Genomic DNA, 136,378 nt, shown 5'->3' with positions numbered 1-136,378 from the left:
ATATACTCGCGGTATCTCGTGTCTCGTACTTTGAGCGAAAATTCTCAAAGCGCCAAGTCAAACAAGCCGTCGTCGCGAGTCTTCGTCAAGGATGCGATGGTATCCTCGAGGTTACATGTTCGCCAGGACGAGCGGCTCGTCCTTTTCTTCTTTCTTTCTTTCTTTCTTTCTTTCTTTCTTTCTTTCTTTCTTTCTCTTTTTCTCCCTTCGCAACGTACAGCGAACAGGCGAAAAGAACGCAGGAGAAGAGCGGATTAACGAGCACACGAGTGTTTCGCCGCGCGTGTCTTCAGGACATTCTGCATGGTGGTTCCTGGGAGAAGCTGCCGTGAAAACTGAGCCGAGGCTCGGAGGCAAAGAGAAAGGCAGCCTCAGAAGTGAGTAAGTAAGGCCTCCCTCATTGGCAGTTGATACGCGCTGTCCTTTCGCGGACATCCTACCTTTTGCCACCGAGTCGCCATCGCGCGCGGCCAGCGCGCGCTTTGATAAAACGCGATCGCACCTTCAAAGTCACGGTGGATTGGTCACATTGGCGACCTTGTTAAAGCTCCCGGATAAACGTGCAAATAGACGGCGTGAAAAGCGTGTAGCAAAATTGTTTGCCTTGAAAGAAGTGAATGTTTATAGAAACAATTTCACGTACACTGAGCAAAGATTGTATTAAAATTAAACAAATATTTGCTCGAACTTGTACGACTGTGAATATATTTATTTAAATTAAACAATTATTTTCTAAAATTCAAGAAAAAAGTTTACATTCAGAGAACCTCTGTATTTCATTGTGAAAATTAGTCGCTTAATTTGAATAAATGTATATTCACAGTCGCAATATTTGTTCAATTTTAATACAATTTCTTCTCAGTCTGTCTAATTTTATATTTATACGTATATCTTTTTTTGTTTACAGTTTTTGTCCTTTTTCTCATAATAAAAGTTGAAAACCACGGACGTTTGACCTCCGAAAATTATGTAGGAAACTATCTATGATATCTCTTCGTTTCGCGTGGCTTTTCACGCTTTCGTTCCATTGCGCAACAGTGTATAAATAATTACAAAAATTAATTACATAATAATAGCATGTGCAACGCTCTCGTATCGACGCACAGCGATACGTTCCTGACAAAGGTCTCGAGCGTAGAAGAAAGTTTGCCACGAACGAACGGCAGCTCGGGATTGGTCGGTGTTAGTGAAAGTACATTCGGATACTTGCCTCGGTACTCGACCGATTACGAATCCGACGGCTCAAGGCACGAGGCTGACATCTGTTGGCGTACGGACAAATTTTCTGGGTAAATATTCTCGGATGAAAAGTTTAAATATGTAAAAGTGTTTCCGCAAATGTTGCGAAATGATTTTTACTTGCAACGGGACAATTTCATCGAGCATTTGCGTCGAAGATCTGTATTATTTTCTTTCATTGTTTCTTTTGCAAAGATTAGTACATAAATGTATATTTTTGTCTCTCTTAGCTTTTTCAGAAATACATTGTTATTATTTTGTCTTTGGAAAAGAGAGCTCTCCGGACGTTTCGGGAGCGTCTCTCTCGTCAGGAGCGGCAGGATGTGACGATTTAACCGTCGTTTAAGCGATGACAAGAAAGAACAACACACTTTTTCAGGCATTACACGGTTATTAAGTATCACGAAACTCCTCGAGTCGCTCAGTTTCGACAAAGAGCTCGTAGACCTCGCAATACATCGTTGCATTATCCGTTGAGCGAAGCAGCGACAATATTTGATAATATTAGACTCAATTTCAAGCAATCCGAATATCCGAACGTTTTTATTGTTTTAAAAAACTGCGCGGTCATACGACAGAAATATGAAGTGCTTGCTATTGACTTTTTCATTATTATTTCTGAGTGAGTACAGAAAATTCGTTACGCGATTCCGTTACGTTCGTACTCAATGTATTTTGTAATTTTAATTAATTCGCCTTATTAAACGCCTTTTTGTCACACGCAGGCACGATGGGGATGAGTCGAAATCATATGGTGGTGAGAATTTGTTTCTTCCTGAATTCAACGAGATATCTTTAGCAAGTTGTACTCACATGTACATATCTTGTGATCGAAAAGTAAAAGTAAAAATTACAGACGGTAATTCTGTGCGCAGGAGGACAAAGATGCTAAGAGACATCGTATGAACGATGCTAGGACGATAAATGCGAAGATCTTCAAGGGTGTAACCTTTAGTTTCTCCTGCGACGGCAGACCGAGCGGTTTTTACGCGGATATAGATTTCAGCTGCACGGTTTTTCACGTCTGCACTCCACAGGGTGAGAGAATTCCGATATTATGCCCCCACAAAACATTGTTCGATCAGAGAATAGGAATGTGCACGGATGATGATGACGTTCCTTGCGATCAATCGGAGAAATGGTAAAGAGAAAGGGATAGAAACAATATCTCGCTCTTATCATGGAGCAGCGAGAAAAAGAAACTCGTAAGATACCGCGCTGAATATAACGATTGTTGCAGGTACTACTTGGACAACTCGAATTACTACAGTTACTTCATGTTGCCTAAGAAATACGAAGAAGTAATACTCGACGAAATAGATGTGTACACAGTTAGACCGCTCGAGGATCATTAAATTCCAAAGATCTTTGTTTCACGGTATGTTATTTATAACAATACACACCAGTAATATCGTCGTGTATTTTAAGGACGTTGTCCATCAACAGAACACGTGATAGCCGATATCGAACGCGGCTGATCGCCGCGAGAAACGAACAATAACATTTAACATGTGATCACTCCGTGCGGGTCACGCAATGTAAATAATATATATGAACTTTTTTCCATCTCTCTCTCTCTCTCTCTCTCTCTCTCTCTCTCTCTCTCTCTCTCTCTTATGCTTTCTGTTGCTTTCTCAGTACCCTCGACGTCCCACCGGCAGAGATCGCGCATGTACCTTCCCCCTGGATCTTGGCGGCTATCTCCTTTGTGCTCTTGTTGCGGCCAGGTACACCTTTTTTAGCGCGCGCGCGCGCAACTGCCGTAGAACTGCAGGCGAAAAGAAAAGGAGGAGAGGAAAGAGGAGATGCACGAAGGAGACCTTCGACGCTGGTAGTCCGGAATAATCTCAGATCTATTCTCGACCGTTCGAACCTGACTGTTCAAGGTTCTTGAAAGTTGTAGCGCCGGTACTTTCGATATAGAATATTGCAGGCATTTGGAAGAGTGCAAGCGTCTCGTCTTGCAGTTCACCGATTTCGAGTGCAATCGAGACGCGAGGCTTCGCCATTTTTTTTTCATCCGGTCTGACGTATCTGCGTTTTTCTCGTCGCTCATCAAAGTGAGACAAAGGAACTCGCGTTTATCGCATTTATTCCTTATTCAGGACTGCAGGAATAAATGTTTTAGACTAGAGGAGAGGGTGAAAGAGAGACGGTAGAATCAATATTTAACTTTTGACGCCCTTGCTGCGCTCGAGAATTCGCTTAATCACGCCTCGCTTAATTGTTATCAGCTGATTCAGCATTTGCGCTTTTCGCGGGTTATGCGTTAATAATAGCAATGGCAGCGTACATAGCGTAGGAAGAAAGAAAGAGAGAGCGAGAGAGAGAGAGAGAGAGAGAGAGAGAGCGAGAGTGAAAAACAGATAAGTCGAGCGATATGACGTATCAATTGATGACGGGGATGGTATACGGTGGGATACAGTAGCGGATACATGCGTGAGAGTACACATCATTTATTTTCAATCAGACATTAATCAGACATCGTCAGAGAGCATGACTGCCTTAAGATCTATATGCTGATAATTCGATATTTATATTGCGATACGATCGTGCTCGACGCACGATCGTTTAATGCCGTGCTAATATTAATATGACCCTTAAGAAGATACGAAGTGTCAGCCGCCACCTTAAAAAGGGAAGAGAAATATGGAAAAAATCCCCATAACAATGAACGAAATAAATATCTGCTACGAATATGGCGTGTGTGTGTTTATTCTATCACGCGATCGAGATGCGAGGGAGCGTTTCCACAACCATCCACCGAGAACACCGTTTCTTCAGGCTCTAAAATTGTCTATCCTAAACTTAGGGAAAGGGAGAGGATAATGCACATCCTGCGCATAAAAGGGCCGCGTGGCTGACGAGCGTTAAACCGCGCGAGATTTCATCTCGTGCGAAACGCAACGAGAAACGCGTCCGGGAAACTAGTTTTGCTTTTTCCGATCGGTTCTCCGTATCCTTCAGCGGGCGCTGAATCCTCCCGAGAATCGCGCGTCGCGCGGTAAACACTTCGGAATGATCTCCGCGACATTTCGCGAGCGCGACGCGACGCGTAAAACACAAAAAGAGCAAAAAGCGCAAATAAGGAAAAGAGAACGAGAGAAAAGTTAAAGCTGACCCAATACAACTCGATATGTCGCTGCTATGCCTCGAGGAGAGTCGACACACCGCAAAGCCCGAGTGTGTTATTTTGACACGTATAAGCCGAAGCTTTCTTCACGCGTTTCTTGTCGTGTCTGAAATCACGTCATTTGATGCATTTCGATATTTCACTTAACGCGTTTCAACAACGACGTGATTTCAGACGACAAGATACGCGTAAAGGAAGCTTCAGCTTGTACGCGTCAAAATAACACACTCGGGTTTGCGAGTGCACGCGCGACGAAGACGTGTGTGTGTGTGTGTGTGTGCGCGTATATATATATATATATTTTTTTTCTTAATACTCTTAACGAGGCGTTTATATAGCATGTGCCTGAGATTTTAATACAGCGTGATAAATGGGCCTGATCGGGCGGGTCGGCGCTATTTCCTATGATAATAGGTGTCCTGATGCTGCGGCCAGGTGATACCGGGAGCGGTTTTGTCGTTGTCGTAGACGTACTTGACTTTCGGGTTGTCCGAGCCGAACAGACTCTGCCGGAGCATGCCGAACACGGCTGACGCGAGGGCCATGTTGCTGATCATCCCGGCCATGGACGCGGCCGCCCTCGCGTGAGCCAACGCGGTCTGGATGAGGAAGGATATGACGAAGCCAATCCCGGGCATCATGTTGCTCATCTTCAGCTTCATCGCTCTGCCGAGTTGGATCACCGTGCTCGTGATCTTCCGGGATATCACGTCCTCCCGCAGACTCGGCAGCTGCAGCCTCAATTCCGAGCACGTGTCCTTGTGGGCAGACGACGACCCGGCGGCGGTATCCTTGAACTTGTTGTCGTGCTCGGTATTGTCATACTTCTCCGCGGCGACGTCCCTCGCGTATTTGTCCGAGTACTTGCCCAAGAAAGACTTGAAGAATTCGCTCTTCGCGCGATGCTCGCGCTTGCGCTCCTCTTCACCACCCTCCGTGGGCTCCTTCTCGAGGTCGTGGGATGTCTTCTCTTCTTTCGAGGGTGTCGCCTTCGATCCCTCCGCGCTGGGTTCCTCCGTGCGGTCCTCTCCGGGAGTCTCCTCTCTGTTCATGCTCCTCAGGTGATGCTCGTCGGTGAAGGCTTTCAGTCGACTGGCAAACTTATCGTTCAGCCGAGTGCCGAAGAGCACGCCGAAGGCATTGTAAGCGTCCTCCATGCTCAGGTATTGAGTGACGTCGCCGTCGGCGTAATCGCTCGCGTTGGCCTTGATCTTGTCCAAGAACATGGTGATGATCTGATCGTCGTTCATGGAGCGCTTAATATCGGCGTACTCGTCGCTGTCTCGGAGGAGCTGGATGTCCGCCTCCTGCATGTCGTCGAGGCTCCGCTCTCGCTTCTCCTTGTCCTTCTTGAGCTTCTCGTTGTCCGGCCGCTGATCGAGCACCTCCTCCATGATGTCGCTGATGATCGTCAGGATACTCGGCAGATTCTTGTTGTCCTTGATCTTAGTGGCTCTGCCTTCGCGAAAGCCGCTGAAACTGATGCCCACCTCGCCGTTCCCGTAGCCGTTCACCCTCAGGAAGCCGATGTTCGTCTGAAACTTATCCTTCATCAGTCTCTCGTACCAATCCAGGAGGGTATTCTCAACCGATTCCTTCCTCGCCAACAGTTCTTCCTCAAAGTCGCCCACGGACATGCCGAAGAAGTTCTCCATCTGCTCGGACTCGGACTCGGTCGACCTGCCGAGGAGACCAAGACCGGGGATCGAGGGCAAGGACGGTAAGCCAAGCAAAGACGGCACGGTGCTGGTGACCACGGGCCACACGAAGATGCCCATGCACCTGATGAAGCTCAAGCTGCGTATGCATCGGACCAGCTGCGACAGGAAGTCGCGACTGACGGTGTGCTCGTTCAGCCCCTCGACGATCTTCAGGATCTCGTACTGGTCGGCGGTGAGAGAATTCCTGACCGTGGAGTTCAGCGTGTCCACGAAGTACTTCGTCTTGGTCCCCTCGAGCTTCTCCTCCTCCGAGGCCGCCTTGGCTCGCGAGATATTAACTAGAAGCTGAAGAAACTCGGATTCCGTGATGTTCGGGAAAGCGGGATTATTCATTGTCCCGGATACCCGTTCGGTCGCCTCTCCTCGGTCGGTCTCGTAGTAGAAGTCGGACAACCGCTCGGCGCTCCTGCGTCGTCTCCTCTCGCGTTTCTTCGACGATTCGTCCGAGAGAACGGACTCCGGCGACGGACCTCGTTGTTGCTCGATGTCGGACAAGCGGATCTTCTCCTCGGAGATATCTACGAGGATGTCGGACGGCTGTCCAAGGTACCCGGGGACGATTCTTGGCTCGCCTGAAAGAGGGGAAAGGGGAACAAGAAGAGACCGTGAATCGATGAGTCGTAGCGGAGCGAAGAGCGCGCAAGTCGCTTCGCGCTTAGCGGATCAGATTGATTCACCTACTGACGGAGTGTCCGCAGCCAGCGAAACTCCGCTTATCTGGCTCGTCTGTTCAGCGTCCGGCGGGAGCCTCGGCTGGTGGGGGATGATGGTCGCCTGCTCCCGCAACTTCGTCCCCGGTGGGCTGCTCGCCAGGCGTTTTCCAAACGGGAAACCCCCGCCGAAAGTCCCGCCCAGGCCGGGTATCTCGGCGAGTCCTGGAAACTGAGGAACGCCAGCTTGAATCGCGTCTGATATGCCGCTACCTGGAAACCCGCCCGGTATCATCGGAATCCCAGCTTGGATTCCAGCCGGTATCCCGGCGGCGATCTGAGAGGGCAGCTCGGCGAAAGGGTAGCTTCCCACCCCGCCGGGGAAGCCGGGGATCTGTCCAGAGATATCAGCGGGTATCTGTCCCGTGATATCGGGAAACTGACTGATGCCGGGAATTTGGCCGAACAGCTGGTCGAAGCTCGGCAGAGCCGGTGAGAACTGCCTCAAGGTCGGCCAGCTGATGTACTGGGTGCAGGTCACGAAGTTGTTGCTCCTCGCGCACTCCAGCATATTCGTGACGTAAGCGCGACGCAGGGGATCCGGTATCGCTTTCTCCGTCAGCTGCACGATGTTCATTTCCCGAGCGGTCAAGAGGTCGCCCACCGTGGGGTTCTTCATGTCCAGGTAGGACGTGTCCGGACGCGCCGGCGCGCTCTCCTTGCTCAGCAGCTCCTTCAGCACAGCCTCTATCTTGTCCTCCACGCTCTCCATGGCGCTCGCCTTCGGCGTGTCCTGAACATCGGGCCGTGGACTCTCCGCCGAGTAAGCGTTTCGCAGCAGGACGGACGACAGGTCGACCTTCGTCCGCGGCAAGCTCTGCGGCCTGCCGAAATTCGGGAAGTTCGGCAGCCGTGGGAAGAACTGGGCGATCGTCGGCCAGGCGATGTCCCGGGTGCACTCGAGGAACGTGCTCTCGCGGACGCAAGTGACCATCCTCTCGACGAAGACCGGCCTGACCGACTCCGGAAGCAGGCTCTCGGCGATCTGAACGATGTTACCCTGCTGTTCCGTGAAGTAAGACGCGATCTCCGGCGACTTCGAGCTGATCACGGGCTTCAGGTGGCTCGGAGTGGCGTGCTGCACGGCTCGCAGGATGTTGAGGATCACAGCCTCCGGATGCTCCGTGAAGATCGGGTAGAACCTCGTGTCGGTGATCGTGACCCTGGCGTCTCCGTGTTGGCCGACCTTGACGTCGGTCTCCGAGAAGGGCGACGTGTCCGTCAGGTTCTGCGGCAACGCGGGCTCGCTGTCGGTCGCCTGCGGCTGCGCTCCGAAATTCGGGAAGCTGGGCAGTCGAGGGAAGTACTCCAGCAAAGTCGGCCACAATACCTCTCTCGAGCACACCAGGAAGCTGCTCTTGCGAACGCACTCGGTCATCCGCTCGACAAAGGTAGGACGGGCAGCGTCGGGCAGCAGGTCCTCCGTGGCCCTGAGGATGTGTTCCTGCTGGTCGTTGAACAGCTCGGCGAACTGCTGCGCGCCAGCGACCTTGCCGGCGCTCTGATAGCCTTGCGCGTCGGGCGGGGACAACTGAAGCGAACGGAGGATGTTGAGTATCACCGATTCAGGATGCTCCGTGAATATCGGCACGAACCGCGTGCCGGTCACGCTGATCACCGGGCCGTTGCTCTGCGGGTACTTGGTCCTGGAGATGATCTTCACGTCGGGGCGATCAGCCGCGTGCTGCGAATCGTCCCACTGCTCCTGCCGCTCCTGCTCCTCCGCGTTGATCCGATGCGACGCGTCCTCGCGCCTCGGCGGCGCCTGCTCTTGACCCTCTTGACCCTCCGGTGGCTGTCGATTCAGCGCCGGACTAGGGAACTCTGGCAAATTTGGCACGTAGTGAGCCATCGTAGGCCAGACGACGTATCTGGTGCAGTTGATGAAATCGTTCGTCTGGAGGCAAGAGAAGACCTGAGTGACGAGCGGCGCCCGAGCCGAAGGCGGGAGAATACTCTCCGCTAACTTGAGTATGTTGATTTGCTTGTCGGTGATGGTCGTCAGGACGATGACGTTGCCGCTGATGATCAAGTTCTGCGAGTTCTCCGGTATCGCCTTCAAGGAATTACGCACTCTCGTGAGGATCTCGGTGATCCTGTTCTCCAGCTCGCTGGACGCTTTGGGAGGGACGCTCTCTTGCTGTTGTTGACGGAACAGCAAGCCGGGAAGTCGACCGGACTGGCCCTGCTCGACCGGAGGCTGTTGCTCGGAGGCATCGACAGATTGCGGCGGTTGCTCGGTGCTGGGCGGCCCAGCTGGGACGCCAACGAAGCCGGGTATGAAGGAGGTGATGTCGGAGAAGCTTGGGAATTGCGGTAGGTAGGAGCCGAAGACACTCGGGAACGACCAGTCTGGCAACCAACCGGTGATATCCGGCAGACCGGGATTGAACTGCTTGACCGTCGGCCAGGTGGAATACTTGATGCAGGTCATGTAATTGAACTCCTGAATGCACTTGACGGTCTTCTGAACAAAGTCCGGTCGATACGAGGTGGGGAGTAGCTGCTCGGCCATGTGGATCGACAACAATTGCTCCGGCGGCAGCAAGGCGACGTAAGAATCGGCGGCGTTATGAGCGACGGACGGCGGTGGCACCTTGGCGTGCTCCCTCAGAGTGTTTTGCAGGATGTTGACGATCACCGCCTCCGGCTTCGGCTTCCTCATTCTCGTGGCGTCGGCGTCCACGACCTCCGGCAGCTCACCCGTCGTCTCCACGAAGCTGGGGAACGGCACGATTGGGTACTGCGGGTAAAAGGCGATGGACGGGTACCACGCCTGATAATCCGGGAAGTCCTGCAGGTCCGGATAGTACCGCCTGACCATCGGCCAGGCGAAGTACTTGACGCAGCTGAAGTACTCGAACCTGCGCACGCACGAGAACATCCTGTCGGAGTACTCGCGACGTGCCTCGCCGGGCAACAGTTTCTCGGCCATCTGCAGGATCTGCAGTTGGCCGATGGTGAGCAGCCTCCTCAGGGTCTCGTTCCTCGAGTCGATGTAAGTCGGGCTTTGATCGTACGTGGTCTTCGAGTCGAGAGCGCTCCTCAGGATCGCGAACACGACGGACTCCGGCGTGAGCAGTCTCGCGCGGTGCACGCTGTCCTCCGCTCGCGTCGTCTTCGTCCGAACAGGTCGTTGGAACAGGTCGGGCAGGTCGATCTCGATCGGTAAGCTGCCGAAGGTCTGGCTGACCGACTCCGGTATGTTGTCGATCACGATCGGCCAAACGAAGATGCGCAGGCAATTCAGCACGCTGAGGCCGCGTATGCACTCCGTCATGTTCTCCACGAAGGACGGACGTTGCTTCGCCTCTATCAGCTGCTCGGCGCACTTGATTATCGCCAGTTGCACGTTGCTCAGGGCGCTCGCGTTCAAGGACGCCGAGTACGTCTCGTCGGACAGCGCTCCCGCGCGCGACTGCCAGATACCTCGCAAGCTCTCCAACAGCTGATTCTCCGTGAACTTCGGCACGTCGGGCAGAACCTCGACCGCCTGCTCCCTCAGATGTTGCAGGAACGTCCGGTTTCTGATCTGCTCCTGCAACATCGCCGCCTGATCCTTCCATCTTTGCAGACGGTCAGGACCGGTCCCCGTCGTCGAAGACGGCATCGGCTCGAGCTCCTCGGACGTGTCGTTCTTCGCGTCGCTGCTGCGTTGATTGCGGATCTCCTCGTTTTCCTCGCCGCCGACCACGTCGATCTCCACCGACTTCCCCGAGAGAAGAGCCTCCTCCTCGGCCGACTTCTCCGCGGCTCTCACGCCGTTGCCCGCCAGCTCCAGAGCGTCGTCGCGTATGGATATCAGTTTCTTTATCTGACCGTTCACGATCGACTCTTGGTCGCGACCTGGCGAACCGTCCTCTTCGGCGCTCAGGTACACGGTCGAGCTCTTGTACTTGGGCTTGCCTGGTGTTCCGACCAAGTGCCTATGCTCCCTGCTGTTCACATCCTGTCCCTTCAGCCCGGTTTCAGCCTCCGTCGTGGCGACTCGGTCGACGACGCGCTCTTCTTCAGGGTTCCCCTCCTCGCTGTCGCCCGAGTCGCTGAGCTCCAAGCTGCGGAGGTCATTGCGCACCTCCTCGCTCACTCCGTCGATCTTCTCGATCCGCGCCTCGTCCACGTTGACCGCCGCTGAACTCTTCGCCTGTCCCACTTGTTCCTCAGACGTGTCCCGATCTATCTTCTCCGCCGAACTCGCGATGTCCTCGAGCTTCTCGCCAAGACCGCCGGAGATCCTCCCGTACCTCTCCTCTTCCGGCCGCGCCCCGTCGTCGTCCTCGTCGTCGTCGTCGTCCTCGTCGTCGTCGTCGTCGTCGTCGGGACGGTTTGCATTCTTCACGTTCACGCGCGAGCGTTTCACATCGATCAATACTCTCTGACGCTCGATGGAGTCTTCCCGAAGATGCGAGGTGTCCTCAGCGATAGCGTCGTCCAAGATCCTCCGCTGACCCAGTTCCTCGCCGTCGTCGGCCTCGACGATCTGCGCATCGAATCGCCGAATACCCTCGTCCTGCGGCGCACCCTCGCCGCCGTCCTGCAACACAGACTTACCGCCGGCGAGGCTCACGTCGTTTCTTCGTCTCTTCTTCGCCACGCTACCTTCGTCGACGGCAACGTCGATTTGAATCTTCTCGGCTGCCACGTCGCGTCGCTCCTCCGTCGAGTATCCTCCGCCTTCGTCGACACCACCACCGTCGTCCTTGTTGCCCTCCTGCCCGGCGTAGGCGTCCTCCGTCAGGCTTCTTCGCTGCGCCTCTGCATCTTCCGCCGGCGCTGGCCGTTCCGCTCGTCCGTCGAGATCCGGCGTTGCCGAAATCTTGCCGTGCACTTGGTCCACCCGGCGGTCGTCGTCCCCGTCATGCGGCACACTTCGCGCTAGTGCGTTATGGAGGACACAGAGCAGAAGGAGGAAACAGAGAATCGGTCGCGTCGCGAGACTGCGGACGCTCGGTGGCCGTGGGCGTCGAGAGTTGAGTGCTCTCATGGTCGCGGTCGAGAGGCGAATGTCTCGGCCACTTCTGAGCCGGTCTATGGTCAGCCATGCTACACGCATGGTGATACACATACCATCGCCTAAAGCATCGCACGAGGACGGCTACAGGCCGGCTCACGGACGAAGAAGCGAACCTGTATATGAATAACAGCCTGGCATTTCCATTTTTGCGCGTCTCTCTACGCGCCACCGCCGCTGGCTTTGCTGCTGCTGCTGCTGCTGCTTCTTCTTCTTCTTCTTCTTCTTCTTCTTCTTCTTCTTCTTCTACTTCTTCTTCTACTTCTTCTTCTTCTTCGGGGTTGCGAGGGAACGAGCCTCGCAACCTGATCGCTTGACCGGTTGTGCGTCCTCTCCGTATGCGTGCGCGGAAATAGAAATCGAGCGTATCGAGGGATCGCCCGGGTTTATATATCTGAAGGAAGCAAGCAATTCTGGTAATCGCTGCGCGGGCGCAGGTGTAATCGCGCCGCGCGTTTATCGGACTCGCGCTTATCGCCGTCCCCTGGTCCTCCTGTTCCTCCTATTTCTCCGTCTCCTATACTCCTTCCTCTCCGTCTCGAGGAAAGTTTATTTACCTCGAGCGGGTGTCGTTCGACAGGCATGATTTACGGACAGGTACGTGAACGCGCTCAGCGCGAACGAGCGATGGACCCGGGAGGGAGAGAGAGAAGCAGGAACGCCGTATACATAGCTAACTGCCCGGCATGCGCATTTTTGCGGAGAGGACGATCGCCTTGCACGTACTCGCTCACGCGCGCGCGCGCGCGCCATCGAGCGTACCGGGAAACGCGGAGTTCACCGTCTGGATCAGAAGAGACGATCTCGGGTATATTTCTTCCGAAGAGCCGCCGACCATCTCGTTGCTCATGCCTCGTGACGTCACGAGCGAAGAGATCACCATTCGCGATTGGCAAGTCGACGCGCGCCGTTGACAGAGAAAATCCGGGGGAGCTGAGTACATCGTAGAAACTGGACGCGCGCACGTTATGATGTTATTATTATTATTATTATTATTATCAGCAACAAAGTGTCTACAAGTATCTCCTTTCCGAGAACGAAACTCTCGCTCTTCATCGACCTTATTCTTGCTCTTATCTTTCCCCGAGGCAACGAGACTCGCGTTCTCCTTCGAGCGATTCGAGCTGTGGAAAAAGGGACAAGGCGCCGATGAGACGCGCTTCTGCGAAGCGGGAGAGGCGCGAACAGGCGAAACGAACGAGGCATCTCTCTCGAGCCGAGAGGACGCCGCTTGAATCGAACAGCAGACCGGGCCGCGTTAGAGTCGCGTTTAATATAGCCTCGCTGGCGCTCGGCCGGCGTAAAGGGTTGGATTTTTAGTCCTTGAAGGAATCGAGACTCGAAGGAATGAAACACCACGAAGAAGGGGCGCCCCGCGCCGACGGAGGCGACCGCGGCCGCGGCGCGGCGCGGCGCGGCGCGGCGAGGCGGCGGAGGGCGGAGAGCCGCGGATTTTTACCGCGGACTTTATTTTCCAAGATGGTAGGCGCGATGTTCCCTCCTTACCTTCTTCTTTCCCTCTGCGCTCCTTCCGTACTAGATTCACCGCGCGAAGACGACGACGACGACGACGACGACGATGACGACGACGGCGCGATAAACCTGTATCGCCTTTCTTGCCTTACCGTCCGCGTTCGCTTATGGTGCGTTCACAACGTTCGCAACGACTCGACGTCTCTCGATCGACTTCTATTCTCGTCGCCCATTTCGCCATTGCATCCTCCTGCTTTTCTCGTACTTTCTTCGGCGGTCCTCACGTCTGCGCGGTTCTTCCGCTGCGCCGACGCGCGCGTGTGCGCGCGCGCGCGCGCACACACACACACACACACATACACACCCACCGAGAGACGAGAGCGTTGCAATTTCGTTTCTACATCATTTTCTTGCTGTGTTTCTTCCACGAGACGGTTACATCGAGATTAGGCAAATAGCGGCGAGTAAAAAAACAATTTCGGTCGACGTCGTCCTAACAAGCGTATCGAGGCAAGCCACAACTGATCATCGACCATGACTATTCTCTGAGCTACTTACAGTTGGACCGTTAATGAATTTTACCGCGCATAATATACCCCGTGGAGATTCGCTAGGAGGTCGATAAGCAGTTACCGTAGCTGTGGCCATATGCTTCGTCTATTCGTTAATGATGATTGAATATTGTTTTCACGGCTGTTTGCGGCCACGGAACGCGCGCGAGTGAGCTCTTTAGCTCGTTATGTGAGTGTAAAAATGCCGCCGCGGCCGCGCCTGCGACGATGGGAGCACCTCGGGAAGAATCGCAAAGTGCAAATCTCGTGAAAAATCGCGAGGCTGTCTCTTCGGGAAATCGACGCGCTACGCGTCCCTGTTGAGCGCACTCTTGGCGCTCAGCCACTCCTTCTCCCAAGGTGATGGTCGTGCGTGAACGGTCGTTGCACGGTGACCGTGACAGTGACGTAAAAAGCGAAACGCGGCGCGTATCCGTCATCCGTCATGGCGTTCCTATTTTATATTCCAGTATTCTATTTCCAAACTTATTTTCCACTTCGACATTATTCACACAAAGTGTCGCACGAAGATAGAAAATCCGTCCGAAACCTCTCTCGCTGGAATCGTCAGTCGTATGAGAAAAAGAAAAAAGAAAACGTAAACGATTGATGGAAAAAGTGGAGCACTGTTCCTGTTGTTAAAATTTGTCATCAATGTCGTCGAGCGAATGTGATTTTGCAGCGATACTCGTGAAGATAAGAGAAATACGAAATTAACGTTAATAAGAGAGAAGCAGAGATGTGCGAATCAAGAATTTTTATGTCGAATCGAATCGAGTCTCATTTTTTAAATTCGAATTCGAATCGGATCGAATGAAATCGAATCGAATTGTTAAAAAATTTAACATGACTATATTAAACATGCAAATAATGATGGAAGATTTTAATATGAAAGGGAATATTGACATAGCAGTAACATCTTAAAGTAAAATATATATTTAAATGTTTAAAGTAATTTATAATTAACTTATTAATTATAAGTCACGTTAATTACAAGTCAAGGGCTCAAACGTACAGGACCAGATGGCCCGTTTTGTAGCTGATGCACGCGATGCAAACGATAACGCATGATTTGATTCCTATTCGAATTATTCGGATTCGAATCATAGGGATTCGGATCCGAATAGTTCGCACATCTCCAGAGAGAAGCTGTGGTGACGTTCGTCAGGCGCTCGCCGACGCTCTCCGGGTTCCTCCAAAGCGTCCGTAAAATCGGCACCGAAAGAGCTGCGCAAGAGGTCGGCGCGCAGCGCAAGAGGCCGATTCCCTTTCGAGCTCGAACCGCTCGGTGTTCGTTGTAACGAATCATACGGTTGCTCGTGCGGGCTTGAACAGCACGTATGTTTCGTGCAGTCCGGTTCGACGGTTCAAGCAGAGGCAGAGGCAGAGGGTAAAAGGCCGGCCGCGAGGAAAAGGACCGTCAGTGTCGATGAGGAGGACGTTCGGGTGGTGGTAAACCGGTCCGAGCATGAAGACGATTGGCCGGATCCTCGCGTGCGTGTTATTGGCAGTTGTCCTGGCGAGAAATGTGCTTGCACGGAGTGCCGGGAATATCGAATTTTCGAAGGGACGCGGCAACGAGATCCGAGCGCGAGACAGCGTCACGAGGCACCGGCTGACCTCGCGACCGAGTCCAGACGTCGGCGATTCTCGTCGGGGCATCCTGGATGACACGTCCGAAACGGAGGACGACAAAAGTGGTATGCGACTTTGCTTTTATGCGCACGTTAATCGGCGCAATTAATGAATCTTGCGTACACGAGGAGTAGCGATTCACCTGGTGACCTAACCTAGTAGGTGGTCCACCTACAAGTCCATCTTCTCTCGATACTAATCTGTTGGTTAAGATTGATTAAAGAGGCTCCCGATAGAGACGAGAGAATTGCGATAGATGAGCTCTGCAAATTTGACACACACTCTGCCGGCATTGTGTACTCGCCAAGATGTCTAAAAATCGATATTTCTGCCGGTAGGTCGAGGGCTCGTGGGATCTCGCACGTTCGGAATGAAGAGGTTGCAGTTCATGCTGATGCCTATGATGTACAAAATGGGAGTAATGATGACGATGTTGATGGTGCTGACGGCGATCTCAGTGAAGGGACTTTTCATCGGTGAGCCACGTTACTTTCGTGCGCAAGTGGAAAGTGTCACCGACACGATCGGTAACGGTATCGAGCTGTCTCGTTGAGAGCGCAGCGTAGCTGCATGCATGATTAGGAGAGATCGCTGACCCATTTATTCGCACGTGACATTTTATGGGTTACATTTCCGAGTACACGCTCGAGCGAGAGTCGAATTCGTCGGAAAAGTGTCCGCTGAGTATCAATTTATTAGCGGGCCTACGTTGTCGCATGTATTAATATTAACGTAATATTAACGTAGGAATTTTTCCTCGGCAATTTTATCCGCCCTTAGAAATTCTTTCTCGACAATTTTATCTTTCTTGGTAAATATATAAATAGAAAAGGGTACACCTCGTCGATTTTTTTCATTTTGAAATATGTTGGAAAGGATGAAATTCTGAATGACTTTTCACAATACAATTATATGGGGGTCGCTTATAGTTTCTGAGATATTTGACTTTGAAGTTTTATAATTGTACGTTGAAGTATATTTGAAGCAGAGGTGAATATATAGAAAGCGGCACCTCACCGGTTTCTTTTCATTTTGAAATATGTTACAAAGGATCAAAATTCTGAGTGACTTTCTGATACAACTATATGGGGTTCGCTTACAGTTTCCGAGATATTTGATTTTAAAGTTTTGGAATTTGATTATCCTGGAATTAAATTTCAGATATCATAAGCTGACGTTATTCAGAGTACAATCCAAACATAGTGTATACATAGAAATATAGGAAACAGGAAAAATCCTAACCTAACCTAACTTATTGCATCTTTGTATATTGTTGGGCGATGTTGACAAGATCTCCTTAAAAGCCACAACACCTAATTATATGCAGATATCATGATAAGTTAAGTTGAGCCAGGTGATAGATCTTGAGAGAATCTTTTTCGACAATGTCCAAAAATATATGAGATATATAAGATGCAATAAGTTAGGTTAGGTTAGGATTTTAGGGGGAGGGGCGGAGCCCCTCTCCCGCTTATATGTACTGTTTCCTACATTTCTATGTATACACTATGTTTGGATTAACTGTTTGGATTATACCGTAAATAACGTCAGCTTATGATATCTGGAATTTAATTCCAGGATAATCAAACTTCCAGAACTTAAAAATTAAATATCTCGGAAACTATAAGCGATATAGTTGTATAAGCGATATAGATACCCCATATAGTTGTATCAGAAAGTCACTCAGAATTTCATCCTTTATATAACATATTTCAAAATGAAAAAGATCGGTGGAGTGTACCCTTTTCTATATCCCTCACCTCTGCTTCAAATGTACTTCAACGTACAATTATAAAACTTTAAAGTATAATGCCTCAGAAACTGTAAACGACCCCCGTATAATTGTATTAGGAAAAGTCCCTCAGAATTTCATCCTTTGTAACATATTTCAAAGTGAAAAAAATCGGTGAGATGTACCCTTTTCTATATATATTTACCCTTATCTTTTACAAACATTTCATTTTCGTCCAGATTCTATCATTTTACGTGTACATTCATTTCGTTATTTCGTGGAACACAATTTGCCCTCGGTAATACGTTTCGCGCTCTAGTTGTACATAAAGTTGGTTTCAGCGCGCATTACAGCAATTACACACGTCGTGTCTTCCCGCTTACAGGTATCATACTATTGGTGCTGAAGCTCAGCACGTTTCTAGCGAAACTTCACTCCTGGCATCATCACGCAGCACCGCAAGCATGGTCACCGCCGCAACCGATTCACGTGCACGTACACAACAGTTTTCCGTACGCTCACTCACAGGGCTGGGAAATGAGCGGGCCAGGAATGGAGGAGCAGCACTATTACTACAAGGGATAAATCATTTCGTCGGAAAATCGATTCGTCAGGCAATTTCGCCTTTCCGTCATTTCGTGCCGTTCGACTTATTCCGCTGACGCTAAAAACGTTGACGATGCCCCTCCAGTTGTAGGTTTTAGGCAATTTTAGATAGCGAAGGCATCATCAACGTTCCCCGTCCGCCGTCGTAATTTATGATTGCAGTCATATACATATACCCATTCCGCGTAAATCCGCGGAATCGAAATATTCTCCGCGGATGTTGATGCTCGCGCGAGCATCAACCGCGAAAATATTCTTCCGACAACCACGAGGCTTCGCGCGTGTCTCACACTTAGATTACCATTTTACACTTAAGCTCTACTTCTACGAGTATACCAAAGGGATTTCTGTAACTTACAATTAGAGCGCGAAAGTTCACGAAAGTTCGACGTGCAAGCTTAGCAATGAGCGCGATGAGGCGACCAAGGCGCGCCTAGATTCCGCGCGAAGACAATTAGACGCACATTAGTCGTTGCTCAAATAATAATTAAACAAATCTTTCTACTCTGTTATTCACGCCGTCTCACGACAGCTGGCTCGCTTTAGTCTACATCGTCCTGTCGTGTCGTCCTTGCGCCAGTATTTCTTCCTGCACTTTACGAACCGCGTTATATTTTGCGATCAGTCGTAATTACAAACCGCCAGATCGCGACAGAGAGCAAGCGCGGCTCTCCTTCCTGCAAAAGTACACCAGTGATGTTTCTGCAGCACGCGATGAATTTGTATTAATTATTTGTATATCGCTAATTAATCTCATAGTTTAATTTGTCTTGATTTATCACACGATGAGCCTTCAAGATACGTACGTAAATGAAACAGACCGTTCGCTTGTACGAACGGAAAAGACATTGTTAACATTCTGACAGATGAAATGTATAAATATCGACGAAAGTGTTCGTCTCGACTGCGAAAAATGTGCGCCGTGCAGGGTCGAACAAATCCGTACCGTAAAATGAGAAACTTGTACTTGTTAACGGAAAAAGAAATACTTGTATTTAGCAATTGTCGCATACCTCATGTAATTAGTAAGTAGTATTAGATATATTTATATTGTGTTGTCGAGATCGCGTTGTAAAAGGATGTATTTTCTCCAAATTATTGTAATATATTTGTAAATCAACGTGTCACGCGCGTTTGTCGTGAGTCTTCGGGTGATCTTATTACGCACTTCTTCTTCGTACGTACCTGGAAAATATTTTCGAGCGTCGACGGAAATTTCTTTCCGTCGACGCTTTTTCCTCTCTTCGGAAACGCAAAGAGAACAACCGTCGACCGTCGACTTTTGTTTGACGTAAAATCCTCGACCGTCGATCACGATATTTATCCGTCAACATCGGCTCGTTTACTCGTCGTTACCGACGAGTAACGCGTCAGCGCACGATGCGGTGCGTCCACGTTACGCTCGCCCCGACATAAATAGCGTTCTTCTAGTACACGAGACCTAGTTTCTCGGTCTAGTGGGGTACCCGAAGAACGAAAAAGGAAAAATATCTCCGCTGCGCTTCGCGTAGCACGGTGCAGTCCGCTCGCCGGACGAACGCGAGTACAACGCGCGTTGCATCGTGCGTCGAATCTGAGGAAAAAGTCCGCTCGGCTGAAAGTCCCCGAAGTTTCCATCGCGTCCGGCCGGTCAGTGACATGTTGTTCGTTTTGTTCGAGTAATTCCGACGAGATCGTCGGAGACGTCGTTGTCGCTCGCGTGACGTCACGATAGCAGTCGATAACAGTGTGAGAACGGCGCGTTGCGACGCCGCGTATATCTCCACCGACCGATCGTAAACAGTAACGAGAGACATGGTCGGGACGAAATTGTTCGTTTGCAATATTATCGTCTGGCTGGTGGCGGCGTCGAAGATGTTCGCTCGAGCCGAGGAGAGACAAAACGGCTCGCTGACTCGCCTGAACGAGACTCAGGGCTTGAACGTGTTCCCAGGGATCAAGTTCTCCTCGACGGACGGCGAAGTCATCGTGCGCGTGAGGATGCGCGATTTACTACAAGGTATCGCGATATTTCGTTTATTTACTTACTCACTGACGGCAGAATTTTTCGAAAGCCATAGTTAAGTATCTCTCTCCCCCTCCCGCTCTTCCTTCGCTCTCCCTCTTTCTCTCTCCTCGATCTATCTGGCCCTCAGAGACGGAAGTGCAGGCTCGCGAGCGAAAGGAAAGAAAGAGCATCCTGCAACGAATTGGATATATGATGATGATGACACCGTTCGTCATGCAGGTTCGCCATTTTTAATACCGTCCGACTCGCGCCGCCGGACTCGCTCGAGGAAAAACGAGGATCGGCGTTTAACGCGATTAACGTTCTTCTGCCTTTTCTTCGTCCAGGTGCTCTCTCTGCCGGGCGCCATTGCGTCCATCAAGACGTCACTGCTGAGGAGCCTCATGGTCGCTCAATTAGCGATCGCGATGATGATCTACAATTTGATCAAGAACGCAGAGAACTCGAACGTGGTGGTGGTGCACCAGCCGCAGCAGCATCACGCGCATTATTATCACAGTTATCATCCCGACGACGAGGACGAGTGGTTCGGCAGATGAGACGCGACCGAGAAGAGGAAGCGAGGGTATCTTCGATACAGTCTGAGGATGCGAAAGACGAGAGCGGCCGGTTGACGGCTTAGACTTTCCAAAGCGACGCGCTCGTTAGCGTATGAGGGACACCTGTGATATAGAAAACGTCGTGATGAGATGCAAAATTACATTGTCCAATTGTTTATGTACATATATACATATATACACGTTTATACATAAATTATTAAATCAATTTGATTTACGCGTGTGTGTCACGCGTGCAGGAGTGCGCGCGTTTACGATGTCGACGCACACATTTATCCCTGTGTATAGCGCGTACGCGATCGTCGGAGAAAGAGCGAACGTGCGTATTTCTAGGCGATCGCGTGTGTTAGCCGCTGTCCGCGTTTTACTTCATATTAAGCGAAGCGCCCGCGCCGCTCGGTAGGTACGATATCAAGACGTCGAGTGACCCACTTAACGGGCCTCCACATAACGGCATTTCGGTCCAGATTCCTGCAGATGAGCGCGAGTCGCGCGGCGGCCGCCGTGCGTCGCCGCCTAACAGGTCTCTGCCATTTCTCTCTCGGTAAATTCGACATCGAAATCGAAATTACAATTCCGACAGGCTGCCCCTGCAGCTGTCGGAAGTGTCACCGAGGCCGGCGAAACGCGCGCTGCTCGTCGCGTCGCGTCGCGGAAACGCGGGAACGCGGAGAGCGACGCTCCGCCGCGGCGCGTAATTACGGGCCGCGTATCAAAAGTTTGGCGAAGCTCGCGCGCGACGAATCGACGAATCTGCGAGACTTCGGTATTCGCGGTGCGTATACGCGGGCCAGAAACCGCGTCTTCCGCCCGCTCGCACAGCGCCCTGGTCGTTAGTATGCCGCGGGTGCCGCCGCTCCTAAATCGGCACCTCGAGCGGCAATGCTCGAGCATGCGGCGCGCTGCTTGAGCTACAAAATGCACGATGCAGCGCGCGTACGCGCTAAATGAGGGTGCTCAGGCCGTGTCGCTGATCGAGAAACGCGCAGATCGGGTAAACATCGAAAGGCGGTTGTTACGACGTTACGTGAGGGAATTCAGGTCCCACCGGCCGGCATTTCCCGATTCGATACTCCGCGATCGGGTTTCAAAACTGCGGCTCGTTCGATATCCGCTCGACGGAAAGTCGAGCAATTCTCGAATACAATTAGACGGCTGCACATTGTCTTTCGCGTGCCCGCCTTCCGCCGTGCAAATGCGCGCGCTCTCTCTCCCCTCCCTGAGTGAGTCTCGAATTGAAGCGAAGAATCGCGGCGAAGGTAAACCGAAAGTCGACGGGGGAAGCTTGCGAATTCGCGCGGGGAGCGGCACCCGCGAATACTTCCCGTTGCAGACCTCAGTGCGATTTTCAACGGCAGGAGGCCCCCGAAATCTCCCCGAATTCTTCGCGTCCCGTCGCGATCGCGACGCGCCGCGCTTTCTAACTCTCCCCGCTGGGCTTTTTTAATCGCTTAGCAGTCGGGCGAAGAGTAACTTTTCGTGCCAAAAGTGTGTTGGACTTTTTTGTTCAAAACTACACCCGAACTTCGTTATGACGGTTTTTGGGGTTGCTGAATCCGAGTATGAAATCAGATTTCTGAAATTCACAATGGCCGATCCAATATGGCGGACCGAAACAAAAAGTTATTTTATTTGAATGATGCTCGACACTCGGGGACTTTTGAAGTCGCCGAACCCGAATCTGACGTCATATTTTCAAAATTCAAAATAGCGGATCCAATGTGGCGGACTAAAACGCAAAAATTTACTTTATTTTAATGATACCCGATATTCGGGGTTTGTCAAATCGCTGAATCCGAATCTCATCAGAATCTCATTCTAAAATTCAACACGGCGAATCGAAAACGCCCGATGAATTTATATTCAGCGACTTCAATAAACCACAAGATACCAATTTTTACAGAAATCCAAGTATTTTTCGAATTTTTCCAACCGCCATATCGAATCCGCCATTGTGAATTTCTAAAATCTGATTTCAGATTCGAATTCAGCGACCTCGAAAACATACAAATACCAAAGCGCAATCAAATCGCAATAGTATAAATATGTTTTTTTTTTAAACAAGATGCTCATATATGTGTCATAAGTGGCACGAGATTTATTTGCCCATATATGTGTCACTGACGGCTAAGCGGTTAATCGGCAAGTCGCGGCGCGCGTGACGTCGACGAGCGCTCATCTCCGAAATCATCGCCGCCGGTCTCTCTCTCTCTCTCTCTCGCGAACGGTGCCACTTTCGATGAGCCGCCGTGCGATTTCTAATCTCCGCTCGGGATCGGCCGTCTACGTCATCGGCCGAAGTTTCCGACGTAGGTAGATTTGGAATCGATGCGTATCCACCGGCGCGCATCAATATGGCCCTGACCCTCATTCCGCGGTACTCGTCCCACATACTCGCGCGCGCGCGCGGGGGGGGGGAGGGCAGACGGGGAGAAAGAAGTATTCGCCGCGTTGAAAATCTCTAATAACTCTCTCCCATGTGCTCCTTCGATCGATCGATCGATCGATCGATCGATCGATCGTCTGGCCCTGCAACGTCGAGGCGAAGAAAGAAGGGAAAGAAGAAAGGAGAGAAAAAGATTTCTTTCTGGATGGGAAAAACAATTAATCGCCCCGACGCGCGCTTTTTCATCCTCGCGCGCTCGTCTCTCGCGCACACAATGGCCGACGTTGAAAATTACACCGTTCCGTTGACATTAGCCGGCAACAAGCGCTGTCCGATTGGCTGACCTATGCGCTTGAGCGCTCATTAATTTATTGTAATCCCGCATCGCCGATCCGACAGGCGCGCTCGAGGGACGGCCATCGTGATCCGACGGCATCGTGAGAATACAAAATGAAAGGTCATCTAATCAATATATACGGATTTACTTACTTACTTATACTTACCCAGCGTGATCGCCAGAGAAACCCTCTCCGTCTTGTCTTAGCTCCGACTCGGGGAGAAAAGTCACTCTGCCTAACGCTAATGAGTTTGTTAATAAACTCGCGGCAGACTCGAGTCGACACGCCGCTCTGTGGCGCATATCTCATCGAAATGATGAATCCATCTACATCGACGTGGAGTTTGCTCGCTCTCTCTCTCTCTCTCTCTCTCTCTCTCTCTCTGTCTCTCTCTCTCTCTCTATCTCTCTTCGGTCTGGTTTACAATTGAAATACCAGCTTGGCGTGGCACAAGAGTCGTCGGAGCGACAGCGAGGTGTTCGTGCCGGACGAGCCGAGCGGGAGAAGAAACAGCGCCGCCTGTTCTCATCCTTGGAGATTGATTTATACGGAAAATCCAGATAAAACGTTAATGGCTTTTTGCCGGGTATTTATGTCGCAGGCACGATAATCGTGACTTCATGGTGTCAAGAAGCATCGCTGGCGGGTCGCCGCGGCTAGATAGACGCACGCTCGTGGAGACGTGGTTGTAAAGTTTCACGACGAGATGGATGCAATCTGCAGCGCGGAGGTGCCGCAGTGTGCGTTCGATCGGCGGCGATTTACGAGCGTTAAATGGAGCCCGCGCGCAATTGTAGCCTCCTCCGACACACAGTCGCGTAGAGGCGAAACGTGTGTGAAAGCACGTACGAGGAACGGAGTCTTGTACCGATTTTTCTCCCCCGACACGACACTCTCTCGCGTCCTCGCGTAAGTTGCGCGTCGTCGTTTGGCGGAGGATAATCCTCCGCGAACGCACGCTTGCAGCAATGCTTCTCTCGTTTGTGTTACGTCAGCGCTGCATGTGCTCGCAGAATTCCGTTCCTCCTGTGCCGCATCGTCATTCGGTCGCGCGAGCCACTCGGAGCCACAGGGATATATCTCCGCGGGATGTCGTCGTCCTCCACGGTGAGGATGCGCCTGGACCGCTGCGGGAGGGAGCTTCTCTCGTCCGCTCTTCTCGTTTCTTTTCTCGCGCGTACCCGAGCGCGAGAAGCTCAAGCGATTTTCGTTGCAGAAGGGATGCTGCGCGCTGCTGTGCCTGCTGCTGTGCCGCCTGCTCGCGCGACACCGCGCCCTCGCGGACCAGAGCACCGAGCGGCCGTACGAGTTCTCCTTCAATATCATCGACTTCCAGCACAGATACGAGAAGAAAGGTATCTGCAGATCGGGGATAAGTGCCGTGTGCGACAAGGTTCCCGGGGAAAACTTGAAACTCGGAGGGAAGGGGGCAGTTTTCCGGATCGATCGAGGAAAGTTGCAATACCGCGAAATCGGTATAACGTAACAATTATTATGTATATTATTATTATTATTATTATTATTTTAGAAAAGAAAAAGAAAATAATAATGTCTCTGGTAGACTGTCAATTTCTTTTCAATTTTGCGCAATTTTCTATTTATATTTTCTTCTCTTCTGCCGTTCTTCTTCTCTTTTTCCTCCATATCATCGAAACTCGTCAACTCGTTGCACGATGAAAGAAATAAATTCTTCCGTCGTACAAATTTCAGTATTATAGCTTTCCAGGGCAATGCATGCTTCCGGTCTTCTCGAGAAAGTCGTATCACGGAAGATCGTCTCGGTATTGGGATTTCGGGAAGTTTTCCTTGTCGCATTTCGGTGTGCTTCTTTGTGACAATTTACATTGATTGACATTGTTGTCTCGTTGTCTGCCAATCGAGATGCCGAGGGACTGATTAACGGGGAATACGGCTTCATCACGGCTGACGGTGTCTACCACGAAACTGGATACGCCACGGACGAAAACGGTGATTTCATCATCACCCGCATGAGAAACCGGAAAATAACGAGCTGTAAGTTCACGTTCGTTATTTAGAGGCTCTATTACAACAAACTCGCACATTTCGGATCGCCTCCTAAAGTATCTCCTGTTCGACCATCAAGTGAAAGACGCCCAAGAGATATTCAAGGACAGGCCGGAGGCGGCCAAGAAATTGGTGGAGGCGATCTCGAGGGCCTGCAGCGGCTGCAAAATCGCCGCCGTGAAAGACGAGGAAGTCGCCGTGAGACCCGAGAAACGCGGTAAGACGACGTCGAAAAGTTCGTTCCCGGCGAAATTAACGCAGACCGCTCGGCGAGACCGCTCCTTCGTGAACCACCGATCGATCGGCCAACCTATTCGGTGATTCCGATCAAAAACAACAAAACGGTCAATTCCATTGTCGCATTTTGTCACCGCCATCACCGCAAAAGTTGCAAAAGTTATCAACTACTCGAGTCGTATGCTCGTCACATTCGCAAGCCGCGAGTCGTTATCGCAGATACACGGAATGCGTTATCGAGAGGCGATGAGTGATTATCGATTCTTCCGGTTCTACGCAGCGGACGCCCCCAAGATCCCGACGAGCAAGTCCCGCAAGGAGAAGGTCTTATCGGTGGCTCGGCCCAAGGAAGAGGTGGTGAGGAACGTGATGCGGGCGGCGAAGGAGCTGCTGCCGCAGCAGAAGCCCGGCCCGCGCAGACTCGCCGCGGACAAGCAGGTGCTGGCGAAGATGGCGAACGACTTGTATTATCGATTCAACTACTCAGTCACCACGCACGGCCACCACGAGGACGGTTATCGCAGCGGCCGGAAGGACGGCAGTTACCGCTCGCAGAGCGACGACGGCGTCGAGACGCGGGTGAGGTACCTGTCCAACGAATTCGGCCACCAGCCCAACGTCACGTTCTTGCCGCGCGCCGACGCGGCCGAGCAGGAGCACGCCCTCAAAGGATACTCGTTCCGCTGGTACTGGTCGTGAATCTCGCCACTCCGCTTCTTATCTCGACAGCCGGGGTTTCTCTCTTTCTCTTCTGTCTTTCCTCCTGTTTGTCTGTCCTTCTCGCCTCATTCTCATCTTTTTTCTCTCACGCTAACGGGATTACGCGCCAAAAGAGTGCGGCGGTTTAGATAGCGTCCTCCTCGGGCGGTTCATCGCGACGAGCGAGAGGATCGACGACTTGTTAACCCTTTAACGCCTGCTGCTAACTACAGCAGTCACTAGAAACGCATTTAAGCATCCATAAGTTAGTCAAGAAAGGAGATATCTTCGTTTTCTTTGCACCTGCAGTGTAAAGGTGAATTCTTCTTCTAAAAAATGGCATATAGATCGTACGTAGATTCGGTTCAGTCTGTTTTTAGCTCAGTTTTAATGATAACACGGGGCGGCCGGTTCACTTTGACAACGAGAAACTGAAGATGACCGAAGACGTCGCAGGAAGTGTTACAACAAGCACATGCCTGGTTGAGGAAAACAGTAAAAGACGTTGTCAATTGCGCAGCTCGAGAGGGAAGCGAAGTAGGACAAAAATAATTTGCGAAACCTGTAAAAATTCACCTCTGCATCTCTCGATGCTTTATGCGATTCCATTCCGGGTGAATAAATAACAAGTTCTGAATATATGAGTCTTATGTTTCGGGGAATTTTTCCAACCGTTAGGTATGATATAAAAAAATTATTAAAACTAAAAGAAAAAAGGAATTTAACCGATCAGGCGTATTTTTCGCCTTCTGGTAGCAGTTTCTGCTTCTGCTGGAAGGATAGTTTCTCGTAGATATAAAATTCTGATATTTTTTATTTTTGGTCATCACCACTTATAGTCTCAGTTCAAAAAAACTCAAATTTTATTCTTAAAACACTTGTAAAAAGCTCGAGCGTTAAAGGGCGTTAAAATCGAGCTCCGCTCCGACGCTAAGATAAAAGTCTGAAGACGTTATTGTCTCGCGCACGGAATACGCATGTGGCAATTCTCCTCGGCGCTTTACGCGGCGAACACGCTGCTTGATAGCCTTGTAATTGGACTCGCGCACGCGAATGCGCGACTTCAATGACGTCTCTCGCGTAGAAATCCAGAATAAATGGTGGCGGAATGGTGGTGAGACACGGTGAAAAGTATGATTTTTACTCTCAGTTCGATCCACCGCGATCGCGCTCACGATTCGTTCGACTCTCTCGGCGAGCGCGGCAAAACGCGCTGACTCCTCTTTTCTAACAAGAATTCGCTCGAAGGCGTTTCAAAAGCGCGAAGATGTAGTCAAACCGGTAGGCTCGTTGGCTCCGGCTAATTGTCAATTGAGAACGTTGTTAAGCTCGCGCGCGCATCTCCCGAGGCTTTCTCTCGGAGGAGGAGCGGCAGAGCACACACGGGGACGACATTGTGCCTCGTGCCAATATCGCGACAGGGATACTATTACACCGGGTTATTATTATTGAAATTAGAGGATGGCGAGAGAACGTGCACATCGGCCAGATGTTTCGGAGATTATTATACTGGGGGATAACGCGAGCTTCATCCACGAAGCTAACGAACTGCGGTTTTACCGCCGCGCGTAAATAATACGGGATAACGGTCCGCGGCGGCAAAACGGTCGCGCCGTCACCGTTTTCGTTCCACAAAGTTCACTCCTGTGCGGGCCGGTCCTCGCGATAGTCCTCCTCGTCTTTCGGGACAAGATGGACACCCTGTATAAAGTGTCGTATTTAAAAGTATTGTTTCGCGTTCACGAGATTTCACGTCGTGAATTCCGCGGATTGCGGATTCGATCGCGGGCCAATACTTTTCAATGCGACGGGGAGAATAGAACGTGAGAATCTTGTGTGCCTCTGAATCCGAAAACGATTAGGAGAAGAAGCGAACACAACTTTTCAATGCGAAAGTTCGCGTTTGAAAATTATCGATTGCGACTGAATGCGAGGCATATTTGAGATGAATTGAATCCCTTTCTTGAATGCGAAGCATTCACCACTGCCGTCTCGCATTTAGCGCGGTGAAATTTATTGGGAACTGACTGACACATCACTCAATAAGTTCGTAGGGTGACATATAAATGGCGCTACTATTGACAAATCCATATGACTTTTAGGAAGTACTAACCTTCGTTCGAATGATACGTGTCAAAATCTCATGACAATCGGACGTTCAGTTCACAAGTTACGGTGGTTTTAGTGGACGCACGACGTCGACTCGTTTCAGCAACGCGTCGACGATTCAGCGGGCTGTTTGGAGCTGTTTCAGCGCAATAAGAAGGATTTGTTGATGCGGTATGGCTGACAATGGATGAAACATGGATCCGTCACTACAGACTCCACAGTCAACTCGGCAGGGAAAGCTCCAGGCAGAGAGAGAGATTTGGCTCCAATGAAGAAGTGTGATTGCCGAAAAATTGCTGAAGCCTTGCTAGAACGAGTCGACGTCGTGCGTCACTAAAACCGCCGTAACTTGTGAACTGAACGTCCGATTGTCATGAAATTTTGACACGTATCATTCGAACGAAGGTTAGTACTTCCGAAAAATCATATGGATTTGTCAATAGTAGCGCCATTTATATGTCATCCTACGAACTTATCGAATGATGTGTTACTTCTCGATCCCTTCCTTCGGATCGGAAAGCAGAATTCAGACGTATTCAAAATGTCAATACTCTTCAATACGTTTCAATTCGACATTTTACACAGGAGGAGGCGGCAAGAGCGAGGAGCGTCGCGAGAGTCGCGCGGGCGTCGAGTGATTTATCCGTAAGAGGAATTCGCGCGAAATATCCTCGCGAGAACGCGCTCGATGTCCTCGCGAGAAGGGACCTTTGCGCGGACGCGTCGTATTTCGTTGGATTATGACAGGCCTCAGACGAGGCGAGGCGAGGTATGCGCGCGCGCGCTCGTATGAGCGCCTTATCGCAATTCGCAATCGCCGCAGCACGCGGCTTTACTGCGGGCCGTGATTGACGATTCGACGCGACGCCAGCGAAATATACGTAAAGGGCGAGCGTGTAATCCTGCCGCGGTGAAAGGTAAGACGAAAATCGGCGCGCGACTCACGAAACCCGGCCGGCCGCGTGGTGACTCGCGGTGTTTACGCGCGCGCTTAATTAACGGCACAAAACGCTACGCTGTACTCCTGAGTAGCGGAAGTCTCTAGTCTCTATGGTAGCAAACGGTGGACGGCTCGCAAAAGCCGCTTGCCGGCGAAAAGTCCGAGCAGCCGAAGAAAAACGTGACTCGCGAGATCGCATCAAGCGCGATCGGCCGAACGGCTCAAAGTCGAGGAAAACGCGCGCCGACGCGGAAGTATGCTAAATACAACAGTGTGCAATCTCTCGGTCGTCTTCCGAAAGCAACGATTTCACTGCGATTTGATCCCCCTTCGTTCTTAAAATGGCGATAAAGGCGACGGCTGGAATTGGGTTGTATTTGCATCGTGCCGTTGTCGCTCGGGCGGAATTTTCGATCGCGCCGACGGCGCCGCGCCATGTGTGTGACACAGCTCCACTCTGTGTGTGTGTGTGCGTTTTACCGGAGTTATCGTCGTTGCGACTCCAAGTTTAGTGAGGCCTATAAGATGCCTCATGAATATTCGACGACAAGATCACGATTCGAGGACGCGCGGCGATTTTCGCGCGCGTTGTTAAAAAATCGTCGCGACGTGTCGAATCAAACAACGGTCCGCCCGTAATCTCTACCCGATATTAACGAATGAAAGCTGACAAGGAAGACAAATGTGCGAGATCCAGCGAAAATATCCGGACAAAATTCGAAAGCGAGCTTGAGATTCGAGGACATCCGACGATGTCCGCGACACGAGAGAGGAATTGTGCTGTCGCTCTTATCGGCGGCGATCGCTCATCGGCCAGCGCTAAGGAGCCAAAACCGGAGCGCGAATTAAACGACGCGAGCTGGAGCAGCGGGAGAGTGGACGACGAGGAAGAGGAGAGTGCGAGAGTGCCTGAAGAGACACCGAGAACGAAAGTATCGCGATTCCGTTGGCGTGGCATAAATTACACGAAAGCATGCCTCGTGTATCGCGACGACGACGACGATGACGACGACGACAACGGCGACGACGACGACGACGACGACGACGACGACGACGACGACGACGACGACGACGACGACGACGACGACGACGACGACGACGACGACGACGCAAGCGGTATATCCATTTTTCGATATGGCACTCCTCCTCATTCATCACGCGAGTCTCGTGTCCCGAGCGGACTCCCTCCCGGAGGACCTCGGGCGCTGTTTCTTCGCAAACGATGCCCGCAAAAGGTGCCCTCCACCTGCGGTGGAGGGGTGGCCGCTAGATGCGCGCGAAACCAAACCCACTATTGGCGGAAGTTGGGATGGAAGGGACGGCGGTCTCATATATGTTCGACCACGCACGCTCCACAAGCACTTGGAGCTTGTGACACGCGGTCCAAGGCCACGGGCGGGCGGTCAAGATCAGGAAGGTAAAAAAAAAAAAAAAAAAAAAAAAACAAGAAGAATACCTTGCGAAGGCACGACGAGGGCGACGGACGCGAGTTCGCAGTCATCGGCGAAGTCATCGGTGCGCGCGAATCTCCTGGTGACAGTGCGCCTCGATCTCGGTGAAGATCTACGAACCAGCCGGACACCATGAGGACGCTCACGTCGTCGATCTGCCTCTTGGTCCTCCTCGGGCTTACGCCGCACGTCCGCTGCGAGCGGCCGACGGAGGAGAGCGCTCGTGACAAGGAGGACGGCATCCTGGAGTGTATATTCGAGGACAACAGCAGCAACTGCCTGAGGACGAGGCTGGCTCGCGACCTGGACGAGATCGAGCGGGAGGTCACCGGCAAGAAGGGCGAGCCGCCAATGAGCGTGGTGCTCGAACAAGCTGGCGGTACGATCGCGGAGGTGATCGAGGATCTGCAGGAGACCGGCGTGGAAGGAATCATCGGGGAGGACGAGAAGATAGGTGAGAATCGAAGGAGCGTCGAGATCGTCTTTGACGAAGAAGGGAGAATTATTTCGCTCGTCATTTCCTCTACATCGCATTTTTCATCGCGGCTAAATATATTCCGCGATATGAAAAATCGTCCGCTCACAGTGATGTATCCTTTGCCCGATTTGCCGCGCGGGCTTTCGACTCGCGGAGAATCTCTCCCAAAATTTCTTACTGCTGTCTCTTCGAGATCGTCCCGCGACAATTTTTTTTAATTATTTCTCTTCGGTTGTTGCTTCGATATTACGCCGATGCGATCGAATTGAGTAACACGTATACGATATATCACTGCTTATCCTCACATAAAATTACATAAATCTACCGTCGCTTTTTGTATGGGCGAAGCGTAACCGAATGGCATGTCGCATAATGAAGTCGTCGCAGATCGAGACCGCGACGCGACGCCGCGATTCAAATTCCTAATCGACAGGACGACGTGCGGGACGCATGACAAAGCTGCTCGCGCGTCGTCGGTTTCTCCTTTGTACACCGTATATCCGGAGAAGCACCGTTGAACAAAATCGGCCGGTTGACGGTCCTCAACGCAGCAACGAACCCTCCTCTATCGTGGCGACGTATCGTGGCAAAAGGTCGGTTCGTCTGGCCACGCTGAAAGTTCCCGCGAGGCCGGATGAAATCAGAATCGGAGCAATGACGGAAAATAAATTAGTCGGCGGAAGGCAAATTAATAACGCGAATAAGTTAATAACAGCGACGCTTTTATACACTCGCGCGGCTTCCGCGGCGCCCGCGAGGTGAATTTCACGACCGTAATAAAAAAGAAAGATTGCGAGGCGACACAATGTGCACCCGTCGAGGCGACGACTTGTCCCACTTGCATTCCGGCGGCCCGCGAATTAATCGAATCGACAATGGAGATGTCGCGTCGTTAAACGCCAGCGATACGAGAGGAAGGTCATCGTCGCTCGACCATCGGCGCTCCCGAATGGGGTTTATGAATGAAGAACGCGCGCGACGATCCTAGATCGCTCGACGGAACGAATCGCATCGACAAGACGTCGAGGTATACAAGACCGCGCGGCCGACGCGACGATACGCGAAGGTGAACGAACCTCGTTTTATCTCGTGTTTGCATAACGTTTACGTCCGGCTAGACGCGATCGCGTGAGCAAACGCGCAAGAATTAGGGCTGACGCTGAGCGAAACGGTCGGAGAGAGAGACAGAGAGAGAGAGAGAGAGAGAGAGAGAGAGAGAGAGAGAGAGAGAGAGAGAGAGAAAAGGGCTAGAGAGAGCACTGATAGAAAAATATCGTTGAATTAACTATAATCTCACTATAATTTATAGTTGATTTCGGCGTCAACCATATTTTTATAGTTGGCGGAACCTGCAAAAATGTAGTAGAATAAACACAAATATATAGCCAATGATTGTCTTAAATAATTGTTTAGTTACTTTCACCACTTTTATATGGTGGTGATTTCTCATTCACAAATACAGTGAGATTTAATATTCATATAGTTACATCTGTCATCATTTAGCAAATATTCTGGCTAATATTGACTATATAAAGGAGTTACTTTGTACCTACCATTGTATATTTGTATCCATACAATAATTTTAGTTTAACTTGCTACAATTCTTGGTAAAAATATTATATTGGTTGGTTATATTATGGCTATATCGTAATTATTACCGATATTATGGTAACACTTACTATAAATATGATATTTTGGACTATAATTTAGTTACTATATCATTATAGTTCCAAATATCATATACTTTTCTCTCAGTGAGTGAGAGAGAGAGAGAGAGAGAGAGAGAGAGAAGGAGGGAGGGAGGGAGGGAAAGAGAAAGAGAGAAAGAAAGGACAAGACAAAGACAAAGAGGCGACGGAGAAAGACAAGCGGAACCGCAAGTAAGTCTTGCGATCGCTCTCACAGCGCGTCAATAATGAACGTTTAAATGTTTGCACGCGATTGTGCTCACGCGCGTGTGTCGCCGATTCCGCCGGACGGCTCGAGTCGCGAACTCGAGCAGATCGACGGTAACGGTAACGAGTCGCATTACTCTCTCGCCATTGCCCCGGCTATCATTTCGAGCAAAAGTCAAGAGATGCGAGTCGGCAGTCGACTTGAGCGAGGGCGGGGGCTGAAGGGATAAACGGCGATTCGCGAATGTCGATTTCCACTCGACGGAGCAGGCGGAACGGGCGCGGTCGCTCTAACGAGAGATTAATCATCGGGCGGGTCGACGAAAAAGCTCGTTTAGGCAGATGGACGGTAACGGTACCGGCGGCGCATTATCTTCGTTATCTTTTGGAGCAAAAAATTGTACGGTATTTCCGCGTGGCAAATTGCCGCGGCGACACAAGCGGAGCAATTTGCCGCGTTGCCGACGCGTTGTTGCGCCGTTTGGTTTGGTGGTACAGGGTGTAACAGCGACATACAGGTCAGTATGACGGGTTGCTTCCTCCTGTTCGGATGATAATGCAGAGGTTTCCGAAAAAGTCACTCGTTGACTTTGTTGATAATGATATTTGCCGTGTTCCCAGTTATGACAAAAGCAACTATAATGTAACCTTTGCACCGTGTTCGTTACGACAGTTTATCGACCGTTTATACCGACAGGAGTCGAGGCTCATTGAATTAAAAAAGATGTTTAAAAAATGAAACTGAGAAATAAATATTATGGGATAAAGCAGAATAAGTAAGAGTAATATTTAAAGAGATACAATAGTACAACATATTTCCTGATTTCGCATAATTTCGTAATTCTTTTCTCACGTTGAAAAATTCGATAGAAATTGGAGATTAGGAAGAACGATACGGAAATATTTAAAAGTCTTATATACTGCATCTCGTCCATGCTTCGACGGAAAATCGCTTCTGCAAAAGTATGAATAGACTACAGACGCAATACACAATATATTGGTTGTATTTTCTAGTCCATTCATACAGCACACCCCTGATACTGACCTGTATGTATAATGATATAGTAACTAAATTATAGTCCGAAATATCATATTTATAGTGAATGTTACCATAATATCGGTAATAATTACGATATAGCCATAATATAACCAACCAATATACTTCTTTCACTAAGAATTATAGCAAGTTAAACTAAAATTATTGTATGGATACAAATATACAATGGTAGGAAAAGTAACTCTTTTATATAGTCAATATTAGCCAGAATATTTGCTAAATGATGACAGATGTAACTATATGAATATTAAATCTCACTGTATTCGTGAATGAGAAATCACCACCATATAAAAGTGGTAAAAGTAACTAAACAATTATTTAAGACAATCATTGGCTATATATTTGTGTTTATTCCACTATATTTTGCAGGTTCCGCCAACTATAAAAATATGGTTGACGCCAAAATCAACTATAAAATATAGTGAGATTATAGTTAATTCAACGATATTTTTCTATCACGTGTACGCGCAAAAGACGCTCACGCGACTCGATTCGAAACCGAGCGGGAAGCCGCGCCGCGCGCACCTGGATCGATCGTGATGTCGAGCGCGACGACGACATGGCGAATACTTCTGTCGTCTGGCGTCCGCGAGGAAATTCGGCCGCGCGAAAGCGATCCGCGCGCGACTCCTGAAGAAAGTCTCGCGCGCGCGCAGCCGGCTGCGGGCGATTACGTGGACCCGTAAGCCAGACGAAATACACGCGCCGGGTTAAGGTTTGTGGGTCAGCCTCGCTCTGTAGCGGACCGACTGCTACACACACGTCGTGTTTCCATCCTTGTCCGCAGCTGCCGGATTATGTCGTTCCAGCGCGGCGCGTAGGTATTAACCACCACGCGCGAGTTTCACACGTCGCTCCGGCGCGGCGCGGCGCGACGCGGCGGAGAGAGATTAAATCTTGCGCGCCATTATGACGAGTACATTCGCGCCAATTCTCGTCGTCGACAGGTCGGTGGCAGGTCCGCGTATCCGCTCCGGAGAAAGACGCGTCTTCGTCTCTAATTACCTCTAATTACGCGCTGTACAAATCTGAAGCTTGAAGCTTGAAACGAGCCTAACGCGCGGGCAGGGGAAGGGCGGAGGGGAGGATTCGCCTCGCCTGATGACGCGAAAATGATGCGATGATTTTACGTCACTCTTTCTTCTTTCTCTCTCTCTCTCTCTCTCTCTCTCTCTCTCTCTCTCTCTCTCTCTCTCTCTCTCTCTCTCTCTCTCTCTCTCTCCTCAGAAGAGGCGCGCAAGATCAAATTCGGCAAGAAGAAGAAGAAGAGGCAGCTGCAGAAGCTGCTGGGCCTGGCGATGCTGTTGAAAGCGAAGCTCAGCCTGCTGCTGCAGATCATCAGCACGCACTTCCAGCTCAAGTTCTTCGTCATCGCCATCATCTCCCTGCTGATAAACGCCACGAGATTCTGGCTGGAGCTGAAGAAGAGTCACCCGGCCAAGGTGATATACTACGAGCACGCGCAGCATCAGCACCACTACGATCACGATCACGATCACGATCACGATCACGGTTACTGGGGAAGATCGTCGAACGAGACCCCCATGGATCTCGCTTATCGCGCTTACGTGCCCGCGGAGTGACGTCGAGCCTGAAGTGGCGGGCCGGAAGTGGATCCTGCGGCGGAAGGATCGAAGGGGCAGCGGTCGAACGACGGATCGAGCGCGAGTCTCGTCGTTGAAGGGACCTTCCTTTATTTATTGTAGAAATAATGAGAAATTTACTCTCGCAGCCCGAGAGAGTGCGGCACTCACGCACTCGCACACACGGCGGCGCGTTATTCGTCCTTTATTTATTTATTTATTTAAGTTATCGTCCCGTCGTCGCGGGAATGTTTCATTAACAAGGGGTGATTCGGATCTCTTTCCCCTTCCTCTCTGTCTCTCTCCCTCTGCGGATCGCGAAAGCCAAAATCACCATCACGTATGCCGAAAGCACAGCCGACCCCAAAGCGTCTCATCATCGCCTTGAATCATACCAAAGTTACTTACGAGTACCTGTACGCTAGCTCGCCGCATGGGCGATTCGTTAGGAAGCAGCTATTGTAATTATCGTAAGCGCGTAATCAGTCGTATCGTGATTCGGCAAACGACAAGCGAGTCTTCACCGTTGAGCGTCTCTGCGCGCACGGTAACGCTCGCGCGAAACAAAGAAAGCATCCTCGAAGTTTCCTCATATACAACAATAGTAATTTGTAACGGAGAACAACGGATTCATTTCTGCAGGACCTTGTACGTACGAAAAGTTTTGATAATAAACTATACGAGTACACACAATCCTTTCTCGTACCTCTCTCTCTCTCTCTCTCTTTCTCTCTCTTTCTCTCTCTTTCTCTCTTCCTTCGCAGGGTGTAAAAAGATCAAGATAAAGTGATGCGCTGTTCGCAATCGTCGTGGTCGGCAAAGAAAGGATATATATATTTTCAGTTGGACATATTCGCGTGAGTCCTTCGACTGCAGGTATCGCGTTTATCGACGAGATGACACGAAAAATCGTCACGTCGCCGCCGAAGTGAAACTACTTCGACGGTGCCGCCGCGCGAATCGCGCACGACCTTCCTCAGCCACACCGGGTGGACCATCCTGAAATCTTTGTATTCCTCGGCATGGCGCGACGGCCAATGCGACTGGAATCCTTAAGGAGCGGGCGATACTTTCAGGGTGTTCACCTTGCTACTGATCGATTCGACGATAAACAGACGAGATTTGTGCCGCGATTGAGGCGCTATGGATGCACCGCTGAATAAAGTTTCTCCCGAGGGAGAAACGTGCCCTTCGAAAATTCTACAGGCCCTGGAATCACATTTCGGAATGAACAAGATTTTTCGCAAGGTGCGCGAACTCGAGACATCGGAGCGCGGTATAATTTAATACGTCGCTCGCACCCCTAATTTGCACCGATTGGCCGGTGATTGAATTGGCTTGTGTCATCAATTGCGATTAATTGTAACGTGGCTCGAACGAGACGCGATGATAGTGCCCTTCGCCGCCTGCGCATTTTCCCGCGTTAATTTCTACATAAAATAGATAATTTCGACCGTAAAAGCTGAATAAAGACAAGTCTGCTCAAAGTCACGAGTCTCTTTCGCGCAAAAATTCTTCCGGCAGGGTTGAGGCAGCTGTCGCAATTCCGACGAAGAGAGGCAGATCGTTGTTCACGCACGAGGAGTCACCGAGTGCCCTCGTATCGGACGTTTCTCGACGTCCTCATGATCGACGACTAGAAGCGGCGTCGGTTTCGCAACCGCTTAAGTATTCACGTCCCGAAGAAACGCCGCTCGCGACGCGGCCTTAACGAAGATAAGGCCCGCCGGCCGAGACTGCCCTCGAATTTCGACGGCTGAATTCGCGCAGCGGCACCCTCTCCTCGGAGCCCCCGTTGGAACGCGGCCAATCGCGAAATGGAACGCCGTATATTTTGAGAAAAATGGCTAAAGTCACGAGTGAAAACGAGAAGAAAAATTCGCGTGGTCGGTGGCAAAAATCCGAGTGGACGCTTCGAGTTGAGCTTTGACGTTTCTCTCGACACACACACACACACACACACGAGTATTCCCGGCTCACGTGTGTGATTTATACTCGGCCTTCGTGATGGATGCCCCTTCGGCGACCCTCATAGGCGATTCCGCGCGCCTGGTTCCTCTCAGAAATAATCCTCCTTCTCTCTCTCTCTCTCTCTCTCTCTCGGCAGAAGGACGCGTCTGGCTACCAATAGGCTACAAATTCGCGATAGATCATCGGCGTGTCGTTATTTAATGTCTCACGACCAGTGCAAATTTCATAACGCGTCGCTCGACTCGACGTAAATTGATAAAAAAGAATGTAATAAAAAAAATAAAACAACGACGTGAGGCAACCGAGAGGCAAGAACGTCATCGAGCTACGTAAGAAGAATCGCCAAACGAGGCGAGGCAGCCCTCGCCGGCTGAGCTTCCGAGAGAAAGAGGCAAGTAGAAATTACCAAATGAGCACATCATCGGGCCATCACAGAGCGGCCCGGCATTTGCATCGGGCCTTCGCGAGGATGATGCGAACGTCTGACGATGGTCATTGGCAGACCAAACGTGATGAACTTACTGATTCCGACGTACCGAGAATCGGCCATTCATACAATATTCAAGATCCTTACGGGCACTTCGCTATATAACACCCTCCTGCGGAGCGAGTTCATCAGTCCTCTCAAGATCCCCGAACGCGGAGCTCCAATAAAACGTCAAATTTGCCGAGGGAACGAACCGCGGCCCGAGACCTGAGAGAGAGAGAGAGAGAGACCACCGGCGATCTCAGCCAAAGACGAAAGAAACCTCGGTCGTTCGCGAAGCACCCAGTTTCGTTTCGGGAACATGGCGCGAGACAAGCTCCTCGTCCTGCTGCTCGTCGGCTTCGTCGCGCTGGCTCTGAGCTTGCCCCAACAGTCGAAGCCCAAGAGACCCACTCCGGTATTCAGCAAGGTTTTCACATCTCTGCGTATCCTCGCGTATTCTCGCGCCGCGATCGATATCCCCGATTGAGACGTTTTTGCTTGCAGTCGAAAACCGGCGGTCTGCTGCTGCCCGACAACGCGACGCTGATCCGCGAGAACATCGCCGACACGTTCTCGTGCCAGGACAGAATTTATGGATATTACGCCGACATGGAGAACGAGTGTCAGGTGTTCCACGTGTGCCTGCCGCAGGCGAGGGACGCGATTCGCTGGAGCTTCATCTGCCCCGCCGAGACGGTTTTCAATCAGGTAAAGGGAGTGAAGGAGTCGGCGATATCGCAGCCCAAACTGCGAACCTTTGGAACCTAACTTTAGACTACGTGAGATACTATCAAAGTAACGTGTATAAAGGAAAAAGAATAAGATGAAATAAGTAAAAGTTCAAGAAAGAGCGATTGTTTGAAAGAAATTTTTTAAAGGCAGAATCATGCGACTCCATACTCGTTACTTTCGCAGTATTTTACGACTCCAAACTCCTTCCTTGTGCATGTTCAAGTTCTGATATATTCTGACAGTCGTTTCTGCGATTACCTTTTGAACGACAGCATTATTGCAAGACTATTTACTTATCATATTACAATCAATTAAAAATGATCACCATATTTATTGTTTAGATTTACGTAGTCTAAGCATAAAATCCAGTGGGTTAAGTCTGTCCATTCATTACCTTAAGTAGCCAATATTTGGACCTTTTTGATTCATTTTTGCCATGTTTCCGTCATTTTTTTTTACTTAAAAAATACTGTCTTATACCACTACTGTGGCATACAAGACAATCCGTTAGATTCTAAAAGTTTGCAGTTTGGGCCGATATCGCTGACTTTTTCACTCCCTTCTTTCCGACGCGCTCGCCATTCTCGCGGATTTTCATTCAACTTGTACAAAATTGTTCCTCTCGTCGCCTCATCGCCTACTTGGTAATCGCTTGACCAACTTCGGTACGCATAATTGCTTGACCGCCTTCGGAGAAAGAAAGGTCCAAGGGGGAAACGCCGCAAACGTTGAGAGAAATAGCTATTTATTTTCCGCTCGATCTGAAGCGTCAGTTCTTCTTAAGATGTCTCTCGGTCTCGTACGCAGGCGACATTCGTGTGCACCCGAACGGAGAGCTCGATACCGTGCGAAGAATCGGAAAAGTACTACGCGTTAAACGAAGAGATTGGGAAGGAAATAGAGGAGGAGGAGGAGGCGGACCAAGAACGAGGGAAGGAGAGCGTCACGAAAGCTCCCGCAGCCGAGGCCCAGAGTCCGCTGACGAAGAAGCCGCCGACGAGGAGCTCGAGACTGTTGAATCGGGAGAGATCGTTCCGGCACTACTGAAGCTTGCTGTACTCCTCGTCCTCAGGTCGTCCAGAAGAGATCGCTGCGCGAGGTGTCGCGATCGCGCGTCACGCGAGCCTCGGTCGCGGTCGAGATCGATCGGATCAGCTCATTTAGCGTGTTTATCCCGTACCCGCTGCTTCTCGTAGAGAAGACCGCTCATCGGCCCGCTCGCGTAGAACTGGAGCTTAAGCTACTGGTCAGGCGTGAAACGTCGCGAATGTCGCGACCCGAGACAGAAGTCGCGCACAGTGGCCGGTCGGTCGTGAGTAGTAGATTGTATAAATGTTCTTAACACGATTAAGCGCGAAATGATCGAACGACTCTATTCTGTAATTAACGTCGAATAAAATGAAGAATGTTACGCAAGAGCCGGGGTTGATTTCTATACGAAGCGCTGAGGCGACGACACGCGTCGTCGTCCTGTCGAGGAAAGGTTCTCCAAGAGACACAATCTTCGATCTTGCTGATGCGCTTTATCGCTCGATTAACAACGCAAGTACAGGTCAAGTATGCTTGCAATACTCCCAGCTAAAGGGAAGGCTAACACGAGTGTGTGCGTTTATACGAGTGTTTACACGAATGTCCCAAACCTAAGGTGCGCGAAACGTCGTGCTGCGATATGCAGCGGTGCAATCGCAAAGATACGCAAACACTACGAAAAGAAAGAGCTTACAAACTATAAAGCGAAGCAATGTACAAAATTGCGGTAAGACAGACGCCGCCGTATAACTGACAACACAGCGCGTTTATTCCGACTGATATGTATCGATTGATTGGTCTCTCTCTCTCTCTCTCTCTCTCTCTCTTTCTCTCTTTCACGCAAACTTAATCTAAAGCGACTAAAATAAAGACGCGCGTTGAACAAGACGACAGAGAGGGCTTCCGACTGAACGAAACCCCGCCGACGCCGACCTGTGCAACGCGCTTCCGTGAAGTAACGACGACTTAAACTTAAGAAACACACACGCACACGTAAAGCGGCTAGAGATAGATCCAAAATCATCGCCCGATTCGTCGATCGCCGATCGGCAACAAGAACAAGAAGAAACAAAAGAAAGGAAGAAATTCCCGCGAAATCGCACAAGTCGTCGCGACGCGTCGATAAAACATCATCCGCAACTCCATCGCGTTCCGTCGTTTTCTATTCGATATCTTTGGATAGCTAGCCATCATGTCTCGCGGACAGGCGGAGGCCCATCCAGCTTTTCGCGATGCCGATAAAATATTTAACGAAGCAACAATTAAACGAACACACATATCCACGCGACAACGCTCCGGCGGCTCCCGAGGGTCGTCTCGCCTTCCAACTGGAGCAAACGCCATCTTGAATATTAAATAAATGCACTCTAAAAAATCGGCACACTCTCTCTCTCTCTCTCTCTCTTCTCTAGATCATCGCGATCGGAATTGGAGAAGGAAAGCTATACATTTTAAGACGCATTTGGAACAGTCGTCCTCTCTCAACGAGATCGAGATATAAAACGTCTCGCATCCGTGTTATTGATAAAAAGACAAACGACGCACCTAATCTCCACCTGTGACGACGAAGCTCCATGCAAAGATCCCGATTGTACTCGCGACTATTTACAGTATACTCGATATAATTTCCTTACTTCTATTATTATAAATAGAAAAATACGCGCTTATGCGCATACAAGCCTAAGTACATCCTAACGCACAACACTCTAACAATGCACTCTAAAAACGCCGATAAATTTCTTGGCTCGCGTAAAGCGAAGAGAATGCATATATTAAATCTCACGACTCACGTCGAGTGTGTTGAATCATCCGCACCTCTCGACTCGATTTCAAGTAACTTTACACAAGCGGCGTCGTCAAGGTTCACCGCAACGGCTGAACGGATCGACTGCGTAGAAATACGCCGCTCGTCGCGCCGCGCGACGGGAACACGTCGCGGCACTTCTCGAAAACCCAGAGATATCCCTTCCAGCCTGTGTCGTCCTGTCGAGAGACAGGGATATTTCCGTCGCGCATGAGTACCCGTAAAAAAATAATTTCCCACTTCCGTCTCGTCTTACAAAGCGGCCTAATGTACACACCGCCGCAGCTACGCTTCGGAATCCGTCGTTAGATCCGCCTCGATCTCCTCGGGACTCCTCAGATCGATCGCCAAGCGCTTCCTCGCTGCGTTCCCGCCGGCCTCGGCCAGTTTTCCCTGGCTCCGCACGATCCTGGAGTAAATCTCGAAGGCGGTGGCGAGCGCGTGCGTCAGCTGCCTCGCGTGGTACTTGGACTCGCAGACGAAACCGTGACACTCGAACGGCGCGATTCTCCGTAAATTGTCCGTCTCCTGGACGACTATCATGGAGAAGACCCTGGTGTACACGAGGTCCTGCACCCCGTACGAGATGGTGTCGATCGGGTACTTCTTGGACGAGCCCGAGTCCTGCTTCCTCTTGTCCAACGGCAGCAAGGTGACTCCGCCCTGCGAGACCACCAGCTTGATGAGAGGAAGCATCGTGTTGGTCGGCAAGGCCTTCGCGGCCGAGACCATGTTATCGACCGGCTTCCTCGTGTGCTTGATGCCCCAGAGGCCTCTGGCATCGTGGGAGCCGAGGTACCTCACCTGCAAAGGGTCTCCGGCTAAAGTCTCCCTCCGACGCGAGACGCACCGCCCGAGGAGCGGGACTGCTACCGCTCCCGCGAGAGAGACCTTGAGATCGTAACGGCCGCGCGCCTAGGCTTCGCCTAGGAATCTCAGCAGCGTTCGAAATTCGAAGCGCCGAAGGCGCTGCGCATCACTCACTCTCGGTGCGCACGCGCGAGCAGTCTCTCAATTTCATTCACTCGCGACTCTCAAATTTCATCACGCCCCGCGTCCCCGCGCCCCCCCCTCCCACCTTCCCCCGCCCCTAGAAGCCGCGAGTTCTGCGTTTGAGTTCCGCACGGAGGAGCACGAAGGAAAATATCGCTCTCGCGCGCGTCTGTGCGTCTCTCTCTCTCTCTCTCTCTTTCTTTTCTTTTTCCTTTTTTTTTTCTCTCGACTTAATGCGCCGTCAATTAAGTCTCGAGCGTCTACGCGTTTACCGGAGCAGGTATAAAGCAAACAACGTCGGGAACTCTCTCCGAGCTGCGTCGAGGCCCTACGTGAGCGGACTATACCTGAAACATCTGCGGCAGGTCGGTGGAGCCCTCGTAGACGTTGCCGATGGACAATCGCGACAGCTTCCAAGCGAGATCCTTGTTCCCGTCGACGGCCGACAGCGCGCTCGTCTTCTTCTCCTGCTCCTTCATCTCCTCCTGAGACTGGTCCCTCTGTCGGAAATTCGTGTCTCTTGAGTCGATTAATCGCCGACGCGACCTCCCCCTCAGACTAATTATTCGGCTCAGAGAACGGTCGTCCCATCGCAATAAATTTAACTAGCGATCTGTCCAGGGAGAATTCCCAGCGGACAAGAAGAGAATTCCAAGAGCTCGCGCGTCCTCGAGCGAGAGTCAATAAACTCGACGAAACTGCAGTGATCATTAAACGACAGGATGAAGCCCGGCCGACGAGCGTTCTTCCGTTCGTCAACGACGTCGACGACTAATGGAAACGTCAGCTCTACGACGACGACGACGACGACGACGACGACGACGACCGTCTCTCTCTGTGAGGTCAAACGCGCTCTCCACGAGAGCCTAGGAGCTACTCACGGGAACGTTATCGAGCCGGCAGGGCCTCGTAGCTGGCCTAGGCTTGACTTTAAGATGGTACTCCACCACGTTCGGTATGTTCGGCGTGTTGGCCACGACTGAGCCGGCGGTTGACGCGCGTTCACGGCCGTCGCTTCCGGCCGTGATCGGAGGCGCTGGTATCGTTGATCCACCACCACCGCCAACGACTTCCGATGTCTAATGGCATTTTATCGAGAGCTGTTGACGTCAATCTGCTCTCGTATTTCCACAACGCGCATGATTAAGAGCGACAAAGTCCCAAGAGAGAACGCGCGCGAGAGAGTGGCGTCTCCGAGTACAACAATGCTGTTTGCGTCATAAACATCGCAGATGGACAAACATTGCGACTTGGACTAATTAGCAGCACGCTTGTCGCTACATTAATGTACCATTAGGAGCGTCGTCATTATCACGCCGACATCGAAAAATTGCGATCGCGAAGCTTTCCGCAAGATTGTACCGCGAAACTCTCTCTCTCTCTCTCTCTCTCTCTCTCTCTCTCTCTCTCGGAAAATCGTCGCGAGCTCAACCGATCTGTTCGATTCCGTCCGCTCGAGCTCTGAGATCGCAAACGTTCGCAAAGGGACTCGCGTTCGCAAAGATCCCTTCGCCCTACGGGCGAGTGAAAAGAGCCGACCGACCTTAGACGGAGAGCGAATCCGTCGCTCGTTGTCGCGAAGCGCCGCCCTGCCGTCGGCCTTCTCGCCGCCGCTAACGGTGTGCACTTTCCTCAGGACGTTGTCGGTCCTCCTCGTGAAACCAAAGTCCTCGTCCTCCATCGCGACGGCTTGACTCGGCCTGATGGTCGACGCGAAATCTGCCTCCGCTTTTCTTCCCCTCCCCCTCCCCCGCTTCTTACATCGAGCGGAAACGGCGGACTATCTGCAAAGCGACCGGAGAGACGTTCGATCAGAGAGAAGTTGTTGGACCTCGTCGCACGAGGCCGCCCCAAGTTTCCCTTAGGAAAAGTTACTTTAAGACGTTCAAGTTAACTTAAAGTTACTTATAGTTGACTATAAATTACTTACAGTTAACTACAGGTAATTTTAAGTTAATTTGAAAATTTAAGGTAATCTTTTCCCAAGGGTCTCGCGAGCGCAAAAGCGCAAAGCGGGCTAAACAGCGGGACGTGAGAGGAGACGTGATAAGACGCCCATGATTTCCAGTGCGAGGAAGTGCGCGTCCTCCTAGCCGCGTCTTTCCCGAGACGTGCGTGACACGCACGAATGACCCGCGCGTACCGATGAATGGCGTCCTCGAGCTCGCAACCGACGCGAGATCCGCCGTCTTGTCTCGTGTGTGTGTGTGTGTGTGTGTGTGTGCGCGTATGCCGCGTTGTTGTAACAATTATTATTTGGAGGTGCGTCCAGGCGCGAAATTAAAAGTGAACTCAACGTCCGAAGTTAAACCGGAAAACAGCTGTCGGGCGCAGCACGTGTTGCACCTTGCACCGGACTGGTTCCACACACCATTCTGCTTCTTCTTTTCTCCTTCTTCCGTCCACTCCGCCGCCACCGAGCCGTATATTTTGCGCTATTTACGGAACAATCGAGCGAGCGCGCGGGCTCCCCGGGTTATTCCGTTGACGTAGCGCAAACTCTCCGATCCGATAAAGAGAGCCGCGAATCGAGGACGCGAGTCCGAGTGTCGATAACGCTTCTAATTGTCAATGATGATAAGTTATCGCGCATCTTCACTCTCTCCCGCACGTTCCGCTCATTTTTAATCCCGGCAACTTCTCACCAATTACCCGCCGACTCGCACGTATTTTCTTCTTGTTTCTCTCTCTCTCTCTCTCTCTCTCTCTCTCTCTCTTCTTTGCTACCATTTATCGCGGATTTCACGCAAACACGCGCGCGCTTACGTTGCACATGCCGCGAGCGGAGGAGGTGAATCCGAAAGATACGCGACGCTCGGTCGTCGAGCGTGCTTCCACTTTCACTGCTCTCTGCAAACGCGCGACGGCAATGACGGCTTTTTGTTCGCGCACGCGGTGATTACATCTCGACAGCGGATGCGCGAGATACAATTGCGTGTTCATCGGCGATTTCAAACGTACCAGGGGGGCTTTTCAGCCCGCCGGAAATGAGTCAGGTGACCGATCGGGTCAGGTGAGGAAGGATTCATTAATGTATTCCGTCCGTTACAGGTGTGGCGCGCGCAGCTCCGTTGTTCGGCTTCGCGCTCACGAGGCGAGGGTTCGCGTGTGCGAGAATTAATGCCGCTTCGAGAGCGCGTGATCGAAACCGCGTGAGGAGAAATTTTGATCAGGTTCGCCAGATCATTGGATAAGGACCTAATAGAGTGAATGAACCGGTAATCCTAAGTAAGTCAGTCCTTATAATATCCTAACGACAAATGAGTGAGGAAGGCCTTTATAAGGTTATAATGATTGGGTCCACATTAGGACCTTGATTTTAATTATTAATTATCATACCTAGTGTATGATATAATATCAGTTCAGTTAATCAGGTCCTTGTCGGGATCTTATTCACTCCCACCTAATACGATTTGCATCATCAAGTTTTAACAAAACAATTTTTCGGTGTCATTTCCAAATATAAGGATGTTTGCATTGAAAAAAACACTTCAGATCACTCGAATATATTTGTAAAATGCTATAGAAACTATCCTTTCTTTAGCAGTCAATAAATAGTTGTAAAATGAACGTGACATGCAACCTTTCACTTTAACACTAATTTATGTCTTGCGATATTCATTTTATGTTTCTTCTCCGAAACATTTTACAAGTATGCTCAAGCGATTTAAAATATTATTCATGCAAATATCTTTTTATTCGGAAGTGACACGAAAGAATTTTCAGCGTGTCATTTCTTATTTCCAATGTCATCATCCAATATATAGTCGTAATATAGTCGTGGCGAGTAATCAGGAGGCATAATTAAAAAAGAAAAAAAACGTAATAAGGATTCCATAAGGTAACTCAATAAAGATCTGACTATGAATCTTACCAAGATCCTGATATCCACGCTGCGTTACATGACTTACTAGGACCCTAATAGCATTACCTTATTGGGACCCGATGTCCAAATGAGATTAACCTGATCAGAGGACCACGAAATAAATCTCTAGTCGGGACTCCGACTCGCGCGGAAAGTGAAGATTCGACGTCTCAAATAGCGCAAGCAGGGCAGCACAAATCGGCCAGACGAGCACAGGCGCGACGCAATTGTAAGAGAAACAAACGATCGTCGATCTGTGAGAGACGAAAAGAGAAATCCCTGGCTCTTCGCGTTCCTCGCGAGTGCGGGGATTTTCCACTCGAAAGTCAAGACGCGAGCGCGCGAGTCCGCGATGATAATTCACAGTCGCGGAATTCGCACCGCGAGATGCAAATCGAGCGCGCGCATCTCATAAACGTCGTCCGCTCGTCGTGGAAAATTTCGTCGCCTCGGTACGAGAAACGGAAACACCACACCTGGGCAACACGTCAAGGCGCGAAAACACGCGCGTTCTGCGTGAAAGCGAAACTCGCTCGCCGCCGGACACCGTGTACGTGACCGCGTCTGTACACCTGTCGTCTAGTTGTTACACCCGCGTACAATAACAGAACTGTTAACGCGAGCCGACTGTCCAACGGGTGTCGCGTAAAAACGGGTCTGCTCACGGTGGAGCTCCGAGGAGACGTTCGTTTGAAATCGGGCCCGTTCTTGCGCAACGACGAACGAACGCGTGCGGAAGCGCCGACAAATCCGCGAATATCTCGATAATCAATTAGCGCGGCTCCGCGCGGCTCGCGGACACGCGTAATACGACAGGCGAGAGGAAGAAGGGGAAGGGGAGGGGGAGAGCGAACGAGAGAGAGAGAGAGAGAGAGAGAGAGAGAGAGAGAGAGAGCTTCGGGATGCTCGATAACGGTAGCGTTAGCAGATGAAATAGAATCGCTGCTCGTTATTACGGTTTCCCGGATCCTCCGTTATATCTCCGTGGCGATATCTCGTGGAAAGCCAACTTTTTCTTACGTAATAAACGGAATTGCTGCGAAAACGTTGATAAACGGGCGTGCAAGCGCACGAGTTGCGCCGAAAATATACGTACGTTGCGCTCGTCGTCCACGAGCGCGACGCCGCAATATTCACGTTCGTTGTGAAAGATATCAGAGAGAGAGAGAGAGAGAGAGAGAGAGAGAGAGAAAGAGGAGGGGGGCGAAAAAGGTCGCAAACAGCAGCGAAATTTACGCGACGTCGTTGGACGGCGATTACATCGGACAACGCGAAATCAACCAGTTCCCCCTTTTCATTCCGCGGCGACGGAGGGCGACGCAAACCGGAAGCGCCGTTGGATGTCTGCGGCCGGAAACCATTATGGTCGTGTCACGAAGGAGTTCCAACGATGCGTGGCACGCATCCGTCCCCGCGGAATTCGAACGTTGCGCCGCGCCGGCGCGGCGGATCGAACTTTACGAGGGGGAGAGACTTAACGGTCTCGCGCGTGGCTCGCGCGATTGTAAATTCCTCGCGTTCCCGAAGCAAGCAGATATATCCCACTTTGTCTTCCCTTTTTGTCGTCGTCGCTGCTTCTTGCGCTGCTTGCACCGCGAGATTCGCATTCCGCCGGAAGAGCACGGAGCTCCGCGAAAAAGGTCGCACGCAAGCGCGGCGCAAGCGTGAGCAAGTCAGATAAGAGTTATCTCGCGGCCCGTCCGCGAGATCGCACCGTCGAGTGTCGACGACACTCCACGTCGTCGATACCAGGCTCAATGATCGATGACTCACTCAGGTGAGAGACGAGACGAGCTCGTTCACGAGCAAGGTCATCGATCAGATAGTCGCTTGGCGATCTTGGCGGGCTCCTCGATTTTTGCATGCTTCAGCGTTTTCACCCCGCGGCCGAGGACGCGACTCGCAAATCGGACGCGCGAATCTCGCGAGGTGTTTCAGACAAATTGTCAAGTCGCTCTCCGATAGCACGTGATAACGATTTCAGGCACGATAAACTTCACGGGCACGTTGCACACATTTACCTCTCTCTCTCTCTCTCTCTCTCTCGTTCTCTCGTTCTCTCGTCAGTTTTCCTCGCTTTCCGTTCCCGTCGTCTTTTCTGCCGGTGGGAGCACGGTGCTCGGCGAAGACGATTAAGGAGCGTCGCGGCGACTGCTTTCCTCGCGAGATCAAATATGTCGCATGCGACATGGTTATCTAGTAGTCGTTTTATCTCACGATTACACAGTCGGCAGTCTGCGTGATAACGACAACGACGACAACGACAATGACGACTCGTAAATGTCACAGATTTACGAGCGAGAAGTAGGCGTTCGAGACGAGCGGGAGCGCACGCACGCACGCACGCACGCACGCACGCACGCACGTTCGAGTAAAAGTCGCTACGCAATTATTCGTCGTAAAGTGACTTATCGCGCGGCGTATAAGCGCTCAGGGATGCGTGCGATTGCACAAGAAGCCGGGGAGACGCAGCGAAACTATCGGCCGGCAGAATTTACGATAGCCACGTCGAGCGAGGCGAGCGCGTCGATCGTTAATTCGAACAATAGCCGCATGCTAATTGCGATGATCGCGAGCCGCGAGCGCGGCGCTGTGCCGGATGGAAATCAGCTGGAAACAAACGCGCGAACACAAACACAACGGACACACGTTGTCTCTCTCTCTCTCTCTCTCTCTCTCTCTCTCTCTCTCTCTCTCTCTCCGGTCAGCGCGATCGCGCGGCGGAACGCCATTCGAACGAAGAAGGCGGACAATCGCTCGACCGGTTGGATCGATCGATCGATCAAAATCGGCGTTACGCCTGACGTTCGTGTAGGAAACGCGAAACTCGTGGAATCGCGAGGAACTCAAACTTCCCTGTGGTCTGTGTGTTGAGAATAGAAATCTCCTCCTGAAGCCACGCGTACATGGCGAATACGTTAAACTCGTCCTTCCGGTTCTCGACGTTCTAAACTGAGAAGATCCGAGAGCCATCGAAATTAGCGAGAGCCATCCGTTTGTCGTTCGCGACGAGTCGACGAACCTCGAGCCCGAATCTCGAGCGACGAAGCCACGAAGAGAAAGAGAAAGAAAAAACAGAAAAAACAGGAAACAGTCGCCGTCGGCTAATTAATTACCTCCGCTTCTCCACATTCGGCGGTCGGTTGGCGCGCGGCCGACCAACCGACCGCGGACGTGAGTCGCACACGTACGCATGCACGCAGGATCAGGTCGCACTGAGCGCGACGACACTTACGAATTCGGCGGGGCACACACGAGTACGACGCGACCAGGTGCGATCTCGGTGACGATCTTACCGTTCGACGCACCTGCGACAGACCTGCGATGGTGGTGACGACGACGACGACGACGGCGGCGACGGCGGCGGCTGAGAAAGCCCCCGCTTCCGGAAACATCGTCGCGTCGACTGCAGCAGCAACAGGAGGACTCCCGGCGACGGTGCAACCGCGTGCGACGAGGCACGGCGCGACTCTGCTGGTCTCGCCGCGCGGCGACGGCGAATCCGAGAGCGGAATATCTAGGATATATGCCGCGAGAAGAACGAACGAACGAACGAACGAACGAACGAACGGACCGGGCGGACGGACGGACGATTGACAGGCACCTGCGGTATGCGCTGTCGTGTAAGTGCGACTGAAAATGTGGGACAACAAGGCACGCAGCTCCGTTCGTTCGTTCGTTCGTTCGTTCGTTCGTTCGTTCGTTCGAGTCGTGCGAGCTGATAAAACGGAACGTAGCCGTGTTGCGTACGTGCGTACGTCAGCTTACAGACGCGAGCGGTGTGTGTCGCAGGTGGCACACCTGTAATAAACCTGACGGAGCGCAGCGCGAGCGATAAGGCGAGCGCGCGCGCGCGATTCATCGCAGAGATTCTCAGCGTGAGGATTTTTCCGCGGGGCGGATTCCCAGGACTTTGTTTCCAAGCGCTCCGCGCTGAGATTTTTCAGTTTGATCGTGGCCATTTATTGACCTCCTGACTCCGGATATGAACCAGCCTAACCCGTCGCCGTTATGGAAAAAGAAATCGAGAGAGAGAGAGAGAGAGAGAGAGACAAAACTTTCGGATCATCCTTCCGGCTGAACCGGAATGTTTACGCGAGACGGCGGAAAAGCAAATTGATAAAAAAGACTCTACCAATCTGAAAGTCGGATGAAGAGAGATGTTTTCTCTTCTTTCTTCGTTGTTTGTAGCGGGACCGTCGGCGTTCAGTCGAGCGCCCGGAGTCACGCCCAAACGTCAAAGAACAGGTTGCTCCAATTCCTTGGTAAGTTAACTTGGATAGTTAAATCATATGTCTGTCTTTGTCCAAATTGAAGGGAAAACAAAGACAAATATATGATTTAACAATCAGTTAACTTTCCGACTAGAAATTTATCCCATGGTCCTGATCAGGTTAACCTCATTTCGACATCAGGTCCCAATAAGGTAATACTATTAGGGTCCTAGTAAGTCATGTAACGCAGCGTGGATATCAGGATCTTGGTAAGGTTCATAGTCAGATCTTTATTGAGTTACCTTATGGGATCCTTATTGTGTCTTTTTTTTTCAAATTATGCCTCCTGATTACTCGCCACGGCTATATTGGATGATGACATTGGAAATAAGAAGCGACACGCTGAAAATTCTTTCGTGTCACTTCCGAATAAAAAGATATTTGCATGAGTAATATTTTAAATCGCTTGAGCATACTTGTAAAATGTTTCGGAGAAGAAACATAAAATGAATATCGCAAGACATAAATTAGTGTTAAAGAGAAAAATTGTCACGTTAATTTTACGACTATTTATTGACTGCCAAAGAAAAGGATAGTTTCTATAGCATTTTACAAATATGTTCAAGTGATCTGGAGTGTTTTTCTCAATACAAACATCTTTATATTTGGAAATGACACCGAAAAATTGTTTTGTTAAAACTTGATAACGCAAATCATATTAGGTACAATGAATAAGATCCCGACAAGTACCTGATCAACTGGACCATATTATTTATATCATACACTAGGTTGGTACATTAAGGTCATAATGTGGACTCAATCGTTATAACGTTATAAAGGTCTTCCTTACTCATTTGTCGTTAGGACATTATAAGGACTGACTTACTTAGGATTACCTCTCATTCACTCTATTAGGTCCTTATCAATGTTAGGCGAATCTGATCAAAATTTCTAGTCGAGTTAGAGCGAGAAGTTGGAGCAATCGGCCGAAAGAGTGCGAGTTGAAAAACGTAACTGCCTGCGAGTTGCGACGGCGCGGATATTTGCGTCTTTATCGTCGTCGTATCGCGGAATTCTCTCAGCGACAAACAAGACGTCGTCAACGACGACGCGATTCGCGCGACGCTCGGTCTTCATTGTGATTCGACGAGCACCGTGTTACTTACGTAAGATGAAGCACACAATAAAAATGTATGCGACAGAAACGTAACGTGACGCAACGGCGACTGGAAGGCTCTAATCGCGAAGGAGCAAAATTTAGTCGCACACAAAATATGACACTCTCCGACGAGTCTGCGCTTCTCATTTCTCCCTCTCTCTCTCTCTCTCTCCCTCTCTCTCTCTCTCTCTCTCTCTCTCTTCCTGCCCCTCTCTGTGTCTCGTTATCCCCCTCTCCCCACCCCCATCTCTCGCGGATGTCAATCACAATCGCGTTGCGTAATAAAATGTGACGTAATAAAATGTACGCGGGAGTTTGTAATTAAGCGCGAACGTTTACACGCGCCATTAATATGGAACGACGCATCTCGGTGCGAACAATGCGCGACTCCCGCGAGGCCATCTCGCTTCGATCGCTTAAAATATTAATAACGGAGTGTCGTAACGCGCCGTAGATTCATACGTGCCAATTTGTTGTATCATCGGGCTGGTATCGTCAGCGATCGCGTCCCTCCCCCCCGCGCACACGCGGAAGACCCCCGTCGACAAAATATTGCCGATCCGCGGATGAATTATTTGGCGCCCGGCGAGCGGTGAGAAACGTGAGAGTAACTTTCATGCCTCTTTGTCGTTGCATCCGACGACAGGAAAGAAAATGCTCGGAAGTCAAGTCGTTATGAAATTGCGGGGACTTGTACCGGGTGAGCAGCCCGACTAGAAATTTATCCCATGGTCCTGATCAGGTTAACCTCACTTGGACATCAGGTCCCAATAAGGTAATACTATCGGGTCCTAGTGAGTCATGTAACGCAGCGTGGATATCAGGACCTTAGTAAGGATTCATAGTCAGATCCTTATTAAGTTACCTTGTGAAATCCTTATTACGTTTTTTTTTTCAAATTATGGCTCCTGATTACTCGCCATATTGGACTATATTGGATGATGACACGCTGAAAATTCTTTCATGTCATTTCCAAATAAAAAGATATTTGCATGAAATAATATTTTAGATCGCTTGAGTATACTTGAGTAAAATGTTTCGGAAAAGAAACATAAAATGAATATCATAAGATCATAAAGTGTCACAAGGTGACAAAACATAAAGTAGTGTTAGAGAGAAAAGTTGCATGTCACTGTAATTTTACAACTATTTATTGACTGCTAAAAAAAAAGGAGTTAGTTTCTATAGCATTTTACAAATATATTCGAGTGACCTGAAGTATTTTTTCAATGCAAACATCCTTATATTTGGAAATGACACCGAAAAATTGTTTTGTTAAAACTTGATAGTGCAAATCATATTAGGTAGAGTGAATAAGATCCCGACAAGGACCTGATCAACTGAACTGATATATCGTATCATACTATTATATCATACACTAGGTTGGTACATTAAGGTCCTAATGTAGACCCAATCGTTATAACCTTATAAAGGTCTTCCTTACTCATTTGTCGTTAGGACATTATAAAGACTGACTTACTTAAGATTACCTTCCATTCACCCTATTAGGTCCTTATCAATGTTAGGTGAACCTGATCAAAATTTCTAGTCAGGAGCGACGACGCCGAGCCGTTGATCCGCCGGGACTTTGGCTCGCTCTTTATTTATGAACACTTCTTTATAAATTATTATCTTTCTCTCCTTCCCCTTCTCCAAGCGATGAAGCGCTCCTCCACCGACGACGAATGAATGAATAAACAAGTGGGAAATGGCAGCTCTTCCTAATCGCGAGGATCGCGATTCCAGCGCTTTTCCAGCGCTGCGAAACCGCTCGCGCTCGGCGAACCGCGCGCAAAAGTAATAAAACGGACCTTCCCACGGCATGCGAGTCGCACATTTTGCAATCACTCCGATATCTAATTAACGAGCAGACAGATAATTTAATTAAGAACAAGTGTGGCACTCGGCAGCCGCACGCAACGCGCGCGCCGCAATACGATCCGTGCGAAATCGGCCGTAGGAAGAGAAGTAGGGATGCTCCCTGCCGTTCTTGTTCCCTGCTGTTCTTGAAATGTGTGCGCCGCGTTTCGACGCCACGTTAATGATAATATAAAAAGACGCAGCGTAACGCGCACGCAATTGAGGAATTGCCCCACGCTCGGCTGCGCGTGAGAGCGGCGCGTTATTGAAAATCCGGCTGGATCTCGCGGAAGCTCGAGTTGCAGAATTCGCGAGAACTCAACATCCGAACCTAACGGCACTCGACGAAGGAAAGTGTGCGTCCCGCAGACGACGCGATTGCAAAACAGTCTCGTTCGCGAGCCGCGCGAAGAACGAACGTCGCTGAAATTTTTTGATATGACGGCCGAACATGCGTTTCGCCCGAGCAGGAAACAGAATCCCTGACTCGCCGAGAATCAGGCTGTCAGCAATTCCACTTTCATCAGCCGAAACGCTCGTCCGTTGTCGTGGCAATTTAACCGTTTTTTTTTTTTTCTGCCCGTTCTAGGGAAGAGAATTTTCCACATCGTGGCTGCGAAGAGACGATACCTCGCGGCGTGCGCGCTCAATCTTCTCGCATGAGTCACTCGGGGGGGCGACGCGTAATAACCGCCGGACGTTCAATTCCCCAGACTTTGTATGTCAATCTGGAAAAGCTCGCAGCCGGCAATTATGCAATCACTAATTGGCACGGACGCGTTTCGAAAATTGAGGGGTTCACGCGCACGCGGAACGGAACGGAAGACGCCGCGACGCGCAGCAGAATGCAAATGACGAATCGGGCGAGCGCGGGGGGAGGCGGACGCGGTCGGTCTTTAATTCCGCAATGTATCTCAAGGTTGCATCTCTCCGCTGATCACACCTAACCCGCGAAAGACACCTTCGCACAGGAAGCCCCAGAGCGCGCGCGAGGAACGTCGAAACGTCGAAGCGCGTGGCAAATGTCACCGCTGTCCCACGTGTGTGCGATCGACAAAAGAGCGGAACGGAAAGAAAACGCGAAACGAATTGTTCGTACGTTCGGAATCACGGTCGCTGCTTTGGAAATTCAACAATGTGCCGCCCGCCGCTCGCCCCTCCTCGCAGCCTTGCGCAAACGCGACAGACGCAGAGCCGCGTTGAAATCACGCGGCTCTGCGTCGCTCTATGGGAATCAAAGGACCGCATTAGTTGTCGGCTAATGTGGCAATCGCCGATTATTATTTTGGACATTACGGGGTGAAAGCAGCGCGAAAGGCCGAAGGGCGATCCGCGAGAAAATATTAAAATACGCGACCGTCTCGCGCCGGGTACCAGGTTCGCGAAATCAACTTGGACAAGAAAAGCTTTTCAGGAAAGAAAGAACTTTTATTTACTACAAACATATGTACGGACTCTCACTTGTTTACAGATTCTCTCGTTCGAATAATAATGAAGACTAGCGTGTTTGTGTCACGTCAGCTCGCGCCGACGGCTCGTGATTCTCTCCGCTGTCGTTGTTGTTGTTTCTCTTATCGATTTTCTGTCGTCCAGACAATCATCCTTCGGTTGTCAAAATCGCTAGCAGATGCCTGAAAAGACAACGGACGTTGTCACAAACTTTGTGGCCCGGACACGATAACACCGAGTCGAGTTGAGGGGGAGAGGGAATCCGGCGTACGACGCAGGAGCGGATTCCCCGTTTCTCGGATCCCGATCGCGACATCCGCGACTGGGCGCCTCTTGATGGACAACGCAACCTTGGATCCGTCCCGCGCGATAACGGCGAGTATCAATTCGGGGTCCGCCCTGCCGGCGAGCATTTCCGTTTCACGGCAAAATCACAAAATACGGCGCTATCTGATCGGCGGGATCGACTCGGCGAGATCTCAGGTTCCCTGCCGTCTCCCCGGCCCGCCGCCCCTTCAAGAACAGTAACAGTGCACAAAACAGTAATTAACGATAGGATCGCGCGAGCGAGCGAATGTTCGATCGTTTATGTAACAAACTGATACGTCAATCATGTCCTGGCGAAGCGCAGAAGCGAAGCTGAATCTACTGACGTTACGTTATCGAGAAGAAGAAGAAGAAGAAGAAGAAGAAGAAGAAGAAGAAGAAGAGGAAGAAGAAGAAGAAGAAGAAGAAGAAGAAGAAAAAGGAGAAGGAGAAAAATCGTGATTGCGAGGGAGAACACGCACGAGACACGTTGGCTGTTCTCTCTCGTTTGCACCGAATTCATTGTCTGCGACTCTATTGAAACGTGAAATTGTCATCGCGCTTTCTCACCCACTTTAGTCAGCGCTGCGTTAAAATGCAGATTCGATCGTAACGCGATTTTAATCCACACGCGAATCGTACTTCGTTGCGTAACCAAGCAGCGTTTTCTCTCTCTCTCTCTCTCTCTCTCTCTCTGTCCTTCTATCCATTCCCTGCAGCTGCAACTGCAGCCGGAATAACGAAAAAATTTCCCAAGGGAGAAAAAGGCGGTCTCAAAATGAAGACGGCGGAGGTCGCCCTCTGCGGGAGATATCGATATGTGTCGTTTTGTTTCCTTTTTACACGCGACACGGAAAAGCCGCGAAACGGAAACGGAAACCCAGCGGGTCGCTCCCACGCGGAAAAAGTCAGACGCGTGAAAGGGGGAAAGGGGGAAGAGAGCAGCGTGTCTCCCGATCGCGGCCGGACTTTCCTATCGTGCCGATGGAGAGAGACGGACAAACAGAGCGAGCAGACAGACCGAGAGAAGGCGCAAAGAGCCGGCGCAATGGTTCAAGTACGATGGTTACGAATATTTTCACGGGTGTTAGACCACGAGACGATTGCGTAAGAGAAGAATCTCTACGGCTGCCGCAGAGGAGAGGAGAACACATCCCACCTCCTCCGTCGCTCTGGGAGCGTCTTCTCTTTCTCCGTTCGTCCGATGTGGGAGCCCCTAGAAAGAGAGACTCTCAAGAGTCCCCCCTTTTTCCCTGGCCGATGTCTAAGGCCATATATATACCACCACCTCGTGGTGCGATCCTCCGAGAAAGAAACTTTGGGAGTAGCGTCGTCCTAGGACGAGAGAACCGAGAGGCGAATCTCGAGTCGAGAGTGTCAGGCAAGCCGTAAGTGCGCGGTGCGCGGCGAGGATAAAGGGGCGAGGAACACGAGAGGATAAATGATCACCACGCGGCACGATACTGCGGACTAAAGGCGACCAGAAAAGTTGTTCGAAAAAGGTAGGCAAAGGCAAGGTATAAGCTCGTCCTGCTGCGACGGAGAGTCTCGTCGCGTCTCACCTGAAACCTGTCGGTTTCCCCCGAAAGACGATCCTCTCCGCGACGACGACGGCGAGACGAGAGGACCGCGAGCCGAGATAATTCGCCGCCGCCGTGTAAAACAAAGAGTGACCGAAGAAGAAGGTGGACACGCACGTGTACTCCCCTGCGCGCTTGTTCGCTCGCCCCGTGCAGTCGCCGAGTGCTTTAAAGTTGTTGTTTGACTTTTTTTTTTAGATGATTTCGAGGTACCAGATACTCTGCGCAGTCTTGCTCTTCGGCACGGTTTTGTTCTATCAAGCGATGGCGGTGAGTCTCCGAACACATTTCTGTCGATCCCGATTCCGAGGGGACCCACCCGCGAATCGTCCTCTGGTGATTCGCAGGGCGACGTCCAGAAAGCACGACTTTTCTCTCTCTCTCTCTCTCTCTCTCTCTCTCTCTCTCTCTCTCTCTCTCTCTCTCTCTCTCTCTCTCGTTCGGCGATATTTCACAAATCGCCGGTAAAGACGTTCTCGCACAGGTGGGAAGTGTGTGTGTGCGGAGGTTTCGTAAATACTCCCGATTCTCGCGGGAGCGGCGGGTTAAAGCACAAAATTATTATTTTCATCGCAGCTTCTCACGGTGTATCGCGTAACAATAACAGCGAGTGAACCGTATCTGCACGCGTCATCTTTCGCCAGGTGGCAACATTAAGTAATTCATTAATTAACCGGTGTTACGCGAGCGTGCTTTCTCGTGCGTACGGAACGCTTCGTTAGGCGAAGTCACTTGGAAGCCCGTACAAGTGAAGCGCATCTCATGAATATACGTTCGGCGCGGCAAGATTTCGAACAAACGTCTCGATGTCATCGAAGAACAGCGAGAATCTAAAAGAAATCGAAACTCGATTGATTGACTGTCGACCCGAAAGATCTTGTGCTCTTTCTCTCTCTCTCTCTCTCTCTCTCTCGTTTCCCTCGAAAGTTCGCCGGTGGATATCGCGACTCGTATGAATCTCGATTCATTGCATATTACTAATTGCACGCGAATCGTTATTAATAAAGTCTTAATGACGAGAGAAACGACGCGCGTACACACATCCGGATTCGCTCGATCCGATCTCGCAATTACCAATTAGAAGACATATTTCGCAGGAAACGATGGCCGTGAAACCGATGAAAATCGGGATAGAGAATAATAAGCCGAGAAATAAGCCAGCCTCAATGCCGCGAGGCTACCAAACGGAAAGATAAGACAGTTAATTAATTTATGCAACATTCGCCTTATCCTGCGCTATCCACACGTCTAATGCATCTTTCACCACACCGTTCTCCTGCGAGAAAGAAACACACGTAATTTGCTTACTTCTCTCCCTACGAGCCAAATCTGATTACGTAACCGTATCCGTTTATCAGGAAACAGATATTGTCCGAGCGAGAGATCAATTTCTCCCCCATGAAAATGTGTGACATTATAAATTTCGCCACACGTTAAAGTCGAAGCAATAGAGCGTGCGAAATAAAAACAGGTTCGACTCGAAAACAGAAAAATATATATATAAATATTTCATACACTTTTTACTCTTCTTCTTTTTTTTATCAAACATATATTCCATATAATCTACTTGAATCATATTTCGCTTTTCATTTCGCTGGAGAACGTCGTGCTGGAAAATGAGTCGGAAAACAGAGACAGGAGACAGCGCGAACGTTGAGCAACAAATCAACGAGAACAGTCTTCTTTCGGTAGAAAAAAGAAATATATATTTGTTACGTTTTTTTTCTCTTTTTCTTTAATCAAACGCGTCTCGCAAGTTCTATCCTTTCGTCTCAATTTTAACGCGCGACTCGCTCCCCGAAGCTGAAAGCGCAACGCGACCGATGCCTTCTTGCCGAGCGTTGAAATCACCGGGTTAAATTCGGGAAGGGGAGCGCGCGGATCGCGCGCATCTGCATACGGCACGCACGCACGCACGCACGCACGCATACACACGCGCGAAATCGTAAACAAGAGATTGCACATACAAAGCCACGGAGATGCGCATCCGCTCGGGAGGAACAATGTAACTCGACTTCCGGTCAGACATTGGCACGTGCACGAACGGTCTCGAGCCGACGCGTCGTGTCGCAACCGCCTCTTTATTTCTTCTCGTTTTGACTGATAGCCAATTGCGAAAAAGATCCCGTATCGCGCCCACGTCTGATGCAGCGAGTCTCCCGAGGCGAAGGACAGCGCAGGATCGGCGCGTCGATTGTCTCACTGAGTAATTAGCGTTACCTAATATTAACGCGTTCAGAGCGCCGCTCGCGCCGGCCCGATGGCTTTCGATGGCGTTCCGTTCACGCTGCCATGCGAGTCGACGCATGATTGGACGAAATATTTCACACAAAACATTAAATTTCACAGCGAATATATTCAAAGAACCTTAAGGGGACTCTGGAGGGTCAGATTGCTGAAAAATCGTGCTTGGTTTTGATAATCTTTTGTGACGAACTGAATAAATGTGCAAGAATGAAAATTTTAGGTATACAACATATGAAGAGTAGAAAAATTTTGTTTATTAACAAATATACGATATATATAGCTGAAATATATTCTCCTTTTTTTTCTTCAAGTCATCGTTTTTGCAGTAATATCTCGGCTCTCGGTGGTCCGACCAGAGCGAATTTTAGCTGGAAATCTTGAGGAGGCTTATCATTATCCGATGAACCACTAGAAAAAAAAATCGAACAAAATTAACAAAATGGCAGCTGTTATTAGGAAAAAATTGAAATTTTTCAGTTCTTTTACAATAAAAAAATTAATATCTCGAAATGAAATATTTTGACGGAATTGTCCATGGTTCACCTGAGAGCCACATGATGACAAATATTATTGCTTTTAAAATTTCAAATCGATACGAAGCTCAGTTTCGGAGGAATCATTGCAAAAAGTTGAACGATAAAATTTCGAGAGAAACGCGTTTAAAATTTAAGTGGACGTATATTTATATGAGTATTTGTTTAAAATTAAATTTTTCTACTCTTCATATGTTATATAAATATATATATAAAATTTTCATTCTTGCACATTTATTGAGTTCGTCACAAAATCATTATCAAAAACAAGCACGATTTTTCAGTAATCTGACCCTCCAGTCTCCTTAAGGGAAAGTTCAACGACTCGCGCGCGGCAGGAAATGTGTCTCAGTCACCGGGAGAAAAATCGACACGTTCGATTGGATCGGGACATTCGTGCCGAGTTAAAGACGCGGTCGGAACGAATCGTCCCGAGATGAGCGATAAATAAACAGCGAGACCTGTCGGATGTTGCGTACGAAGCGAGCGAAGAAACAAAACTCATTCTTATCCCGCCGTGCGCGATAATTAAAATAAAATAATTGGAGAGAAAGAGCAACGAACATCGCGCGATTTATCCATGTAAGTTTCAATTCAGCGCGAATTAGCTCGGCGCGCCGAGCGGAGGAAATGCGATTTGCGGCGTGTATCCTCATTCGCGCCACATTCCATTGTCGAGATGATACGTGTCGAAACGTATTGTTATTGTTCCGACGGAACAATCACGGCGGCCGGCTGCGCGCCGGCTCACGCCACTCCGCCGGCGAGGTTTCACTGTTTTCTCTAATTGTCTCGATGCAACCATCGCGCATTTACAATGCTAATCGCGAATGCGTGCGTTACGGTGCAAGTTGCGATGGCATAACGACGAAAAGCAAAGACCCACACGTCGATATTAATTCGTAGAGTCCGGCGGAAATTCGCGAAATCCGCCGATCCTCGGTCGTCGGACAGCTGCTAGAAAAAGAGAGAGAGAGAGAGAGAGAGAGAGAGAGAGACGGGCGTAACGCGCGCGTAATCACTCTCTTACACGTTCCAGCAAGTGGATGGTTACACACCTGGCGTAGACTACCCGATCTACAACATGGTGCCGTTCGGTCTGCAGTTTACCTGCGGAGGGAAGCTACCTGGGTACTACGCCGACCCCGAGGCCAGATGTCAGGTGCGTCCATATGGCCACCGTGTTTCAATTCTCATTTCAATAATCGGAATTATTTAAATACGCTCGCGTGCAGTATCGGATTGCAAACTGATTTCTTCTCTCCTCTCTTGCCCCTTTTGCTCTTTCCTCTGTAATTTCTTGCCAATTTATCCCGTTCCATTCTACGCCGAAATAACGGGCTGATACTTCTTATATTGTCGGACGACTTGCAACAACTGCTTCGGAAATTGCCCCGCGAGACGTCACTCTCGAAGATTAGAGCGTCGGCCCCGTAAATCTATCGTTCTTATCCGCCATTTTCGAACGCCGACCGGCGAGGTTCTCGAGCGAGGACTCGGCAGAGAGTCCGTCGTGAGGCTCGATCATTTGTTTACATTCGTTATTTTATCAACGATTTTATCAATACTCCAGCCAGAAATGGAGATTAGAATCGACAAAGGTGACCATTAATAAGTAACATTTTGCGACACATGATACAGCAGTTCACGCGAAACCAGAGGAAAAGGGGGGAAATAAAGGGGGAAAGGATAACATGAAGTTACACTTGATAACAATATCAAGTTAGATAACGCGATGGCAAAACGGTAACACGCAAGAGTGACGATGACGGAGGAAACGGAGGAATGTCAGTGTCTGCTTGCAGGTGTGGCATTGGTGCTTGCCGAACGGACGCCAGTACAGCTTCCTCTGCCCGAATGGTACAGTCTTTAGTCAAACAACTCGCGTCTGCGACTGGTGGTTCAAGGTACGCAGGCACGCACGAAGCGCGCTGGAAGCGCGCGCGCGCGCGCGCGCGCGCGAGAAGACGAGCTCTGAGATCTCATGCCAAACGATTTTTCACCGATTGCAGGTCGACTGCAACGACTCACCGAGATTATACGGCAACAACGACGAGCTGTACAGAGACGTGAACGGCAACAAGATCTAACGGCCTCCGCCCACCCGCTCTCCCGAATTTTACTACTAGTTTCGAGTGTACATTAATAAACTCTTTTATACATCATCTCCTCGCGAGCGCTCCGAAGCACCGCGCGTCCTCGGCGAAGCGTCCTCGCAAAGCGAGCCTCGCGACCGCCGCAGCGCGGATTCCTAGCTTGCCGGTGCAGGAGAGTAACAAGGACCTCTGCCTTATCGCTGTCAAATAAAATAGAGTTTGCCAAAGGGATCAGGAATTTTCTGCGATCCTCTGTGCGCTCCGCATATGTTTTCGCGATATTAAACGACAATCAAAAATACCGAGCTCCTCTTTCTTTCGCGTTCGTTCGCGGTTTCGGGATTTTGCGTAAAATCCTCACGAGATATGGCGCGAGGAGCCCTCGCGTTTTAGAGAAAGTCGAGAACGTCCCGCGCGATCAAAGGACCGAGCGCGCGCGCGCGCGCGCGCGCCGAGATCGTCGCCGAGCGGCCGCCGAGCGAGAAGCGCCGCCGCGCCGGGAAGAGCTCGCGCTCGCGCGGCGACAAAAGCGTTGAAATCAAATTCATGCCGGACAATTTCTTGGCATGATCGGACAATAGAAAGTGAGAGCACGTCGTGACTGGCCAGCCGAACCCCTCCTTTCTCTCTCTCTCTCTCTCTCTCTCTCTCTCTCTCTCTCTCTTTCTCTCTCTCTCTCTCTCTCTCTCTCTCTCTCTCTCTCTCTCTCTCTCAGTCTTTCCTTTTCCCTCTCCCTTGCCCTCCCTCGTGAGCTTCGCCAGCTTCGACGTGCTACACTTTTCCAATCGCGCTTTGCATGCGCGTCTCGTTACGCGAAACAGCCGCGCGGTGCTCGTCTCCATCTTTCGCAATCGACCGCCTCACCGATCCGGGAAAATGTTTTTACGAGGCATTCCGCGCGATTCGTCAGGCAGGCATCGGCTTTTGGACCGGATTGTTTCCATCGCCGACGCGACTTTCGTCGCCGTCATTAACGACATGACGATTCGTCAGACTCGATTGCAAATTCTTCCGCGTGGAAGCGCATATTTATAGAAACCTCAAGGCTGACGAGGCGCGATCAAATACCGTTCCGCACAGCCTCAATCTCGATGATGTGGTAAAAGTGACGGGAAAATTGATCAGCCGCCGCCAGTTGGACGCTCATAATTACGACGCCGATTTTAACGCGTACGCGTCGCGTTTAAAAGCTCAAGGAACGACAAAATCGCCGAGCGAGCTCGCAAGCGCGACAGGGTGCATCGAGGGAGAGGAATCGAGCCGTAGAGTCGCACACGCGACCTAGAGAATAACCGAAAACATTTACGCTATTATTTCCGTCCCGCGAGAAGAGCCTTTTACCGGCGTAGACGAGACAGAAGGAATAATAAACGGCGACGTCGCGCGGGAAGATATTTTTCTCTGCGAGGAAAATTCAGACTCGTCTCCGTACTTGCCGCGTCGAAAATACCGCAGCGTTCTCACGTCGAAACCGGAACAAGTCAAATTGACTCGAAGCCGCCGCGCCGGGGGGAAAGAAAAACAGAGAGTGGAAGAGAGAAGGAGAGAAAAAGTCATTAAGGACGGCAACCTTTCGACGAGCGAATTACAAAAGGAATCGCAAGGGGAACCCGATTCCGCTCGACCTTCCGCGCGGCGGAAAGCCCACGAAGAGAGCCGGCCGCCACGAGGAGCGGCGCGGCGCGGCGCGGCGCGGCGCGGCGCCTGAATTCGAGCAAAAAGAGGAAAATGGAGAAAACGAGGAATGAGATAGGCCGTGGCCTTGGTGGCCGGTGATAGAGGAAGAAAGGACTCGTCGTCGCGTTCTCAAGAGGCCAAGAAAGCGAAGCCGGCGGACAAACCTGCGACGCACACAAGGCCAGGCGCGCTCGTCTCTTTGCAACGAGCAGGCTCTCCCATTCCGTCTCGCGAAATCATCCGAGTTTCCAGCTCTATCCCCGAGAGTGGAGAGAGTTCCGCTCGGATTTTCCAGCCCATTTTCCCGCGTGAACGCTGCTAACGAAATTCGCGAGATGTCTCGGACGCGACACCCGAGACCAGCGAGTGAGGAACCGAACCGCCCCTCGAGAAGCAATTAAACGCCGCGACGCACACGCTTGACGCTGGGCTAACGGGATAAATTATTGATCAGCCGATGCCTCTCGCGATCGTTACGCGGCGTTGCGCAACGGACGTAAGACGATTTTCCCGCGCGTGATGTAACGCGCGATAATTCCTCCAACCAGTTTGCAACGATTATCGCGCTCCCGCGGGAACCTTCGCGCGCGCACGCACCGATATATGACGAGCGGTGTATCGCCGTTTTCTTCAAATGTCACCAGAAGCCAACGAGAGAGAGAGAGAGAGAGAGAGAGAGAGAAGCGCGGAATTCAGGTATTCGCGCTTTAATGTCGCGCTTTAAGTATCTCTCCGCGACGCTCTGATCCGCTCGTTCCTTTGCTAATGAGAGAGAGAGAGGGGGGGGGAGAGAGAGAGAGAGAGAGAGAGAGAGAGAGAGAGAGAGAGAGATCCGTTTCACCCCTCGGCTCTCGGTCCACCCAGCGCGCGACCCTGAGGATAATTTATTGAAAACACGAGGATGTGCGACTGGAGGATCCGCGACGGGGGTTACGAAACACAGCGTCGTCGCGCTGGGAAAGAAGTCACACGGCGAGCCGAGATCGCTCGCCGTGTGACTGCGGGAGAAGCGGACTCGGAAACTCGCGTCGACGAGACGAGAAGCGGCGCGATTGTTGTCGCGCCCGGAAGCCTTCGTCTTTATACAGTTGTATAAAAAGTCGATGTAGATGAGTAGAAGCAGGCTTGGGAAAGTTACTTTTTAAAAGTAACTCGTTACCGTTACTCGTTACTGATCTTAAAAATAACGCGTTTCCGTTACTTGAAAGTAACGATATTTTATTCCGTTACTCTTTTTTGTTGTAAATCCAGGATTATGCGATAGGTGCTAAGACAAGATATAAATCGGACATAAGACGATTAGAAATATATATATATATATATATATTTAAATATTTTTATTATTTTATGTTATTAAGTGTTGTGTACTTAATGCAAAGTTTTTTAATTAGTGGATATGAATTTAATATTTGGACATTAGTGCCTGTTGAATTTAAAAATCTTTGCCATTCATCATAGGCAGATTTCTTATTTGATGTTTGCTATTTGAAATTAAAAAAGTCATCGTTATCATTGTGCTTATCAGACATCAAAAGATTTTCAATTGAAGGAATTGCTAATAAATCTTCTAAACGCGTTCGCTTATCTCCGGCTAACCAACTCAATTTGAATTTGGGCTGCAAACAGCTGGCAATTATCAATTCTTCTTTTTCGAATGTAGTACAAAACCTAAAGTTAAATCAATAAAATTAAATACGAACGTATTGATTTTTCTTTTTGATCAGATGAATGTTGTTTGATGAACATATGTATTAACCAAATTACACCAACTCACCTCTCTTTTGAACCTTTCTGTACAGCTACGGCCAATGGATGACAATATGTGAGTCCATCTTTATTGGTTCTCACTAAATCCAGCATAAAACGCACAGAAATTAAATACAATTAAGTTTAATTTTATAAAAATTAAAAAGTAACGATTAAAGCAACGGACGTTTTGTTACTCTCGTTACAGAAGAAATGTACCGCCGTTACTTTTTCGTCACTGACATAAAAAAGTAACGGCGTTACCCAATCAAAAAAGTAACGGCGTTACAAGTAACGCGTTACTTCCCAACGCCTGAGTAGAAGCGACTATAATTCAATAGAAATCTCCCAAAGGAATCTCTCTGCTCGAGCTTTCGTTGCTCGAGGCAACAATGCGTTCAGTTACGCTAACGGACTCTCGCGTCTCCCCATTTTCCGCAATCTCGCCCGTTTCTTACAGGATTTCACGCACCCTCCACGAGAAAGCCTCACCCCCGGGGTCATACGCTCGTCATCTGCGACTATTTGGGCTATACTCTTTGTCCAGGCATCATCGCTCGATACGTTCTACTTTCACTCGACTCCTCTGATTGATCTTTCACACGAATCCTGCGAGGTGTGCACGCGCTGGGCTCGGTCAGTGACAGATGACGACGACGAAGGGACGCCGGGCTTGGAATCCTCCTCAAGGCAGTCAACGACCTTTCGAGCTGCATTACCAGCGCATTGAGCTTCGCGACAATAAGTGTCGAATCGCTCGCGTTACGCGTTACAAATGTCATAAAAATCCAGCCGCTCAAAGTGATCCCATCGGCCTGGATATGAGGACCCATGCGGTCTCCTCCCTCTCTCTCTCTCTCTCTCTCTCTCTCTATCTCTCTATCTGTCGTACGCGCCAATCAGATGTGTATCTCTCGCTCGAGAGTCGAGCAGCAACGAGCTGCGGCGGCCGACGTAATGCCATAAATGAACAATCGGGATCATCTGCCGATCGCGACTGTAATCATAGGTTCGCTCGCTCGCTCGCTCGCTCGCGCTCGCGCGCGCTCGCATCGAGCCATCGGTAATTACATGTCGCAGCGGCTCGTTTGCGAGGGTAGACAATCAGAGACCGAATCGATGGCAGTCGGGCCGCAAGCAAATATCACGAGCGCGCGCGCGCGCGCGCGCGCGAGATTGCTGCGTGCAGGCAACGGCAACGGCAGCGGCAGCGGCAGCGACAGCAGCAATGACCTTACTCGTATCGACATCTCGAGCACTTTCCGCGCTCCGTGTGTGCGAGCGCGAGAGTGTCGAGTTCTGTCAGGTGGCGACGCAGGTGTCTCTCTGCTACATGCCGCGCCTGCTCGCGTGCCTTTCTCCTCTCGGCTTGGGGCCTCGGGTTCTCGGCGACGACGACGACGACGACGACGACGACGACGACGACGACGATGGCGACGATGGCGACGAAGAGGACGGAGGGCCTCAGCTGCCGACGCCAATGCGCGATCGGGCCCCGTGGAACGCCAATGCGCCGCTCGACTCCCTCCTCCGTCTTCGTCGTCGGTCGTAGAAAGCTTAAGCGGACCGATGGTGGTCGGAGCGCAACGCTCCTGCTCAAGTGGCTTTTCCACTTCCATCGCGCAGTCTTCTGGCCGGACCGGAGCCGCGATCTCGCCCCGCACCCACGAAAAACCGTATCTCGGTTCGCTCTGCGAACGCGAACGGTCGGGCCAGCGCATACGCCACGACAATCGCAAATCGCAAATCGAGAATCGCACTTCCGGCCGCGTTTACCGCCACGACGACGCGCTCTCTCGCAACACTCGGATTAGTACTCGGTGGATTTCGCTGTTTTCAAGTGCCAGTTGATGTGCGGACGGTGGTTACATGAGGGATTAGCGAAGAACTAGCGGAGCCGAGAGAGACAGGTTTGCTATGTTTTTTTTCTTTTTCTTTTGTTTTTCTCTCTTTTCGCGCGCGCGCGCGCGCGCGCGACGCTCTCTGCGGACTCACACCTGCGGTTTCACCTGATGTACGTGGATGCGTGGCGCGCGGAGGGACCAGGAGAGGAAGCGGGTTGTCGTGCGATTTGGCGGAATTCCCCCGAGCCGTCGGGGCCCGCCTCCGCGAGATTCGTCGGAGACTTTTACTCGGAATTCGCATGTGATATGTTGAATCGCGCACGCTCGCTCGTGCACGAGCGAGCGAGCGTTTTCATCCTTCGGTGAAACGCTCAATGCATACGTTTTATTAATCTCGAGCGTGCAATTGCAGAATGGCGCGGATCCATACGCGTTGCGCTATTTTTAGCGCGAGGAGAAAAGCGGCCGCCGACGCGAGATGCCGACGAATTTCATGAAATTCGCATTGCCTCACCGAGTCTAATCACAGTGTTTACCCCCGGCGAGGAGTCGTCAGTCGCCCGCTGCCCGCGGCTGCTATCAGAGAGTATCGTCGCGCTCTCCTGCGAGAATTCGCGCGCGTTCTCCGCGAGGAAACGTCGCGCTGCTTTTTCGACGAAAAAATCACCAACGGCGGCCGCGTCTCGTCCGCGTGTCTCTCCTCCTCGATCATCTCCGATCACCGGAATAACGCTGCGTGGTGAATCGCCGCGGAACCGCAGGCGACACGCGAGTGAAACTGATGGGCGCGGGGAACGGCGGGGGAAGGGGCCGGGGGGGGAGGGGGAAGGGGAGGTGCGCAAAAATAAGAACGCGAGCATTAAGAGCGCGAGCTGCTTGCAAAGAGCGCGATTAACAGCAGGACTTTCGCTGCCGGTCGCATCCTGCCGCGCGCCTTCCTGCTCGTCGCTTTTTCGTATCTCGATAACGATGATAACGAGAGCGAACTGGTAACGTTCGGATTCGCGACATTCGACTTTGCATTCGCGCGAGCGCGCTCGCGCGCGAACGTTCGCGCGTCAACGCGGCGTGGACGCGAAGTCGAAATTTCGGCACCGAGATTGCAGAGCGCCCCCGTGCTCCCCGTTTTCCCCCAGCTCTGCTCTTCTTTTTCTTCGCCTTGCGCAATTTTCCGATACGCGAGCCGCGTATCGTTCCAGCGAAGTCACGAATTTCTAATCCGCTCGTCGAGGGAATCGCGAGTAACGAGAAGAGAGTGCTGCCTTCGGTAAAGACGTACACACTCGGTCGTCGCGCACGTGTGACGCCATGCACATGCACGCACGCACGCACGCACACACGCACGCACGCACGCACGCACGCACGCACGCACGCACGCACACTTACCTGTATGCGGCGGCACGCACCGCACGCTCGCGCCACGAATCTTATTCCCGAACGAAAACTTTCGTCGCTCCGCGGCGGTAATTTATACGTTTTACCAGCAGGAAATCAATCAAACACACACACACACACACATGCGTCGCGAGGGGATTTTCGTCGGCAGACATCGCGACCGGATAATGAGCGAACGAGCGAACGAGCGAGTTGACCGGCTGACGCGGAGCGTCGCGCAATTTAATCGCGCGGATAAGCGTGCGTGCCGGTAATCGCGTAAAAAATCGCGCGATTTTAACGGTATCTCGACGGCTGACGACGGTAACGTGAATTCGCGAGAAGTACCCCCCGCCAGCGCGTCGATGACCAGTCGCTATCTCGCGAGAATTCCCGCCTAATGCGCGTAACGCGAGTCGATCGAGGCGCGAATTAAGCGCGGATACCTCGGCGATTTTTGCGCGGAGAGACATTCCACGCGCCGTAAATTCCGCGCTCCGAGAGCTGGCGCTCGCGATATCACTCGGACATTCTTATCGTGCTCCGGCTTTTATTCCGCTTCAATCGCGGATTAATCTAACGGTCGAGAATTCACCGACGTGCCGATCGCTTCGTCGATTAGGCGGAGTAAGTTTTCCGTAACCTCGACGGGGTACCTCAATCGGCCATTCTCTCTCTCTCTCTCTCTCTCTCTCTCTCGCTCTTTCTATCTCCTACCTCTCTCCCTCTCTCTTTCCTTCGCCCGTGTAATTCATCGCCCAACTCCGTTCAGCTCCGCGTTCTCTGAACGCGTCCACGTTCACTTTCAATCGGCGGATTCCGCGACGGCGATTGTATACACGTTCGAAAGTGAATTTAATTTGCGGAGGAGCGCGTTAGACGCGACACGCCTTTTGCCGAGCTCTTCTCAATACGCGAGAGCCACCCTTTCCCTTCTCGGTTCCCCACCGGCCACTTCTCGCGGTGGCCGTCGCTCCGTCGTCGTCGTCGGCTTTAAAGCGTCGCGACACACATTTTCACCGCAACGCTGCCGCGCTCGAAGCGCGCTCTGCTCCAGCCGACGAATGCGGACCGTTTGGAAATGTCGTCGCATTTCCGCCGCGGCGACGCGATCGTCGCCATCGTCGATCCATCGCCGATCCCTCGCCGATCGCTCGCTGCCGCTGCGACCGCCACGGCGAGCAGAGGCTGTCCACATGTCCCCGAGATCAGCAGCGCGCGCGCTGCTCTCGCAATACGCGCGAGAGAATTTTAGCCGCGCGCGAAACACGTTACGCCGTTACGTAATTAAAAAAGTTTCGTAACCACCGCGGCCCATTTTCTTACCTCGCCGATATCGACGGAGTGTTGCTGCTGCTGCTGCTGCTGCTGCTGCTGCTGCTGCTGTTGCTACAGCAACGCAGCACGTGCCCGCCCCGATGTGCTCTTTGCGGGATCTTTTTCATAAACAATATTACACCGCGCGCCGCCTTACGACATAACCCACGCTCGTCGCTCGCTCGCTCGCTCGCTCGCTCGCTCGCTCGCTCGCGCTCGCGCGAGCGGTCGGCTTTCTCCCGATACGCCGGTGGAAAAATAAACGACCGACTTGGTCATAATCGAGCGGCCGGATCCGCGATTCGCGATCGAAACTGTGCTCCTGATCGATCGATCGGAGGGAGAGGAAGCGCGCGCGTTGCGCGTTGTGGAAAAACGCGTGGAAAACGCGAGCCGGCAGTAAAATGTCTTGCCGCAATTATAATCGCCGCGGTAATCGCCCGGGTAATTCCTCTCAATTGCAAATAATTGCAAGGGGAGAGGCGAGGATAGTAAATAAAATGTTGATCGCCTACGACGGCACCGGCTCTGGCTGCCGAGCGCGCACTCTCCTCTCCCGGTTCTTCCCGCTTTTTTACTTTATTATCCCGCGCATACCGCCGCCCGTCGCGAGTAGTCGCGCGATCTCGCCGGGTAATCGCATTCGGCGAGAATTAATAAGCGATCGAGAGGACGTCCCGGGCGCGAAGGTGCGCCAGGTCGAGGAACTTTTACACGCGCATACCGCCGCGCGACCAGCCGCGGCGAATAATGCGAGAAGTAACGGTACGCGCGCGCGCGCGCGCGCGCATGCGCGATGAATCACCGTTAATCGTTATCAAGTCGCCAGGGGGGGATTTTCAGTGGAAATTATCGCGTCGTATCGCGCGAGCAGGCGAGACGAGGCTCGCGTGGACGGACGTGATAAGCGGCCGGCGATGATTATTATTGTTGCGATTTGTCATATTTCTTTCTCTTTTCTTTTTTTTTGCCAACAACTGTCGGCCGTTCATGCTTCAGACAGTTTCGCGAAGTCGGCCGTCGCTCGATGACGACGAGTCTCTATGCCGCGTCGGTAGAGACCAGACTCCACGTGTGAGAAGGTTAGAGATGGATTTCGTCAAAAAGAAGCATCGTCTTCGATTTAATCGGTTAAATATCGAAAAAATCGTTCTTGCGTAACCGATATTTTCTTAAAAATATCGATAATAATCGACGTTTTCCTGGTTAATTTCAAATTAATGCGAAGAGTTATATGTTGCAACAAAAAAATTAATATATTATTAAAACCTTAAAGACCCTCTTACAATGGCTGCAAGGATAAGCTTATATATAAGAATAAGGCTATAAGCGTAAGCTACAAGAAATAAACCAATTAAAGTCGGTTGTTCTTCTTCCACTAGTCGACTGTTGTTGGCTTATTTTTTACCGTTTACTGTTACAGCTTCATTTTTGCAGCTATTGTAGACGGGCCTTAATATCGGCCCCAAAAATATCGGTCTGACAGTCGATTTTTCAGAAGAAAATAAGAATCGACGCTTGTTGTCATCGATCGATATTCGCCCATCATTAGAAAAGGCCCATACTTTCGCATGCGTTTCGCCCGAGGATGAAACGAAATTTGACGAACGGCGCTTTCGTAGTAAGATAAGCCGGCCGAATGTGCGCCGACGACGAAAAGTGTGTCACACCTCGTTTGCACGACGCGTGTCTGCCGTTGCGAGAGCCGTCTACTTTCGATGAGGCCGGCCCATTCGTTTCGCGCAATCGAAATCCTGTGACGGCAATGAAATCATTTCTGTCGTTCCACGCGACTGAGACGCGCGAGCTCGACTGTCGTTGCCGCCGCGACGTTCAGAGGCTCGCGTCAGATTAGACGTTGGGAGAATCCGAAGCGAGAAGATTAAACCGGCCTGACCGGTTGGGGCGAAACGCTCGTCAACGATGGAAATTGATGGATTCGCCGAATTCGCGCAATCGCCGTCGCCTGCGGTGTCTAGCTTGACACAGGTGACTGAACGCGTCTCGGCGCCTCGTTTTATCACGTCCGTCGTGAGAATGTTTGCCGAACGTTTCACGTGATAATTGTCGGATAAGTATGACAAAGACAGATGGACACTTTGATTTGACCGTCGTAGGTTGACTTGTTACAGCACACGTAACAGCAGATGCGATAAAAAAGTCACCGCAGCGATTCGGGACGGGAGTTTAGCCGAAAGCCGGGAAAGGCGAGAGAGAGAGAGAGAGAGAGAGGAAGAGAGAGAGAGAGAGAGAGGGAGAGAGAGAGAGAGAGGGAGAGAGGGGGAGAGAGAGAGAGAGAGAGAGAGAGAGAGAGAGAGAGAGAGAGAAGAGCTGTAAACAAACGAAGATGAGAGATAAGAGTCCGCGTCCCGAAGATCGCGCACGCCGATCGAAAGCTGCGGACGAGTTACACCACAGCAGCTTGCGCGGTGAAATTTATCACGCGGTAGGAAGCGCCGCGCCGTAAAATATCTCTTATATGGACCTCCATCGGCCCATCTCATTGTGCCCTCCTCTCTAACGAACAATCGTTCGCACGGAATAGGAAGAGCAGGAAGACGATGGCGGCGCACCGGCTTCACGACACATTAATCGCGCTAATTATACACGGAGCGGGCCTCCTTCTCCCGCTCCTTCTGCTCCTTCTCCTCCTCCTCCTCCTCCTCGTCTTCACGGGAGAAATTCGTACGAGGCGAAGCGGAAGATTCATCCAATTTTTCATCCTCGCCCGCGCCCGCGCTCTTGAATAATAACTTTCGAATAGTTTCGCCGCTATCAGAACGCCGTCCATCGGCGCGGTTATTAAACGGCTCGCGCTTACGTAAAAGCTGCGCGATGAAGCGCGCGGAATTATATTGATCTCGTCGACGTGAAGACCATCTCTCACGCATGACCCGCTGACGTCGCGTTGACGTGGTGGACGCGGCTGGTCACAATGGCGACGTCGAACGCGCCTCGCGCTTTTAGCCTGCTAACTGCGAATTCCGCTAATTCGCGCGTAATCCGCCCTCTCGACAGTGCTGCGTTTATTTGTCGCGCCTTACCTTACACAATGGCTCTCGTTCGGCGCGGAACGACTGGAACGATACTTTACGGTCGGATAAATTTTATTCGCAGCCGAGAGTGAAATCATTTATTCCGCGGAGCCGGTTCTCGCGCCGACGATCGGCACGAACGGCCAAAACACTTTCTGATCGGCTCGACTCGCAGCGAATTCTCCGCGCATTCGCCCCAGCTCTCGACAACTTCCAGAGCCCAAGAGAGAGAGAGAGAGAGAGAGAGAGAGAGAGAGAGAGAGAGAGAGAGACTGGAGAGGCTCGACGAGCGCGACGACGAGTATTACGGCTCGCGATAAGGATATAATGGCAATTATTTATCGGCGAAGGACCGACCTATCTCGCCTATATATTTGTTGCGTAAGCGGCCGCTTTACGGTAAACGAGCTCGATTACTTTAATTCCGCGGTTATTGAAGCGTGCGTTCCAGCTAGCGAGCGTCGGCCGAACTAATTTCCGAATATTCACTACCGCGATCGCAAGAGAGCGGGCGAGCGTGCGCCGCGGTTGCGCCTTCACGCATCGGGTTTGTTCGCGGAAAAGAATTCGATTCAACGTCTCCTTCGCACGCGAATCGCCGACGCGGCATCGTGCGATGCCAGCGAAGCGGGAACAGCGGCGGAAAGCTCATAAATGGATTATTGTCGAGGGATCTGAATTTCTAAATTCTAATAGGAGAAATCGCTCTCCTCGTGGCGTCACAACGGAAGCTCGGCACGTGGAAGCGCGATACACCGACGAGATAGAGACGCTTTAAGAAAATCTGACTCGCCTCGCGAGGCCGCCGCGAGGCGAACGATCAGCGGGAAAAATTAGCGGCGGCCCGCGATCAATTACGCGGCATCTGCGCGGAATCGCGGAGTTAACGCACGTCTCCCCCCGCCGGATGATTCTTCATCTCTCGGGCGTAATCTCGAGTGATTTCTCGGCTTATTCAAGGTGCCAACGGCAGCTGCGATTACTACCGACCGCATAACGTTGCAATATCTGACTCGATATTGTAATTATTTTCTCGTGTCGTTTGCCCAAAGGAGAGATATCCTTCTCGACACGATAACAAGCGCAAAAATAACATTTCGATTCCCACGCTTCGCTCACCTTCCCGACGCCGACGGTCCGATTCAACAGAGCACTCTTGCATTCGCGCGCTTCCTTCCGCTTCAGGATGCAGCCTCGTCTCTCACAGGTAAACCTCAGACGCCGATTTGTTTTCAATTTTTTATAGTTATTTTTTATGTCAAAATATGAAGAGATCTGTCTAGCATTTTTAGCTTAAGTTAATTTTTTCAATTTTTTCGAGATTTTTATCAAGTTTTGCACAAGTACACTATTTTATACATATCTAAAACAATATTTTTCTTAAAAATATATTTTCTTAAAAATATATATCTGATTTATTGAAAGTTGCACACACACACATGTCGCCGATTACGAATCAGAACCATTTTGTAAAATTCAAAATGGCGGATCTGATGGCGGGCTGACGTCATTGTCGAAAAAGTGTTCAGTCTTACGCTACATTCGACGCTGGGTCGAATCGGCTTTCGGCTCGCTATCCAGCGAACAAGCTCACTTTAACGTCAAAATCTGGTCAAAGAATGAACAGGAAATGAACGAAAAAAAAAAAAGAAGAGTGAACAAAGAACTTCAGAAATTTCGAAAAAAAATGAAAAAAATTTTTTAAATGAAATTAATTTAACCTAAAAATGATGAAACAGATTTCCTTATATTTCGACATTGAAAATAACTATAAAAAATTGGAAACAAATCGGCGCGTCTGACCTCCGTTCCCCGGAGGACCCCCTTGTCAGCTGCGAAAGTCCTCGGCTGCGGCCCTGGCGGTCCGTCCGTGCAAGTTCAACGTTTCGTGCTCTGGAATTAGTTCGTACACTCGCACGCAGTGCACACACTTTGCATGTTAGTCAGATAGCGATCTGCATAATCTACGCAGGGCACTTGCTGCGTACGCGCCGGCGCGGCGGCCCCCAGCCGATTATTATTAACGTTCGCCCCGCATACGCTCGCCTTGCACAATCGCTTTGCACTTTCTATCTACGACGACAAGCTCGCTTGTACCACCGACGTAACCACCGGAGTACCCTCCGTCGCCCGACAACGGTCCTGATCCCGCGGATCTGCGGGTTACGGAGAGGATGGGATGCGATGGGCTCGCGGGAGCGATCAGCCGCGGATCGTATAGGTCCGAGCATCACGTCGGCTCTCTGTATCCACTCTTGAAAACGGATACGGCGACCGGCCGGCTGACCCGATCCGATCTAGTCCACTGCAGCCGCGCTCTCTGCGCCGTCGGAAAACAGGAATATTCTGCGCTGTTTGATTTCCCGAAACCTGTTAGCTCCGCGCGCGCTAGACGCGTCCGTTTTCACTCTTGCGAAATTTCGCGCAGCGCGAGATCGAAACGGCCGTAGAGTCTGCGTAAAATCGATCTCGCGAGGCTGAATGTCGATCGCCCATTGCTTTACGTAAATTTCGGCTAAAGCCGCGCGCGGCTGGCTGGCTTGTCACAACTCGCGCTTAATTAGTCCGCGCAAAGTGCCGACTTGCGTCCCGCGTCTGCCGGAGAGCCGCTCGAACGGTTACTAATATCGTTTCGCCGGCCGGGCCGGCAATTTCAGTAATGCGCGTTAACGACGCTGGGAATGACTTTCCGGCAAAAAAAGGAAGGAGGAAAGCAGCCGCCGGCGCGGCGGGGAAAATTTCCGTCACGCCGGCCGCAATTCCGCGTGAGTGTGCGCGCGCGCGCGCGACCGCATCTCCCAATTAACATGTTTTCTCTCCGCCGCGCCGCGCCGCGCCGCGCCGCGCTGTATCGCGCTACAGCCGATGCGCGATTTAATTTCCCGTCCGTCCACGACGGAGAGACGGAGTGGCGTGTCCGACCCGGCGCGGCGACGGAGGCATTCCGACGAAGGAGCGCCCACGAGGAAACGAAAGCCCGGCGGCTGCCTCCGGTGTGCTCCGCTTTTGAAGGCCACCGAGTTTCGTAACGACCGCTCGTCTCTCTCTCTCTCTCTCTCTCTCTCTCTCTCTCTCTCTGTGTCTGAGCGCGACGCCCACTCGAAAAATATCGCCGTCAGTCGGTGGCGGAAAAAACACACGGCCACCGTAAATAATCGTCGCGTGAGAGGAACAATGGCGGGAGGTGTTCGAATTCTCGTGTGCTCTCCTTGCGCGCGAAGCGGACAGCTTTGCTCCGTAAGCGGACTGTCCGGCGCGGCGCGGCGAGGGCGCGCGGAAACAAACGGTCCGACCGAATCGATCGGGTCGACCGGTCATACCGGCCGCTCTCGTCATTTCCGCTGACCTTTCGCGAACGCGAGTGACCGTTAGCCGTGTGTCGTAACATATAGTGTAACTTACCGTAAGGTAACGTGTCCACGAGTCGAGTAACACGTCCCACGTGCGTGCGCTCTCGCGCATGCCTTCCGCGAGGAGAAGGCTCTCTCGATAATCGATAAGAACCCGATCGCGTTTGCATCTATCGTCTATCGTTTGCCGCGGCGAGCGCGTAATTAACAAGCCCGACTCTTCCAACCGCGCACAATGGTCTCTCTCTCTCTCTCTCTCTCTCTCTCTCTCTCTCTCTCTCTCTCTCTCTCTCTCTCTCTCACCGAGAGAGCTCGCCGCGCGCGCGCGCGTTCGCCAGCGATACGCATCTACGGCTGCATGTCTCTTACATTCACACCGCGCGTTAATACCGTGAAGATCGGACAAAGGCGAGAGGAGCGATAAATTAACGCAACGACTGCCACGGTGGTCACCGGCGACCGTCGCGGCGCTACGATGTTTCGCCGCGCCTCGGCGGTGTTGCACAAGACTCACTTTAGAGCACACACAAACGGCGGAAGTAGAAGCGAAAATTTATTTTTATGTTATTTATTAACAATACACGAGTTTTACTTATTAATAATATTAATAATAATATTAATAACTGACCCCTTTGGTGTGCAGTAATTAAAGGACAATAGCGTAATAAGTCAGAAGATTCTCGTACAATAAATACGGGAAAAAGTAAGAAAGAAAAAGAAAACGGAAGAAAGAAAGAAAGAGAAAGGGAAGGAAGAGACTAAAGGAGAAAAAAAAAAAGGAAAAGGGGGAAAAAATTCCTTTTATCTTCCGACCTGAGCGATGAAAACGAAGTTAAGGAATGGGAAGAGAAAATTCAGTGACAAGTGGAAAGCAGAGACGGCGCGCGATGCACGGTAACAGTGCACTGTGTGTGTGCAAAGGAGGTGTGTGCAAAAGAAGCACGGAGATGCCGCTTCTAGATGGAACGGACTTGGGTAACGTAAGATGTAAATCCGAGCGATCTTTTTGCAACAATAGGCAGCGCGAGTCGCATTCATTCGGCGCGTGATTTGCGCGGGGCATCGAAAGCGTGACCGTGCGGAATATGCAGAATCGAGATTTCGCGATCCACGAGTGCCGCTCTAATTTACGCAGCTTCCGGATAACAGTAATCCGCGACTCGACGCAGGCGGAGAAGAAGTCTTCCCATGTTCGTCGCGTGTGCCGTGAGAATTCGCTCGCGAATTGCGACACGAGACGAGAGAAACAATTACGAAAACTTGTGTAACCGAATAATACCCTCCTGTGCGGCCGCGGCCGCGGCGGGTGGCATCCTCTCTCTTTCTCTCTCTCTCTCTCTCCCTCCCTCTCTCTCTCTCTCTCTCTTTCTTTCTTACTTTTGCAGCAGGCGATAAGGATCGATCTGGGAACTGGAGCGCGATCGCGCGCTTAATTAATGCGAGCGCGCGCGGCGCGCGCGCGTTTGGCCCGAGCGCTCCACATTTTTGCGCGGAAACCGAGAAGAACCGCCAGGCAATCGCGTGTGTTTACGTACGGAAATCACGCGGCCCGCCCGCGCCGCCTTCCCCGCTCAATTAAGGCCGACGGGCCGGATTCGAAGCACCGCGTGCTTAATCGACTCGCGGGATTAATCAACCGCGGGGATCGAGCGTATGCTCCTCCCTTTTCGGCGCGGTTTCCTCCGAATTGCTCGAGACGAGTCGAAGTCGAGCTCGCTGGAGAAGTCAGAAGCCGCGATGGGAGATCTTATTGACAGCTGGACACTCGCCGGCCGAGAAGCGAGAGCACGCGCGCGCTGTATAATCGCGTCAAGTCCAAGTTTGGTTATCTAATTCGATAACACTAATTCAACCGATCCGAGAGCTCGCTGGATAACTTTCACCGGAACGAGCGAACGGGCGAGGGGAAACCAAATCCTAAAAGCGCGACGCCGCGCCGCTCGTCACGTCGGCGTCGCGTCGGCGCGATGCTGGGGGGGCAATAATAATCAAGGTCCCGCGGCGACGTGCAGCAGCCGTGCGATCGATCCCGTTGATCGCGGACGACTGATTTGATCGATTTGAGCGAAACCGAAGCGCGGGAAACCGAAAATTCCGCAGCGGCGTGAATTCAAGGTCCGGAGAATGGATGGAGCGTGGCCGGCGCGCGCGCCGGAGAGAACGTGCGACGATCGGACCAATAGGCTCTCTCTCTCTCTCTCTCTCTCGCGTGATCGCGTCCGTGTCTGGCAACAACAACGAGTTATTGACTCCGGCCGACATTACCGCGACGCGCGTTACCGCATACCGGGTGGGTATGCCCAAAGAGTCGTCGTTTCCCGAAGCGGAGGCGCGAGAGCACACGCGCTTCCAGGAGGAGCGTCGCTCCCGCCGGATCTTAATAATTAGCCGCTCGCGACCGTTGGCGCAAAGTCACACCCGACATTACGTGATCGCGCGTTTATATAACACCCACATTATCCTTGCATTATATGGTTAGCAGTGGTGACAGCACAGAGAAAGTTCCCATATGCCCGGCCGCCTTGCAACTCGCGACTCGCGACTCGCGACGTGGTCTACGCGGTGCCGCGGCACCGCTTCTCGATTATAGCCGCCGATGCGATGGCGCAGGGCCGTGCGAGCGCCGCGCGACACCCCGCGGAATTTGACCAGGGTGTCGCAAGCGCGGAGACCGCTTTGCGTCGCGATGACGCGTCGCGCCAAAGCTGACGTGATAAGGAGACAAAGAGATAGATAGGTAGATAGTTTATTACGTAGGCAGTCTGAAAAGTTCTCGACCTGACACGTACATGACATTGGAAACTGTCAAACTATATAATTGTATTGGAAAGTGGTCATCCCTGATATAAACCCATGTAAAATTTTATTCGATCTGTCAAGTCATTCGAGTAGTAGCACCACCACAGTTGAAAACGCTTTGTGCAAGATGGGTGCCGCATTTGCTAACAATTGACGGAAAACGCGTTCGAATGCGTGTTTCTCAAGCGTGTTTGCCACATTTTGATCGTTTTAAGCAAAATAACATGGATTTCAAGCGTCGCGTTTCATAACTGTTGATGAAACTTGGATCCATCGCTATCACACCGGAGCGAAAAGAATCGCTCCGGAATCACTCTTTAATGATGGTATTGAATTATTGGAAAAACGTTGGAATAAATGTACTGAAGTATTCGGAAGATTATATTGAAAAATAAAACATATTTCACGGCAAAAGAAATTTTCTTTCATTGTTAGGCCGAGAACCTTTCAGACTGCCCTCGTAATACCCTGAGGAAACAGCCAACCCTTAGGTTGGACGTGAGAATTCAAGTACGCACAGACGGCAATGCCGAACTTGTGATAATGTAGAGCATTAGGAAATACAATGAAATAAAATCATGCGAAGGAGCCACAATCAAAATCTAGCCTCTCCAGATAAAAATATATATATATATATATACTAGTGAATCGCAAAAATGCAAAAGAAAAAGTGCAAGGTTTTAAGAATAATGCAGAGAGAGAGAGAGAGAGAGAGAGAGAGAGCGTGGAGGCAGTATCTTCCATAGCAAAGCACGGAAGGACCCGCGAGTAACTATTCGCTCTGTATCGCTTTCTCTCTCTCTCTCTCTCTCTCTCTCTCTTGCTGCGTCGAAGTATGCTTAGTTACACTCGCGACAATTGCGTGATAATTTTCCGCTTTGTCTGTTGCAGTGCCAACATGCGGGAGAAACGATGGCTGCTGCTCGCTCTGTACGGTAAGCGCAACAATTTCCGGAGGACGATGTCGGACATCGGCTCGGCGATACCTCGACGTTTAGCGAGGCTCTCTTACTCGATTTCTCGAGTATTTCTCGAGATCCTGTTTCTTCCTCTTTCTCGTTGTCCCCCGTGACTCTCTCGTCGCGTCCTCAGTATTTTTGGACTTTCCACGGCCGCGGAGGAATGCCGCAGAGAGACAGTGGACGACCTTCTGTGCCGCGTCCCGGGAATTTTATGTCCCGCGCGTAGAGATCGATTCGCGACCGTTCGTACGGGAGAGGGAGAGGGAGAGGGAGAGGAGAAGAAAGAAAAAAAGCCGACGCGTCGACGACCTTTCGCGCGACGAGCGCCAGACGACGGGATTGGATCGTTGAATAACACACGAGGGAATCGCGAGAATCTCGCGAGACGCTCGAGAGTGTCGACGGCTGCTGCTTCAGGAGGAGAATCCGGCTCCGTCGCGTCCGCCTCGCGCGTACGAAAGGCGGGCCAATTAATTTGCAAAGTGGGCGCCCGCGCACTTTTCTCACCCCTTGCGTTGGCTCGCGCGCGATCATTGACGTTGATTCAAGGTCCGTAAAGAAAAGGGATTTTATGGATCGCCAGAAAAAGAGGGGAAAAAATTATACACCGAAGAGGATAAAGCGCGACCGCGACCGCGGCTGCGAGATGATGATCTTTTCGTCTGTCGCGCTCGAAAGCGTTTGGTATTCACACGGCGCGCGCGTACACGATTTGCAAAGGCGCTTTCGCAGAAGGAGGGTCTTGCGCGGCGCAGGGGGAGACCCGTCGTGAATGTCAAGAGGATCGTCCGCTTTGTTCCGCGGCGAGGCCGAGGGGCCTCCCCTCGCGCGGGGTCCCGAAAATTTCAGACCACACGAGACCGAGACGGGAACGGGATCGGGAGACACTAACGACGACGTCGCTCGTGTCTTCGATTCGATCGACAAGAGCGAGCTTCCCCGTGGAAATCGCGAGCAGGCTCGCGAAAGGCCGCTGGAAAAATCGCCGTCTCTCGGCTCGGCGAGCCGACGAGCTGTTCCTCGCCCGCGCAGCGCCCGCCGCAGCGGTTTCGATCGATCGATCGATCGATCGATCACGATCGGTCACGGGACACGCTGCGTGTATGGCAGCGTGTATGTGCGTTCACATTTAGAATGCTTTCTGACATTTTCGCCGGTGCGGCGAGTAACTCTCTTCGACTCGAGCTCTTGAAAATCGCGCTCTCGGGAATCGCGCGGTGCGGACGATTCCGTCCGCCGTTCTTACGGCGTCGTAAAAGTTTCACTTCATACGATAATCGCTTCATACGATTCTGCTTCTCGCGACGCTTCTCGCGACCCATCGGACTATTAGCGGTAACTATTAGCCGGCTATCCGTTAATCATCAACGCGCGAATCCGCACGCAAGCGCGTCTCGCGCGTCTCGCGCGTAGGGATGCCGATTTGTTTTCAAACAGGTCGATTTAAAGATCGATTCGAATCACGAAGGAAAAAATCGACCTTTAAAAAATCGGTTTGTAAAGAATTTCGATTTCAGAAGACACGGATTTGAATCGGTACGCATGTAACGCTCATTAAAGTATACCACTCATTAAAGTATTATCTGTCAAATTTCCACACTCTAAGGTAAACCTCGTATAAAATTCGCAAGGTTTAATATGAATTAAAGAATTTCCACGGATGGTATACTCTTTCGGTTGTGTTGTGTGTGGCCACACAACATGACAGAGAAAGATCTTTAAATATTTATGCTATAGGATTTAATTAGTTTGATCAAACATCAATCAAGGGTTTTTAAACGTTATTAAATAAGAAATCACGTTTACTATTATATGTATATACATATGTATATAATACTATTATATGGAGTGGCTGTGATCGATTCCGCTGAAAATTTTCGCCCTGATCGGCCTGAAGGCAACGTAATGTACATCGTGCAGCCATTAAGTGAGTTCAAATGTTGCAACTAAAAGGAAGTAAAAAAAAGAAGCTATATTACTAGTAGAAACCGAAAAAATCGTGTTGGCGATTTTCAAAATTTACAGGTCGATCTTCGAGTCGATCCAGTTCCAGAAAATCGATCGTTTAGTCTCCGATTAGTCGATCTTCGATTAAATCGATTAAAAATCGGCATCTCTACTCGCGCGGCGCCGTATGATTCCCCGAGGAGGAGGATCTCGTCTCGGGCTCGAGGGAGGAGGGCGCGCTCTGCGTCCTTCCAAACGGCGAGTGGACGAGGCAGGAAAGGAAGCAAAAGAAGGAGAAGAAGAAGAAGAAAATGTCAGGTCATTCCCATTCGATCGAGACTCCACGTCGCCGGCAGACAATCGGATGAAGCAATTTGTTTATACACCGCCGGCGTGGCGTGGCGTGGCGTGGCGTGGCGCGGCATAGCGGTAACGGCGGCTACGGCGACGGTTTCGTCACGAAAACGATTTACCGTAACCGTGTATGGGAGGGGTGCACGCCCACGTTAACATTTCCCACAAACGGAATGCGAGCGCGTTCCCATAATTCATTTTTATGCAACGCCGGCCGGCCGGCCGGCTCTCGTTATCGATCGCGACCTGGAAAAGTACGATTCCGTTGTAGCGGCCTATACGCGTGTGTGTTTTCAACATCACCTTCGAGGACATCCACTTTCCGGTCCACGGAGCCGCGCTCACGTCCGCGCGAACTCGAAGCGCCGGCCACCCGGGGCCAGGGCGGAGGACGGGGGGGGGGGGACGCGTTTTTCCGCGTGCGCGCGCTTGGAGAATCGCGTTCGCGCGATCGACGGCGGCGGCGGCGAGCAAAAGCGATCTCGGCGAAGTGATCGGTCGTAAACGATCGACGACTACGAGTTCCGCGAGTCTTATTTAACCGGTCGTTTAATTAATGACCATTCTCCGGCGTGTTCCGAGTGTTATCGCTTGATTGAGCGACCGTCCAGCGCGGGGACTGTCAATTAATCCTCGTTTTCCTCCTCTCCGGCGCGGCGCGGCGGCGGCAGCGCGTTCCGGCTGCGAGGATTAATTCCACGTAGGCGGACTATCGATCGCAGGCACACGCACATAAGGACGCCCGACCTCGGGAGGCCCCGCGGCCGCGGTGGAAAGCGAGAAACAATCCCCGTGCGCTGAATATCACGCGCGCGTGAGCGCAAGCACGCAGCCGTCCGCTCAATTTTCACAGCTGCTAGCTCTCAAAACAGCCTTGAGCTACTTCGAGAGAGGCGTCGCGGACTCTCGGTTGCAAGGTTTCTGGAGCAATTAATAATACGGCTGAAAACGGCTTTCCGCCTCTTTCACCCGTCTTGAGCGATGAAACAAATGAGCGCGCGTCGGCAGGGAAGCAGGAATAAGCTATGAGCGCGAAGAAGCGCGGATAGAAATCGATCGAGCGGCGAAATGTATCAGCTTCGGGCGCCGAGGGAAAGGAATCACTTAGCGATCGCGCGGCGAGAGCGAGGCGACGCGAGGTAGAACGCGAGGTAGTTTATCGTTATCAGAGCCCCGATGAGACGCGTGATCATCTGGTGGATCATCGAAATGTAGAAAGGAAACGCGATCGATGGTGCAGCCTTGATCCATCTGAGAACAATTACCCAAGCGAGTGCACTCGCTCACGGCGGGAGCGAGAGCGCGCGCGCGCGAGAGAGAGAGAGAGAGAGAGAGAGAAAGAGTTGCGACACTTACACAGCGGCTTCTCACCACGCTCTGTGCTCGCCTAAGTTTCGCAACGCCGACGCTTCTCCGAGATTTATGCAATCCACGGATGCGTAGTGGCCTTTGACTACTTTCCTCGGCTACGTGCAGCACGCGGGACGATTCATCGGGGCCGCGCGTCGGGTAGACCCGCGGCCGAGGCTGCAGACGGGACGTACTTATCTGGAACACGCGCGCAATTTCCGAGCCGTGGGAAGTCCCGTCGATCAGCGTCGATCGCTGTGCGCGGCCAACCGCCGAGTCCCCGAGGATTTTCCCCGATAACGAGACGAGCTCTCTCGCGTACGTTGCAGGAATTCTACTGGTCCACGCGGTCTCCGCTGCGCTGAAGACCAGGCCGAAATTCAAGATCGCGACTACCTCCACGACGACGACGAGCACCACGACCGAGGAGCCCCGCGCGGAAGAAGGTGAAAACGCCAGTTCGGAGGTACGTACTCCTCTCTCTCTGTCTGCGAGCGATATCGATAGTCGGATCATATATGTACATTTATAATCGTCTCGAGTTTCCTTCCAACTTCTCCGCGGCACTCGGAACGATCCGTATATCACTCACTCGAATGACTTTGAGACGATCTTGGCTGTGACAGCCGACTATAAATATCATTGAGATATAAATAACGACGGAAAGAACGACGCGACGTGATATCGTTAGATATTCTTCGAATTATCTAACGAGCCTCGGCAAGGATTCCACAAATGTCCGTGTAACTTAATCTCGGCCGATAAGAGCCGCGCGAGAGTCGCAACGTTGTCATCTTTCACTCTTAATCGCCAGAATGAATTTACGAGGGCAAGGTTCTTCTTGGGTTACGAGGGAAGGTTCTCGACCTAACAACGAAAGAAAATTCTTTTTGCCGTGAAATATGTTTTACTTTTCAATATAATCTCCTGAAACTTCAATACATTTGTTCCGACGTCTCTTCAACGATCCAACACCATCGTTAAAGTGTGATTCCGGAAGGTTCTTTTCGCTCTGGTGGATTCAAGTTTCATCAACAGTTACGAAACGCGAAACGCTTGAAATCCATTTTATTTTGCTCAAAACGATCGAAATGTGCCAGACACGCATTCGAATGCGTTTTCCGTCAATTGTTAGCAAATGCGGCGCCCATCTTGCACAAAGCTTCCTCAACTGTGGTGCTACTACACGAATGACTTGACAGATCGAATAAAATTTTACATGGGTTTATATCAGGGATGCCACTTTCCGATGCAATTATAGTTTGACAGTTTCTAACGTCTCGTGTCGTATGCGTCAGGTCGAGAACTTTTCAGACTGCAGACTACGTATTTATTTATTTTTTATTCATTATTAAGGAATTTCCAGTGATCGAACATCCGAGAGCCCGAGTGCAGTTTCGTTCAGCGCCATAGATCCGATTTTGCTCGTCGGCGTTTCGATCGGCGATCGATCTTACCGTCACCAGAGCGCGACGTACGATCGGCCGAGAGGGCGATCGGGGGGTCGCGGTAATTTTTCAGCGATACTCGATTCTCGACTCAAGCGGTACACGGAACTGTGTGTACCGCGCGCGGTGAAACCTGCGCTGCGATCTGTGAACGATCAAGCCGAAATTACGGCGAGTTCCAACCCTCCGGGTGCCGGCCAATGGGTCGCGCAACGGTTGTCGTGTTGTTTCGCGAGATGCAGGCGAAACGCGATCGTTTACCGCCGGTCGTTGCGAAACCGATTCCACGACGGGTCACGACACGACGTCGTTACACGTGCGCCGGGCACGAGCTCTTATCTCGTCAACACGCCTCTTTGCAAACAAACAGTGGAAGGAAGCCTCGCGATAATGCGGCCGAATGTGTGCGAATGCTAATTAGCCGCTGATATTGCGCGCGCGCGCGCGCGTTATCGTTCGCCGGATCACGATGCGTGCGGAAAAGCCGGATCGAGCCACACCGGCGGCAAATTAATGAACATCAGGTGAGACGCGCGGTGAGTTCACCTTCGCACGCAAATGCCGATGTGACATCACCAAATGGTAGCCGAGTGCTCATCGCTAAGCATTATTGCACGGCTCGCAGCGGCTCGCGGCTCCATCAAGCGTAAAATAAGTTTTCCAGCGGAGCCGCTACGACGGCCGAGCTCTTCCGTCCGACGACACGGAAATTGTTATTACCGAGCCAAGTCGAACGTCGAATCAATCCCGCAGGAAATGAAGGCTACTTTTGCGAAATGCGCGACATCGACGCAGGCGCATCTGCGTATCGAGGATTTTAATGAAGACGCAGGCTATGTCTCGGATATGTGCAATCACGATCTATTGGAAAATAAAAGGCACCCACACACCGGCTCTCGTGGATCTCTATTTTAGTTAATCCTGACGAGGTGTGGGGGTCTGAAGAATTTGATTTAAGGGTTGAAATTTTGATGGGAATTTCTTTTTCCCCGTGTCGCGCGTGTCGCAGCACTGACAAGTAAACCTACCTACCTACCCAAGTGTCCCATTCCGATTTTGATGAAATTTTGCATGCTTATAGAGCATCGAAGAACACTAGATACGTATTTTTTTTTATATCGGCCCATCAAGCGTTTTAAGGATAGAGATTAAACCATTAAAATGTCAATTTTTTCGCTTTCTTGTCCTGTACATAAATACTCAACGTCAAGAAATGTTTGAGAAAATAATGTTTCCAGAAGAACAACACATCAGCTGTTTTTATGTTACCAAATCCGATTGCACCAGAAAATTTGAGACTTTCAAAATGGCGGATCGATACTTGAAGAACATCATATTTTTCGAAGGTACATTTATTAATTTCTCGTGAGTCATGTATCTCAAGATCTTCGGAATTAAAAACTATAATACATAATCAAATTTAGAAAGCTATATGTAATAATATATACTTCACATATATACTCATTAGACGAATAGGTCCACATTATATATCTTCATTATTTGGGCAAAGCATCCGTTTCATTTACTTATCAGCCTAGAGAAGCCACATACAAAATCATACACCAATTCCAAAAATTGATAGAGAAATGTTCTCAAATTTTCATCCGCCGTGATGAGTCCGACTGATTTTGAGTTTTAAAATCCGATTCTAGATTTGCTTCTTACTCCGAAGACCTTGAAATATGTAAATCGCAGAACATTAATAAATGTATGCCAATTACGACAGAATCATGATATTCTTCAAATATCGATCCGCCATTTTGAAAGTCTCAAATTTTCACGGTGAATTCGAATTTGGTAACATAAAAACAACCGATGTGTTTCTCTGGAAACATTATTTTCTCAAACATTTCGTGATATTGAGCATCTATATATATATATATATATATATAACGCTTTATGGGCCGATATAAAAAAATATGTGTCTAATATTTTTCGATGCTCTATACGCATGCAAAATTTCATCAAAATCGGAGTGAGACACTCCGGGTAGGTTTACTTGTGAGGACCGCCGGAAAATCGCGACCCTGGGCAGACTTGACCGCGACGTTCGCTTCGTTCCAGACGACGACGGTGGCGACGACGACCGAGACCAACGCGACGACCGGCCATACTTTGACGGGAATCCCGCAGATCGATTACATATGGGACCCGAATCTGCCTCGCGAGCTCAACGGCTACAATCTCAGCGACTACCCGTTCTACAATAGCATTCCCGAAGATATCGACTTCAAGTGCGACGGCTTGCACGACGGATTCTACGCCAGCGTGCCGCACAAATGCCAGGTAATTAAATCAATGATGAATCGTCCGTATCGAGGGAGGCAGAGATGTACCGACAAGGAATGCGTGTCTCTTCGACTACTAATGACTCGAGATGACGAGTAATCCCGCATCGATTATGTCTTGGGATCTCCGCTTACGATTTCCCGAGATCTACGTAGATTCAAGTCAGAGGTGTAGCGTGTTTCTCAAATACGCGAGTTTCCAAGTGGAGAAGCCAATAATATCGCGCCAATAATTTTCCCAGCCTTTATTTCACATTAGAATGTTATTTGCCTTTTATCTGTTGTCTCATCGAGTATAATAGTCGCGATAAGAGTGAAATCCCCCATCTTGGAACAAATTTGAGAATTTTAGTCGGAGTCTACGCAGCGTACGGGGAGATCTTGGGAAACTTCTACGCGTGATTTAATAACACGCGCGAGAGTTGCTTAGTTGCACGTTTTGCGAACTCGGTATCACACACACACACACACACACACACATACCAAACGACTAGACCGATTAAGAATCGTCTATCAAAGACCGTCTCACCGTCGCCACATCCGCAGTTGGAACGGCCGGCAAGCTGCTATTATTTCCCCGGCAAAAGAAGCTCACGGCGATGCCACCGTGGCGAGAGGGAAGTCGGTGTCGGCTGAGCGGATCGCCGACGAAACGGCGTCTCGCGACGACGCTCCTCCGCCGCTCCTCCGCGTAATAAACAGGTGTCAATGATCCGATCTCGAGCGGCGTTTCTAATGCCGACGGAAGGCAGCGATCACGCCGCGGATTACTCGCGACGAGAAGAGTCGTCGCCGGGCCATTGGCAGACGACAGGCACCGAAAGACACCGCCGTACGCGAAACCGCGAAACGAACGAAAGCGAGCACTCGGCCAGTGCGCGGGCGAGTGCAAAAAAATGCGTATCGATCGGCCACACTTTTACCAATCATCCGAGCCGAGAGCGATCCCTCGGTTTCACCGAGCGCGCGCGAATCCCGGCCGGCGCGGCGCGGCGCGACGCGGCGCGGGTGAAATCGAGAAATCATCGTGGCCGACGCGGCGGACAAAAGCGACGCGTAATTACACGAGCAGGCGACAATTATCGCCGTGAGATAAGCCGTGTCTTTCGCGACGCGAGCGGCTTGGACTTTTCCGCGCCGGGGTGGCAGACGCGACTCAACAGCGTCGTGCTGCGGCGGCGAAAAGACCGCCGATTCGGATGATCGCGCGCTGTCAGTTTCCACCCGCGGATATCGTCGCACGCATCACCGATCGAGGCTGCGTCGATCGATCGATCGATCTCACGAGCGTAATCACAACTGGCGCTTGCCGGCAATTTTGTTTTTACTTTATTTTCTATACTCGTGTATTCATATGAGAACGAAGCTTCTGATGATGTACACTTGCAAAGCAAAACGGTTTCGACAGTTTGTTTTTCCAGTGACATGGGTGGTCCGTGTAGTTGTGAATTTGAGAATCACTCCTTGACCTAATTGCACAACAAACAATGATCGCGAGTCTCTCTCTCTCTCTCTCTCTCTCTCTCTCTCTCTCTCTTGCGTAAGTGATTTTCAAATTCACAACTTCACGGATTATCCGTGTCACTAGAGAAAAGAAAGAAATCGTTTTGTTTTTCAATGTACGTATCGCGAGATGTAAGTATGACAGTCTCAAACCGAGACGAGTCAATCGAGTCAGTCAGTCACTTTGAGAGGGGAGAGAACGTATCAAGGAGCGCTCTAGTAAAATTATTATTCAGCCATGTGTGATTCTAGCGGCCAATGAAGCATCATTAGTATTACAATTATCATCAAATAGGTCCAGATGGAATAGATCTAGATATGCGATTAACGCGATTATTAATTTCACTTACGACGGATCACATACGCGCGCGAAACAGCGTTTCGTAGAGCGGCCATTATTCAAATCAGGCGAGATGCTAATTTCTAATCTCGCGGATTGATCAGGGTCGCGCGCGGCGAGAACGGTGCTCTCGCAGAAGGAGCAGGAGAGGACTGTCGAATAATCGGTGTTCGCGCCATTATTAATCTTGCATTATCGCGCCGGCTGCAACGCAGCGATGCAGAGCGTACGTGCGCGCTCGCCGGGTTCGCTGAGTTCGAGAAATCGATATCGAAAGTGAAGACGCAGGAGGCATCTTTGGCCGGCCGCGGTAACAACAACAAGGTCGCTGTGCACAAGATGGAAAGACCAGCCGAGGAGGAGGAGGAGGAGGAGGAGGAGGACTTTCTTGGTCCGCTACGCTTCCCGTCCCTGACCGTTCCGCGATTCACGCGCGCGCGAATCCTGAAATTGTGAAAGCGATTGCAAAGTAGCCCCTTTCCGAGCCGGCTCGCCGCTTATCGATCGTTTTCACGGGGCTGCAGAGCGAATGGAGGCATTGTCATGCAAATATCCGCGAGGCTCGTCGAGTCGAGAGAGAGAGAGAGAGAGAGAGAGAGGCTGCGTGTCGCATCGCGTCGCCGTGAAAGGCCAAAGAGGCGGCTTTACGTCAGCGCGCGCGCTCGCGCGCGCGATTCGCGAGAGATTGTCGCGGAAAAGAGATTGGGAAATGAGCGATTAATCCGCTTTCCGCCGGGAGATCGCTCGCGATCGGGACACTTTTGCCCCGGTGCTTCCTTTCTTCTTTCCTTCCTTCCTTCCTTCCTTCCTGCGATCGCGCCGCGGCATTTACAATTGTAATGGTCCCACGACTGATTAATGCTGCCGAGCGTGATCGATGCGATGCGGCGCGGCGCAGCGCGGCGTGGCGCTGCGTAACGCTCGCGGGGCGCGATAACACCGGGGCCAGCCGTAAATTCCGCGACGGCACGTCGGCACCCGGACGACGAGCGTTAGCGGAGATCGCTAGCGGAAAGCATTACATGCCGGTGAAATAAAGAAAGACGCGTTCTGAATATTTCCAGCGCCGGTTCTCATGCAAATGAACCCGCGCGCGATTCGTTTTCCGGCATCCGCCGTCGCAGTGAAGGAAGTATGAATGTCTTTCCCTCCCTTCTCTCTCTCTCTCTCTCTCTCTCTCTCTCTCTCTCTCTCTCTCTCTCTCTCTCTCTCTCTCTCTCTATTTGTCGGTCTGTCTCTCCCGCCGACTTTCCACCGTAAATTCTTCACCGAGTCGAAATCGCCGAGAGTGATCTCTTCTCCGAGGAGAAGAAGACCTCGCCGGGGAGAAATATCGATCGTCAGAGCGGAAATTCCGTCGTTTCAAGACGCTCCACATTGGGCCAGGAGACTAGAAAAAGTGGCCAAAATTTGGTTGCAAAATTTCGCGTAGAGGAGCATATTAACCTTATCTAAATAAGTCAAAGTGCTGTTTTTTTATAAAAATTTTATATCGATTGGTTAATTAATCTTCCATTAACAACGTCTTGAACCCAAAAATTTTCCTATAAGTAAGAAGAATTATTTTTCTTGAAGATTTTCATAATTCTGACTACATTACACAAATTTCAATATTTTCCTCTCATTTTTAAAAATGTTGTGTATACACTTCATCATCATGTAAATATCCCTATAAACACGAGAATTAAAAACTGTTATTGCTTTGGCCCATTGTACGTCTGCTTTATTGAATTTTATAGTGTCATATGCGCTGTCGAATCACGATAACACGTCATAACACGCTCGATCAAGCCAAAAACGATTTCATAGCATTCCTTCCAATGAATATTTGAAGTTTAGTCGGCGACTTTTTTGCGCTTTCGCGGATATCTTATAGGAATTCGTAAAATATATCGTAAAGCACTCGCTCTGTTTCCAAAATAAATATATCGAGACTAACAAAAAGGGAAGATCTTGACAAAATTCCCAGTGATTTTGACAGACACTTGGACGTTGATCACATTTTGATTTGACATTCTTTTTACATCTTACACTTTTTTATTTTTTTTATTACATTCTTTTTTCAGTATCAAATTGCTACACAGTCAGAGCATTTTTAGCAATTTCGTCCGCCATATTGGATCCGCCATTTTGAATTTTTGAATTTTGAATACAAACTCGAAATTAGCGACCTCGAGAACCCTTTAGTATCAAATTGCCACACAGTCAGAGCATTTTTAGCAATTTCGTCCGCCATATTGGATCCGCCATTTTGAATTTTTGAATTTTGAATACAAACTCGAAATTAGCGACCTCGAGAACCCTTTAGTATCAAATTGCCACACAGTCAGAGCATTTTTAGCAATTTCGTCCGCCATATTGGATCCGCCATTGTGAATTTCTGAGTTTTGAGTACGGATTCGAAATCAGCAACCCCGAGAACCTCGGACTGCCCACATTTCATAACAATCGAAACACTTTTAGTATTCTGGCCACTTTTTCAATTTCCTGGCCAACAGTGCGCTCCGTCGCGAACGATCGCCGAGCGACGTTCAGACGAGTTCGCGGCGTTCGATCGTAGGACGCGCCGGACGACAAATCGGGCCAAGGATGCGCAATGCTCGCGGTAAGGAGATCCTAATGACTCCAATAACACTTCGAGTCGAGATTACCGCTCGGCGCATGCATCTACGTACGAGCGTACGTGAGGATCGTTAGAGGCGCGCGCGATTGGGGGGGGCGTTCGATGATCGTCTGACATTTAGGATGACGGATTGAGTAAGATTCATCAACTATTATTGGAAGAGCGGCCGCGCGGCGGTGGGGGGGGGGGGGGCGACGGGGAGCGGCGAGCCGCGTACATCGCGGCGGAGCGGTTCCCGAAGTGAAACCGAAGCGTCGAGCGTTGGCTCACCGAAAGGATGTGCTCTGAATCTGATCCTAGATCATTCCTCCGCCGGACAATCCCACGGCGCGTTCCAGATAACGTCGGGAGCTTCTCCTCATACATACGGTGCGCTACGTACGTGAAGTACCGCCACAATGCGCGCATTTGCGCGACCCGGCGCAATTACTCGCGCTCGCACACGCAGCCGCCGTGAGCGTGAAAGCTACGCGCTACCGTGGCGTGCGAGATCGCTCGCTCGTCCGGTGAAAAGTGTGCTAAAATCGTCATGTCGCCGACGCGTTACAGCCCGCCGGTTACGAGAAGGCGGCCGCCGAGAAAGAGAGAGAGAGAGAGAGAGAGAGAGAGAGAGAGCGACGGACCGCGAGATTAGAATCGAGCGATTAGACGCGAGCGAGATTCGCGCTCGACGAGTTCGACGGCGAAGAACGGCCGAGAGAGAGAGAGAGAGAGAGAGAGAGAGAGAGAGAGAGAGAGAAGGGTCGCCGTCGTCGCCACTGAAAATCGCGAAAGTTCGGCGGATCACGTCGATCGCGCCGCGGCCCGCTTTCACCCATCGATCGATTCGATTTCGTAAACCGCCCAGCCCATTCGTCGAAATCGGCTCGGCGCTGTCGTGAATCGCGCTTGCGCCTCTGATGAATGTCTAATGTCTTTCTCTGCCACTCCCACCCTTCAAGGTCTATCACCATTGCCTGTTCGGCACTCGCTACGACTTCCTGTGCGCCAACTTCACGGCGTTCGACCAGAAGACCTTCATCTGCCACTTCGTCTCGGAGGTCGACTGCGCCAACTCCAAGAAGTACTGGCACAGGAACGACGCCCTTTACCAAGTGACCACCACCACCACGACGAGCACCACCACGACCACCGTGGCGCCGGTCACCGCGCCGACCAGCCGGCCAGCTGTCCGCGAGAGGATACCACCGCGGAGGCGACCTCCGGCGCGAAGGAGACCCTACGATTACTACGAGGAGGACTACTACGATGACGAATACAGCAGACCGTCGCGAGACTTTGCCGGCAGGGACGATTACGAGTACGACGACCGGAAGTACAGGAGGGACAGGGATCGCGAGTTCCGGGATCGAGACCGTGATCGTGACTTCCGGGATAGGGAGCGCGGTAGAGAAGGGTCCGCTAGAGACGATAGGGATCGAGACACCGGCAGAGACAGGTACGCCGGTAGGGGCAATAGAAGAGAGCCGCCCAGGTCGAGGGAGCCGCTGGAGGACGACGTGAGGCCCCGCGGCAGGAACCCCGATCAGGGTGTTAGATCTACGTCGCGGGAAGTGGACGACACGGACGTGTACGAGAGGCGTGCGGAAGCGAGGAACAGGGACGCCGACGAGCGGAGATATTCCGATAAGAGGTGAGAACACGGTCGTTGTCTTGACGGATCGTGCGGACAGCGTGCGAACGATGAAATGCTGAGAGATGAGGCAAATTAGCCAGAGATGACGAAGCTTCGAGAATTCCCGAATTACGTGTTGTTCGGATAGACTGCGCGTGCGTTATCGCGCAGGCGAGAGACAAAATATCGGAGTCGGTGATTCAACTTTGGTAATTTTTCTTTGCTCATCTACGGCGAAATTAATTTCTCGCAAATATATATTATAAATATATGATAATAAATGTAACAAGTATTGGGACTTTTGGAATTGTAACTTAATTCACTTCTGCGACTTGAACTTAAACCGCGCGCTCCGTTCGTTTCCAGATTCCGGGACGATTACGACGAGAAAGAGTCCGCGGCGCCGCCGTCGGCGAGCGCGACCGCGAGCACGGATGGTCTGGTGAAGCCGGCGGCACCCATCAGCTCGGTGTATGCGAGGCCAAGGGCGCCGCCGAAGATCCGACGACCCGTGCCGCTGGCGGAGCAGGACAGATACGCGTACAAGACCACTTCGGCGCAACCGGCAGGTAAGATCAACATACGACACGGGACACTCTCGAGGGAGGGAGGGAGGGAGGGAGTCGCCCTCTTCGGGGGGTAACTGGAAACGTGAAACTGTGTCTGTGATTAAAGAGGAGCCACGTCGGCGACCTGCTGATCTCGCCGAGGACGATTACTACGACGACGAGTTGGAGGATGTCAGGCCGATCAGGAGACCGATCCGGAGGAGACCCTCGTACAGGGAAAGGGACAGGGACAGAGACCGCGACAGGGACTTTTACGAAACCCGGGACAGGGATCGTCCCCTCAGGTAAGGTAACGTACACAACGCCGATATGCCGGTTATGCACGATTAACTAATCAGATCGCATACATACGCATGCCAATGAGCGATAGTAATTTAATATTCAACGATCGTCATTAGTTGCGTTATCGAGCCTTTTCGTCAGACGACCCGACGACGACGCAATCGCACTTCTCGCACGTCATTCCGACAATGACATCAAGACACTGAGTGTGTCAGCACCCGCTGATATCCGCTGATGTTGTATCTTTCTTATCGTTATAAAATTTAACTTTTCCCACACACGAGAGAGAGAGAGAGAGAGGAACTATATGGGGAATTTAGAATTGCTCAGTGATAGGCGGAAACGCGGTTCTATCGGACACCGAAACACGATCATCGATACCATATTCATCGCCGAATTCATTAACAGCGATCAATACCGCGGAATAATTAATTTTCCAGAACCCGTTATCACTCACCGCCGGAAGAAGTACGACTCAGGACGCATCAGGATCGCTCGAGGGATCGCTACTACGATCGAGAGAGGGACCGGGGTAGCAGAGACCGCGCTCTCGATCGCGGTAAAGATCGTAGCCCCGAGAGAGCCCTGGATCGCGATCGAGGAAGATCGCAGGATCCCGAGAGACCGTCCGATCGCGATCGAGGACGATCGCAGGATCCGGAGAGGACGTCCGATCGCGATCGAGGACGATCGCAGGATCCGGAGAGGACGTCCGATCGCGATCGAGGACGAACGCAGGATCCGGAGAGGACGTCCGATCGCGATCGGGGACGAACGCAGGATCCGGAGAGGACGTCCGATCGCGATCGGGGACGAACGCAGGATCCGGAGAGGACGTCCGATCGCGATCGGGGACGATCGCAGGATCCCGACAGGCAGGAGCGGCCGTACTCGCCGCGGCTCCTCGACCGCGACAGAGACGCCGAACGATCGCGAGCGTCCTCGAGAGCGAAGGATCTCTCGGACACCACCGAGACGTCCAGGAGACCGAGCTCGTACGATCGAACGACCGAGAAGACAAGCACCACCACAACAAGCGCTACCACGACAACTACTTGCTCACCGGAACAACTCGTCCACAAGTCCGAAGCGGACTCGAGAGACTCGCTGATCGATCGCCCGGAAAAGCCTTCTTACCCGGAGCGACCAGCTAGACCTACTCAGACTGCTCAAAGTGGTCGGGTCGATGCGCAAGACTACCACAGAAACCTGTCTGAGAAGTCCCAGAGAACCTCTCAGCAGACGGATTACCAAGACAGAGACTTGGCCGGTCGAAATGAGCAGGCTCACTACCAGATCCCAACCGATGAATACTCCGCCGAGTACTACGACGAGCCGTTGGAGGAACCGCCGTCTCCTCCACCACCTCGAACCACTGTTCGAATCGTGAAGAGACCCTTCTTACCGTCTCGTGGCGGCAATCCTAATCCGAGAGGATTATCGCCGGTTGGCTCGAAAGCGCCGCACTCGTCCAGGAGGGACGAGGAGGTGACGACCGATCATCGAGTCATCACTACCCTGCTGGCTGAGAACGACCACAAGGGTTATTATGTGCAGGAGGACGGTATTCAAGAGGACGGTAGAGATATCAGTCTGGAATCCCGTGTGAAAACGGACGGCAACAAGCAGGCGTACGACGCCTACAAAACCATCCAGAGCGATCAGCAGAAGCAACAGCAGGATGAGTACGACACCGCGATATCCAGGCCGGCGATACGAAGACCGATAAAGAAGAACCGTGAAGAAGAGGAGGTGCAGCTGGAGGAAGAGGAGGAGGAGGAGGAGGAGGAGGAGGAGGTCTCGAAGGGTCCGGAGGACCTCTCCAACTCGTCGCGAGGATACTCCACGCAGAACCAATCGTACGATACACGCCATCATCATCATCATCATCATCATCATCATCATCAGACCGAGAACCTGGCGCCGAAGTGGATCGAGAACTATTCGAGCGAGAAGCACGCGAACGCCGACAACGTGCAGCAGACCTCTTTGGGTTCACCGACCCGCAGCAAGGCCAGACTTCCTTCCACCGAGACTCCCAACATCTACAGCTCGACGTACAAGAGCGAAGACATCCAAGACCTGCCGTCGGGCCCGGGTAGCTACCGGGTGAAGCAGAGGATCAACGAGGTGACGCATCGGCTTCAGGATATCCCCGAGAGCGAGTACGACGTTACGTTGAACGACGCTCTGACACCCACCCTGATTCAGGAAGCCAACCTGCCGAGCGGATTCGTCCTGCCCCTTCATCGACAGCAACTGAGCCGAGACACCGTCCTGCAGTCTTCCGAGAACAACTACAAGCTCTCCAGACCGATCAATCAGCAGCAGCAACAGCAGCAGCAGCAGCAGCAGCAGCAGCAGAAACCGTTCGTCCCGAGCCCACAGTTCCTGCCGACGAGCGTCAACAACGACCGAGGTCGCACGGTGTACTACCGGACGCCGGAGAATGTACAGATCAGCGGAGCGCAATACAGACAGCAGAGAACATGGCAGGATTATTCCGCGTATTGACGAAGGGAAGAGAGAGATATACACTCGGGCGGTATCACGACATCACGACGTGCTCTCTAAATTTTCTCGAGACGAGTGAATCAGCCAGCTCGCAGCGCGCCAGTGAAGAGATACCGTCGCAGGGGAAAATAATCTCAGCCCGTGCAGCCGAGAACTCGCTGAAGAGGAACGACCACGACCACATCTCGATTATCGCGACCGAAGAGAATTTCGTCCGCGAGGAGAGCCGCGTTGAAACTCGGTCGGGATAACTGAGAGAACGATCGAACTGGGAAGTCTCCCCGCAGGCATTTCTCTCTTCTTATCAGCGAGTTTTCGTCTGGGCCTGGCAGGTCGGTCGGGTTGGGCTGAATTTGCCCCTGCAACATCGGCGGATTCATCGAGCTTTGTACGAGAATGTATATTCCACTTGGCGATCACACGGAGCGCGGAGAGAGAATCTACTGCGTGCGAGTCGCTCGGATTCGCTTGTCACTCTACTTATCCAGGGAAATCTCGCTCTCGGAGAGATTCAGATGGTGTCACGAACCGAGCGATCGAAAATCCTCGGAGCGAGCACGGAAGCGCGCGCGCGCGTGTGTATCGTCAATCTCAATTTCGGATAGGCTCTCGCTTGATCACGAGCACGAAGCGACTAATTTATATACACTGCCACCACCACCACCACCACCACCACCAGCCCCGATCGACAACTCAGGAAAGACACTTTCATGAAAGAAACCCGGGCTTAATCTACTTATTCGTTCTCTTATGAAACTGGCTTTCCGCGAACGGACGTCGCGCTCGACGCTCACAGCCCACTCACCGCCCTTTTGTAATCGGACGATCGGTGTCTTTCGTTCCAAAGAACGCGCGACGGGGATGTCCGTCTCGTCGCGCCGCTCTGAGGATAGGAACTAATCCGCGAACGATTCAGCTAGGTAATTAGTAAGTCTCGCGCGAGCGCCCGCGGGCGCGTCGGTGAGCTTTCGAGATAATAAATTATTCGGTGAAAATTTTAAAAAAAGAGGGAAAGAGAGGAGAGAAGAAAGAAGGAGGAGAGAAACGAAAGAGAGAGAGAGAGAGAGAGAGAGAGAGAGAGGGGGGGGCGAGATTGTTGTGAATCGTAAAGTGGCGTCGCGTCACGACTCTTAGGAAAGCAAACACGATCCAGAAGTGCGACGCGTGTCGGCAATGAGATATTATTAGTCATCCTGACACTCATCAACATCCATCGTTACTCATCACACAAACACCGCGATTAAGGAACAAAGACAAGGGGCCAATTAACGTCCGTCGATAACGGCGATCGTAGATAATTCGTTCGGAGAAGTTCGCGCTAGATGAAAATTCGGGATAATTAGCGAATCCGGTTACTAACGAATGCGAAAGGATGTGCCGCTCGGTGTGTTTCCTGCCAATGAAACGCGCTCGAAACGCGATGACCACAATACGGCGATGACGATTCAATTCTGTCAATTCGCGCGTTTACCCGCGCGAGTCAGGCGGGTGTCGGAATCTCCATCGATTGTTCCCGAGGCGTGCTGAAAACATACCCTCCTCCTTCTCCTCCTTCTCCCTCATGTCGATCGAACTTGTAAATAAACGTACGGATTCTATTCTACGCACATTCGTGAAACGGCAATTCGGAATGCAACATACGCGATTCTCTAGAAAGGAAAACAAGGAGCTGTACACATTAAGGTTTCATCCTTCCTCACGAATCTTGATAGACGTTACACTAGCGAGTAAGTCTTCCTGAGCGTATATCTTGTCTTAAAGCTATGTCGATATTTACGTACGAAATAAAAGAGTGAGAAAAAAAAGAAGATATCACACTTACCGTCGTTATTCATCGTCCCTCTCCTGGTCCTCAGAGGAGAAGCTTGCGCGCGATCAACGAACGCAAGACACCGCGAGACGCGGCGGCGAGTACAGTTGCAGAGCTTTTAAAGTGAGCTTTATTATTATAGTACAAATGAGATAAATTACACAACGGGAATATATCTCGATGCTAGAAGAAACATTGATAAAACGTGTGTTACAAGATCAGATCGGGAGAAATAAACCTGCGGTCTCGCGAAGGCAACGAAATAACTTCGCGCGTTTCGCGGCTTTCAAGCGGCACAACCTTCTCCTTCTTCCGGAGAGCTTTTAAACAACGCTGACACCAGCTTACAGCCGCCTCGCGACGGCTGCGGGATCTACGCAGGAGAGCGACAGGAGGAATATTATCGAACATTGGTTTCAGCACAACAGAGCACGTAGAGAGAAATATTTACACAACCAAGATAATGCACCAGGAGGATCGAGGGTCGTCCGTCGTGCGGCGCGCGGCGCGCGGAGATGCAGCGGCTCGATCGACGAAATGAACTTCGCGGTCGCGCCGATTGATAGCGCGAGATACATCACAGAATCGCGATTTAGATTACGGCGCAACGTAAACGCGTATACAAATTGTGCGATCGCTGCGAACGACTGATTTGCCGGCGGAGAGAACTCGGCCTAACTCGGAGCGTGCTACGTGCGAACATTATTCCTCGAGAACAAGCGACCACATCGTAGCTCTCGTGCGAGTGTGTGTGTGTGTGTGTGTGTGTGTGTGTGTGTGTGTGTGTCCGCGCCACACAGCTGCGATAATAATTGTCAAGACATTCGGCCGAATCGCGCACAGAAATGTGTGACAACGCGAGCGCGGACAATACTCGCCATTCTCTCAGGAACGTTGTTGAGCAGAGGAGATAGCCGTCTTGCTAAAACCGACACAATGATAATTCGCCAGTACCGCTCGCCGTTTCCTTACATTTGTACTCGCGAACTATAAAAATATGAAATCTCGATCGATGCAGTCTGATCGACACACGACCGAAGAGTCAGTACTATACACTGAATAATTACTATGATTAGATTAGATTCTAGTGCGCGTAGTTCTGTACAAAAACTATAGAGTACAAGAATAGGGTACATATTATATATATATATATATATATATATATATTATATATGTATATATATATATATTATATATGTATATATATATATATATAACTCTCGAAAGCTTATCTCTTGTTAGTCTCTCTCTCGCGAACTCGAAGCCCGCATCGATCATGTGAATCCATCATGTGAACATTGTATAGATAATACATCTTCCCGAATCACATGATTAGATTAGATCAGGAAGAATGGTCGCTGGCAAGATTACGCATTCGCGAGTGGCAAAGGATATATGTACAGATTTCATTATGTTACAGAAAACATCGAAGACACGATAGAAAAAGCGCGATGTTCTTTTGGTATAAATGCAATCGCATCCAAATTTCTCCTGTTTGCGTTTGCAGAAAGGTAACTGTCAGATTTATACACGTGCACGGTGGAGTTGAGAATATTTCGTCACGTCGCCTGTACAACAGCAAGACGGTAAGTACTAATTTGGATCCATGAACGATTCTACTTTGCGTACATCTGGAAGAATCATTTTTTGAAAAAAAAAAAAAAAAGAAGAAAAGAAAAGAAAAAAGAAAATATGTCGCTCGAGAATCTCGAGTAACAAGTAAAACACATGTAGAAAAATATATAAAATAATTTAAGAAACAAATGTCAAATTGATTCCGCCATGCGTGTCGAGCACGTTATAATGAGTCACTCCATTAATAATGCGAGTTCTGTCCTTAAATATAATAATTATGTTGAATAAACAAATCATACTAAAAACTTGAAAACACCAACTTTTAACAACTTTTACAAAGAAAGATGCGTTTAGACGAATTTTTTGTCTTTCCTGCCGCAAAGGCACCCAGGCTGAAAGAAAACTCGCGTTATTCACGGGACGATCCGAAATCATGGAACGTTTCTGCAAAGGAGAAAACTACAAGGAAAGGATTCTGCATCAAGGTAGGGTCACATATGGTACAATTAATACAACTTCTCTAGGTTTCTCGCGCTGAGTGAGGAGGATGGTGATGAGAGAAGCGATCACCGGAGTATCGTATACGGACTACACTAACGCTACGTAAAGTTTACTGACCAGCTTATTAATATCAATGTAAAAAATTATGTTCTCCTGTGGATTCTTACATCTAGTCGCATACGCAGTCCGTTATGCCGCATTCCTTCGCTACCGTCATCACATATAAATATAGTTTCGACCACCAGCGCGAGTAGCGACGACTCTCGTGCGAGCGAGCGAGCGACCACCGGAGAGGAGAGAGCGAGCACCGTGTCAAAATTCACAAACAACAACTCCCGACGAAACCGTCTTTCCTCGCGCGCGACAAAAGAAGACAAAGAGAGAGGAGAAAGGTCGCGCGCGAGTCGAGAAACTGCCACGATCCATCACCCATTTCGCACAATCCACAAAGAGACGCGACTACTCGCGCGCGGGCGTGTCTTTGCATTTGGCCTCGTGATTCATCTCGCCTTCCGTTTCGCTCGCGCGCGCGCACTCCGTGCAACCGCGCTTCCCCGTTTACGCCGCCGCGGAATCACATCCAGACGAGAGTGTCATCCAGAGCGCGAGATAAAGGTCGCGTCATCGGTCGCGAGTAAGGTCGCGCGTGAAAGCGCGTGTCAAAGTCGCGCGGATGTCCGCCGCGGGAAAACGCTGCTGCTGCGTCTCGCTCTTGTCCTCTCTGCTTTCGTCGTTTCTCCCACACCTTTCCTTGTATCTCTCTTTCAATCCCGTCGCCTCGTCGATTCTTACGCTATCGGTGGGTCGTCGTCGTCGTCGTCGTCTCTCGTGACTAGGACATTGCCGTAACGATTGTGACGATATTGCCGAAATCGTTGCAGCCATTTGTACCGTCTCGCGCCGACGTACAGCAGAACGGCAACTACTACGAGGAAGGTTGGTATTAGCAGACCAGCGGCTACGGAGCTACCTAAATCAAATTGATTGACACTTTAGTCGCAGCGATGTCGCAGCGCGCTACACACAGTTGTCGCCGTCGCGCCTTTCGACAGTTCGCTTCGTGCGCGACATTTTCCTTCTGCACACCGTCGCATTATCATATCAGCGTACCGACTAATAGCAAAATAAACGATAGCGCGGGGCTGAAGCGTGGCGTTATCTAAATTGCGAAAACGCTCACGAGCGAATGTAATGACGTGACGTAACGTACGTAACGTACGTCGAGAGGAGACAGCAGAATTGAATTATGTACATCGAGTCAAGCAGTTTGTGCGTCTCCCGCCATTGTGCGCGTGTAAATACTGAATGAAAAGTCACTGCGCATACAAATGCTCCGAAAACGTCTCGGAGAATCATCTCGTCGAGATCGTGCAAAGCCTGCTACGAATGCATGGAAAAAAGAAAGCAATTCGTGTAACTGACTTTCTGTCAGACTTTCGTCCTACGATTCGCTTGTAGGAACGCGAAAATTCCTGCGGAAGGGACTCGCGTTCGGGGATAACCCAGTCCAGAACCACAACGTTGATTCGACGTCGATGAGGGTTGAATTGACGTTGATTCAACGTCGGTTCAACATCGGCCATTTCAGCATCAAATCAACGTCGAATCGACGTTATGGTTCTGACTGGCTAAATCCTTTCCTGGTTATCCCGTGTAAATAAGGTAAATGTCCCAGTAATCGGACAAGTTTAAGACTAAGTCGTCACAAAAAATACAATATTAAGCAATAACAGCTTTGATATAAATATTTGCATTTATTCGAAAACTTAAGATTCCCTTAAGTAGAGAGAAATGATTTAAACCAATATATATATATATATATATATCTATTATTAATGAAATATATTTACACAAGCAACGAAGCGCATCAATGTATCAGCGACCGGACAGTTGAAATAAATTGCCCAAAAGAAATGGCCCAATGTTCGGATATAATTTGTCCCAGTGTCTGACCGCAATTAGAAAATTGCTATGTGCTAGCGGGAAATAATATAAATATAGACGCTATCTCTTAATGAATTAATTTATTAACGATTGACCATTACTTTGCCAAACCATAGGTGTATACTTATTTGATTAATTTTTATTTTAATACAAAAGTACCAAATTGGATATATCGTTTTCCGACTGATCGTCAAATATTGGAATTTTTTTACACTAATTATTACTTTCACTCGTTATTGTTAAAATAAATAATAAATAGTTTCTTTTTCAAAGCGGTCCGGCCGGCTGGGACATTTATCTTACTCTGAATATTTTCCGTCGCAATAACAGGAACATCGCGCGTCTCTCGCGTCCCATCAAAAGCGCGTATCCCCCTCTTCTTTCGTCCCTGCTTTTGTTACACGAACTGACGTTCTTTCCTCCGCGAATTACGACACAAGCGTGTTAAATACGTCAACTCGCGAATTGACCGGGCGCGTGCGCCTCCGTCCCCCTCCGCGCATGCACGACGTACCTCCGGACTCAGGCTTAAGCTCTGGCTTGACGGTGGTGAGGTCGAAGTTCGCCGCCGTCGGGGTGACCCTAACGCATTCTCCGTTAACTAAATGGAAACCGAGCTGACACTCGCACCACCCTTGCTCGGTGCCGTTCGCGCGGCACTTCTCGTGCTTACCGCATTGCATGTGGCTGAGATCCGTGATGCTACACTTCCTCGGTTGCGTCTTGTCGTCTTGCCCCTCTGAAAAGAATCGCTGTCAATATCCTTACAGAGCTAACAGTAGCGAAGCTCGAAGAGCGAACGTAGGTCGGAGCGAGAGGAGCGGAGGGGAGGGGAGGAGTTGTTGGAGCCGATCCTCCGTGAGTCCTTGCGTGAGCGGCAAATCCGATCCGGATCCGCCGCCGATATATCGATATTCAGCACGCCTGCCCGCTTATGAAACGACACGACCCGAGCAGAACATCGTCCCCACGGCCGTATTAAAACCCTATCCGGCTTCCAAACTTCAAATAGAGCCCGGATGATTTTATCGGATCCGGCACGGATAATGAGGAGTGAAACGCACCGCTGCATAATGCCCTGATAAAATTGCCTGAAATCGAGAAACCTGGTCAAATGTCCGTCGGGACCAAATCAGGCATCCAAATAAGTGACGTCATCGCTGCTCGGGATATACGTAATCCGGAAAATATTGCAAGACAATTGCCACGTTCCGACCGGATAAGGACCACTCGAAATGCGCATTCTTATGGCTTGCCTAGTCATGCCGTATCAGGCATAAAAAATTGCCGTATTTGATTTCTGCTCGGGGAGTCGCACCGGGCACCGGGCACCGGGACGAATGATACACCCCCCGCCCCGCCTCGATATAGTTCTGCAACTCTGCAATGATACCGCATGCGGACGCTCGCGCTACCGTCGTTGCCTCCGCATCGTGACGATCGCCGACGGCGAGCGAGAAAATATCATCGCGAGATATCGATGGCACATTTCGAAACGATAAGTCGACGAGAGAGACAAACAACCGGTTGCGGATTAAGAGGACAAACAGTAACTATGAAGGATGATAAGAACAACGACGATAAGAGGATGCGACATGTACAATCGAGAGAGAGAGAGACAGAGACAGACAGACAGACAGAGAGAGAGAGAGAGAGAGAGAGAGAGAAAGAGAGAGAGAGAGAGAGAGAGAGAGAGAGAGAGAGAGAGAGAGAGAGAGAGAGAGAGAGACATAGATAGAGACAGAGACAGAGAGAGAGACAGAGACAGAGACAGAGACAAAGACAGAGACAGAGACAGAGACAGAGAGAGAGAGAATCCACGAGTGGAGGAGAGTTAAGCCGGACGAGCGAAGAGCTGATCTTCCTGCCGCTGCGGTCATCCAACGGGAAGAGGAAGGGAAGGAAAAAAGGAGGGAAATTTATCTCGCTCATCCGACGCCGATAGGTAACGCTGCTCGATTAGTTTGCAATCGCGGGATCACGAACACCGCGATAATGCAAAACAACCACTTGAAATTATGACCGCGATAAGGAACGCGTTTTTGACCCCTGCCCGTTCGGTTACGACATTTTTCGCGACGAGAGGGACAAAGGTGGGACAAAGAGTGGACGCGGCGGCGAGAGAAAGAAAGAGAGGAAAAATGAAAGAGAGGAAGAAAAATAAAAGAGAGAAACGTAAATCACGCTTCGTCCGATCATCGTTCGAGCGCAGACTCGTCGCGCAGAAAGTCGCTGCGGAATGATTCCTTATTTTTTTACCGCGCCGTTTTTCGGCCGTAACGGCGCTGTTGTATCTTCGTGCACTTTATTCGGCATCGTCTCGCCGGCTCTCCACTGAAATGGATGAAATATTCCGCGCGAAGGCAATCCGACAAACCCAAGCCGCACGACGACGGCGGCGGCGGTTCGAAAGCTCCGCTCGCGCCGAGCAAGGGGAGATAAACCGTTGTAATTCCGAAGACAATGCAACGACGATGCGCACCACCTACGCAAACACAAAGACGCGCGCGCGATACAGACTCGTCGTATCGATCATTGCGCGCATCATTGCGACGTTCGATCAAACGCGCGCGCGCGCGCGTCTTTATCACCGAGGCGAGCGGCTTCATTATCTCATCTGGAGCAGAAGACACAAAGAGGGATGCAAGCAGGAGGGAGGGAGAGAGAGAGAGGGGGGGAGAGAGAGAGAGAGAGAGGATGAATGGCATTTTCGTAACTCCATCGGAGTCGCCCGCGCGGGCCGTGATTGGCTGAATCAGTTAATTGAGACGAATTCGTTTTATCAACACACGGGGGTTAACCATACCGAAGCTGAGTCAAGCACGTTAAAGGGACTCACTTGCCTTTGATTCGAGCGGATGGTGCCGCGTTAATAATTCCTGATGTAACGTCGTCGTGCAGCGGCAGCGCGTGATTCATTGCGATGCGTCTAAATAAATATCGACGAGGAGCGGAGGAGGAGAAGGAACGGCCGGTGCGCAACCGCGGTACCGTTGCGCGATCAATTATCCTCGCGGATTAGTCCATGAAGCGGCCCCGGGATCCCCTTTACGGCGTTTTTTTTCTACTTTTTATTGAATGAAGTCACAATGAATAAATACGCAATTTTATATTTTTACGGGTACGTCTCGAGTGCTCGGGCTTCGTATCTACGTCCTCGGTAAAAACAGCCTGAACGTCGATCCGAGACTTCCGGGAAAGATGGACTGATCGCTCGATCAAAGGCGTTTAAAAGATACTGGCCTTCGTCGGGTTGTGAGGAAGAATGTGCGGCATGGTGCGACCACGGCATCTCTCTTGGAAATATCGAGGTTTTCATTGGCGCGAGGAAATGAAGCCAAGCGTCGTCGTCGTCGTCGTCGTCGTCGTCGTCTCTGTCCGCGGCCTCGCGATCACGCGATTTTCCTCGCACGAAACGTTCGACGGCGTGTCGTCATCAGAAACGTCATCTGGTACGGTCGCGCAATTCGTACCGACGATCGCGATCGATCGGTGTTACGTTTCAGCGGCGGTCCCGGCGGGAAAAATCGTAACCCGGAAGACATCGGGTATCCGATTTCGATTTCGTTACCCTCGCGCGTTCCCGCACTCGCGCGGCACCTCACAATACGACGGCATCCGCGAACGCCCCTTCTCTCTCTCTCTCTCTCTCTCTCTCTCTTTCCCTTCCGGCATCGCCGCTTTTCCGCGATAATGTCGTGAAATCGTAGACCGTTCGGTCGCGAACAAAGAGCCTCTTCATCCCGCTTCCAGGAAGTCCACGCTCGGCGGACTCAACCGCCGTTAAATCCCAACCGCGATCAGAATATCCGCCGTCTCGCAAAACACTCTCCCGCTACTCGTTTGCACGCGAGCGCCCGAGGATTAAGATTACACGACGTTATTATTGTGTAACCGTCCACTTCTCCTCGATGAAATCCGGACGATCCGAGTCCGATAGCGGAACGAACGACCGCGAGGCGAGGCGAGGCGAGGCGTAATCACCGCGGGCGAACAATCGTCTAAAGTCGAAGCGCGAATTCCGTCCGTATCCGCGGACTTTCCTTGTGCGCGATGACGTGCCTTTCCGCTTATCCGAGATCTGATTTGAAATGACGAGAGTGGCGTGAATAAAATGATCATAAATTTGAAAGGACTGTCGCGTTAGGAGTTATATCGTTGAATTATCGGTATTGAATTGTCAACTGTATAGCGTTGAATTAGAAACAGTCGTCCGATATCGGCGGGTTTTTCTGCGCGATACGACAAGTAGATGATTTCTCGAATTATCGAAGAAACATCGCGCGGTCGAAGAATGTCGCGCGATGATAACGAGCGCGATATGTAATTCCGTTAAATTTCATTACACGCTTCGGACGTTCGTATCGTGTCTTTCTGCCGCCGGTGTTATCGCGAATGCAGCATTTTGCGGCAATTAACCGCGGCGTCATTAGCATGGTAAAGCAGATATCGGATATCATACATATATATAACCTCACGATGCAAATTTGATTTGATTGCAACGAAACGAAAACAAGGAGAAAAAGAAACACGTGCGCGATATGTTGCACGACTGAATAAACGAACGTAACGTAACGTTGATACAGAAAAGTGTACATTGGGTTTCGCAATCACTTTCCCACGCAGATTAGATGTTAAAAAAAAGAACAAAAGGAAAACGGTCGCACGATGCGATTAAAAAAGAATGTAAACGTCGCTGATACGGCAAAGTCGATTCTCATGGCCATCTTACGACGCAGAATGAATAATATTAGAATAGAAAAAGACACGATAAAGACGATATATATATATATATATATATATATTTGTTGCACTCGTGCTTCCGGAAGTAAGCTTTGAAAGAAGCGAGGCGTTCGATATGTCGAAGCAGGTTTGGAGAAGCTATCGTCCTCCTGGATAACGAATCAATAAAAAGTAGAGAGGCGACAGCTGTCGAAGCAAGCTGATGTGTGGTGATTCGGTCCGCGAGATTCTGTCGTGCGAAAGAGGAACTGTTTAGTTTTTTCGCAAAGCTCGCACATTACGCTTAATTAAACGCTTAGCTTTCTTTTAAAAACACGAATTCAATTTATTCGCCAACTTCCGGACGCGGTTGTGCGAGTGAGCGCAACAATATATATATGGTATATATATATATATATATGTGTGTGTGTGTGTGTGTGTGTGGATAAATAAATTAAATAAACATAAATAAACATCCGCGGAACAGAAAACCGCGATGTGCGATGACACGCGCGCGTTTCCGCTCATATTCCGCGTCAGCTGTTCAAATCTTCGGTCACCGCGGTGAGTTTCGCCGCGTAAACGCGAATTCGACGGAGAATATTCCACGTGCGCGTGTAATGCGGTATCCCGCAGACACATCTTGTTTATTATAGACCGACTGCGAACAGCCTGCGTGAGACACGACCGGAATTTCTCGGGATTTAGCCGAGCGTTATTACGCACGTAGGACATTTTCCTGCTCGGAGAACGCAGCCCAGAGAGAGAGAGAGAGAGAGAGAGGGGGAGGGAGAGGGAGAGAGAAGGGGGCGGAAAAAGAACGAGGAAAGAAGAAAGAAAATATGGAGGACAAAGAATACTCCGCTGTGTGAAACCGCCGGTGATGCGACATCATCGGCTAGCTGACGCGCTATTTAATTTTATATTATATTACCGCTAATTAAATTACTCGTATGCATTTTTCTTGTTGTCACGCAACGAGGAGAGAAAAAAAAGATCTCAGCTCGCGCGAGCGAGGAAAAAGCGGAGCAAGAACTTCGAACCGGCGCATCTCCTGCGTTATCGCAATCGGAAACCTTCGTCTGAACTTCGTTCGACCGCTTTCAAACCCGAACGAGATAACCGAGAACAATTACAGCTGATGATTAGAAACTTCCTACGAGAATCTTTCCGTCTCTACCAGTCAGCGTCGCTATACGACATATCTGCTGCACCGAGAATAAAGCGCGATGTTCAGCTGCGAGATCGAAAATCTCGCAGAAATGTATCGCATCGGTCGAGCCGCAATGCCAAGGTTACACACGAGGGTTCAAACTACAACGGTTTCGACCTCGTCAATGTGGAATGTGCACACGTGAAAATCGTGTAACTCTAGACGCCGGCTGCGCAACAGCGTCCTCGTTCGCTCAGCGGAAGGCGGAAAGCCGGATAAACAGAAAAAAATCTGCTTTACACCGAGCGAGCATTTGCCCCCATCCCCCCCCCCCATGCGCGGGGAAAAGCGGCCGTTGCCAAGTGCGGCCGCGCGGAATAAACAAACGCGCAGCAGCGAAATGCGCGGAAAGCGGCGGCGGGGGGGGGCCGGGGAAAATTCCACGCTGCGCCGAAGGCGCTGAAGGCCCGCCGAGCGTTATTATTCTCGAAAAACGACGAGCGCGCTCGCGCGACCCGCCGTTCCCGCTACTTTTCTTTTCGGCGAATTCCTCGCGCGCGCGCGCGCTACTTACATAAGCTTCCAGTTATTTAAATTAATACCCGAGCCGCTGCAACATGGAACATTGCGCGGAGCCGCGGTCGAAAATCGACGCGTCGTTCTCGGCCGGCCGCGGCTGACACGAATACGCGATCGATAAAAGCGGATGAAACAGAATCAGGACGACGACAACGAGAAAGCAATTTCGGCGGATCCCCGCGATCCGGCGACGACAGATCGTGCTTTTTCTCATTCGCCCCTTTTTCTCGACTCGAATCGCCCGCCCGCGGGCGAAACCGTGGCAGATCGCGACGACGTAAAAGTCCATTTTAAAGCGATGCTGTCATTTCGCGTCGAATGAAAAGAGGATGAAAATCGTATGATCGTATGAGAGTGCCCTTTTAGGGAGTCGTCCGCGTCCTCCGCGCAACACTGTCGGACGAAGTTGGGACAAGATGTATTAAAATCGACGCCGAGACTTAAAGCGGAAAGAGATTGACGTTTTCCACGAAATAACGAGAGACGAAACGCGGAGAGCGGAGGACTTTCAAAAGGACCTACTCGATTTTTTCGAGTTTCGTAAGATGCGTTTCGTAAAAAGCGTCAGGAGCAGATTTGTTAAGAGAGAAAGAGGGAGAGGGGGGGAGAGAGAGACAGAGAGAGAGAGAGAGAGAGAGATCGACACACATACACACGCAGCGCGTGCCAAAGCGCGGTAAAGATACACTCGCCGCGCAAAGGTTACGAGCAGCACAGAAAACGGGCGGATCCCCGCTCGAGGTCGTCTTTAACGAATTCGCGGTAATTTCGTCACGATGCCGACTTCTACCCCGGACTTCTACCGCCGGCGATTGTGACACGCGAAAAGAAAGCACGCCGGCTCGCGTTCGCGTAAAACGCGCGGACCGACGACTCCGCGAGCCTCCGACAAAAATAAAAAACCATCCGTCTCCTCACGAGGCAAATTGTCGCTCATCATATCATTGCGAATGCATTCGTCGCCGGCGAGGATTCTCGCGCGATTATGCGCGGCGATTATCCGGAGAAAAGGATAACGCTGCGACGAATGAGCGTGCCGAACGAAGCGGCCTGCGCGACGAATCGAACGCCGCGCGAAAAATACAGGCGACTTCCTTGTTACACGAAACGCGAAAAGATCGACGAGCAAGCAACGAGAGCGTGTTGCGAAATGAACGGGCAGGTGCGGGCAGGGGCAGGGAGAAAAAAAAATTGCACCGCGAGATCGATAACGGACGATGTTTCGGCGCAGCTTTCAGGGCGCTCGGCGCGAATTCCGTCTCTCGCGCGGCGGCAACGCCGACGAAATTCAGATCGATATGCGCGTACCGTTACTTCTTCCGGATAATCCCCGTCGTTAATTCGGCGTCCGCCTCCGCCCGCGCTCTCCTCGCCCGCAGCTGACTCCTTGACACAGTAATTAATTCTATTTCTGCCGCATATCGCATGCAACAACGACAGATTCCGAGACGCGATACGCCGCTATCGCCGCGGATACTCGCGTGCTTCCTGCTCGCTGCGCACGGAGAAAAACGCACGTCACGGCGCGTCGGGATTAATTATTATTACGACGAGTATTATTACCGAGTATGGTGTCGTGGGATTTCACGCGCCATGGAAAATGCGTTTTCAACGCTTCCCGAAACGACGGAGAAAAACTGAGATAGAGGAAATCACATCATGTGTATGCACACGTAATGCATCACGCACGCATCGCCGTCGTCGTCATCGTCATCGTCGTCGTCGTCGTCGTCGTCGTCGTCGTCGTCGTCGTCGTCGTCGTCGTCGTCGTCGTCGTCGTCGTTGCCGTCATCGTCGTCGTCGTCGCGGATTGATCTCAATTCCCGCGTGGAATCGCGAAGAGCGCCCCGGCTGCGATTCTCTCTCGGAACCGAGATTTTACGGCAGAGAAAGACGAGCGTTACGAAAACAGAAGGAGAAAGAGAGAACGAGGGAGGCGGGAAGAGATGAAGGAAAGAGATGAAGGGGAGAGATGAAGGGGAGAGAGAGAGAGAGAGAGAGAGAGAGAAAGAGAGAGAGAAAGAGAGACAGAGAGGAAGACGGAGAGAGAGAGAGAGAGAGAGAGAGAGAGAGAGAGAGAGAAAACGAGAAAAAGAGACGCACTGACGAAAGAGAGGGAGGGAGAGAAAAAGACGGACAGAGAGACAGAGAGAGAAAGAACGGAAGAAGACCATTGTGACCGAGCTGGGGTGACTCCGGTGCCTCGCTCGGACGAAGCAATTTCGTCGGCTCCAATTTACCAGCGAGCCAGTTCGCGAGGCCGACGCTCGTCGAGATTTTTCTACACCACACTGTCTCCTTCTCGCTCTCTCTCTCTCTCTCTCTTTCTTTCTCTCACCCTCGCGAGGAGGAACGACGCGAGTATAGCACTGATACAACGAGTACTCACCTGCCCGGCTGAGCGTCGGCAGAGCGAAGATCGCTACGATGAGATAGCAGAAAACGTCGGCCCGGGTGCTCCGCATGTTTCCTAGCCTGTCTGCTCTTCCTTCCTTCCTTCCTTCCTTCCTGTCTTCCTTCCTGCCTGTCCTCCGCGTCGCCGCTCTTTCCTCTCGTTCGCCGTCACCGTGTCGTCGCCCCGCGCGCGATTCGCGATCACATAATCAAAGACGCGATTATTCAAAGGCCGCTTCTCTCGTTCGTTTTCACTCTTATCTGTGCGTCTCTTTCTTGCGCGCTCGTTCGCTCGCTCGCTCGCTCGCTCGCTCACTCTCGCTCGCTCGCTTCGCCGCGGCCGTCTCCGGTCGACTTGGAAGTAAACGAATTCGCAACCTCTCTTTCTCTCCGTCTTTCTCTCTCTCTCTCTCTGTGTCTCGCTCTTCTCCTGCTCTCTCTCTCTCTCTCCTCTCTGTCTCCTCTCTTTCTCCCTCGCTCTCCTTCTGACGTATGCGTGCGCGTTCGCGACTCCCCGCTATGCCGGTTCAACGCTCAACGGACGCGCGTCAACCGGCGCATCACCGTACGGCCGACCGCCACCGCTCTTGACAGATAAATGCTACGTCGCGCGCCGTGGAACACGTTCAATCATCTGTTATTAAGCGACCATTTGCAATTATCGAAGGAAATTGACATCGAGGAGTCGCCGCGCGGCAACAGCCGCCACCGGTCGACACTCGACTCGACTCCATTCGAACTTCGAGAGATCGATCCGACGCAAGGAGACGCGAGAGAGACGCTCAAATCGCGAGACCTCGAAGCGGCTTCTTTGGATTCTTCGCGCAGAAACACCGAAAACTTGACGCCTGCGAATGCTCGTATCTTGGTTAGATTGAACAGAGTGTTCTCAAGTGCAAGATTATGACGACTTGGAAATGTATTCTTGCTTCCCAGGTCTCTCAAAATTTGACTCCGACCTCCGGGGATATATATAATGAGCGATCTGGATGTCCCTTTCAGCTGGAATTACATCCTCCGTCCTCCGTCGTTGTTTGTTCGTTAAAAACAGCTGTGTGACAATCAGTTGCATTTTTTATAGCCTGAAGAAAGTTATAATGAAAATTGAACATGTAAAACACGTTTACACCATCTAAAAACACGAACTTTCCCTTTTCAGTTGCATATAATAGGTTGCGATAAAAAATGTTTTCCTCCAGCTATTTAACATTGAGGCGAAAATGCCTTTCCGATTTTGGCCGCTTACTTAAGACGAAAGAACTAATATGATGTTTACTAAATAACAAGTAAAAGTCTAAAATTTTCTTTTAATATAATAATCTTTTAATATCATAATTCTCATATCTATAATTTTTTTTATGCCTAAACCTAATTGAAAAATTATATTGTAAATTAAACGGTCATAATTTTTATTTAACATGATGCGTCTTAGCGTATAATGATGGCAACGTTAGTCTCCTCCTTTTTCATTCAAGACTAGAGACTTTTAGCTGCAAAATGCTTGTCGAATTGTCTCATTATCATTATTATTCTCAAAAATGCAACCTGTTGGATTTTGCTTATTTCGAGAAAAATTGTGGCCGACTTATCGTTGAGTGGGTATCACGAATTAATTAATTGGTATGTAAGTCAGTGGCGACTCGTAGCGGAGACTTTGGAACAAAAGTAAGTAACAGGTCACAACAGTCATAACGGGTTTAAAATACCCCGCGAAAGAGAATTTAGCCGAGACTCAAACTTCTTGGTGTAAGGGTTTGAATTTCAGCTAAGTTTTCTCTTGCTTCGGCACTTTAGACCCGTTATAATTGTTGAGCCCGTCACTTCCTTTAGTTTCAGAGTTTTCGCTACGAGTCGCCACTGACCTTTAAGAGCACGTAATGCGACTCAACGACGTGTCAAGCGTCGTATTTCTCTTTTCCAACAGTGATTCAGAAAATATCTTTTCTTCAAGCAGCACGGCTCAGCGCCTCAGGGTCGAGGATTAACTCTTCCCGTTAATACAAAGTACGTGAAACTGGTCGGACGCTTTTTCAAATTTAACAATTCAACAGCAAGTTAGAAGAGCTCAATTCTGAGCGGTACAACTCAACGACTGAGCAGACGTACCTTTAACTTCCAAGTTAAGCCAGCGGCACACGGTGCTTGTTTTCGTGCTGGATTGCTTGCTGGATGAAAATGCTGCGTTCTGATTGGTACATTTCCGAAGATGGATGGAAATGCACCAATCGGAACGCAGTATTCTCATCCAGCAAGCAATCCCAGCACGAAAACAAGCACCGTGTGCCGCTGGCTTTATACAACTCGACTATCGAACAGAAGTTACTTTTTATCTTGCAAAAATAATCAGTACATAAAACGAGACACCAATTTGATTATTACCGCGTTGGTTTGTCTTTTTATCAACGAGCGGGCACATAACATTAAATATTATCATGAATTACTCACTGGATACTCAATAATTATACAAAAATATGACCGAATGGTGGCATATTTTTACCCGACCTTTACAGGATGCGATCGTCCATTTAAACTCGATATTTCTCTTTACAATCGAACGCACGTTCGCCCGGAGCGGCGAGATTCTTTTTTCAATATAGCCTCCATCCCTGACCGCGCGAACGATGACAGCGGCACGTGTGGCACTGGCACGGCGAGTGTCGTTGTTGGTAACGCCGAGTGAGCGTCGTACTGCGTGTGCTAAAGACAAAAATTCGCGCACAGACTGACTAAAAACCGGCGCGATGAAGGAGGAGACTGTGCTGAGTCTGAAATGGCAGAGTTTCCCATCGCACTTGGCGGTCTCGCTCGACACCTGCTACGAGAAACAGCAATTCGTCGATCTGTCGTTGGTCTGCAAGGACGGCACGATACTCAAGTGTCACAAGATGGTACTGGCCAACTCGAGCACGTTCTTCCGCCGGCTGCTCATGGCCAACGATCATCCGCACCCGATGATTATCCTGCACGACATCGAGGCGGACGATCTCAAGACCATCATCAACTTCATGTACTGCGGCGAGATACAGGTGGTGCAGAGTGAGGTTAGGCGACTACTCAAGCTCGCCGAGATCCTCGAGGTCACTGGGCTGCGGCACATACAGACCTCCGTGTTAGTCGGTGAGGTGAACCACGCGAGTACGAGCGAAACGTCGAGGAAGGCTGCCGCCGCCGCCGCCGCCACGGTATCACGGCTGAAGATAGAGGAGACTAGGAACCTGCCTGGTAGGAGCAACATCGAGTCGCACGAGATAAGTACAAGGTCGCAGACCAAAGCCGCCGCCGCCACTCAAGGAAGACTTGCTCAAGCGCACCCGTCGTCGTCATCGTCGTCGTCGTCGTCGTCGTCGTCGTCGCATCAGCACAAGCTCGCACCCAAGGCTGCTCTCCAAGACAACGCGACGACCAGGAAGAACGAGGAGATCAGCATAAACGCACTGAGTCAACGACTGGAGACCGGCAATTCCGGCATCAGTATTGTAGATATTAACGACTTACCGAGCACCAGCAAAGGACTGCCGCAGTCTTGCCCGCAGAAGCGGAAAGAGCCCACCGATCCCATCATCAGCTGGCCAACCATACTATCCGCGATCTCCAAAGACAAACCGTTACCCCTGAAGAAACTGTGCATCATGGACGAAGTGGAAATCACGGCAGGGAAACCACCGGGGCCGATACAGGACAGTAAACAGAACGAGCCACTGGACAGGAGGAAAGTGAAGAACAGCTCGTCTTATGATCACGGTATGAAATATGCAGTGTACATCAAGGACGAGGTCGATATATTGCCGGACACGGAGGACGACGTCGACATGGACCCCTTGGAGATTGACGAGATCGACAACGACAATGCGGAAGGCGGCAAAGCGTCCGCGCAAATGTTCCATTACTCTCGACGCTCCACCAGGTAGAACATTCGTCCTCGCGCCAACTGTCTTTCTTCTGTAAGAAGTCCGAGTGCTCAAGATCTATAGTGACTATGGGAATGTATCGTGCACAAGACGCCCATAAAACGCTTTTGTGAATTTTATGTATTTCAATATTTATACATATACGGAGAAAGAAAGGGAGAGAGGGAGAGAGAGAGAGAGAGAGGGGGAGAGAGAGAGAGAGAGAGACACACATCAGGCAAGACTTCCTTTGATCGCAAGGTTTCTATGAGAGACAAAACTTTATTATAAGATATGATGTTTCATCATACATTCATATTGCATTTATAATAAAGTAAGGTCATGTGTTTTTCTTCTTCTTCTTCGGATTATAGTAAATGACAAATTTATTCTTTAATATCCGTAGGTTAGGATTATGTAAAATATATATCTACTTAAGCTCTCGCGTGTATTAGTACATATGTGTATAAATATCTACGTACACATGTATATGTATACACACACACACAATATGGATATATATAACATAGTAACCCTTAGCAACTCGACTGTTGTGTTCCTATGGAGGCAAATTGTTTGATACTCTTCTCTGTACAGTGTTTGCAAAAAGGTTTTTACAATTGTTTATACGGTTATTTTCCATACGAAATGAGTATGAAAATGAATAAAGTAAGCTGTGATAAAGTAGAATGCGTGGATGGTACTGTCAAGAATTTAAATCCCGATAAGAACGTGACGGAGGAAGAGTTTCAGAATTTTATGCATCGCGTTACCGAAGTGGGTGAGTATGTTAATCGTCCGGTCGAACGATAACGGTTTAAACTTACCAATGAATCTTCTCGCTTTTTCCCTTCCCACCAAGAAAGCATCGTGAAGAAATTGGCGTCTCACGATCCGAAGGAACAAGAATGCGGCAGGATATTAGCCGATGAGATTTTAGAGAAAAATGTTCAAGGGGAAATTCACGAGGACGAGACTGAGGTGAGAATTAAAGCCAACAGATCAGTGATTAATAAGTATTCCAAGGAAGATAGCTCTAACGATCCAAACAAGATATCGCGAGGTGAGTTGTTTACTTGTCCATTACAATACTATCGTCAAACTATACATGAATAAATCCGTTATAAATCCTTCTGATTTGTGTAAACAGAAATGTTCATGAAGAGCGTAGAGGACGACGCTAGGAAGCGGGCTGAAGATCGCCGAGTCAGGAACGAACGAGCAGAGACGCTGAAGAGAATCGCCAACGGCGCGTTCAAGCAGGATGATTACGAGAAGGCGGTGACATATTACAGCAAAGCGTTGGAACAACGCAAGGATTCCTCCGTGATATGGAATAACCGGGCGTTGTCGTACATGCACCTCGGCTTATTCCAGAAGGCATTGCACGACTGCGAGTGGGCCTTGAAAGTGAACGATTCGAATCTGAAGGCTCTCCTCAATAGCGCCAAGTGTCATATGTATCTCGGAGACAGCAACAAGTACCGAGAATATATACAGATTGCCAAGCAGAGGAATCCTCACTTTCACAAGTTTATCGAAGGTATCGTTGAATACAATTCCAACGTTCTTACGTCAATTATGTATGTATGTACACACACGCACACACACACACACATACGTATCATGTATTTATGTATGTATATACACAATCGGTTGCTCATATTTTACAGAATTCGAAGAGAGTACAACGGAATCTTTCAACAAGTTCAATGGTAACGAAGTATGACAGACCCTTTGTTAAAGGAACAATCATGTACAATCATCTTTTGGAGATGTCGGACAATGTAATAAATTAGTGATACAAATATGCTTATTATTTTGTACGGCAGTATGTTTTCTTCGCAATAGGCTAGACTTGGATCTAGAGTAATATCAAGATGGTTGCACGCTCGTCGCGTAACCTTCTTTAATTTCCGACAATGATCTTGGCTCGTGTAAAAAGACTGTACATTCGATTCCCTGAAAGAAGGCCCATAATCACATTCATAATAATAATGCTTATTATTGCGAAATTGAGAGGCGATATTACGTGATTATGATCGAAATTCTTACCTGCATACGTGCTGCTCTCACGAATCCTTCATTGGCGGAGACTGTGATGCTCTTCATATTCTCGCCGGTCGCGAACACTATTCGCGATCGATCCTTAATTTTACCGCCCAGACGTAATTTCTCCATGACTCGTCCGGTGGGCATATCATCGACGATTCGAATTTTCTTCAGCAACTCGTGCGCCCGCTGCGTCTCCTGTGGACCACCGATAACGTCGATGATGCTCATAAAGTTGTCGTACGCTGTGCGACACGCGATGAGTTCCTTGTCGCGAAACAGATTGTCCAAGATCGGTTTTATAGGACGTTTATTCTCCATCTCTGCCTGCTGCGTAAGCAACGGTTCCCGATAAGCGTAATTACTATGTCCATTGGCCATGTTGGTCACGTAAGCCAACAATGTCGATACATCCAAATTCAGGAGCTTGATCTCGGTGAAAAGCGCGGACGTGTTCAACGATTGCAGATCCACATCTTTCTTAGAGTCATTGGTAAATTCTTTGGGGAAATCCAGCTCGTGTTCTACCTCCAAAGAAAAGAAAAAGATACAATATAAGCGTCACATGTGACATAATCTTTAACACAATGCGATACATATAAGCCATAAATGTCTACACGGATGCAATATATCCCTTCTAAGCAAATATATAAATGTTTCTGGTAATATTTACATATTTGCCTAGAGGCTTATTAACCTGCGGCTATCTAAGAAACTATCGATGATACCATAGTTTTTCACATATTTCAGAGCATCCTAAATATTTACCAGATGTTTTTCATATTGATGGTACACATTGTCAGAGCCAGTTTCTATCCTCTCTCCTTCAACAATAACACCCATTTGCTCCAGACGCGATGCCAAAGGCGTCTCTATGCCACAAGCAAAATGGAATATGACATCTGGCGGTTTGTAGTGATGCAGATGACATTTGCTGCACATCAAATAGGAATTGGCCTGATCCAGGACAGATTTCTGTCCGTACTCTCCTTTGCCAAGTGATATCAGAGTCAAGGCTTTGGCATTTCTGGCTATAACTTTCACCCAAGAAGCACCATTGTTACACACTATGTCCACTTCCAGACGTGATTCCTGATATTTGAAGGGCTTTATCACATTGGTAGGGTTCTTTGCACAAGACAGTCGAGCTACCACAGCATTGAGATGAATCAGATTTGTGCTCTGCAGATGTTCCTTCTTCACAGTCTCCGTACATTGTACCTATAGAAAATAATAAAATAAAAATTGTCAATGTAACAACATGCAAAGTCAATTCTATCACACCACTGACAATACAAAGGAGGCATAAGATATATTAATAAAAAGTAAAAGAAAAAAAAAAATAGTACACGTAAAATGGACAAGAATAAACAAATTTGGCGGCTACATACACGAGAATGTTAACCGGTCCCGACGTAAGAAGCACGCGGAATCGCACGTGTCTCACCTTTTCCAGAAACTTGATCTCCTGCTGGATTTTCCGTATCAGCTTATCCACGCCGTCGATCTTGTTCATAAGCCTGAGTCGCTCGACCATGCCGTGGCCGTCGGCAATTTTCTCACGCAGACATCCCAGCAATTCGCTCTTGCTATCCATCGCGGCGAATAATCGCGAGTCGCGGCTCGACGTGCTGGCAGCGAGCGAAAACGCGCCTTCCCTACCGCCGCCCGCGATAATTCCGCGCGGTAGACACGTTTGCCGAGAGTAGTGTTGTGCGCGGCCATCTTGCGTCACAAGCTCGATTTCGCGTAATGTCGTCGCTTAGGCTGTGCGAAATCCACTTCAATTAACCTAACTCACTCACTTTCCGTTCGCGCTATTCCGTCGTCGTTGGTGACAGGTGACAGTTGTCGTCGATGTCGACGCGCAAGTCGACATGTAACATTACGCGCCGAAGTTACGCACGTAGATCTGGAGGAGAAACGACCGCCGACGCCGACGTCGACGCTGACGCTGACGCTGACGCCGACGACGACGCCGACGACGCCGACGACGCCGACGACGCCGACGACGACGACGACGACGACGAACGTGGTTCCGAAAGCAGTCTCGCGCAAGTTAACGAGAACGGGGAACATCGCGGTGTGCGCGCGAGATCATCGTACGCGCCGTCGTGCCGTCGTTGTTGCCACGTTGCGTATCGAGCTGTTCGAGCTTGACGTCGAGCGCCGACGGAGATAAATATCACGGGACGCCTCGCATCGCGGCAAAATGTCCAGCGTCAAGGTCATAGAGAATCCAGAAGTGCCGGGTGAGTAGTCGCAGCATCCTCCGAGGGGAATCCTCCGTTTATTACCGCGACTCTGTTGCTTCGGCTCGGTCGCGTTTCACGATATAGCGCGTTCAATATCGACGAGAAAGCATGGCTTCGCGCGGTCGTGATAGTCGACTTCGCGCGACACGAAATTCATACGCCCCGAGCCTCGCATCTCTTCTCTCACGCATCATGTCGCCGTGCGTGAGATTCAATCGCGGCGATCGACGCTCCGCGGACGCTTCCGTTGCTGCGAGCCGCCGGACGAGGCGATTGACGCGATTGATGTTTGGATTGACGAGCGAATTACGAGCATGGTGGAAACATGCACGAGCGCAGCGCGATGGGCAGCCGTGCGTGCAATGTTGTTGTGCTTGCACGAGGCTGAGTCCGCTCAACTCGAGCATTCGTCCCGGTCAGATTTTCGCGGATTATTCGCCCGCGCCCGCGAGATATTAAAGCCCTGTCTCGCGAGCCCTGTTGATATCCTGAGGAGCGGACAACAGCAATCGATACATCGGGGAGCGGACTTTTGTAAAAATGGAAATATCCACGCGGGACGCCAGCTTGATTAGCGCTCAAGTCTCAAGGTCGCGGTCGTATTTAAATAGTATCTAACGGATATACGGAGAGAGAAACTCGCTCTCTGTGTGTGTGTGTGTGTGTGTGTGTCAGTCAGTCGCAAGCTCTCTAAATAAGTAAAATGGAGTCAATCGAGTCTCTGCAATTCACAATGCGCATTTTTGCAAATTGCATTTTTCCTCTTAACCCTTCAACGCCTACTGGTAACTATAGTTACCAGAAACGCATTTAAGAATTCATAACTTTTAGTCCACAAAGGAGATATTTTCGTTTTATTTGCACCATTGTAAAGGTGAATTCTTCTTCTGAAAAATGGTATATAGACTGTATGTAGATTCGGTTTAGTCTGCTTTTAGCTCAGTTTTAACGATAACACGGGGCGGCCAGTGTTCACTTTGACAACAAGAAACTGAAGATGACCGAAGACATCACAGGAAGTGTTACAACAAGCATATGCCTGTTGAGGAAAGCAGTAAAAGACATTGTTAATTGTGCAGCTCGAAAGGGAAGCGAAGCAGGACAAAAATAATTTGCAAAACCTGTAAAATTCCGCTCTGCATCTCTCGATGCTTTATGCAGTTCCATTCCGGGTAAATAAAGATCAAGTTCTGAATATGAGTTTTATGTTTCGAGGAATTTTTCTAACTATTAGATATGATATAAAATTATTAAAACTAGAAAAAAAAATTTAACCGATCAGGCGTATCTTTCGCTTCTGCGAGTAGTTTCTGCTTGGAAATGTAGTTTTTCGTAGATATAAAATTCTGATATTTTTTTCGGGTTATCACTACTTATAGTCTCAGTTCAAGAAAACTCAAATTTTATTCTCAAAACACTTGTAAAACAGTCGGGCGTTAAAGGGTTAAAGAAATCAGGCTTAAAGGCAGCACAAGTTCCAAGGGAAAACAGAAAAAAGAAAAACACGCACTTTTAGCATTTTTCAATCGTCTTTTGCGTAGGTTTGCGTTGTCTCAGGCATCATTTATCGATCGATGCGCGAATAAACGAGCAACTTGGATCTCGAAATTGGACGTATTTACTTCCAAACGAAATAAATACGTGCGAATAAATAAAACCCGTCCTTTCGTCCGCAGTTCGAATCTGCACGTACGAGCCGAGTCGACGAGATGTGTACACCTCGATTCGCTCGTTCGATCGCGTAGATGTTGTTTCGCGAGTAATATCAAAGGCAGCTTGCGAACCGACTAGAGCGGAAGCGCCTGAATAAATAACGTCGACGTGCGGCGTCTAGACGGCGCACAGTGTTGCAAAAATCGCTAAACGTGGCGCTAAAATAGGAAAAAATAAAAAGTGAAATTTTCGGTTCCCGTTTTCAATATGTATTTTCTAAAAGGTCCAAATTAATAAGTTGTAATCCAATTGTATCACGAAGATAAGTGAATTCAAATCTACACGTGATGCGAAGTAAAGAATAGCTGGCTGTTATAACCCTCCAAATGGTATAACTGATTTTGCGTTGAAATAATTTTTTATCATGAAAATGATGTTGCCTGTCTAATATCTCATCTGTATAGTTTCATCTGCAATAAAGAGTATATTAGAAAGTTATAAGTATATCCAATAAAAGTTAGATTTACAGGAAAAATTGCATCATTTCGCATCATGTTGTACCTTTGTGAAAACAAAGATAAAATATCTATTAATCCTTACGCAAAGGTAGAAAGAGCGACATCCAGCGCTTACAAAAATACAATAAATTTTATGAGCAGAGTTCAACATTCAGTGCGCTTTCTTACGGTCAGGCGTTGTCTACTGCAGGTAATATTGTTCAACACAAAAATTATATCCTCTATCAAAATTCTTCATTCTAGTTAATTTTGCTAATGTAATTACAAATATAATAATTAACGATAATGTTTAAGCTCTAATTAAATAATATAGTAAACAATAGTAAAAATAAAGACTGTAGAGATATGAGAGAGTATCGTACAAGAACAAACTCGAGAATTGCGACGAATGAAGATTAATTTATTTAAAAGACTTCTTCTTTCCTCAGATTCCATCATTTCTCTTTAAAAAGCTCAAGCTCTTTAAAAAGAGCTTCAAATAGAAAAGCCGATCCCTTCCCTAAAGAAGTTATTGAATTGCTCGCAAATCCAATTGTAGCAAATGCAGTTTCGGACGTTGAATAGTTACATAAAATATTTTGTTTAGTTAGTAGTTATATGAAATGAAAAGCAGAAGATAAAAACTAAAAAAGAAAAAGAAATAAGAAACAAAAAATGAAAAAGAAACAAAAAAAAATAAAAAGACAAAAAAATTTTTTTAAATAAAAACAAAAATAAAAAGTAAAATAATAAAATCAGAGAACATGTTATTTCAATGATAAAGTACCAGTATTTACAATATAGTATGCTTCGACTGTAGTATCACAGCGACAATATGATTTATGGCCACTATTTGGAGGTTTGGAGGCAACACTGTGCGGCGTAGACATGTGATAAGCTGAACGTGACGCCGTCTCCGGGCGCGAAAGACGGATGCAAGGTCGCCGGATGTCGCAGCTTTACGAAATGGCCTGTCGCCGATCGCAGTAGGCTTCGTATCGTTCGGATCGACCGCTATGCGACAGGCATTAATATTTATTAATAACTACGCGCGTGTAAATTGCGACAACGGGTGACGACAGGCTTGCTCGACGTCTCTATCGCGTTTGTCTATCATTTATTTACGTACGCATCGCGTACGCATTAGAACGCGACGCGAAAACTCCCAAGGCTCGATCGTTATCGCGCGAATCGTAAATCTCCCCAGCGCTGCGAAGCTTCTGCGCGCTGAATACTTGCACACTGATAAACATGACACACTGTTGCAGGATTGTTGCTTTAGTAATACTCGCGGTCTCCGACTCGTGACCCGAGGGAGAGCGAAGATCGACAAAAAAGAACGGCAAAGACTGGACAGAGGGAAAACAGACCATCATTGGCAGTGTCCGTTCGTTGTATTTCAGTTGTTTAGGCCGTGCGAAAATGCGGCCCCGAGTGACCAAGAGTAAATACAAGCGTTGGGAGCAGACGCACGACACAATGGACGTAAATGGACGATGATGCAGTGCGTCCCATTCACGTGTTTCACCATGACGCAAAATAAGGGAGACGCGCGGTTACCCTTGCGCACACCAAATGCTAAATGCCTGTCTCTGACCGAGAGGAATTTCCATTTAATGACCCGACCGTGACTAAAAGACACCGTCCGAAGTAACAAAATCAGCCAGGCCATTGTGTCCCCGTGTGTTCTGCCAGGGCTCATGACTCGCTCTTAGAAAACGGTCTCCCGTCTTTGCCGGCAGCGACCGGTAATACGATTCTGCCCATACTCAGAAGAACGACCTGATTTTGCCTAACGACCGGCTCGTTCACCTACAGAGAATCTGAATTTTTTATTATCAATTTCTCACAGGACTCGAATGCTTCCTGCCGCCGCCGCCGCCGCCGCCACCGCCGCCACCGCCGCCACCGCCGCCGCCGCCGCCTCCGCCGCCGTCGTCGTCGTTGAACAAATTATCGGGCAATAATGTGTCCGCAACAACGAAGCAGCAGCAGCAACAGCAGCAGCAGCAGCAGCAGCAGCAGCAGCAGCAGCAGCAGCAGCAACGATCGGCGGCAATGAGCAACAACGCGATGACCACGGGGACGGGGGTGCCGCCATCCGCGCCGGACGGCGCGATGCCGCCGAATCTCAGCGGCACCACGTACCCTAGTGTACCCGTGCCAACCCCCTATATCTCTGCGTTTCCAGCGGTACAACCGCAAACCCCCGGCCAGCCGGCAGCTACCCCCTGGTGGATGCCCACCGACAGCGACACATCCGACATGTACACTCAGTGGTATGACTCGACGTACAAGGGTGCTACCGCGATACCACCCGCTACGCAGGCCATGGCGAAGAGTAAGAACAAATATTACAAACGCAAGAACGAATTTATCGACCCCGCGCAGGATGCAGGTAATTGGGGCTTTGAGCAGACTTGTTGCCTGCTGCGAGTCGGCAAACTTTGAGGCGGCAATCATGTATCTTCGTCCCGGGCCCGGGTACACACGGAAGATTAAAGAAGAACAGCCTAATATCTCGTAGTTCTCGGAGTTCCCTTTTCACGTCCTGACCTCTGTCCCTCTGATGTGCGCCGGACGGCTTTATATTTGTTGAACGGTTGTCCCGTGGAATGTTTTACATACATTCGTACCTGTGCTTTTTAACACGACACAATGCCGGGAGCTCATTGTCGTCTCATTTGGGAGATCGATGTATTATTTTCTGCTCCACCTCGGGCCTGGAAGGAATATAATGGCGGCCGAACGCTTTACACGGCGGATTATAATAAGAGAAGCGAGATTTATGACGGGGAAAGTGTCTGTTTTAAAATCGTAGCGAATGCGAAACTGAGTAAACGTTGTGTAGGATCTTGTTGGATCTGAAGCGACGCTCGTGTAAAAAGGACTTAGCAGCGTACTTAGTGAAGCGTACGTTTAATCTCTGTTTTTCTTTCGCAGAGAAAGTGGCGAGCGCTCAGAGGGAGTTGTCGACACTGATGAAACCACTAAAGTGTGACCTGTGCAATGCAGTCGTAAGGCCCGGCTAATTTTATTCAGCGAATCAGCGAGTTTCACGCAGCTTCCGAGAATGAAAGATTAAGAGAGATCGCCAGATCAAGACTAGATCAAGATCGACAATCTCTATTCTCCGCGAGCAAAGAGCACAACGCTTTGTATTGATTCCAACACGGAGGGGGGGGGGGGCCGCGGGGGCGGATAACGAGCACGTCGATAACGAGATGTCTTGACTTTGCGAATTTTCGTGTTTCAGATGAATTCGACGTTACAAGCGAAATTACACTATGACGGTAAGCCGCATCAGAAGAAGGTGTCGATGTTCCTCAATCAGAGCGTTAAAAAGCAAAAGACAGAGGACGGCCAAGTGAGCAGCACGACCAATAACGACTGGCAAAACTACTGTGATGTAAGGGACATTATCAGACGTCTTGCTTCCGCGGTTTGCTCGTATATTTATACAGAAACTTACTAATGTACCTCGCGTACGATCCACATTAGATATGCAAAACGTGGTTCACGTCGCAGACAGACGCTACGCAACACTACGCAGGCAAAAAGCACATTAGAGCGGCGAATGGTGGACCCCGCAGGTACGAATCTGTGGTCCCGCGTCTCGCGTCTTAATAATCGCATCATACATATGATGATGTATCGCTTAAATTCACCTTCGCGGAATTCGCGGCGGTAGGACGCGTCCACAAAGATTCGACATATTACAATGTGATGATCAGAAAGGGGGAAAAAGCCGACGCTCTCTTGCTTCCGCAGGCCATCGAAGAAACCGCCATCGCAGAATCAGTACAATCAGGTCGACTCGACCGGACGCTTCGGGATAGGAATGGCTTTCCAGACGGACGCGCAGACCGCGCCGACGGTGACACCGGTGATACCGGACGTCACCGCGCCGGTGCAAAATGCGGTCGCGCCTACCATGTACGCGTCGTCGCCATATTCCACGCTGTTGCGTTGCGACTTGTGCGGAGTCTCAGCTAATCGGCAGGATCAACTGGAAACGCACAAGCGCGGAGCCCGACATTTGAGAATGCTGCGGCTTAATGGACTTCCTGTGCCTGAATCTGGTAATGATCCAAAGTGCTGAATACGCCTCCCTTCCTCCCTTCTGGCCGCCAATCATCTCGTTCCGTTCTGTTTCAGCCGCTGAAAACGAGAACACGACCAGCGCCGTTGAACCCATAGATTATTCAATTTATCGGACTCCATCGGGTAAGAAGGGATCGGGTTGCCGAGAAGTGTGGAAATTTAGAGAAATAAAAAAACAGATACCTTCTCTTCTGCATAATTTCGCAAGGCAACGCAACAACGATCGTTTTTTCTGCTTTGTTTGTTGCAGGGCAGTATTATTGCGCACCGTGCAACCTGTCGTTGAACTCGGAGACCACGTTCGCTCAGCACGTCGAGAGCAAGAAACACAAAAATCAGTCCAATCCGAAGTTACCAAATGCCGTGGTAGTCGCGAAGAAAGCCAGATTCAAGAAAAAATAAAACCGCGACTGCGCCATTACGCTTTGTGCAACGACACGGATTCCGGCTGTTTTTTTCTTTTTCTTTTTCTTTTTCTTTTTTTCTTTTGTGCTTTTCCGTTTCTGTCCGTCCTTTTCATTGTTCGTTCATGACCTTGCGTTCGTCTGTGATCACAGTGGAGGCGCGAATGTACGGCGGAATGAGAGCTCGCGACGTGATCGTCGCGCGTTTGCGTCAAGTGTAATAAATCCTGTTACAATCCGAGTTACAGTTTGGGTGAGTCTCGAGACTCGTAGCCGCGCTTTTCGCGCGCGTGTGCGCCCTCTTTTGGAACTTTTTTTCCGATGCGTCGACAATTTCATCAGACCGCAAGCAAACCGTAAATCGCAGACTAACGCGAAGATGGATCACGAAGCGTCGCACGACTGATGAGAAACATAAGCACGTTAGCGCACGCGGCGGAATTTATATTAAATGCCGATTAACTCTAGATTAAATTCGCGGCAAGTCGAGCGATCATCCAGACGACGGCTCTAGCTCGTTAAAGCGCGTCTCGGCGGTATCGCGACTAATCAGCGACATTTATTCAATTACTCGAGGTCATTAACTCGAGCCGGCGAGCTCGTGAGAGGGAGAGGAGAGAGAGAGAGAGAGAGAGAGAGAGAGAGAGAGAGAGAGAGAGAGAGAGAGAGAGAGAGATTCGCGAAATCCCGGTGCGCGAGTCACGTAGTGCCGCCGCGACTGCGTGAAATTTATGCGTCGTTTGGCTCGCTCGACCTTCCGCCGCGGTTTATGGTCGAACGAACGAACGAACGAAGGAATGAGCCGCGTCGAGGGCCCTCCCCTATTAATTATCGTCGTAAGACACGTATGACCGGTCAACGTTTTCTACCGTCTTTCCTCTTTTTACCGTCACCTGTCGTGGTTGCGACTCGAATATATCTCCCGTGCGAGCGAATAAAAATACTTGCGTAAAGCGTGAATCAACGACGAACGTAGCCGTCGAGAGACGGTAGCAATAGCAGCGGCAACGTTTATGACATCCAAAAATGGCAGGAAGAAACGGACGCGCTCGTCCTTCGAAGTCGGACAGTGGCAGGAGAGGAACGGCCAGACGCGAATTTAGACGGATCGTCGATCATTCGCTCGATAGGATCGCCGAAATTGCGCGCGACCTCGGTGAGCCTCGGAGGAAACAAGAGAAGAGAAAAGGACGTTGAGAAAACGTGAAGTTGGCAGTGAATTATCGAAGAAACTTCCTCTCCTTTCTTCAAGAATCCTGACGCTTTCTTTGGAATCGCTTGCGACGCACCGTAGCACCTTCCGAGCGACTTTCCAATGAATTTCGGTCAAAAATTTGCCGACCTCCTTTGCTGTTCCTTTTTCTACAGCGAGTTCCTTTTTAAAGCTTGCATGGGGTCTTCCGCCAGCGCTGCAGCAGCGCGCAACCGGTGAGATTAGGATCGTTCTCGCGCGGACTTGTAGATCGTTGCTTTATACCTGCGCTTTGGATTTTTATGACTCGCCTGTTTCACGTGTAACTTGTCCATCTCGTTTTATTTTCCCGTTCACCTCCCTCGCCGCCGCCTCCGCGGGGGCCCGCCCCGCCACCGATGTCCCATTTCCATCGCACCGTCTCCCACGAGTCTCTCTCAAACGTGCCAAGATATTGTTCCCCCGGCTTTTATAGCACGGGAGGAGAAGGAGTACATCGTCGCTTTGTACCATACTTTGTCATACAAACGGAATTCGTGAGAGAAGCACCGCCGCGACGCGCGACGGCTCTTATTCGCGCCTCTGAACTTTCCATGAATGATGAAACGCGGTTCGATCCGTCCAAGCGCTATAAAAGACGACGACGACGACGACGACGGAGAAAAAGAAAGTTTGCCGCAATCTCTGTTCACACAGCGCGAAATTAAGAAACATATAAAACCATTAAGCGACGACGACGGGGCCGGCAGCGCGCGCCGGCCTGAAAGTCTTTCGGCGATGTTCGTCCCGATGACTGGAGAGAATTTCCGAGAAGCCACGGAAGAGGATCGGGAGTAAGTCGCTTCCACCTGCAATAGGCAGTAGCGGTGCAACCAGACGCCGTGACGAAAAAATCAATCGACCGACCGACCAAGCGAGCAGCCAACCGATCGCCCGATCGTTCCCGCCATCGCCGTCGCGCCCTCGTTCAAGGCTTCTACGATCGGACTCTCCTCTCTCTCTCTCTCTCTCTCTCTCTCTCTCTCTCTCTCTCTCTCTCTCTCTCTCTCTCTCTCTCTCTCTCTCTTTCTCTCTCTCTCTCTCTCTCTCTCTTTCGAATCTCTCCTGCTCAATTCTATCCCCTCGTCCGTCCCCCTCCCTCTCTCTCTCTCTCTCTCTCTCCCCCCCTCTCCCTCTTCCTCTCACAGCGAAACGCGCAAAAATCACTTATCGGCCGTGACTCGATCCGCGGAGAAAAACCCGGCCTCGCTACGCAACACGAGCTATTAGGAACGCATGAATAACCCGGAGGAACAGGAGCGAAAAGAAACGTCGCCGCGACCATCGTGATTACTCGTCGTGGAAACACGAACGGATTACAATCGCCGCGCGGGCTCGCGCCACAATACGCGTACGCGCAACAGCGTCATTTCGACGGGGGGAAAAAAAAAAAAAACTTTGGAGCCTTGAGAGAGAGAGGGACTTTTGAAAGCGATCGTTTCGCAAGTTTATACTCACGAGTATAATCCGACGAATTATTGTACGCGCGAAACGATGGGCCGCCGATGGGAGGGGGGTGGAATCGCCGCGGATCGAGTCCGCCGGCGGAATTATATAATTTTCGCAATTACGTGTTTATGGCGCGCTGTCCGCGCGCGAGCGTTAATTATGCATTTCGCGGCCGAACTTGGCGAGCCTCGAAAATCCCGCGGCGAGCCCGACGGAGTTCCGCCAGCTAGACAACTCCGGACAACTCCTCGAGTCCCGTTTCGCGGACGTTACAATCGCGGCGTGGCGACAAACGAATGGATGGATCCGAGAGCGCGAGGAGAGCGACGCATGCCGATCGGTCGCCGTCGCATAATCGATCGTTACGGAGTCGCTCGCGCAGAAATCCTCTTCCGCGGTCCCGCGCTGGTGGATCACGCGGCGGCGGCGGCGGCGGCGGCGGTGGCACGTCGATCGATCGATAAACGATCGTCTCGGATGACCGGCGTCGCTTCGCGACCCGGACGCAAACGACGGCGGCACAGGTTAGGCGAGGCGATCGCGACTCCGCCGCGGCTGAAAATCGAATCCGAACGCGCGGAAACCACGAGGTGTAAACGAGACGAGGCTGGAGCGCGGCAGAAGGAGAGGAGCAGCCGAAGAGTGGCGAAGGGAGAAGAGGAGAGAAAGCGAGTGAACTCGCCCGATCCGCGGCCGTCGCATCCGAGAGAGTAGACTCGCCTTTATAAATTGCACCACTATCGACATTTTTCTCGTCCGAGGCTACCGTAATACAGCGCGTCGGCTTAACATTACTCCGCGCGCGCGCGCGCGCGAGGTACAGGGTGTCCCAGAACTCTCGCGCGGCCTTAATCTTATCTGCCGCGAGTGGCCGCGCGACGACACCCGCGCGGTGACGTCGGCCGTCACAGCGTGCTCGAGGAGCGTCGCAAGATTTTCCGCCGGACGCCGAGCGGTTTACGCTTTTATAACGTGTTGGCCGAACGATCACACAGCACCGTCTCCTCTCCAGCTGGTGACCAAAGCTACGCTTAATAAGCGCAACGTGTTGCGGAGAGCGTGACCGCTTGTGTGACCGCCAGAAACACAAGCGTGTCCGGCTTCTGAAGGAATCTTCCGATTGTTGGAAATGCGCCGACAAAGCGTTAATGTAACACCGACTTCTTTGCCGAGCGCGCAGCTGTGCGATCTCCGTTCTCTTGTTTTTGTCTTCTCATCGTTGTCGTGATCGCCATTTTTACACGGATCACGGATCAACCGATGTCGATACACATCTAACGAAGTGCGAAAGAAAGAAATGAATTACCCGCCTTGTCTTCCCTCTCTCTCTCTCTCTCTCTCTCTCTCTCTCTCTCTCTCTCTCTCTCTCTCTCTCTCTCTCTCTCTCTCTCTCTCTCACACACACACACTTTCTTTGTCTCTCTTTTCTTTTCTACCGAAAAGAAAATGAAAAGAGTCCGTTTCCTCTCGCATGTTTATTCGCGTCCCGATGATTAATCGTTTTTTTCGCAATGGTGAACGTGAACGACGGCCACGTTTAGGGCGTGTCATTTTTCCCGGCCTTTTCTAATGTCGCTAACGAATGGCTAACCGAGTTAGCGCCATTCGGAACGGTACCGCGCATAAACCCGAAGAAACCGTAGGACGAGAGAGAGTAGAGCAGCTCCTTTGTCTGGTCGATCCCATTGTTCCGGACGACGCGTAGAAAAAAGTTGAAGAAGCAACACGACGACGCGGGGACGTGCACGAATTTCTTCGACGGCGGCTGCGGCTGCGGCTGCGGCGGCGGCGGCGGCGACGACGACGACGACGACGACGACGACGACGACGACGATAGCCACGACGATGGTCGCCCGACAAATCCGTACAATTATTTCTCGATTAGGAAGAAGGAGAGCCGCGACGACGCGAGATTAGATCGCCGTCGCGTTAACGGGACGTGCGCCAACGACGACGAGCGTTCTCAGTTTCGCGTTCTGCCTAATTGCGGAAGCACCGCCGACAATTCCGACATTAATAACGTCTTTTTTTCCTTCGGCATGTCGTAAGGTACAGGAGGAGAGGGAAGGAAGGAAGGAGGTAGCGTAGTTCATTATGCTCGAGGAATGCGGTCCTTCTCAAACAACGCATTGTGCGCCGCGCGGTGTATAACTGTACGGTGTACAACTATAAATAACGCGATTTAACGCGCAACGGAATTCATTTATAGATGAAATAATTATTCAAGAGAGAAATAGAGACGCGTGGTGAGAGTAATGACGGTATACGGGTGAGGATAATGAGGGCGAATCGCCGTTTGAATGGCTAATAAATGCAGCGATCGATATTATCGCGATGGGTATTACGAGCGAGAGAAACGGCGGCTCAAAATGAACGTAATCTTGTATAGCGCTAAATTAGGAGTGTGTTCTCCGACTGCAATAAATAATTATAGACTTCTGAGAAGAAGAGGCAGAGGGGAAGGAGAGGAAGGCGGGGCGGGGAGTGGAGAGGAAAGAGCGTCGCGCGCTCTCTTTAAGCGGAGAGCGGCGCTCACCGGCCGAGAGGAAGTCGAGAGGGCAGGAAGGCAGAAGGGGGGCAAGGGCAATAAAAACTGATCGGGAGACGTATCTCGGTGGGACCGACCTTGCGGGCCACCAGTGTAGAGAGTCGAGAAAATAGAAAATCGTGTGCTGCTCCTAAATGCGGGCGGTGTGATGTCATGCGGAAATAGTCCGTCTGCTCGCCGCCGCAGCCACACAAGGTGGAGAGAGAGAGAGAGAGAGAGAGAGAGAGAGAGAGAGAGAGAGAGAGAGAGAGAGGGCGATCTCGATCGATCACGAACGATTACCTCTTCGCCCCGGCCACGAAAGAGGGGCCGATGACTCGCGCGGGGAGGGGCGGGGCGCTGGAAACCGGTATGATTTCGGGGGTCTCGATTTTCGAGAGAGCAGAGTCACGAAGGAAGAATGCACCTGACGCTAATCGCGGCCGCTCGCCGACACGCTAATGAGCCGCGGAGCTTCAATTTTTCGGGCGTTTTAAACCCTCGCGACGGACGGACGAACGGACGGACGGACGAAAGTCGAGATCACACGGAATTTCCGGTCGCGAGCGTTTCCTCGGCAGGCGTAATCCGCGAATTATCCGTCGAGCCGACGGTCGCGAACACGACGCCGCGCCGGTCGACCGTGCGTCTTCTCGACACTTATATCGATCTTTCTCTCTCGGGCTATCACTATCTCTCTACCATTTACGAGCCCCTAATAACCATAACTCGTATCGCCCCGCGACGATTACAATTTTCCCTCGTATCTTGCCGCAATTATGGCAACTAATTTAATGCTTCCGGCGCGCCCGACGAATATAGGTATCGGGACGGATCGACGGAGATCGCTAATCTTTCTGTTATCGGAAATTGTAATTCAGTTGCGGCTAGAGCGAGCGAGCGAACGAGCGAGCGATGGGAACGGCCTCGATGATTGGAATTTTGTGTCTTCTCATTATTCGCCGAGCCGAGTCGAGCCGAGGCGGGATCGCTTCACACGGGCGGCCTCTAATCCACCTGTTTAAAAAGCGATAAGGAAAGCCACGTTTTCCTCCCTCCCCGGTTCCCCGGTGCGTGGCGGTTCAATGAAGTCGGCCGAAATTCGCAGCAGGGGCGATAATGCCTGTCGACAAGATCGTCCGGATAAACGGGAACGATAGAATCACCGCGCGCGCGCGCGCTTTGCGTCATCCCGCGATTCTCCCGCGTTAGAAACGCGGCGGCCGGCGACGTGACGTGGAGAAAAAGGAGCACGATCGCCGTTGCTTCCTTCGCCGGCCGACTCGGAGCGACTCGAGATTGCATAAGCGAGCAATTAAAAATCAGGTTCGTGAATTTATGCCTTATCTCTCGACCTCATCGCCGCGACCGAAATCTCCTCAATCTCCGGATAATCCGTTAAACCAAAAGGGAACAAGTCGAGTCGCAAAAGTGGAACTCTACGTCCGAGTCGCGCGCAAGCGGCCAGCAACCTACGTATCCTAATTATCGTCGCAAGGTGGAGGTTGGATACCTATCGCGTAAAATACCGATCGCAAAATTCAACTTGCGACACACGCAGCTGCGCGACACGGCCGGTGTGTCCTTGGGTTAACCTCTTTCTCCCTTTCTCTGATCTCTCTAGTGGTAGCATAGACACGCGGGGGTCACCCTCGCGTCTTGATCAAACGACACGATCTCGCCCGTGGCGGCGCGTAGCGGGCGCGGGGGTGCAGATCTCGCCGGTAACACTCGAGCAGATTTCCAGCGACAGTGCCGGCGGCGAAAGTCGGCGGCGGCGGCGGCGACGGCGACGGCGGCCGGCGCGTACGGATATATTCGTGCCTGGGACATTCCGGATAAGTACGACGAGAACGACCGATGTCATGCCGCCGACATCGGTGCGCATGTGCGCGAGTTACACTTGACGGGCTCAAAAAATCAATGACTCCCGCGCGCTCCGCTGCCGTAACCCTCTCTCTCTCTCTCTCTCTCTCTCTCTCTCTCGCTCGCGATCTCTCGCGATCTCTCGCGATCTTCTCGCGATCTCTGTCCGTCGTCGCCCGCCGTCGTTGTCCGGCAACACGCTTTCGCCGGCCGATTCACGTCGCGCGTCGATTCAGATCGACGTCGCGACGCTCTCTCCGTCGAGACGGAGACGCGCAACGACCGCGAGAGCACGGGAACGCATCATCGAGCCGGCAGTATGCACTCGTGCACGTAGCGTGTAGGAATATACGTACGTACGCACGCACGCAGGCACTCATGTGAGCGAGGGGAACGAAAGAGAGAGAGAGAGAGAGAGAGAGAGAGAGAGAGAGAGAGAGAGAGATGGACAGAGCGAAGGCGCGCAGGGTCGTCGCGCGCGCGAGAACGCAGAACGGTGAGAGGAGAAGAGAAAATGGCCGGCTGTGCGAAGGGTGCAGTCCGTTGGTGGCGCTAGTGTAAGACGGCCGAATAGCGGTACGGTGGAAAGCAGCCGGGCAGCAGCACCACTGCTCCGGCATCGCCGTTCAGTTCGTGTCCTCTCGCTGCGCACGGCGGTTGTTTGCGGTCGCGCCGGCGTCGCCTTGACTTCGTCCGTTCGCGTCCGTCGCGGCGTACGAGCGGCTGAGCAGCAGGCAAAAAACAACGACGAAAACGCGCTGTGGAGAGAGGCGGAGAAGGAAGATTCGACGGAGGATGGGAACTAGACAGACTGTGTCCGGAGTCTCGAGTCAGTGAAAGGAAGATCGCGCGGGGTGAGTGAGGGATTTTTGATATCTCGACGAACAAACATCGGGACAAAAGTAGTAGCACGTATATAGCATCGCTGCGTTGTGTGCGCGCGTTCGCGCGAACAAAACATTTTTTCGCAAGGTGAGAGGAGTCAAGACGGACACGAGAGGGGAGCTCGAGAAGGAGCCAAGAGAAAGAAGAAAAGAGATCCGAAGAGTTGTCTCGTACACGCTGCACACGGCATGCCGGCAACTTCGCGGCGGTGGAGCAGTCTCAAGTGCGATGAATAGTTGAGTGTTCGTCGGAGAAGCGCAGTGCTGCGCGTTCGAACGTGTGTCGCGAATTCGGCTCACCGCGGTGTATCCGCGGCATTCTCTCTCTCCCTCTCTCTCTCTCTCTCGTCCTCCTCGAGAGAATTCTCTCACCGTCCCTACGCGCGTATCGTGTACTCCGTGTGTACGCGCGCAGCGGATTCGCGACTCGCGTCGGCACAAGTGAGCGCGAGGAAGAGGGAGCAGAGGAGGCAAGGGAGAACGCGAGAGACAGCGCGCGCGAGAGAGGAGCGCGTAGGAACTCTCCTTCTCTCTCTCTCTCTCTCTCTCTCTCTCTCTCCCCGTCGCGTCGCCGCGCCGTCGGTGCACCGTCCGTCCACCTTTCGCGTTGCCGCGAGTGCACGGGATAAAATGGCGCTTGCTTTCGTCCGTGCACCTCTATCGACCGTGACGAACTGTTCGACGGAATCGCGCCGGTATCGCTCGCCGCGGCCTTTCTGAGGGATCAACGACGTCTCGGTGTGTGAGCGTTGTCGTGCTCGTCGTGGTCATAGTGTCGTCGTATCTTTCGTGTTCCCGTCGTTACCTTCGTCGTCGTTGTTGTCATCGTCGCCGTCGTCGACGGCGTCGTCGTCGTCGTCGTCGTCGTCGTCGTCGTCGTGGTGGTGGTGGTGCTCCTTTCTTCATCACCGTTCTCCGTTCTCGCGAGCACCGTGTGCGCGAATATCTACGTGTGTGTGCAAAGTGCATCGCCAGAGGAACATCATCGAGCAGGAGGAGCTATCTCGAGTGCGACTCGGTTTTGGAGCCAACGAGAGCTTTCGGAACGACGAGTTTGGAGCGGAGTATATCGGCGACGGAGTGGATCCTCGTCGCGACAGAGAGAGAGAGAGAGAGAGAGAGAGAGACCTAGGTGAGTCCAAAGTTCGTGGAATTCTTCAACGTTTACCGTTCGACGCGGAGAGCACTTGCGGCTCCAAACGCTTGCGGCTGGCTCGCTCACTCGCGGCTGTTCGTCGCGGCGAAATTTCGTCTTACGCGCCATTTTCCTGCGATACGCCAATACGTTGTATGCGCTGTATACGCATCGCGAGCGAGGATCGTGGATCATCCTCGTGACACTGATGATGTCGCGGATAAGGTGCATCGGCTTTTATCATTGCTTCTTGAACGAGAAAGTGACGGCAAAGCGAGAGAGAGAGAGATAACTCCGGAATCTTTGGTGGCAGGAATGTCGGCTGAGAGAGCGAGAGAGCGCGATTCACGCGCACGTTACCCGTTACAGCGTACAATGTGTGGATGCACCGTGAGAAGAATCGCGCGAGACACCCCTGCGATATTCCGACGGCGACTCGCGTAACGGCGAGGCGTATTAACCGATCGGTATCACGGTGAAAGGCATTAATTCGCCTCTCGCGTTCGCGTTCGCGACCGCCCTGTAGATTCCGTTGAAGCCTAGCGCCTTTCCTTCGCGCCTCTCGTCGCGCCGCCTTCGGAATTAAGAAGGTCGTGGAACAGAGTCGGAGGGCTCCCTGCACTTTGTCCGAGTGGACAAGTGAACGCGTTTAATGAAGCTCTCTCGGATCCTCCGTGTAATTATCCGCACGACTGCTCGCTCTTCTCCGCGAGTCGATGTCGTCGAACGAGTGCGCGCGAGTTCCTCGTTTAAACGTCATCTAACGAGCATCACGATAATATGACGCATCGTTAAGCCGAGTAATTCTTATCAGGCTCTATCGTCAGAAAAAAAGCTTGTAAGCGATAACAACCTTTTCCCCCCTCCCCCACTAAGTGGGAGTATTTATCTTTTTGCGGGAATATACGAGCGGCGAGCGAAAGCACGGCACGCAAGAT

The 136,378-nt window shown here is 50.6% G+C and overlaps 16 protein-coding genes across 25 annotated transcripts in view; 11 read left to right on the top strand and 5 right to left on the bottom strand.

The window, feature by feature from the left end:
- Positions 1-313, bottom strand: part of conv (insulin like growth factor binding protein acid labile subunit convoluted) — a 10,368-nt gene extending 10,055 nt beyond the window's left edge. For both annotated transcript variants that reach the window (XM_019844400.2, XM_011151816.3), the window contains exon 1: positions 1-313. This exon is cut by the window's left edge and continues 138 nt beyond it. The gene's annotated coding sequence lies outside the window, so the exon portion shown is untranslated.
- Positions 314-1,655: 1,342 nt separating this feature from the next.
- Positions 1,656-3,933, top strand: LOC105189590 (uncharacterized). Its single transcript, XM_011151814.3, has 5 exons — positions 1,656-1,861; positions 1,965-1,996; positions 2,115-2,380; positions 2,480-2,617; positions 2,878-3,933. The coding sequence occupies exons 1-4, from the start codon at positions 1,822-1,824 to the stop codon at positions 2,592-2,594; spliced, it is 453 nt and encodes a 150-aa protein (XP_011150116.1). The 5' UTR covers positions 1,656-1,821; the 3' UTR covers positions 2,595-2,617; positions 2,878-3,933.
- On the bottom strand, positions 3,152-12,398 carry LOC109504445 (uncharacterized). Its single transcript, XM_025297319.1, has 3 exons — positions 12,372-12,398; positions 6,771-11,898; positions 3,152-6,665 (listed from the first exon to the last, which is right to left on the bottom strand). The coding sequence occupies exons 1-3, from the start codon at positions 12,396-12,398 to the stop codon at positions 4,768-4,770; spliced, it is 7,053 nt and encodes a 2,350-aa protein (XP_025153104.1). The 3' UTR covers positions 3,152-4,767.
- Positions 12,399-14,846: 2,448 nt separating this feature from the next.
- On the top strand, positions 14,847-18,873 carry LOC105189607 (uncharacterized). The gene is made up of 3 exons (XM_025297375.1): positions 14,847-15,538; positions 15,812-15,949; positions 17,591-18,873. Exons 1-3 carry the CDS (start codon positions 15,307-15,309, stop codon positions 17,788-17,790), a joined length of 570 nt encoding a protein of 189 aa, XP_025153160.1. The 5' UTR covers positions 14,847-15,306; the 3' UTR covers positions 17,791-18,873.
- Positions 18,874-19,115: 242 nt separating this feature from the next.
- Positions 19,116-20,554, top strand: LOC105189589 (uncharacterized). The gene is made up of 3 exons (XM_011151813.2): positions 19,116-19,810; positions 19,947-20,038; positions 20,146-20,554. The coding sequence occupies exons 1-3, from the start codon at positions 19,606-19,608 to the stop codon at positions 20,356-20,358; spliced, it is 510 nt and encodes a 169-aa protein (XP_011150115.1). The 5' UTR covers positions 19,116-19,605; the 3' UTR covers positions 20,359-20,554.
- A 3,497-nt stretch (positions 20,555-24,051) lies between these two features.
- On the top strand, positions 24,052-26,672 carry LOC105189606 (lethal (3) malignant blood neoplasm). Its single transcript, XM_019844358.2, has 5 exons — positions 24,052-24,207; positions 24,317-24,455; positions 24,982-25,113; positions 25,205-25,342; positions 25,643-26,672. The coding sequence occupies exons 1-5, from the start codon at positions 24,190-24,192 to the stop codon at positions 26,059-26,061; spliced, it is 846 nt and encodes a 281-aa protein (XP_019699917.1). The 5' UTR covers positions 24,052-24,189; the 3' UTR covers positions 26,062-26,672.
- Positions 26,673-30,293: 3,621 nt separating this feature from the next.
- LOC105189588 (uncharacterized) lies at positions 30,294-36,267 on the top strand. The gene is made up of 2 exons (XM_011151812.3): positions 30,294-31,015; positions 35,219-36,267. The coding sequence occupies exons 1-2, from the start codon at positions 30,694-30,696 to the stop codon at positions 35,572-35,574; spliced, it is 678 nt and encodes a 225-aa protein (XP_011150114.1). The 5' UTR covers positions 30,294-30,693; the 3' UTR covers positions 35,575-36,267.
- Positions 36,268-36,788: 521 nt separating this feature from the next.
- On the top strand, positions 36,789-39,793 carry LOC105189587 (uncharacterized). Of its 2 annotated transcripts, none has more exons than XM_011151811.3 (3): positions 36,789-38,429; positions 38,519-38,722; positions 39,554-39,793. In XM_011151811.3, the coding sequence occupies exons 1-3, from the start codon at positions 38,334-38,336 to the stop codon at positions 39,791-39,793; spliced, it is 540 nt and encodes a 179-aa protein (XP_011150113.1). In that variant the 5' UTR covers positions 36,789-38,333. The 2 variants fall into 2 exon arrangements, with proteins under 2 accessions (XP_011150113.1, XP_011150112.1); XM_011151810.3 differs by having other exon boundaries at positions 36,789-38,441.
- On the bottom strand, positions 39,475-50,178 carry LOC105189605 (uncharacterized). 4 transcript variants are annotated; one of them, XM_011151830.3, is made up of 5 exons: positions 49,734-50,123; positions 44,116-44,356; positions 43,454-43,651; positions 42,920-43,072; positions 39,475-42,383 (listed from the first exon to the last, which is right to left on the bottom strand). In XM_011151830.3, exons 2-5 carry the CDS (start codon positions 44,251-44,253, stop codon positions 41,865-41,867), a joined length of 1,008 nt encoding a protein of 335 aa, XP_011150132.1. In that variant the 5' UTR covers positions 44,254-44,356; positions 49,734-50,123; the 3' UTR covers positions 39,475-41,864. The 4 variants fall into 4 exon arrangements, with proteins under 4 accessions (XP_011150132.1, XP_025153088.1, XP_025153089.1 ...); XM_025297303.1 differs by having other exon boundaries at positions 49,746-50,123; XM_025297304.1 differs by lacking the exon at positions 49,734-50,123 and adding an exon at positions 48,459-48,684.
- A 6,468-nt stretch (positions 50,179-56,646) lies between these two features.
- Positions 56,647-61,950, top strand: LOC105189586 (uncharacterized). Its single transcript, XM_011151809.3, has 5 exons — positions 56,647-56,927; positions 57,204-57,275; positions 60,825-60,947; positions 61,591-61,692; positions 61,798-61,950. Exons 2-5 carry the CDS (start codon positions 57,204-57,206, stop codon positions 61,873-61,875), a joined length of 375 nt encoding a protein of 124 aa, XP_011150111.1. The 5' UTR covers positions 56,647-56,927; the 3' UTR covers positions 61,876-61,950.
- A 4,935-nt stretch (positions 61,951-66,885) lies between these two features.
- On the top strand, positions 66,886-98,922 carry LOC105189585 (uncharacterized protein DDB_G0284459). Its single transcript, XM_025297272.1, has 8 exons — positions 66,886-67,214; positions 79,915-79,958; positions 83,966-84,102; positions 87,149-87,370; positions 92,780-93,471; positions 93,820-94,022; positions 94,129-94,306; positions 94,745-98,922. The coding sequence occupies exons 2-8, from the start codon at positions 79,922-79,924 to the stop codon at positions 96,816-96,818; spliced, it is 3,543 nt and encodes a 1,180-aa protein (XP_025153057.1). The 5' UTR covers positions 66,886-67,214; positions 79,915-79,921; the 3' UTR covers positions 96,819-98,922.
- A 1,326-nt stretch (positions 98,923-100,248) lies between these two features.
- Positions 100,249-112,137, bottom strand: LOC105189584 (uncharacterized). 4 transcript variants are annotated; one of them, XM_011151806.3, is made up of 3 exons: positions 111,492-112,137; positions 103,163-103,387; positions 100,249-101,629 (listed from the first exon to the last, which is right to left on the bottom strand). In XM_011151806.3, the coding sequence occupies exons 1-3, from the start codon at positions 111,565-111,567 to the stop codon at positions 101,493-101,495; spliced, it is 438 nt and encodes a 145-aa protein (XP_011150108.1). In that variant the 5' UTR covers positions 111,568-112,137; the 3' UTR covers positions 100,249-101,492. The 4 variants fall into 4 exon arrangements, with proteins under 4 accessions (XP_011150108.1, XP_025153059.1, XP_011150107.1 ...); XM_025297274.1 differs by having other exon boundaries at positions 100,249-101,626; XM_011151805.3 differs by having other exon boundaries at positions 100,249-101,674; positions 111,492-112,127.
- A 1,729-nt stretch (positions 112,138-113,866) lies between these two features.
- Positions 113,867-115,585, top strand: LOC109504448 (protein abrupt). The gene has a single exon (XM_019844386.2). The coding sequence runs from the start codon at positions 114,238-114,240 to the stop codon at positions 115,402-115,404; it is 1,167 nt and encodes a 388-aa protein (XP_019699945.1). The 5' UTR covers positions 113,867-114,237; the 3' UTR covers positions 115,405-115,585.
- A 183-nt stretch (positions 115,586-115,768) lies between these two features.
- Positions 115,769-117,230, top strand: LOC105189604 (tetratricopeptide repeat protein 12). The gene is made up of 4 exons (XM_019844387.2): positions 115,769-116,164; positions 116,246-116,446; positions 116,534-116,926; positions 117,057-117,230. Exons 1-4 carry the CDS (start codon positions 115,945-115,947, stop codon positions 117,110-117,112), a joined length of 870 nt encoding a protein of 289 aa, XP_019699946.1. The 5' UTR covers positions 115,769-115,944; the 3' UTR covers positions 117,113-117,230.
- LOC105189582 (UPF0415 protein C7orf25 homolog) lies at positions 116,938-119,412 on the bottom strand. 2 transcript variants are annotated; one of them, XM_011151803.3, is made up of 4 exons: positions 118,883-119,412; positions 118,204-118,656; positions 117,439-117,966; positions 116,938-117,345 (listed from the first exon to the last, which is right to left on the bottom strand). In XM_011151803.3, the coding sequence occupies exons 1-4, from the start codon at positions 119,030-119,032 to the stop codon at positions 117,259-117,261; spliced, it is 1,218 nt and encodes a 405-aa protein (XP_011150105.1). In that variant the 5' UTR covers positions 119,033-119,412; the 3' UTR covers positions 116,938-117,258. The 2 variants fall into 2 exon arrangements, with proteins under 2 accessions (XP_011150105.1, XP_011150106.1); XM_011151804.3 differs by having other exon boundaries at positions 117,161-117,345; positions 117,439-117,963; positions 118,883-119,410.
- Positions 119,413-119,428: 16 nt separating this feature from the next.
- LOC105189581 (zinc finger protein 346) lies at positions 119,429-126,386 on the top strand. The gene is made up of 8 exons (XM_011151802.2): positions 119,429-119,687; positions 123,693-124,238; positions 124,784-124,857; positions 125,097-125,249; positions 125,342-125,433; positions 125,612-125,922; positions 125,999-126,067; positions 126,195-126,386. The coding sequence occupies exons 1-8, from the start codon at positions 119,648-119,650 to the stop codon at positions 126,344-126,346; spliced, it is 1,437 nt and encodes a 478-aa protein (XP_011150104.2). The 5' UTR covers positions 119,429-119,647; the 3' UTR covers positions 126,347-126,386.
- Positions 126,387-136,378: the final 9,992 nt, after the last annotated feature.

Source organism: Harpegnathos saltator, unplaced genomic scaffold (genome assembly GCF_003227715.2).
Source record: "Harpegnathos saltator strain DR-91 unplaced genomic scaffold, Hsal_v8.6 scaffold174, whole genome shotgun sequence".
NCBI classification, from domain to species: domain Eukaryota; kingdom Metazoa; phylum Arthropoda; class Insecta; order Hymenoptera; family Formicidae; genus Harpegnathos; species Harpegnathos saltator.
This window is presented reverse-complemented; position numbering and strand designations above follow the sequence as displayed.

What these genes read in the sequence shown, in the direction of transcription:
- LOC105189590 (XM_011151814.3), top strand. Translation starts at nt 1,822, where the DNA reads ATGAAGTGCTTGCTATTGACTTTTTCATTATTATTTCTGA. An exon ending in TTTTTCATTATTATTTCTGA is followed by an intron (nt 1,862 to 1,964) that starts GTGAGTACAGAA and finishes TGTCACACGCAG; the next exon opens with GCACGATGGGGATGAGTCGA. An exon ending in TGCGATCAATCGGAGAAATG is followed by an intron (nt 2,381 to 2,479) that starts GTAAAGAGAAAG and finishes CGATTGTTGCAG; the next exon opens with GTACTACTTGGACAACTCGA.
- LOC109504445 (XM_025297319.1), bottom strand. Translation starts at nt 12,398, where the DNA reads ATGCCTGTCGAACGACACCCGCTCGAG. An exon ending in TCGAACGACACCCGCTCGAG is followed by an intron (nt 11,899 to 12,371) that starts GTAAATAAACTT and finishes GCCGGCCTGTAG; the next exon opens with CCGTCCTCGTGCGATGCTTT. An exon ending in TGCGGACACTCCGTCAGTAG is followed by an intron (nt 6,666 to 6,770) that starts GTGAATCAATCT and finishes CCCCTCTTTCAG; the next exon opens with GCGAGCCAAGAATCGTCCCC.
- LOC105189607 (XM_025297375.1), top strand. Translation starts at nt 15,307, where the DNA reads ATGAAGACGATTGGCCGGATCCTCGCGTGCGTGTTATTGGCAGTTGTC. An exon ending in AACGGAGGACGACAAAAGTG is followed by an intron (nt 15,539 to 15,811) that starts GTATGCGACTTT and finishes TTCTGCCGGTAG; the next exon opens with GTCGAGGGCTCGTGGGATCT. An exon ending in AGTGAAGGGACTTTTCATCG is followed by an intron (nt 15,950 to 17,590) that starts GTGAGCCACGTT and finishes TCCCGCTTACAG; the next exon opens with GTATCATACTATTGGTGCTG.
- LOC105189589 (XM_011151813.2), top strand. Translation starts at nt 19,606, where the DNA reads ATGGTCGGGACGAAATTGTTCGTTTGCAATATTATCGTCTGGCTGGTG. An exon ending in GATGCGCGATTTACTACAAG is followed by an intron (nt 19,811 to 19,946) that starts GTATCGCGATAT and finishes TCTGGCCCTCAG; the next exon opens with AGACGGAAGTGCAGGCTCGC. An exon ending in TGACACCGTTCGTCATGCAG is followed by an intron (nt 20,039 to 20,145) that starts GTTCGCCATTTT and finishes TTCTTCGTCCAG; the next exon opens with GTGCTCTCTCTGCCGGGCGC.
- LOC105189606 (XM_019844358.2), top strand. An exon ending in AAACCGGAAAATAACGAGCT is followed by an intron (nt 25,114 to 25,204) that starts GTAAGTTCACGT and finishes TCGACCATCAAG; the next exon opens with TGAAAGACGCCCAAGAGATA. An exon ending in CGTGAGACCCGAGAAACGCG is followed by an intron (nt 25,343 to 25,642) that starts GTAAGACGACGT and finishes GGTTCTACGCAG; the next exon opens with CGGACGCCCCCAAGATCCCG.
- LOC105189588 (XM_011151812.3), top strand. Translation starts at nt 30,694, where the DNA reads ATGAGGACGCTCACGTCGTCGATCTGCCTCTTGGTCCTCCTCGGGCTT. An exon ending in CGGGGAGGACGAGAAGATAG is followed by an intron (nt 31,016 to 35,218) that starts GTGAGAATCGAA and finishes CTCTCTCCTCAG; the next exon opens with AAGAGGCGCGCAAGATCAAA.
- LOC105189587 (XM_011151810.3), top strand. Translation starts at nt 38,334, where the DNA reads ATGGCGCGAGACAAGCTCCTCGTCCTGCTGCTCGTCGGCTTCGTCGCG. An exon ending in CCACTCCGGTATTCAGCAAG is followed by an intron (nt 38,442 to 38,518) that starts GTTTTCACATCT and finishes TTTTGCTTGCAG; the next exon opens with TCGAAAACCGGCGGTCTGCT. An exon ending in CCGAGACGGTTTTCAATCAG is followed by an intron (nt 38,723 to 39,553) that starts GTAAAGGGAGTG and finishes TCTCGTACGCAG; the next exon opens with GCGACATTCGTGTGCACCCG.
- LOC105189605 (XM_011151830.3), bottom strand. Translation starts at nt 44,253, where the DNA reads ATGGAGGACGAGGACTTTGGTTTCACGAGGAGGACCGACAACGTCCTG. An exon ending in GGATTCGCTCTCCGTCTAAG is followed by an intron (nt 43,652 to 44,115) that starts GTCGGTCGGCTC and finishes AAATGCCATTAG; the next exon opens with ACATCGGAAGTCGTTGGCGG. An exon ending in ACCTGCCGCAGATGTTTCAG is followed by an intron (nt 42,384 to 42,919) that starts GTATAGTCCGCT and finishes GACCCTTTGCAG; the next exon opens with GTGAGGTACCTCGGCTCCCA.
- LOC105189586 (XM_011151809.3), top strand. Translation starts at nt 57,204, where the DNA reads ATGATTTCGAGGTACCAGATACTCTGCGCAGTCTTGCTCTTCGGCACG. An exon ending in ACCCCGAGGCCAGATGTCAG is followed by an intron (nt 60,948 to 61,590) that starts GTGCGTCCATAT and finishes GTCTGCTTGCAG; the next exon opens with GTGTGGCATTGGTGCTTGCC. An exon ending in TCTGCGACTGGTGGTTCAAG is followed by an intron (nt 61,693 to 61,797) that starts GTACGCAGGCAC and finishes CACCGATTGCAG; the next exon opens with GTCGACTGCAACGACTCACC.
- LOC105189585 (XM_025297272.1), top strand. Translation starts at nt 79,922, where the DNA reads ATGCGGGAGAAACGATGGCTGCTGCTCGCTCTGTACG. An exon ending in GCTGCTGCTCGCTCTGTACG is followed by an intron (nt 79,959 to 83,965) that starts GTAAGCGCAACA and finishes CGTACGTTGCAG; the next exon opens with GAATTCTACTGGTCCACGCG. An exon ending in GCGTGCCGCACAAATGCCAG is followed by an intron (nt 87,371 to 92,779) that starts GTAATTAAATCA and finishes CCACCCTTCAAG; the next exon opens with GTCTATCACCATTGCCTGTT.
- LOC105189584 (XM_011151805.3), bottom strand. Translation starts at nt 111,567, where the DNA reads ATGCGGAGCACCCGGGCCGACGTTTTCTGCTATCTCATCGTAGCGATC. An exon ending in GCCGACGCTCAGCCGGGCAG is followed by an intron (nt 103,388 to 111,491) that starts GTGAGTACTCGT and finishes GATTCTTTTCAG; the next exon opens with AGGGGCAAGACGACAAGACG. An exon ending in GCTTAAGCCTGAGTCCGGAG is followed by an intron (nt 101,675 to 103,162) that starts GTACGTCGTGCA and finishes AATTTGATTTAG; the next exon opens with GTAGCTCCGTAGCCGCTGGT.
- LOC109504448 (XM_019844386.2), top strand. Translation starts at nt 114,238, where the DNA reads ATGAAGGAGGAGACTGTGCTGAGTCTGAAATGGCAGAGTTTCCCATCG.
- LOC105189604 (XM_019844387.2), top strand. Translation starts at nt 115,945, where the DNA reads ATGGAGGCAAATTGTTTGATACTCTTCTCTGTACAGTGTTTGCAAAAA. An exon ending in GCATCGCGTTACCGAAGTGG is followed by an intron (nt 116,165 to 116,245) that starts GTGAGTATGTTA and finishes CTTCCCACCAAG; the next exon opens with AAAGCATCGTGAAGAAATTG. An exon ending in TCCAAACAAGATATCGCGAG is followed by an intron (nt 116,447 to 116,533) that starts GTGAGTTGTTTA and finishes TTGTGTAAACAG; the next exon opens with AAATGTTCATGAAGAGCGTA.
- LOC105189582 (XM_011151803.3), bottom strand. Translation starts at nt 119,032, where the DNA reads ATGGATAGCAAGAGCGAATTGCTGGGATGTCTGCGTGAGAAAATTGCC. An exon ending in AGATCAAGTTTCTGGAAAAG is followed by an intron (nt 118,657 to 118,882) that starts GTGAGACACGTG and finishes TATTTTCTATAG; the next exon opens with GTACAATGTACGGAGACTGT. An exon ending in TGAGAGCAGCACGTATGCAG is followed by an intron (nt 117,346 to 117,438) that starts GTAAGAATTTCG and finishes GCCTTCTTTCAG; the next exon opens with GGAATCGAATGTACAGTCTT.
- LOC105189581 (XM_011151802.2), top strand. Translation starts at nt 119,648, where the DNA reads ATGTCCAGCGTCAAGGTCATAGAGAATCCAGAAGTGCCGG. An exon ending in CGACCCCGCGCAGGATGCAG is followed by an intron (nt 124,239 to 124,783) that starts GTAATTGGGGCT and finishes TTTCTTTCGCAG; the next exon opens with AGAAAGTGGCGAGCGCTCAG. An exon ending in AATTTATCGGACTCCATCGG is followed by an intron (nt 126,068 to 126,194) that starts GTAAGAAGGGAT and finishes TGTTTGTTGCAG; the next exon opens with GGCAGTATTATTGCGCACCG.